The following is a 144,179-nucleotide window of genomic DNA, read 5'->3' on the forward strand; positions in this document are numbered from 1 at the left end:
ACATTATCACAATACAGATTTAAAGAAAGACTGTAACAAAATGCTGACATACAGTTGGTATTTAATAAATATTAGTCATTTTGATTAAATAAGATATGCAAAACACCTGGCCAAGAATCCAATGCACAATGGATTCAGAATTGTTTCCTGTAAGCAAACTTCTTATGCAAGTATAAACTACATAAAGACAAGTGCACAGAGCATAAACACAGAGCTCAATGAATTTTTCCCAATGTGAACACACCCAAGTAACCAGCAACTACGTTAAGAAACAGAACTGAATTGTTGTTAATGTAAAAGGATATGGAATGGAATTTTTCTAGTGTCTCAGAATTGTGGCTGAATTCTCAAAGCTGGTGATAAGGATAAGTACCTCTCCATTTCTAAAGAATGTCATTATACATACCTTCAGGGGTTCCTAAAAAGATGACAGAGCTGGCCTTTGGCTATCAGCCTGCCATTTACCTCCAGCCTCATAGGAAACTAGAATTTCAAAGGTGGCTTATTTCAGAATCTGAGATAAGAATGTGATGTGATTAAGTGATGGGCTGACAAGTAATCACAGCTCCTGTGTTTCCTCGGAGACAGAGCTATGGGCTCAGAGAGTTTTGGGGAAGCCTGATATACAGACCCTGAAGTGAGGTGGAAGGTGGTGGTGGGGTTAGGGCTGGTCCTAGTGAAATAAACATTGGTATTTTCTTCTTGCTTGGAGAATTCTGAAAGGAGAAAGCAGGCTAGAGCAGACCTTGATGGAGGGTCAATGAGAGAGGGCAACAGTTTGGTAGGATAAGTATATGTGAGCTCCTCCGTGAAGTGGACTGTGCAGTAAGGGATGCGCCTTGATGGGATCCTGTCCCACAGGGTTATCTGCCAGGACTCTAGCAGTATGACAAGGTGTGGGTTCCCTCCAGGGGTTAGGAGCCAAGAGGATGGATCACAATAAATTAGTGAGAGAATACATCACCCACATCAGGGTACCATGCACTACAAAGGTACCAGGGGGCCCTCTGTCGAGCCCACAAATGCTTCCCTTCCGAAGACCTAGCATTTAGGTTACTCATGAAGTACTCATGGATGTCATGACACTCTCCCCTGCTGGGCCTAAGCCACACCACAGTTGGCACCGGCATTGAGGCCAATGGTGCTGCTCTTCCCGCTCTGCCCACCGCTCCTCCCTTGTGCTCCCCATGCTGGAAGCCTGTGGAAGGAGGAGGTGGGGCTGCAGGTACAGGGAGGGAGTCGGGGTGGTGAGTCGGGCGCCCTCTGCTCTCTCTCCGGGCCTCCGCACCGCGCGTTGCCTTCCCGGCGGTGTGTGGTGGCGAGGGCCCTGCTGCTGCGCGCGCAGCCTTGGTGAAGGCGCGGGTCTGTCCTGGCCCTGTGTGGTTGCCCCCGGGCGCTAGAGGCCTGGGGGGGCGCCCAGGTGAGGGAGGCTGAGCAGAGGCGTGGTTTCCGTTTTCCGGCTACTGGCTGAGGCGGAGGCGGCGGAGCGTTGGAGGAGCCGGGTGGAGTAGGTAAGGCTGGCACACCGGTCGTATTATGGGAGCTGCCTCGTGGTCCTGCTGTTTCCAGGGCGCACCGCATGTCGTCTTTGCCGCGTTGCCTGCGGCCGCGTGAGTAATGATGGCGGGCAGAGCTAGTCACGCGGCGCTTCGGCCATCTTTGAGAGCTACCCTGTGGCCTGTGTGTTTGTACGCTTGGGTACCCTTCCTGCCCGAAAAGCGAACTTCCAGGCAACACGGGATGCTCAGTGGGACTTCGAGGGGCCGAGGGAGGCAAGTGGACAAGACTTTGGCAGCACAGGGCTAGGCCCTAGGCTTGTCCATACCGCACCCTCGCCCCACGCCCCACGCCCTGGCGCCTCTGACTGCCTTCCCGCCGGTCGGGACAGTCGGTGGCGGTGACATGCCCTCTGAGAAAGTCTTCTCTGAGGACCTAAGGGCATGCATGCCCTGGGGTGCCGGACTCCCCAGCGCCGCCCCTCCTCCACGGAGATGGCCACCCACCAATACCCCTTGGCTGTGGGCCGAGCCCCTAGCTTCCGCTGACGGGTTCTCCTGTCAGGTGGGGCCCAGCGCTGTTCTTGGCCTGAAAAAAGAAAGAAAAGGCAAGGAAAAAAGACCTAACCCTTGAACATCTGTCCACCTTTAGTCAAGAGATCACAGACTGTACCAGCCTAGGTTAAAAGACCTTTCCCTTCCCTCTGACCCAATCCCGCAGGAGCCAGGAGGGTGGCCAGAGGAACGGCAGACCACACACGCCACAGATCGGGCCTGAGGTGTGGGAAGTATTGAATTGGATGTGAGGCTTTTTGTTTTGTTGTTCACTACGGACTGTTTTTGTTTCGTTTTGTTTCTTTAATAGCCCCAGATGAAGCTATTCATATAAGCTTTGGAGGCCCTGGAAAACTTCAAGATCTTCCTGGGATGTTGGTTGTCTAGGGTAGTAAAAAGGCAAGGTTAAAAGACACTGTTAGGAGACAAAGCCATTTCCTGTTTGTATCTCTTGACTGTAGTCGTGTGTGTGTGTGTGTGTGTGTGTGTGTGTGTGTGTGTGTGTGTGTATGTCAGTGCCCTTTACTTCTTTGCTTCTTCTGGGGTATGAGAGAGTGTGAATTTCTTCTCCTCTGTAAGGTACACTTTTCCAGAGATTTGAAGTCAGCAAGTCCTGTCTCTGTCCTGTGAACAGTCCTACGTAAATGTAGGTAGATTCTCTCCCTTCTCTTGCATTATTAATCACTGAAGGATTCTGCATGTGAGGCTTTTCCTGATGACACTGTTCAAAAATCTAGAGTTCTTCTCCCACCAGTTGCATTTTAAATTCATGCCTTCCATATAGTGAAGGCATCCTGGGCCCCTTTGTAATTGGTGATGCGTTTACATTAATCAGCAACACATATACAGGTTAGTGACAGCATGATGGCAATATTGATATTTCTGTATTTATCTCAGAATTTGTAAAATAAAATAAAACTGATGGAAACCACATATTTATTGTATTTCAGTAGAGAAAAATTAAATTTATTATATATCATTTCTCTGATCACTCCTGGTGTGGCTGCTCCCTTGGACTTCAGTCTCCTCTCTCTGGGAAGTGGTCTCCTGAAGTTCCAGGATATACCCTCTTCAGAATCTTTCTGCTCTGTTTAGCACTCAGGAATGAGATTTTAGGACCACTTGTTTCAACAGTTTAGAATTTACTTTCCCAACTCTGGAGAGAGGTGCTTGGTCCCTTCCACAGCAGAGAGATGGGCCTCTTCTCAGGGAAGGCATGGGGGAGGGGTGGAAGAGGTGAGAGAAGGTAGGAGACTGGCAGGAATTGATGGAACAAGAGGAAGTGTTTGTGACAGCAAGCGTGTCAAGGAGACAGGAAGAAGGTATGGAGAAAGGGTTTGGAAGGAGGGCCAAGGCAAGTGCATGAAACTTTTGACTGAAAATGATATTACATCAACTGAAACATGGTTCTTAAAGAGTACAGTGTTGAAAATTTGTATTGTAATCACAATTACAAATCTTTCTGGAAAGATCAGTAACAGAGCATATAGTTTTGATTACTATATCCTGTGTCCTCACAGGTTTATGTTTCCTGATTTTTTTCTGTGAACGTTGGGATTTGCCCTATTTGGATCCTGCAACTCCATGATAAATTGGAAGGAGTTTTTGAAAGGTTTTGAAGCCAGACAGATCTGAATTGTCTCCTATTAGTAACTGCAAATGTGAGCCCATTAAGTAATCTCTCTGAGCCTTAATTTCTCCATCTGTAGCTATCTACTTAAGGTAGAGACTATTAAGCAATTAAAGCAAATACAAATAGAATACTTAAGACAACCAACACAGTACCTGGCAATAGCAATTGCTCAATAGATGGTTAAAATTGTTAATATTGTGTATATTATTCCACTGTGTTAAAATATCTTAGAGTAATTATTTCCTTAGCTCTGGTTTTTGGCATCTCAAAGGTTTTGAAGTTTTCTATGTTTTGTTTGTCTAAGCTATTCAAGACCATACTACCATAAAAACTTTTGCCCAGAATGCAGATTTCCTAGTACTATATTCCTAGAAGTGAAATTATTAGGTCAGATGTGTAAACAGCTTTGTAGCTTGCCAGTTGGTACTTAGAGACACTGGACCAATTTGAAATGCAAATGCAATATCTGGGTGTATTTTTTCCCAAGGTCTGGTCAGTAACAATACTTTAAAAATATTTAAATTTGTGATGAGTGCTGAGACCTTCTCTTTTATATAAGATTCAAATCTTTATACTTTTAATGAGCTTTTTCAATCATATTTGCCTTGTATATTTTTCTACAGTCTGTGTTATTTGTGGTGGAGTCCTATTCCATTTCATCGTGCTGAGGTTTTTGTATATATCTTTCTATAAAATATATCTATCTTATAATAGAAATGCATTTCATTTTTCTTTAATAGTCATAAATTTATCTATATCATCCATTAAAATAAAAATTTAAAAATATTTGATTCTTTAACACATCTGCAGCTTTAAATAGTTAATTGTGGGTATTTTTTCATTTGCCAAGATTTATTACTTAATGTTTCATATGTGTTACTTATTTTGTACAGTAGGTGCTTGTGGTCTGATATTTTGAGTATATTTCTGGGATCTTGATTCAATTTCATTTGTCATTTTTTTTCCTTTTTTTTTTTTTAAAGAGGGGCAGAGGGAGAGGGAAATGCAGACTCCACCAAGCAGAGAGCCTAACTCGAGATCCATCCCAGGACTCTAGGATCATGACCTGAGCCAAAGGCAGATAGATGCTTAACTGAGTGAGCTACCCAGGTACCTCCATATTCTTGCTAGTTTTATTTTATTAAAATTCACCAAGGAGTTTTAGTTTTTTGGAATATGGTATTTTAATGGTTATCGCCTGCAACCTGTATGTAAACTTTGGGTGAATGTTTATTCTATTTTTGTTTATCTGTATGTTCTAATTATTTCTATACTGAACATGCAGAAATAGCATACATTTAAAAATAAGAAAAATATGATATAAAGGATCTTTAGTGGTAATGAAATGTAAGAGGGCAGCATGATTGTAACTTCATAACTAAGCATTGATTGGAATAGGCAGAGAAGTGTGGATCATTGTCTTACTGGCTTTTTTACGTAGATTCATCAAGCTGTCCTGTTTATTGAGGGCTGAAACATTTTATTCTTTTTTTTTAAATATTTTATTTATTTATTTGACAGAGATCACAAGTAGATAGAGAGGCAGGCAGAGAGAGAGAGAGAGAGGGAAGCAGGCTCCCTGCTGAGCAGAGCCCAGGCCCAGGATCACTTGAGCAAAGGCAGATGCTTAACTGACTGAGCCACCCAGGCACCCCTTTGTGGTTGAATAATATTCCATTGTATATGTGTGTCTGTGTGTTTCTGTGTGTGTCTCTATTTTCTTTATCCATTCATTCATCAGTGGACATTTAGGATGCTTCCATGTCTTGGCTATTATGAATAAAACTGCAATGAACATGAGGGCACAAATATCTCTTTAAGATAGTGATTTCAGGGGTGACTGGGTGGCTCAGTTGGTTAAGCATCCGACTCTTGATTTTGGCTCAGGTCATGCTCTCCGGATTGTGAGATCAAGCCCTCATGATGGGCCCCGTGCTGGGCGTGGAGCCTGCTCAAGAGTCTCTCTTTCCCTCTCCCTCTGCTCCTCTCCCAACCTCTTAAAAAAAAAAAAAGGATAGTGATTTCACTTCTTTTGAATATATACCCAGAGGTGGAATTACTGGATCATATGGTAGTACTATTTTTGATTTTTTAAGGAACCTCCACACTGTCTTCGATAGTGATGGTCCTAGTTTACATTCCCACCAACAGTGCATAGTGGTGCTAACCCTTGTTACCTTTTGTCTTTTTGATAATGGACATTTAACAGGTGTGATATGTTACCTCATTGTAGTTTTGATTTGCATTTCCATGGTGATTATTAGTGATATCTGTCTTTTGGCTGTACCTTTTGGCTATCTATATGTCTTCTTTGGAAAAGTGTCTCTTTGGGTTCTTTGCCCATTTTAAAATCAGATTATTTGGGTTTTTTTTTTTTTTGAGATTGAGTTGTATGAGTTCTTTATATATTTTCTCCTAAATATTGCCTTTTCATTTTGTTGATTGTTTCTTTTACTATGCAGAATCTTTTTTTCTTTATTTAATATAATTATTTATTTATTTATTTTAAAGATTTTATTTATCTATTTGACAGACAGAGATCACAAGTAGACAGAGAGGCAGGCAGGGAGAGAGGAAGGGAAGTAGGCTCCCTGTTGAGCAGAGAGCCCAATGCGGGGCTCAATCCCAGGACCCTGAGATCATGACCTGAGCTGAAGGCAGAGGCTTTAACCCACTGAGCCACCCAGGCGCCCCTAATTTTTTATTTTTTTATTAACATACAATGTATTATTAGCCCCAGGGGTACAGGTCTGTGAATTGCCAGGTTTACACACTTCACAGCACTCACCATAGCACATACCCTCCCCAATGTCCATAACCCAACCACCCTCTCCCTACCCTCCCAGCCCCCCCTGCAACCCTCAGTTTGTTTTGTGAGATTAAGAGTCTCTTACGGTTTGTCTCCCTCCCAATCCCATCTTGTTTCATTTATTCCTTTTACTATGCAGAATCTTTTAAATTTTATGTAGTCCCACTCATTTATTTTTGTTTTCATTGCTTGTGGCGTCATATCCAAAAAGTTATCACAAAGACCAATGTCAATTTTTCCCTATGTTTTCTTTTTCTTTTCTTTTTTTAAAAGATTATATTTATTTATTTGACAGAGAGAGAGAGAGAGAAGAGAGAGAGAGCAAGCACAAACAGGGGGAATGGCAGGCAGAGTGAGAGGGAGAAGCAGATTTCCAGCTGAGCAGGGAGCCCAATGAGGTGTTCAATCCCAGGACCGTGGGATCATGACCTGAGCCAAAGGCAGATGCTTAACTGACTGAGCCACCGAGGTGCCCTTTCTGGCTTTTTAAAAAGGTTATCTATACATTTGGAATTTTTACATTTTTTTGGTGAACTGAAACTTTTTTCTTTTTAATATTTTATTTATTTATTTGACAGACAGAGATAGGCAGAGAGAGAGAGGGGGAAGCAGGCTCCCTGCCAAGCAGAGAGCCCGACGCGGGGCTCGATCCCAGGACTCTGGGATCATGACCTGAGCCGAAGGCAGAGGCTTTAACCCACTGAGCCACCCAGGCGCCCTGAATTGAAACTTTTTTATACAATGATTTTCTTTGTTTCTTGTTACAGTTTTTGACTAAAAGACTGTTTGGTGTGATGTTAAGGATAGCTGTTCCTGTTCTCTTTTAGTTTCTATTTACATGGAAAACCTTTTTCCATCTTTCACTTTGAGCTTATGTGTGTCGTTAAAGCTTATGTGAGTCTTTCGTGGGCAGCATCTAAGTCAGATCTTTTTTTTTTTTTTTTTTTAAATCCGGTCAGCCATTCTGTGCCTTTTTTTTTTTCCTTAAAGATTTATTTCTTTATTTGATGGGGGAGGGGCAAAGGGAGAGAGAGGATCCCTAGCAGACTCCATGCTGAATGTGGAGCCCAATGTGGCACTCCATCCTGTGACCCTGAGACCTGAGTCAAAAACCAAGAATCACACTCTCAACTGACTGAACCACCCAGGCACCCTTTCTTTTTTTTTTTTTTAAGAGAGAGAGAAAGCATGTTAGCTGGGGGTTGGGGAGAGGACAGAGAGAGAGAGGGAGAGAGAATCCTAAGCAGGCTCCACACTCAGCACAGAGCCTGACGTGGGGCTTGATCTCTTGACCCTAAGATGATGATGACCTGAGTGGAAATCAAGAGCTGGATGCTTGACTGAACCACCCAGGTGTTCCATGTGCCTTTTGATTAGAGAATTTTTTTTTATTTTTAAAAAATATTTTATTTATTTATTTATTTGATAGAGAGAGAGAGAGACAGCAAGAGAGGGAACACAAGCAGGAGGAATGGGAGAGGAAGAAGCAGGCTCCCCGCCGAGCGGGGAGCCAGATGCAGGGCTTGATCCCAGGACCCTGGGATCATGACCTGAGCCGAAGGCAGACGCTTAAAGACTAAGTCACCCAGGCACCCCTTGACTGGAGAATTTAATGCATTTACATTTAAACTAGTTACTTTAAATTTGCTAGGTAAGGACTTATTAATGCCACATTATTGTTTTCTAGCTGTTTTGTTCACTTGTTCCTTTTTTCTTCTTTTGTGAATTGATGGTTTTCCATAGTGGTATTCTTTGATTCCCTCCTGTTTATTTTTTGTGTATCTGCTGTAGGTTTTTGCTTTGTGGTTATCATGGGAGTTACATAAAACATTCTATAAATAGAACATCTTATAGCTATAACATACCACTTCAAGCTGATACCAGTTTGACTTTGATTATATATAAAAACTTGATTCTTTCACTCCTCCCATTTTTTTATTTTTGGTGTCACAATTTATAACTTTTTATATTGTATATCTGATAACAAATTATTATAGTTATAGTTATTTTTAATACTTTGGTCCTTTAACCTTTATACTTAGAGTTTAATGGCTAACACTTAACTATATTATAGTATTAGAGTATTCAGAATTTGACTACATACTTAGCTTTACCAGCATGTTGTATGTTTTCATGTTACGAATAGTGCCCTTTCATTTCAACCTGAAGAACTCCTTTCAGCATTTCTTATAAGGCTAATCTAGAGATGATGAACTCAATCAGCTTTTTGCTTGTCTAGGGAAATCTTTTTCTCTCCTTCATTTGTAAAGGACAGGTTTGATAGGTAAAGTATTATAGGTTGGCAGTTTTTTTTTTTTTTCTTTCAGCACTTTGAATATATCATCCCACTTTCTCTTTGCCTTCATAGTTTCTTATGATAAATCCATTGATAGCCTTATGGGAATTCCCTTGTATGTGAGGAATTTTTTTTTTCTCTTGCTGCTTTTAAAATTTTCACTTTGTCTCTGAATTTAGAATGTTTTATTATGGGGCACCTGGGGCTCAGTGGGTTAAGCCTCTGCCTTCCGCTCAGGTCATTATCTCAGGGTCCTGAGATTGAGCCCCAATGTCGGGCTCGCTGCTAGGCAGGGAGCCTGCTTCCCCACCCCCCTGCCTGCCTCTCTGCCTGCTTGTGATCTGTCAAATGGATAAATAAAATCTTTAAAAAAAAAAAGAATATTTTATTATAACATGTCTTGAATAAAATCTTTTTGAATTGAAATATTTTGGGAACCTAATGATTTTCATGAACTTGTATGTCTAAATTTCTCCCCAAGTTTGGTGAGTTCTCAGTCATTAGTTATTTAAATAAAATTTCTTCCCTTTTCTCCCTCTTTTCTTCTTCTGGGACTCTAACAATGCACAGAATTTTTTTCTTAATGCTGTTCCATATTTCATTAGATTTTCTTCATTCTTTTTCATTCTTTTTTGTTCTCCTCTGAATAATTTGTTTCTTTTTTTTAAGTTTTTATTTATTTTTTTTAAAGTAATCTCTACACCCAACATAGGGCTTGACTCACAACCCTGAGATCAAGAGTCATGTGTTCTTCTGACTGTGCCAGCCAAGTGCCCCTCCTCTGTATAATTTCAAATGACCTGTCTTCTACTTCACATATTCTTTTTGTTTGATCCAGTATGCTCTTGATGCTCTCTATTGTGTTTTCCTTTCATTCATTGTATTCTTTCGTACGAATTCTTTGATTCTTAGAATTCCTGTTTGTTCTTTTCTGTGATTTCTATCTTTGTTAAACTTCTCATTTTGTTCATGTATTGTTTTCCTGATTTTGTTGAATTGTCTTTCTGTGTTTTCTTGTAGCTCACTGAGGTTCCTTAAAACAACTATTTTTAATTCTTTATTGGGCAAATCATAGTTCTCCATTTCTTTGGGTCAGTTCCTGGAAACTTACTGTTTTTCTTTGCTAGTGTTATGTTTCCTCGATTTTTTAAATGTTTCCCAAAGTCTTGCATTACTGCCTTCACATCTGAAGAAATAGTCACTTTAGCCTTTACTGAATGGCTTTGGGAGAGAAATACCTTTTGTCAGGCCTGTTAAGGATTCTGAGGCTTTCTCAGATCTTTTCTATGGATATCCCTGCTTCATATTTATTGTTCCCTCTTGCAAGTGGGTGGGATTCTTAAGATTTTATACAAAGCCAGGCTGGGTGCTCACAGCTTCCCCTTTGCTTTCCCTGGGTTGGTGCAGAATGCTTAAGTTTACTTTCACCTAATCCTGCAGGGCTTGGCCAGCTTTCTGCAAAAGCTCACTCTAACTGCCCCTCAGGACACACACAGGGAGCTGGCCATAGGATGTGGGTGTATGTGGGTGAGGCATGTTGAGCTTTGTTGTGGGTCCCTGCAGGCCACTTGGGGCATCCCCAGGAGCTCCTGCTTGGTCTTCTTGATGGAATACATGACACAGTTAATAAAATCTCTGTCCCTTTGATGCTCTTCAAGAGCCCTGTCTGCTGGTCTCCAGCCACTCTAACCCAACCTCCCCCACCCCGACCCCCAGGTCATGCAGTACTCCTCAGTATTCTGGAAGGGTGAAAAAGAAGTGGGTCCCTTTGGCAGCATCATGGACATCTGGGGATGCTGGACACTTTGTCACACACTCTCACTATCTCCTGTGGGAGAAATCATGGGCTGAGTAGGTCATTCTTGGGACTGAGATGTGCTGCCTTGGGGGAGGGTGACATGAGTAAAGAGAAACTATTTCCTCTTATTCTCTCCAGTGTGACCAACATCAGGTATTGTTTTGCTCCAGTAGTGTGCTGGAACTTCTCCATTGGGTTCCTGGACTTCCACAAAGGTACTCTTGTCCATGGGAGACTGTCAGAGTCAGTGTTCTTTAGGGAGAAGATGATAGAAAACTCTCATTTCACCATTTTGATGACTTTACTCTGTATGTTGTAGTCAAAACATTTGAAAGCATTATTCAGTCTATATAGGTGCCTAACACATCAAGAGCAGACTCAAGAACTCAGCAAGCATAAATTGTGGAAATTTAGTGTTATTGTCAGTTGTTCTCTATAATTTAGCAGGCTCTGAGGTTATTTCAGAGAAGACTTAATTCAGAGTTCGAGAAACTCCCTCAAACTTGCATATGCTAAAAAGAGACAAAAGACTACATTTTTCACTGAACCAAAGATCTAGAGAGAGCCTCATGAGGCACCAGATTGGATTTTGGAAAGCCACCAGAAACCAAGTTGTTTCTTCCTCTTTATGTCTCTCTGTGAGGTCTTGTGGTCTTTTATCTCTGTTCTCTCTGAGAGCATGCTTCATTCTCTTCTTTCTTTTGCTTTTTTGTCTGCTCAGCCTCTCATCCATTCTCTTCAGTATCCATATAGCCTAAATAGAATGGCTATATCCAATTCTAAATTTCCATAAGAGACAATCTGATCAGCCCAGCTTGGCCAGGTGTCTATCCTTGGGCCAATCAAATGTGGCCAGGAATATGAAATCAGTAAGAATATACCTATGGAAATTACCCCCATAGGAAAGGGCAGTTCTCAGAGAAGAATCCCAAAAGAAGTCTCTTACAACCAGATATCGTTGATGTTCATTGCAAGGACTTATCAACAAGAGGAAGACCATTATAAGATAATTAATTAGTAACTGCCTACTTTGAAAAAGGATATGAGGCAGCTAATTCTTAAAGTATGTATAGGTGCAGATTTTAATATAGTAAGCCTGGAAAACACATACATTTGGTATTAAAATACTCCAAAATCATTAAAAATTTCAAGTGTGGCTTAATTTGTGTTATTGTTCTAAGTGGAAAGTTTTATTCCTAGTGATTACAGGTAAGTGTGGAGATTTTAAAAATGAGTGTTTGGCTGGTTTGTTTCTTTTTACTTAAACACAGTCTTTATTTTAGCCAAAATTAAATTAGTAAGAAAATGTGATAAAATAAGAACTAGTAAATCAATTTGAATTTAATCAACAGAGGGAGCTAGTTTTAGATATTTAAAATATCTTGGTCAATTGTAATGTTTTGGTTAACGAATTGTTGAAATTTCATAAGGAAATGAAACCCAGTCGTCTGGCTTTACCAGGTGTTTCTATATGACTATAGCTAATGGTACCCCATAGCATGGGTATTAAATGTTTTAGGCTACATATTTGTTTTACTGCTAACTGAGTAGGGGAAGTAAAATGCGGAACAAATCATTACTCTGGACAGGAAACAATAGAAAGGCAAATCAACGTTGTTCTTGACTTGGTCCTTTGCATTGTTTTTATACTTTTACTGGAAATGCTTTATAGCAATGCCCTTTTGGATCACCATTTAGTTGATCAGTAAATGGGTATCTGATATCGAGCAAGCCAGCTGGACTGAGTGTTTCTTTTCCCCTGGGGAAAGGCCCTACAGCCTGAGTTAGTTTGCATATGATTCAGGTGGCTAGAAAAGGGAGAGAGTGCTGACTTGGGGACCAGGCTTCCCACAGTTGAGGAGAGGGGCTATATTCTCCAATAGGCATGGGTGCATGCATACCCTTTTGTGCAATTATAATTAGAAAGTAGGAATGTTCTGGAGTGTCTGGGTGGCTCAGTTGGTTAAGTGTCCACCTGTGTCTCAGTCATGATCCCAGGGTCCTAGGATCAAACCCTGCATCAGGCTCTCCGCTCAGCAGTGAGTTTGCTTCTTCCTCTCCTTCTGTGATCTCTCTTACTCTCAAATAAATAAATAAGATCTTAAAAAACAAACAAACAAACAAACAAACCAGAAAGTAGGAATATGAAGGAGGGAGGGATTAAGTAGCAAAAAGCTTCATTAAGTTGTTCTGCCTAGAACCCTTAGTGAAGTGTGACTTAGGGGTAGGCTCAGCTTGGGGGATAAACAAGTAACTGCAAGCTAGGCTCTTGGGTAGCTTAGCCTCTTGAGTTTCTTTGTGATGGGAAGTAAAAATCTGGAGAATTGGCCCTTCCTTTAGAATAACCTCAAGAGTTAAAAAGCTGGGCTCTTGCTAGACTCACTTGAGCCCAGAGTTTTCTTAAAGAGCCTAGCCCTGCAGGGATTAGCCACTGACTTTTGTCCAGACAAAAAAACAAAAACAGGGGCACCTGGGTGGCTCAGTGGGTTAAGCCTCTGCCTTCAGCTCAGGTCATGATCTCAGGGTCCTGGGATCGAGCCCTGCAGGGAGCCTGCTTCCCTGTCTCTGCCTGCCTCTCTGCCTACTTGTTATCTCTGTCTGTCAAATAAATAAATAAAATCTTTGAATAAAACAAAACAAAAAAACAGAAACAAAAAAACAGCTCAGAGGTGGCTGGAGGGATTCTACCAACAGATTACCAGGGAGGGAATATGGAAGTAGTTGTAGTTGGACAGTGCAAATAATAGTGTGAGATTTTTTTTTTTACGGTAATTATACATGTATTTTGTGTGTGTGTGTGTGTGAGAATTGTTGGCTCTTCCTTATTGGGGCATTAGCAAGATCAGTGAAGGAAACTCCAAGAGTGGCTGTGTACATTAAGTCAGGTGACAAGAACGTGCTTATACCTGCAGCTCTGCATTTTCCCCTTTCCATTGGATCATCCTCATTTACTTACAAACTGGGTATAGTGTCTCCCATCTTTAAAAAGGCCTACACTAGATCCTTCATCCCTCTTTAGATGTCGGACCATCTCTCTGCCTTTCTTCCCAGAAAAACATCTCAAAAGAATTACCTACATACTGCCTTTAATTCTTTATCTCCCTTAAGACTATTCTTTAGCTTTAGGTTGCTTTTGTCATTAAATAACAGAAAACTGTGGGGATGCCTGGGTGGCTCAGTTGGTTGCGTGTCCAGCTCTTGATTTTGGCTCAGGTCATGATCTTGGGGATCATGGGATTGGGCCTGTCATGGGGCTCTGCTTTTCTTTCTCCCTCTGGTCCTCCCCCAGGATGTTCTCTCTCTCTCAAATAAATAAGTAAGTGGAGTCTTTAAAAAAATAACAGAATATTCTGAATCAACTGGGGATTTATGAATTTAAATAACAAGACTCCACAAATAGACCAGGCTTCAGGCATGAGTTCTAGCTCTGCTTTGTGGCAATTCTCTTGAGTCTGCTCTTCTTTTTGGCATTGCTTTATCCTCAGGCTGGTTTCAAGATGGTTTCTGCAGAACTAGGTGTCACATGCAGAAATGACAGTAGCTAATGGAAGAAGAGAAGCTTTCTTTTCTTTATGTTTCTTTTTAAGGAAAAAGAGACCTTTATAGAGATCTTCCAACAAACTTCCCGTCATATCCTGTTAGAATTATATCACATTCCGATTCCTAAATATATTGCTAGAGGAAAGTAGATTATAGTGGTTGGCTTGCACTAATCAGGATTTACATTGGAGTTGGGCATAGGATTCTGTCTGAAGGAAGGAAGGGAGAACAGATTCTGTGAAGTATCTAACATGTCAGTTTAACTCTTGTCCACAACACTGCACTGGGATGAAACCACACAAGACACCAAATTACAGTGAGCATTTCTTTGTCTTCACCTTACTCTACCTTTTAGCAACATTTGTCTATTTGAGTACTCTTTAGCTTCTGCCACATCATGTTCTCTTGGTTTTTCTCTTCTCCCTTGTTGTTTCTTCTTGGTTTTCTGTGTACCAGGATTGTAAAACAGGACTCATCCTATTTTGTCTTCAGCTTTTTCTTCCCAACACAATCAGATGATTCCAACATTTCAAAGTAAAGAATGAGATGATTAGCTAGGACTTGCAAAGGAGGTGGTGAAGAGTGGGTTTTATGTCTATTAGTTGATTAAAAATCCATCCTTATAAAAGAGGATGAAGAGACCAACCTCTTTTAAGAAATTAGAGAGAAAATTACTTTAGAGATCTGTAATATAAGTTTTCTCCCGCAGTAGGGAAGCAGTGGGGTGCTTCTTCTTCTCGATCAGTTTAGTGAAAGGGGCTTTATTGGGGAGCACTTGGAGAGTGGGGGCACAGAGGACTAGAGTCTGACTGTGGCTGGCTAGCTGCTCCAATGGCAGGGTAAAGAGGTGATGCTATGTTGGGGATGGCTGCTTTCCCAAAGTTTTGGACAAATGATGCTTCAGAGCTTCCCATAGACTTTATATAGTACATGCATAGAAAACAGGTATAGGGTTTTCTTGGATCTGCCCAAGAGAGCTGCTTGGGGAAAAAGAAACAAACCCTGGAGATATACTTTTAGATTCTGGGTACTGAGGAGAGGATTTAATGTGACCAGCTATGGGAGAGACATTTACTTAGAACAAAGGAACTTCATTCCAAGATTTCCTGATATAATGGAGCTCTGAAAAAGCCACAGAATAGTCCCATGAAATAAGAATAAGCTCTAAATAACCTAAGCAACTTTGTTTAGTTCGTAAGTCAATTAAGATCTTTCTGGCCCCATACCTTTTCTCCCTCTCCGGTCTGTTTCAATCCTGAGGAAGGTTGAAGGTTTTAGGTGAGAAATGGAGCTGAAGGTTTTAGGTGAAAAAAATAAAGAGCCATCTATACCGTTTTCCCACTAGAGGCAGCCAGGTTGGAGCACACTCAAGCTGGGGAATGGTGGAGAAGCTTCAACTCACTGATTTGGTAGTTGTTACTACTTTGGACCACTTGTGATACTGAAATGAAACTGTATTTGTGTATGTGTGTCTGACCAGAGGTAACTTGATGACGTTTTATTATTTAAGAATGTTTAGGAAAGGGCACCTGGGTGGCTCAATGGGTTAAAGCCTCTGCCTTCGGCTCAGGTCATGATCCCAGAGTCCTGGGATTGAGCCCCGCATCGGGCTCTCTGCTCTGCAGGGAGCCTCTTTCCTCCTCTCTCTCTGCTTGCCTCTCTGCCTAGTTGTGATTTCTCTCTGTCAAATAAATAAAATATTAAAAAAAAAGAATGTCTAGGAAAGTCACAAAATTGCCTTTGATTTTATTTAAGGAGCAGGAAACAATCAGTTCCATTGAGGGGATGATTTGAACAGATTGTGGAGAAAAAGAATAAAGTGGTTTTCTGATTATACTAAGTGCATCCCTCTTGCTCAGTGTATCATTAAGGTGGACTTTTCTGTCTTCCATCCAACTTCTAAATGAGCTCGTGCCCAAGATATGTGCTAGGTCTTCTCCTCATCATTGTCTACATTTTCTTGATATGTTATCCTTTCTCATTGTATGGCTTTGACCCGCTTTATGCTGCCTTCCAAATGTGTACCAAATGTATACCTTTAGCCCAAACATTTTCTGAGCCCCAGAATCATGAACCCAATATACCGGCAACTCCACTTCCTGCTAGTCTAATAGGCATCTTTACATGCAAATTTTCCTGTCCCTATTTCCACCATTTGTTTTTTTCCGGTTCTTTCCCGTAATTAACAAAGAGCATCAGTTGCTTAACCCCTAAATTTAAAAGTCATTTTGGATTTTCCTCTTTTCTTTGCCCCTTACTTCCGGCCCATAACCAAGTCTTATCAGTTCTATTTGAAGAATATATCCCTAGTCCATCCTCTTCTTTCCATCTCTACTTTCATCCCTTCCTCCTAGTTACCATCAGCTTCTCCTGAACTAGTCCAAGCCCTCCTTCCTGGTCTCTCATCTTCCCCTCTATCCCTGTTAATCTTTTTCCTATATCACCAGAGTGAATTTTATTTTATTTTATTATTTTTTAAAGATTTTATTTATTTATTTGTCAGAGAGGGAGAGCATAAGCAGCAAGAGTGGCAGGCAGAGGGAGAAGCAGGCTCTGCACTGAGCAGAAAGCCTGATGCAGGACTTGATCCCAGGACTTTGGGATGATGATCTGAGCCAAAGGCAGACACATAACCAACTGAGCCACCCAGATGTTCCACACTAGAGTGAATTTTAAACATTTAAATCCAATCATATCACTGCTCTGATTAAATCCTCTATTATTTTCCTATTTCATAAAAATAAAATTCAAATTCCTAATCATGGCCTGCAGAAGCCTTTATGATATGGTCTTTGTCTTCCTTTTTAAGTTCCTATTGACCATCCCCTCTTTGTTCACTGGGCTGCAGTCACTCTTCCCTGAATGGCCCAGTCTTGTGTTTACGTCAGGGGCTTTGTACTTCCTATTCCTTCTGCTTGGAATGTTTTTTTTACTGACTCTGATAAGGCTGGCTCCTTCTCAGCCTTGATGTCTCTGCTCTAATATCACCTCTTTGGGAAGGTTTTTCCTGAGCTCCTGTCTAAGGGAGCTCCTTCTGAATCCTCTGTTATTCTCTATCTAGTCACCTTATTTCTCGTATCAGTGGCACTTACTACAAATTTAAATGATTTTATCTGTTTACTTATATTATTTTCTGTTTAATAAATAGGGGAAACATCCAACAATGAGTAGGTATCCTCTGAAGGAACCAGGTAAATCTGAATTAGAAGAGCCCAGAGTGAAATCGCAGGGGTCCTGAAGTTTGTTCAGAGGGGAAGATGTCACTTCAAGGTGGGGTTTTGTCCGACTGAGTGGGTCACTGCCCCACTCTGCCATGCTACCTGGGAAGAAGGGTATAATATCCTCATGGTCGGGAGAAGATAGATGTTATCAGTAATTAGTTTTCTCTTTTCTGTAGCCAAAAGATGATAGAGAAGGAAACTTACTTAAGGCTTGAGCAGGCTCTCCCCAAGAAAATCTTTATCAAAATGGCATAAAGGGCAATACTTCTAAGCATTCCACTCTGTAATGGCCAGACTGAGTAGCAAATCCTTCAGTACAGAGGGCCCAGGTAATGACCTCCCTCCTCAGAGACAGAGGGCTCTACTGGAGCCCTCAAGCCCTCCTAAAGCTGAAAACTGATTTAGTGTACACCCAACTGATAGAGGATCCAAGGCGACTTGGATAAGGTGCTGTGAGTCACAGAAGTGATGAGAAATTCTGGGATACTATCCTATGTTTATAACTTCCATGCCCTCCTCCACAACCAAACTCAAATTGCAAATAGCAATAGATGACAATGAATATTTAATTAATGTATTATGGTGCGAAACACATGAGCATGTGGCCAGCCATCAGATTTTGAATTCTATCTCTGTCACTTACTGGCTTAATGATACTAGGCAAGTTACTTAACCTCTCTGAATCTTAATTTCTCCATTTAAGGAATAATTACCTTTGTTAAGTTGTTCAGGTTTAAGGTTCTGATACGTGGAAAGGGTCTGACAAATGATGGTATGATCATTATGGTGGGAGAGCTTTTGCTTATACCTCGCTGTGCTAAAACACTTCATAGGCATAATAAAATGCAAGGCCTGTCTTAACTTTCTCCTCCCATCTCTATGCTAAACCTTGGAGGATCTGAGACTTTTAGAGAAGCTGAATGCTGTAAAGCAAGAAGTTGATTTCAAGTAAATTAGGGTCAAGATTGACATCCGACATATCATTGATGTATATTAAGACATGGAGGTACCTGTGATCCATGCTGGAAAACAAAAGACAATCTAATTCCAAGGGAGAGGAGGTTACCAGGAAGTAGCACTGTTACAAGATGGCAGGCTGAATCATAAGAAATTAAGTTTAAACAGAGGAATGACAATATAGGTCAGTTCAACTTCTCAGTAGACAAATGGAAAACCATTTGTTTTCCAGTCCAAAGGCCATGAGACTATGTTAATTCCTCCATGTATCATTCAGTTTTTTCAAAGCCTCTGTTTTCTAGCCCTTTACCAATGACATCTTACATATCCCTTCAAGACTGGGTGATTGTTTGCCATGAGGGATGAGACAATTGTACATAAATGTGGGTGGTGGTGGCAGTTGTGTTTTCTGTTGTAAAGATGAAGAAGCTAAAAGAGCAAGTCTGAGAGAAATAGTAAATCAGATGGGGCGCCTGGGTGGCTCAGTGGGTTAAAGCCTCTGCCTTCGGCTCAGGTCATGATCCCAGGGTCCTGGGATCGAGCCCACATTGGGCTCTCTGCTCAGCGGGGAGCCTGCTTCTCCCTCTCTCTCTGCCTGTCTCTCTGCCTGCTTGTGATCTCTGTCTGTCAAATAAATAAATAAAAATCTTAAAAAAAAAAAAAGAAATAGTAAATCAGATGTAAAGAGAATGTTTCCTGGTTCATTCTCTGCCCTGGGAGGGTCCGGGAATATTCCTGGTCATGGGTTCAAAATGATCTCCGTGTAATGTGGGAGTTTCATTTTTCACACCTGTGTCAATATGACAACCTCCCTTTTAGGTGTTCTTTTTCAGATGCAAGATGAAGGCTTAGGTGTCTTCTCTATGCTGAATTGTGATTTGTCACAAGATACGGCCTTGCTAGCTTACAGGCAACATCTGTCCTCCTGTCAGCATCATCTCCCAAACAAGTAGCATAATCAGAATGTAAGAAAGCAAGTAACAATTTTTTTTTTCACTTAAATAGCACTGTTTTATTTGTCCCACACAGGTACCACTTTTATAACTGTCATTATTACATATGTTTATAAACACTTCTTGAAATGCATTACAGAAGAACTATCACATCCATTCTCTGAAATAACACTCTTCTCAAAGTTTTTTGCGCAGAACAGACAAGAGTTCTGTGTAATACAGTGTATGACACAATGTTTGGTGCATAGCAGCAGTTCTCTGACAAAAATGATCCCTATTGTTATTACTATTGCTGTTGGCACCACTCCATGAGGATTACACCCTTAGCCTCATTGGGGGCATTCTTGAAAGTCAAATGTCAGTGTGGTCCTCAGAGATAGTTTGTAGAGGGTGGTAAATCCCACCCTTAAACTAAATTCTTGTAACTTGTTCATCTATGGAATACACATGTTCCTACTTCTCTCTCTTATCCATCCATCAACCCATCTATCCATCCATCCATTCTGTGTGGCACAAACCAGGGAAATAATTTCCTGTCAAATCATCTAACAAGCAACAGGGATTCTTCAACCTTCTGGAAGGAAACCTCAGTAGAAACACTTGAGAGTGAGAGAATGGATCTCTTGTGGTGGTTCTATGAAGGAAGACTTGTCAGAACCTTTCAGTTAGAGTTTTCTTGTCCTCGGACAGTGCTTAGATGAGCCATTCCTGTCTATTGGTCTCTAACAGCAACTACAGGCCTGAGCTGATCCATGTCCTGCTTGACCTCACATCAGCTTTCTGGCCGCCTCTGCATTTTGCCTGACTTTAATTATCCTGTAACAGCTGCTGCCTCCTTCCCTGGTGCTGCCCCAAACCTGGCCTGGCTTCCAGTTGGCTTTGAGAGCAGGCAGCCAAGGAGCTAGAAGAAAATTTCTCCATGTCTTTGCAAAGGGATGTTTGCCCTGATAGTGTGACTGCTGTGAGTTGCAGAGTCTCTCTTCCATAATCCTTGCTATTAGCAATAGTATTTTCTGCTATTGAGTACACTGTTGCCAGAGATAGCTGGAAAAACCTTGCAGATCACATAAGGAATGTGTCCTTGGATGTGGATCACTTTCATCAGGCAGGGAACCAAAACACTACTCATTCTGTCTCTCTGGAGAGTCACAGTCATGAAAGCCTTAACTGCATGGAGAAGCTAAGCAGCTGTATTAATATTCTGGAAAATACCCCAGCAAAGACATCAGGGCAGGAAGTGGCCCTGGGATAGTGCTCAACCTACAAGGGCTAAGGCCTTTTCTTAGGGCTCTGTCAGCAGACTTGGAGTGTGGAACTGCTAGGAGTTTTAAGGGATTGGGACAAGGGAATCAAGGAAGAACAAGTGCTCCTGGGCCTGGGCCTGTAGATTCCTGATGGCCTGATGCCATTCTAAGGACTGGCGGGTCAGTCAACCATTCCAGGACACAAGGGTCATAGGATGGTCACTGGGGAGAGCAGTTTGCTTGAAGCAGCCTGAGCCCACATGATTGGGGTGGAGAATCAAAATCATCCCCCAAACAAGTAGCATAATCAGAATGGAAGAAGGTATGAGGACTGGGTCAAGGAGAGTGGTTCACGTTTGTGAGGAAGTCACCTTTTCTTGTGGAGCCCATGTGATTCTGGGGGTTGGGGTGTGAGGGCTTGAAGTAGCTGTTCAGGGTGCAGAGATGGAATGTGGAGTGGGAAATTGATGAAATGGGAATCCTGCAAGTTCCTAAGGCTGTAGGATTGATGAGATTCCTCATATAGTTGGCCATCCTGACTGTAAAACCTTGTCATATAAGGATCTGTGGAATTTTTTTCATTTCCTTTGTCTATAATATGGACTGTTCTCACAGGAAAGGCGACTATGAAATTTGCAAGCCTATGAACAACCACCCTTTTGGGTGTTATTTTTCAGATGCAAGATAAAGGCTTAGGTGTCTTCCCTATGCTGAGTTCTGATTTGTCACAAGATACAGCCTTGCTAGCTTACAGGCAATGTCTGTCCTCCTGTCAGCATCAGTGTGGCTTCTGCAACCTGAGGATTCACAGCTGAGGTGCCGGTATTTGGTTAAATGCCTTCCATTTTTTTTTTCTCCGCAACTGCTCCACCATGTCTTTCTGAAATATTTTTTGTCATGTCATCTAATAATTTTGTCCTCTACTAGCAGGAGAGGAAGGCTCCGAAAGTCTTAAATGCTTTTTTTAAACTTGATGCTTAAAAAAATAGAGGCAAGTCAGAGAGAGTTGTGATAAACTTGAGAAAGACTATATAACACACATTTCGAGGACTGCTTAACTATTGGTTAAATCTGAAAAATACTAATGTAATAAAAATAAAGGGTCTAGTAGGGTCTCATTCTGAGTCTCCAGTTGACAGAACGACCCCTGAAATCACCAGTGTCTTGGGGCCTCATGACCAAATGAGAGAGCCACCAGAGCAGTGCTTCTGAAATGGTGTGTGCAGGTAGACTATTCGGGATCTTACTAAAATGCAGATGCTGATTCAGTAGGAGGGGGCACTGCTGCTCTACCATTCAGACTTGAATAGCTAGGGCTTAGAAGACCTCTATGGAGTTCTCAATCCTGGCTCTATCTCAGAATCAATCTTCTTGGGAGTTTAAAAAGGACTCCCTTTTTAAACTTCTTGGGAGTTTAAAAGGACTCCAGGTGCCCAGGCCTACTTTCAGTGATATAATAGGTCTGGGATGGGTCAAGCACAAGTCTTTTTGAAAAAGCTCTTGAGGTAATTCTAATATGCTGTCAGGGTTTAGTATTATTATGGTGTGCTCTAGGAGTCTATGAAAAAAGGTATATACACAAACATATGCATATATGCTTATGTATGCATGTGTATGACTATATACTCATATAAAGTAAGAGAGTGTTCCTTTTCATTTTTTCAGAGAATGTAGAAAATAGAGAATCTGTTCCCTTTCTGCTTATGATGTGTCAGTAGGGATGGCAGAGAAGACTTGGAGAAAAAAGCAAAATGATTGTCAGCCAAAGAACCACAAAAGTGAACAAGGCCCATCCTTTAATGCACAGAACATCCAGGAGGTCTGAGCCATTGAGATAGGCTGCCTAACACAGAGCTTATCAACCAAATTGGCCTGTCAGATCTTAGACTATGGCTTGACTGAGATTTTATTTTATTTTATTTTTTTTAAAGATTTTATTTATTTGACAGAGAGAGAGATCACAAGTAGGCAGAGAGGCAGGCAGAGAGAGAGGAGGAAGCAGGCTCCCTGCAGAGCAGAGAGCCTGATGCGGGGCTCGATCCCAGAACCCTGAGATCATGACCTGAGCCGAAGGCAGCAGCTTAATCCACTGAGCCACCCAGGCGCCCCTTGACTGAGATTTTATACTAAAACTCTTTCTGTCTTTAAACCTGAGTAGCTAGCTCAATAAACCGGTAAGGGTAACTTGCCTGCCAGTAAGTGATTTGGAAACCTTATTCTAAGCTTGGAAAATTTGAATGCATTGACCATAGACCAAACACCTGCAATAAAAGGGAGGGAAAAAGGGTTTTGACTGTTTATTCAAGCTGAAGAAGGAGGTTCAAGTACCTGATTTCCATTGCATCATTCATTGGAAAAGAAAAAGCAAAGAGAAGTGGCTCTTTTGAAATCACAGCTGTCTTCAAGGATGGTGAATGTTGTTAAAAAAACAACTGTAAGTCAAGGCCTCTGTTGAAAGAGTACATGGCCTATTTGTTCAGCTGAGCCCCTTGAAGGGTTTACTTGAAGTTGGGGCTTGGGTGACTTGGGACGGAGGGGCTGAATGGCTCACCTCAAACTGTATGGAAAATCTGGACCTAGGGTGTGGTGGTGACAGGAAAGAGGGGAGAGGAGAAGGAGGGAGAGGCGTGAGCAAGACCAGGATGTCCCATGCTAGGTGTGGGTAGTGAGATATGCCCAGTGCTGAGTGTCCGAGAGACCTTTGAGAGCAGGTTGTTTACATGAGTGTTGGCTGATGTAGGGCAGCCCTGTAATGTCTTCCCATGGTTGCCTTGTGTTCCTGTCTTGGGGTCTCACATGAAAGTGCTGGTCCTAAGTGAATCACCCCAGGGCCAGGGTAAAGAACAAGCCCAGGGAGGCAGAATGGGTGGCCAGTCAGCCTGGGAATCAGAGCTAAAGGAGCTCTGAGCACTGCCCTGCTAGTTTGCAGAAATCTCAGGAGAGTCTGGACTTTCCACAGGTCCAGGACTGGGATTTAAACTAGTCCTATCTAGATCTCAAAGGGGCATGGCTACCCCAGCTGCCATGAGGGCCACATTTCAAGTGAGGTTTATTGAATGATGTGATGGAAAAAATGACTAAGTTTGTATGTTTTCCTTATGCATGTGCTTTGAACTATTGCCAGTTTATAGTTTATTTGAAAGTAGCTAAACCCAAAGGGTATAGGGAGTGGGTTATTTTAATATATCATACGGCTAGGATGAGGGGATTTCTTGACTTGCTACTTGAGAAAAATGACTTACTGAGAATCTAAACTCTGAAAGACTCAAAAACTACTAGACTGTACTTCCTTAGTGATATGACTGGTAATTGTGGGAACACTGACCTTGATATTTGTCCAGGGAGGTATAAAGCTTTAGTCCCAAACCACATGGCTAGAGACTGCTCATTTTCCATTTCTGAATTGCTCAGAGCTCAGTTGAAGTCACAGGTTTTGAAGAGTTACAGAGTTACTTGGCAGAAATAAGTTGAATTCTTGGAAAAAGTTTGATGCCTTTGAATCATGTTTAAAGTTCCTGCGGCTGATGCTGGGTTTTAGGAAAGGATTTCCATATAGTTCAGTAATTTCACAGAAAAACTGTTTTCCTTAGCTATAAGGATAATTTAAAACACATACAATATAAATGCACTAATGTATTTTTTTGCCCAGTGCATGGGCCAGGGATCTGGTAGCAGGGCTTTGGTCTGGAACTATGCTGAGGAGCACGCTGGGTTTGAAATCCTGGCTGAGTTCCTCTTATCCAGCTGTGCACCCCTGAGTGGGGCTACATCTGCTGGGGAGGAAGGGATGCCCTTTTTTCTAATGCACCTGCCCTGAGGGGGCATCTTTCCCTAATTCACACAAGGGTGTCTCATAAGCAGGCAACTGAGAGACCTTAGGAAGTGATGCTGCATGACACCGTTAGTCTCCCTTTGGCTATTTTGAGATGGCGGTCAGGATGCCTGTTGAGGTGCCCACGTTGAAGGCAGGCAAAAGGAAACTTGGATATGCCTCAGAATGGATCCATTTGGACTGATCAGTTCTCAGTTGCTTTGGGAAAATTAAAATACTTGCAGACTTGTTATTTAACTCTAGACAGCAAGCCTCTATATGTTCCTGAATTAGCCTGGGCTTGCCTTATCAATGTATTACATTTTCAAGAGCTTAAAGATGAAAATGTATTATGGCCACATGGCATTCTCCGATTCTTGAGAGTTTTGGACGTTAGTGGTGGACACCAGACTATAAGCTCTATGAGGGCATGGGCCTGGTTCTATCATATTCAATGCTGCATATCCTACTTTAAACAAAGTGCTTGCCATAGAGTATGCACTAGATACATATATTTGAATTAAATGATGTATGAATGGCGCCTTGTCGATGAGGATAGAGGAAAAAAAGACAAATTTCATGCGGTGGCTGACAGAAAACAAAACCACATTTATTTGGGGGCACATTTAAAACAAGTCCTTCTTAAAAATAATTTCTCAGGGAGCTGGCTGTTATGTTAGTAGAAGAGCTAAAAGTCAATAAGATTTTATAAAATTACATGCTTATTTGTATTTAACTCTAAACACTCAAGTGTCCTTATTGATGGTATAGCTTCCTGAGAAACATGTGTGGGGCATTCACTATTTTTTAAATCAGATTTTGCTGAATATCTTCTGTGCCTGACACTAGGGAGATTATATCCAAGACACAGTTTCTGTGCTCACGATTCACACCAGTGTGTGTAATCCAGAAATGATCTCTGGAACAGATGTTTCTAATAAGGTGTGTCAAGTGCCGTGGCAGAATGCCCAAGGTTCCCTATGTGAGCAAATCTGGGACACATCTAAACCAGCCTGAGTAGGATGAAGGAAGGCTTCCTGGAGGAAGTGAACGTTTTCAATCTCTCTCAATATATATGGTTCCTTGTGATTAGGTGGGCTGTGGCTTTTCTATTTTCTCAGTCTTCCAAGGTATAGTCCCACTAGAGGTTCTGTCCTGGAGTTGGCCACGCCTCCTTCCGTGGAGAGTAGCTCCCACCTAGGAGAAGTTTATACCTGAAAAAACGTCCCCATTTCCTCCCCTGCAGCTGCTACTTGACCCTTGTGGGAAAGAACAGAACTATACTTTTTTTTTTTTTCTTTTAAGAACAGAACTATACTTAACATATCTTCCAACACTGGCCAAAATTTGTTGAAAAGAACATTGTATGCAGGAATTTCTGAATGAAAACTAGCCACTTACTTAAATGTTTTAGCTATAATGTTTTCTGATTCTAAACTGGCTATATTCTCAGATTAAGAAATCTGAGTGATGTTGTAAAGTTTAGGATTTTCACTTCAAGAATAAAAATTCAAATCACTTGTGTTCCATTCCTTAGTGTCTAGTTTTTGTGAAGAACACTACGACAGGATGACTTTACAAAAAATGGACCATCTCTCCTTGTTGGTGATAGCAAAATAAAGAACAAAAATTTGATTTGGGTTTGAAAGTTCTATCAATTGAATAAGAATGGTCTCATTTTGAACAGCTTTTGTAGTATGTGTATAATTATCTGTTGATTACACCCATATCCTGTTCTCATTTTGGATGCATTTTGGAGGGGAAGAACATTTAAATGTATTGGTTATTAAAATGAGAGGCTAATAATACTCCAGGTAACAGGTGGTACACAGGGCACTTACTGGTTGTCTCACAGACAGCTCTGTTCCTTGGGAAGGCAGGACTCTGGTCAAAATGGAAATGGAAAAAGATATGGTGGTTTGCTATCTCTGTCTGGATGACCCTTGTATACTTTAAACTCAACTCTAAACCTAAACCTACCAGCTTCTGCCTTAAAGCTGCTCTGCCTTTGTGTGCCTGTCCTAGTAAAGGTTATCACCGGCCATTTAGTTGCCCAAGGAAGAAACCTGGGCATTTTCCTTTATTTCTCTTTTCTTCTTTTCTTTTGCTCTTCACTCCTTACTTCTGGTCACGTACCAAACCCTGTTGGCTCTACCTTTTATTTTTTTTAGTTTTTATTGACTGATTGATATATTTTTTTAAGATTTAATTTATTTGACAGAGTGAGAGAGCACAAGCAGGGGGAGCAGCAGAGGGAGAGGGAAAAGCAGGGTCCTGCTGAGCAGTGAGCCCAAAGCGGGCCTCAGTCTCAGGACTCTGGATCATGACCTGAGCCGAAGGCAGACACTTAACTATCTGAGCCACCCAGGCACCCCTGATTTATTTTTTGTTGTCCAAGGATTATTGAAGATACAACAGCACAGCAGGGAGATTCAAATGGATCCACATGGTGTTTGAAATTCATCCTGACTGTAGGCTGAGTGAACTGCAGGTTGGACATACTGCCAGATTCCAAGAAATTCAATATTTCCTTAGTGTCAGGCTCTACTTCATTGATCTCTTGATCCAGGGCTGAGACCTCAGGCACACAATTATCTCTGCTTTCTGTCTCCTCCTGCTGCAGCTTGTTGGAGATATTTCTCACCGAGCCTTTCTGAAGCTGCTTCATCTCATGTGTGGCAAAGCTGCTGTCTTGTTGCAGTTTCTTCCTGGGAATAATGGTAATCTCTGTCACACACACTGGTGCAGATGTCATTGCCCAGGCATGAGTAGTACTTCTCAGTGACGCCACAGCCTGTCTTTTTCATGGTTTTGGTGTGAATTTGGCCTGTGTTGGCAGTTCTGATAAAAGATGGCTCTACTGTTTGTTTATTTGTTTATTTATTTATATCTGGAATACATTTATTTATTTGTTTGTTTTTCTTTCTTTTTTTTATTTTGTTCAGTTAGCCAGCATATAGTATATCATCAGTTTTTGATGTAGTGTTCAACAGTTCATTAGGCTCTATCCTTTAAATGCTACTCGAATCCATTCTTTTTTTTGTATCTCCAGAACACTTCCCTCAGACCTCCATCATCTCTCACCTGGCTTGCTGGCAGGTAGCAGCTTTCTGATTTTCTTACCTCCTTTCTTACCTCACTCCAAGCCATTTTCCATGTGACATCCAAGCTGATCTTCATAATGTGCACATCTAATTGTCCCTCACTTGCTAAAACCCTGCAGTGGTCCTACACTGCCTCCAGTTAATGTCCAGGGTCCTATGGGTCACATAGCCCTTCAGGAATAAGTCCTGGGGGTCTTACAAGCTCCATCTGTTGCCCATCCCAATCTTCATGCTACAGTCAGCTTTCTACAGTTCTTTGAATATTCCTTGCTCCCTCCTACCTGTGGCTCTTTCTCCTGTTTTCCCTTATGTTTGACATGCTTACCAATCTCCTTTCTGTTCTTTAGCTTTCAGCTTAAATGTGACCTTCTGAAAGCTTTTTTTGACTTCCTCAAGTCTGCGTCAGGTTTCGCTATACTGGATATTGTTGATCAGAGTCTGCCTGGAGTGTGTGTCATTGCTTGTCTAAGTCCTCAGGTAGATGATGAGACACTTGAAGGTGGGGCTCTCTGTGTCTCAGTGTTGTATCTCCAGTAATTACTCTGTGGCTTGTGCTCAAAAAACATTTGTCTATAGTTTGTGGGAGTCCAAAATGGATGATTGCCTTCAGAAAGATTTGATAGCAAATACATTATAATAAATTTTTTAAAGGAATTTTATTCCCAGCCCCATCTCGATTCTTTATTGTTCTATCTTCCAAATACTGTGAAGTTTTGACAAGTGCATGGACTAGAATAGCCTGTTATGGTAGAAAAAGCCCTACATTTGGCCAACTTTAAAATTTTTTTTATTTTAAAATATTTATTTATTTTTAAAAAGTATTTTATTTATTTATTTTAGAGAAAGAGAAAGAGAGCTAGCACAAGTGGGAAGGGCTGAGGGAGAGGGAGAGAGAGAGAAATTCCCAAGTGGGGATTCAGACAAAGGGCTCGATCCCAGGACTGTGAGACCATGACCTGAGCTGAAAGTAAGAGTTGGACACTTAACAGACTGCATCACCCAGGCACCCCTTGGCCAACTTTTAAAAAATCTTAGTACATGTCAGGCTTTGTATCTGTTATGCACATTACATGTATGATCTCATCTAATCCTCATAAACAGCTCTATTGGATAGGTATCGTTATCTTCATTTGACAGATAAATTGAAGCACAGAGAATCATACCTCAGTTCAAATCAATGCCCTCTCACTTATTAGCTGTGTGACCTTGGTCAAACAACTTCTCCTTCTGAATGTTCATCTTCTCAGCCATAAAATGACGAACCTATGGTTGCTGACTGACAACTTGGATTCCGAATTTTTAATTTCCTTATATACCACACACACTACACCTTGGCCTCCCATAGGAAGGCCACTGATTCAGTGCTGTATGTCAGTGAACAAATGAATGTGAACTGTGGCATGGTGAAGTTTCAGTCCACCAGCCATCAGGACAACTTTAGCATCATAGCCAGTATGTTTTTTCAGTTAAATATGTTATTACAACTTTTTCTTATTATATTATAAAATATATAGAAATGAAAATAAAAATTTTGGTGCTAGTGATTAATAAGAATAACTCACAGTTATTCAGCACTGTGCTGGTTATTAGCCCATTGGCTCTCAGCTTCAAATCCACTCTTCTGTGTTCTGCTTTATGATGCAGGAACTGGGACTCTGCCAACCACATTTTTCCTTTGCCAGCTGCTTCCTTGTAGGCTCTGTCAATAAGGAACACTGGAGGGAGACTGCATGGCAAGATGAGGAAGAAGGGATTTACTCTTTCCTCTTTGCTTCTGGTTTTTTTCTGGTTGGCTTCCTGTTCCTCTCACCAGTGTCCAGCAATGCTGCTGCTTCACTCTGGTGGAGCCAGTTCATTCCAGAAGCAGTTTGTTGCAAGTTCAGTTGGGTCCCCTAAAATTCATGTGCTATAGTTCTAACTTTCAGTACCCCAGAATATGACCCTATTTGGAGATAGGATCTTTAAAGAGGTAATCAAAGGGCACCTGGGTGGCTCTGTCAGTTGGGTATGTGACTCTTGGTTTCAGCTCAGGTCATGATCACAGAGTCGTGGGGTATAGCCCTGCATCAGACTCTAAGTAAGCTCAGTGCAGGGTCTGCTTGTCCTCTCCCTCTGCTCCTCCTCTGTCCTCAAATAAATAAATAAATAAATAAAATCTTTAAAAAAAAATAAAGAGGTAAGTTAACATGCAGTCATTAGGGTGGGTCCTAATTCACTATGACTGATGTCTCTCTCTCTCTCTCTTTTAAAGATATTTATTGATTGATTTGGCAGACAGAGATCACAAGTAGGCAGAGAGGCAGGCAGAGAGAGAGGGGGAAGCAGGCTCCCCACCGAGCAGAGAGCCCGATGTGGGGCTTGATCCAGGACCCCTGGATCATGATCTGAGCCAAAGGCAGAGGCCTTAACCCACAGAGCCACCCAGGTGCCCCTCTCTCTCTTTTTAAAAGATTATATTTATTTATTTGAGAGAGAGAGAGAGCACAAGAGGTCGGGGGGTCAGAGGGAGAAGCAGACTCCCTGCTGAAAAGGAGTCTCCTTGGATCTCCTGATCCAAGACTTTGGGATCATGACCTGAGCTAAAGGCAGCCCCCCAACCGACTGAGCCACCCAGGTGCCCAACTGTACTTATAGGAAGATATGCATAGGGTGCAGACTATGGGGAGAGACATAGGGGGAAGATAGGTGTCTACAAGTCAAGGCTAGAGCACTGGAACAGATCCTTTCTTAATAGCTTTCAGAAGAAACCTTCCTGCTGACACCTTGATTTTAGACTTCTAGCTTCCAGACCTGTGAGACAATAGATTTTTGTTAAGTCACCCAGTCTGTGGTATGTTGTTATGGCAGCCCTAGCAAATAACATACAGTTGGATCTAGGTTGAGATTTCACCAGTTTGCGAAGGCAAACTCATTGAATCCCTATAGAGACACCAGCTCAGCTGGCTGGCACCCCTTTTCAGAAGCCTTGGTCCCAATCCATTGGGACTGTCCTCCAAGCTTCTAAGGTTTAATAATTACAACCTCTTCCCTTTGTTCTCCCTGTGCTATGAACTGAACTGCTTCCTGCTGTTGCTACTTGTGAAACCTCAGTGTTCTTTTTGCCTTTTCAATTACTTAGTGAACAATTCTTCATTACCTAGTTAAACTTTGTTTTAAATTCTCTCTGTTAAAAATAACTGGAGCCTAGGGGGCAGCTTTGCTGCTGGCAGAGCCTTGAGAGAACCACCCTGGCCTGGCTGAGCTGCAGGGTGGGGCCATTGCCCCAGTGGGTCTGGAAGGCCAGGCATTGATCCAAAGAGGATTATTCTCAAGACTGAAAGATCAAATGAAATTTACCATGCTGGGTTTTGTACTTACTTGAAGCCTATTATTCCTTCCTTGTTTCAGTAACTATTCTTCCCTTTGGAATAGGAATGCCTGTCCTATGCCTGACTGGCTCTTGTATTTGCGAAGCATGTAACTTGTTTGATTTCACAGGCTCATAGATGGAAAGCAGTTTTGCCTCAGGATGAATCACAATTCTAGTCTCCCCTATAACTGATTTAGATATTTAGATGAACGCTTTGATTTTAGACTTTAGAGTTGATGCTAGAATGAGTTGAGACTTTGAGGGTCATTGGGATGGAATGAAATGTATTTGGTATGCAATAAGGACAGGGATTTGGGGGGACCAGAGGCACAATGCTATGGACTGAATTATGTTCCCACAAAATTTGTATATTGAAAGTCCAAATCCCCACTGTGACTCTCATAGAGAGTGTAGCAGAGAGATCATTTCTGGCATGTATTAAATACTTTTCTCCTGATGCTAGCAACAAGAATTATAGAGTTGATGTTTTTAGCACAATTGAGACAAAGATAGCAACTCTTTTTTTTTTCTAAGATTTTATTTATTTATTTGAGAGAGAGCTGGAGCAGGGGTAGGGTCACAGGGTGAGGGAGAGGAAGAAGACGACTCCCACTGAGCACAGAGCGCAAGGCAGGGCTGGATGCCAGACTCCGAGATCAGGACCTGAGCCAAAGTCAGACACTTAACCAACTGAGCCACCCAAGTGCCCTAAAGATGGCAACTCTCAAGCAAACCAAAAGTGGTGAATTCTGTTTTCTCATTTGAATACACATTGGACTTGGGCCTATTTTCTGAGTGTTTAATTGTTAAGGAAAACAAAGTGAAGAACAGAATAAAATGTTAAAAATATATAAAGATGGGGTCAAAAGGCTTCATAAAACTTAGGGTGTTTTATTTTTTCTCAGTAGCTTGTGTGTTCCATATGCCATTCAGTTTTCCTGTTCACATGTTCGCCTCCTTAGTCAGGAGCTCTTTGAGGGCGGGCTGGGGATATTTAGTCACCTCTGTATCTCCTAGTTTCCAGCACCATGGCTGGACCATGCTTGACATTTAATGCAAATTGATTAAGCTTAAACTTAAATTTTGGAAAAAGATATGTTTCAACTCCCCATTGCTAGTGTCATCTCAGACCTGTCGATGACCCAGGACGGAGCCAGTAGAGAAAGGGGCAGCTTGGTGAAAGGGGTGTACCTTGTCCAATTTAAACATAGAAATGACTTTCCGTTATGGTGGGTTATTTTGAGAGGGTTAGACATGATTTACATGTCAGTCAGTGGCCAGAATAGTTCTCATGTCTGGAGGAAATTTATGTCTCTGCTCTTCTTTGCCTAGGTTTTGAAACTTTCGTTACTTAATAATAGTTGCTATTTATTTAGCACTACTGCATGTCAAGTGCAGTGCTGAGGGCTTTACCTAATGAGCTCTCCTTCAATAACGACACCAGTGCTATGAGATGGGTAATCCATCTTATAAAGAATCTGTGGATCTGCAAAGTTAAGCAGTTTGTCCAAGGCCACACTGTGGGAAATGCAATAACTGGGATTAAAATGCAGGTCTTTCAGACTCTAAAGTTTGGCCCTTTCTATTTGTCTTCTTTCCTGCTCAAGCAGAGCCTGTAGACCCTTGGAATGGGACAATGGATCTCCTGACTCTCCACACCTTTCTCCAGGTATAAAAACTCAAAATTCCAGTGATCTCTCTGAGAAAGTAATGACTAAATTTTCCAGGCCTCAGTTTGAACTGGTTAATACACTTTCTCTTTCTTATACACCATACTGAAGGAGATAGTTTGCAAAGTGGCAATGTGAGATACAGAAATGAGCAGGGAACGTGCCCCCCCCCCCACCTCCCTGCCACCAATGTCTCTTGTCATATCTGTACTTGGAAGTGTTGATATAATGATTAACTATGTTATAGAAGACTATTGGTTACATAGGGCACGTTTAATAATATTTTCTCTTTCCATGTAAATATATCCGTAGTGCTGAGCAGCAGTGTTGTTAATCCAAATTGGGGATTGTGCAAAAGTCCTTCCTAAATGCCTTTGAAATGTGTTAAAACATATCTATATATTTTTAAAGAATCGTAAAAGTTAAGAGTTGGGGTGCATGGGTGGCTCGGTCAGTTAGGTGTCTGACTCTAGGTTTCAGCTCAGGTCATGATCTTCGGGTCTTGAGATTGAGGTCCACGTCAGGCTCTGCACTCAGTGAGGAGTCTGCTTAAGTGCCTCTTTCTCTCTGGCTCTCTCTCCTTCTGCCCCTCCCTCCACTGCACTCTCTCATATGCACTCTCTCTTTCTAAAATAAATAAATAAATCTTTTAAAAAAAGATAACAGGTATCGAATCATATTTATTGTATCAGGTTTCCAGATAGAAGGCTAGAAGAACTTAAGGCTAGAAAAGCTTAAGTTAGTTTAGAAATCTCTGGATAATGTGGATAATACACCCAGAGGTAGACATGAAAATTTCCCTTGAAATGGAGGTATAGAAAAAGTAGATTTTATTAATCCGGTGTTTTTCTTATTTTTCATCTGTTATTTAAAGGAGTATTGAGGGGCGCCTGGGTGGCTCAGTGGGTGGGTTAAGCCTCTGCCTTCGACTCAGGTCATGATCCCCGGGTCTTGGGATTGAGCCCCGCATCGGGCTCTCTGCTCAGCGGGGAGCCTGCTTCCTCCTCTCTCTCTCTGCCTGCCTCTCTGCCTACCTGTGATCTGTCTGTCAAATAAATAAATAAAATCTTAAAAAAAGTTTTTTTAAAGGAGTATTGAAATTCTGTATCTTGAACCCTCAGACTTGATCACATTTCTTCACCCTAGATGAAGTGTCTTAAGGGTGAGAAGGCCACCTGGCTGTTTCAGAATGAGATTGATTGGAAGTCCCCGTCCCTCAACTCCTCTGCCCCAAGCTACACCTTGTCCTTTAGAGTCAGGTGATCAGGTCATATCTTAATTCTAATGGTACATCCAGAAGTGACCATCTCATTTACTCATTTGGAGGTTGTTGTAAGGAGAAATCTTTGGGAGAAGTGATTGTGTGGGTGTAGTAGCGGCATCCTGGTGCCCTGTACCAGCAATACTAGGGCTGAACGCTGCAGCATCTCATGCCTGGGGTTGAGGAAAGTGGTATCCTCACCAGGCTGATCCTTCAAGTGATTTTGATCCTGTTCTTAACTGCATCTTTCAAGCCTTATTCTTCTAAGCTGGAGATTTTGTGCTCCCCATACACCTCCAAGTGTTTTAAATTAGTTGATTACTGTGTTTTCACATCAGATGAGTAATGTGCCAAGGTCTGAGGAAAACACATGTCACACAATGGTGTGAACACCCCATCATCATGCTTATGAAATACAAAAGGATCCAAACATTTCAAATTTAAAATAAAAAAGAATACAAGGTGCCTGGCTGGCTCAGTTGGTAGTGTGTGTGACTCTTTGATCTCGGGGTTGTGAGTTTGAGCCTCATGCTGGGTGTGGAGATTGCTTAAAAATAAAACCTTGTGATGCCTGGGTGACTCAGTCAGTTAAGTGTCTGCCTTCAGCTCAGGTCGCAATCCCAGGGTCCTGGGATCGAGCCCTGCATGGGGCTCCCTGCTCTGAGGGGAGCCTGCTTCTCCCTCTCCGTGCCACTCCCCCTGCTTGTGCGCGCACGCTCTCTCTCTCCCTGTCTCACTCTCTGTCAAATAAATAAAATCTTAAAAAAAAAGAAAACCTTAAAAAAGAAGAATAGTATGATGAACTCCCATATACTCTGCTTTATTTCTCTCTATACTGTATTTTCTTTTGCTGAACCATTTGAAAGTAAGTGGCAGGTATGATGCTTCTCTCTAAAAACTCCACGTTATCTTCTGAGTACAAGGATTCTGTCTTCCATAGCCACAATGCCATTATCATATGCAAGGAACATAACCTTGATATAAAATCACTGAGTATAGTTCATGTTCAAATTTTCCTTTGTCTTTAAAGTGTCCTTTATAGCTACATTTTAGGGGGGGGGCAATGTAATCAAACCTTTAATACCACTTTTGTGCTAGATTCACACATAATTCACACATAATTAAAAATACCTTAGATCATCTCAAATATTCCAGGACTCAAGTTTGATTAATTATCTATCTCAAACCCAGTCCATATTCAATAGTGTTTCATCTAAGGATATTTTGAAACATGTGACATTTGATGTTAATACTTTTGGAACTCTGGAATAACCCATGCCCAATATTCCCAATGTGTTAAAACTAGAAAGAAAACTCCTTTCTTTTAGCAATTTCTGTTGTTCTCACTGCTGGTTTTTGTTTTGTTTTGTTTTTATCATGTTAACCATTTTTAAGTGTAGAGTTTAATGGTATTAAATATATTCACATTGTTGTGCAATAATCTTGAACTCTTTTCATCCTGCAAAACTGAAACTCTGTATCCATTAAACACTAACTCCTAGGTCTCTCCACCTGCCCCCTATCCCCTGACAACCACCTTCCTACTTCCTGACTCTAAGAATTTGATCACTCTAGGTCCCCACGTAAGTGGAATCATGCAGTATTTATCTGTTCGTGACTGGCATATTTCATTTGGCAGTTTCCTCAAAGTTCATCCATGTTGCAATGTATGACAGGATTTCCTTCATTTTTCAGGCAGAATAGTGTTCCATTCTATGTAAATACCGCATCTTGTTTATCCATTCATGTCAATGAATTCTTGAGTTGCTTCCACCTTTTGACTATTGTGAATAATGCTGCTATAAATATGGGTGTTGTTTTTCTTTTTGAATCCAGGATCCAAACAAGAATTATACACCCAATATTGTGCTAATAAATTAAGTTTCTGCTAAAAATAAGCTGGTGTTGACTTAGTGCTAGTCATCAGGGACCAGACTCTATCCAAATGCTTATGAATAGCATCTTGTACATGATTGAGCTTGATTTATAAACCTTATGCTAAATACAGAAATTCATAGTGGATGTTGGTAAGTATGACTGCACCTCACTTCTGGGATTAGCCTTACACTCCTGGCTTTTTTCTTCATCCTTATATCCCTCCCTCATTCTGCCTCAGGGAAAATGTTGAGTGAGGAGATAGAAATTGTGTGCATGACCCAGAGTCTTCCTCTCCTCTTCCTTTGGTTGCTGGCTACTCTCATGTGCCTTCTGTTTTGCAATTATGGGGTTAAGGTGGGAGTAGAGGCTGGCTCTGTTTCAGTGTTACCACAACAGGGTGAATAATCTGTTGATTATATAGTTTGACTCCCCAGCTCAGCTAGTACACAAATATTTGGCCCTCATCTCCTAACTTTGTTTTATTTATCAGTTGGTTCTTCCAGGAGGAGGGGGAAAATACTGATTTTTATTGGACTTCTTAAAAACTTCAATTATCAGGGAGACACCTGAATACCCAACTTGACCATCTACCTGCACAGTGGACCCCCTCCTGTTATGTAAGTCTACTCAGGATAACAAGTTATAATTTGGAAGATGGCAGGTTCTCTGTAGACCCAGTAAAAGAAATCCAGTATTGCCAAAGAGATATTAGCATTAAACTAATTTGGCTTTCTCCACTCTAGGGACATTTCTGTTAAGTTTTACTAATGCCGGTTATGAGAGGGAAAATTTTACTCTTTTAAAAAAACTCTATTTAGAAAAAAATTTTTTTTCATTGCTGAAAACTGGAGAAAAGCAGAAAAGTACAGAGAAGAAAACAAAAGATACAACAGCTTATCACCCAGAAATAACCACTTTTCATGTTTTAGTACATCAGTTTCATCTCCATCACACACTTCTCCTTTGAGCTCCAGACCATGTATCAAACATTCCACTTGACAGCGCATCTTGAATGTCTCAGACTACACTCAGCATGACCAAGAATAAACTGCTACTCCTCTCCCCCACACCTGTTCCTTTACTAGTGTTCTCTGTATCAGAGTGTTGGTATCTCTGTTCATCCAGCTGTTCACACTAGAAACCTAGGCCAAGCTTGAAAATTCTTTTTCCTTTACGTTCCATGTCTAATCCTTCAGCAAATTCTATTGATTTTAACTTTTTTTTCTTTCTTTCTTTTTTTTTTTTTAAGTGGACAGCAAAACAAATTGCTTTATTGAGCGGTAGTAAAATAATAGTACAAAGCTCCCGAAGAGGGAGGGGACCCGAGAGGGTTGCCCTGATTTTAACTTTTGTATGTGTCTAGATTCATTACTTATTTCTCTCCCCAGCACTACTCCCCTGTCCATGCTGCTATCATAGGCCATCTAGATTATGATCGAGTCCACACTGCTCCCTTTTTCTTCTAGCTCACGCATGCTGGCCCCTAGTAATTTGTTCTCCATATAGAGGCAAATATTTTCAAAGTGCAAATCCAATGGTATCTTCTACACCCCACCCTCACTTGCTTCCCCTCGTCCCTCAGAGGTAATGACTCCTTAACTGGCTTCTGAGGCCCTGTATGACCTGGCCCTGCTTACGCCTCCAGCCCCATTCCACACCATTCTCTGCCCAACTGTCTTTACTCCAACCACATGGCCTTTTTCTCCTTGGTGCGGTCCCTCGTACCACTGGGCTCTATCCACTCTGTAGTCTCTACTTAGACAACTTTTTGTGTAGTTGTCTTCACCAACCTCCCTGACCAGGTCAGACTGCCCCTGACAAAGGCTCTCTGACAAGTGCATCTCCATCACAGCCCTTAGAATGATTGCAATGCATGTGTGGTTTTTGTTTGTTTGTTTGTTTTTAAAGCTTTTATTTAAATTCCAGTTAGTTAACATACAGTGTAATATTAGTGTCAGGTGTACAATATAGTGATTCTACACTCCATACAGGTCTGTTTGTTTCTTAATGTTGGTCCTCCCTCACTAGACTGTGAGCTCCTTGAGGTAGGGAAACTGTCACTATTTGCTCCATATTGTATCCTGAGCACCTAGAACATACTTATTAAATGTTTTATGACTAAGGAAATACCTGTCCTTCTGGTATTTTATTATACTCATACTCATATATGCAAAAATGGGAGCATAGCATAGCTCCTGTTATATAATTTTTCTCCCCACTTAGCAATAAGTGAGTATTTGAATGCTCTTCTTACTGACAAAACCCATTCCCTGTAATTTTCACTGTTTCCAATTTACTCCTTGAGTCTTCATTTGGAAAGTCTACTTGAAAGTTGGATATGGATAGCAGACCTGAATTAGCACTGGCTGCAGCTATGACATCTGATCCTTTTCCAGGGCCCATCTCTGCAGCTGGCAACAACCCTGGTCTGTGGAGAAATGGTAGTATGGTAGTTAGTATGTGGAAATCAGACAGATGAGCTTTATAGAACTGCTCTGCTTCTGTTCCAAAGAGGTCTGTCTGGGTATAAGAACAGTCTCAGTCAAGCTACTTCAGGAAAAGTGGCATCTAAGCAGAACTCTCTCTGAAATCCAAGAGCAGAACCCTAGCTAGAGAGTAGGTTCAGGATCAGAGTGGCCTCAGGACTTCAGTGACAGGAGCCTATGGTTTTCTATCCAGTCTCAGGGTGACCTTTCTTAGCTACTCTCTTCATGTTGGCTTCAGTCTTCTCTTGTTACCTTCCAACTCTCCCTGCTTACTTACCTTCCAGGCTTCTTCTACTCTTCAGAAGCTGGCTTGCAAATGGCTTTAGTTTGGTTCTGTCTCCACATCTGGCATCTCTTGATGCTTCCTTTTACCTTTTTTTTTTTTTTTTTTTTGCTCTCAAATGGCAAACTCTGTGTCTCTTATTTCAAATTAGAGATTCTCTAATTGTCCCATAGGAGCTTTCTGAGCCAGCTTTGTGTGTCCCTGAACTAATCTCTATATATATATTTGTCTGTCTTTGGATGGGTGCACCCACTCTACTTCAGTTAACAAAGGGGAGCAGCAGTCATGTAGTACCACAAATGGCTTCCTGAGCAGCAGAAGGTGTGGGCTGGGAATTTTTCATTAGAGAAGGACCTGGGCAAATCAGATGCTATAACGGACTTACCGAACACAGCCTGTCTAATGGAACAAAATACCCAACTTCATTTTGAAGCCTCTGCTTCCTCAGTTGTAAAAAGAGGAAAATAATCCATTTTATCAAGGTGTTAGGATAAAAGGAAATAGGATGACATGAAACATACAGAACTTAGCCTGATAACATATCAGCAAATGATACTCTTTTAGTAATAGTGTCATTTATAGCATATTAATATACAGTTGACCCTTGAATAGTGTGGGTTTGAATTACATGGATGCACTTACATGCAGATTTTTTTAGTACAGTGTTCTTTTTTATGTTTTCTTTTTTTTTTTTGGGATTAAAAAAATTCATTTATTTATTTGACAGAGAGAGACACAGCAAGAGAGGGAACACAGCAGGGGGAGCGGGAGAGGAAGAAGCAGGCTTTCCACTGAGCAAGGAGCCCGATGCAGGGCTTGATCCCACAACTCTGGGATCATGACCTAAACTGAAGGCAGCTGCTTAATGACTGAGCCACCCAGGTGCCCCTTTTATGATTTTCTTAATAAAGTTTTCTTTTTTCTAGCTTGCCTTATTGTAAGAACATAGTATGTAATACATATGGTGTGCAAATTACATGTTATCAACTATATTATTGGTAAGACTTTTAGTCAACAGTAGGCTATTAGTTAAATTTTGGGGGTGAGTCAAAAATTATATGCAGATTCTCAGCTGCACAGGGTTTGGTGTTCCTCACCCGTGTTTGAGGGACAACTGTATTTATAATTAACATGTATATTATATACATTAAAATAATTGAAATAATATATTTTTAAATTGCCTCTGATTAGAGGGTTACTTCTGGGGAGAATTTTCCAATGGATAAAATCTTCTGTGAATTGTTATGCCTCTGGGTAGAATAATATTTCTAATGCACAGAGTATAGGAAGAGTGATAGGAATGTTTATTTCTCTGGGAAGATGGTGGTCTATGGGCCCCTCTACACTGATTATATGGAAGTTATCCAAGATAACATGGGGACAATAGACAGCCTGTAAGTACTAACAAAGGCCATTGTGCTGAAGAAGTTGTTGGTCTGAAGCCAGAAACCAGATTTAGGCCAACATACACACTCTCTTTTGTATAGAACGGTTTGAATAATAATAGCTAATGCTTACATAGGGCTTCATATATGCCAGACTTAATTTTTTAAGATTATGAGAGAGAATCCCAAGCAGTCTCCATGCCCAGTATGCCCAGTATGGAGCCCCAAATGCGGCTTGACGTCACAACTCTGAGATCATGACCTGAGTCAAAATCAAGAGTCAGACACTTAACCTACTGAGCCACCGAGGTGCCCCTACCAGACATCATTGATAAGGCTTCACATGTACGTATTCATTTCCCCTTCTTCACAAACACATGGAGGTAGAGACTATTACTATCACCAATTTATGGATAAAGATACTGAGACACTGACCTATTTTTAAAATCCTTTCAATAAACCATAATCGACTGACCTTGCTTTAAACTTATGCCTGTCTCTAGTCCTTAGTCCTCTGGGTACCACATTTGGTATTGCTATTCTTTCAAGACTGGAGTTTTGCCTCTCTCCTCCGGCTTATTCCCAGGGTTAACATTCTTTCATAAACCTCAAACCTGAGGGCTGCCACCAAAGCCCTTAATACCTTTAGTTATTTTTTTTAACAGTCCAGAGATCTTTTTTTTTTTTTAATACCTATTATGCCTTTAATACCTATTATGCCATAAGGAATGGGTTCTAGAAATTCAGATTCCTTTCCAGTGATTTTCACAAAGTGTGCTTCTCTGGTGGAGGAGGCTGGCATTTCAGTTTGTTGGGGGCTCAGGGCAGACTGTGTGGTAAGGTGTGCCACAGTACCATATTGATTATTCTGAACCGAAGTTACTTAAGAAACAACCAGTGCTAGAGGAACACTCTGATCTTCCTTTGTCTCCAGAAAGCAGGAAGTCAGTCTTTCATGTGAAAGGTAGCTTCCCTTTACCAGGAAGTATAGAGACATCCTTATAGTCAAAGATTCGAAATTGAAGGCCAAGTAGACTATGTAAATAAACTCTGCATAGATTCTCCACTAATTAATACCCAAACCTAAGTTTCTCTTACCAATTTTCCAAAATTTTATTGTTTCTTGTTTAGAAAATATAAAAGCTGCCTGCCTTGACAACTCCTTAGGTCCCATGTCTATGAGTCTCCACACATATGAATTAAATTTGTTTTTTTTCTCCTGTTTATTGGTTTTATGTCAATTTAATTATTACACAAGCTAAAAGAACCAAGCAGGCTATGGATAAAATTTTCCTCCTCCCAACACATTGAACCCATGTACTTTTCTCTTTGGTTTCCTTCTTTTTCTGATCATTTCCCTTCACATATTTTAGGACCTTATCTTGTCTCTTAAAGTGCTTAATGTACTCAATATATACATTAATTCTCTGGGCAAGAATGTTGACCTTAACTTATTTGTTTATAGCATTGCCAACAGCATGCTGGGTAATATTGTAGACTCTTTCAGTTTTGCCATGGAATATGCCCCCTTTTGAGCAATGCCATTGCTTGAGCCACATACAAATCTAGAAGAAGGGTCATATTGTAGACATAAGGAAATAGCATGGCTCAAAAAGGAACAAGTCCATGTTTTCTAAAAGGCGTAGAGAACATATAGTGGGTGCCTCTGTTCTTTCCTTTTGTGTTAGTCATTTTGGTGAACTATTTGGTGAACTATGGCAGTTCTGGTTAAAAAAGAAAAAGAAAAAACCTCTTAATATCTTCAGCAACCCTGGATAAGAGGTGAATTGGGACAGAAAACCATAATGGGACAATGAATGAGAGGCTACATGAAGATAAATTGCTCAAAAATAAGTGTCTTTTGGGAAATTCCCTTTATGAGAGAACTGGAATTGCCATTAGGGCATGTGTAGAAGCTTGAAGGGCTGCAGATGTGATTCTGTAGTGAGTGCATGGAGATGGGATCAACATTAGAGTCTGGAGGAAGGGTAATATGGTGATAAATGTGAGGGACAAAGAGAGGAACATCCTGGTACTGCTGTTTCTGTTCCAGGGAAGCCCATTTGGATGTAAGGAGCAGAGGATCAATCAAGCTACCTTGAGAAAAGGGGGATTGAGGCAGAATTTCTCTAAAATCTGGTAGTAGACCCTAAACTGGAGCTGGAGAGTGGTCCAGATTCAAAGTAATCTCTACAGTCCTCTACAGGACCTCTACAGTCCAAGGGGGAAGGTGGTATATTAGTCCTCTGCTGGTAAATGTTTAATAACTGGATTTCAAATAAACAGACAGACAAAAAGGTGCTGATTTATAGCATTTACCAATTCTGTGGTGTAAACACTCCTATCATGGCCAATTTCAAACAACATAATATCACTGAACTTGAAGTTGGGAAGAAATACATGCAACTCTATTTCTCTAGTCAGTTTAAGTCTATGCTAACACATTAAATGTCAACTTTGATTTTTTTCTGAACTTTCCAAGTTTTCAAGAATGTGGTTTATTATTATCTTATAATAAGAAAAAAGTAACAAAATTTTATTTGTTTAAGATTTTATTTATTTATTTGACAGACAGAGATCACAAGTAGGCAGAAGTCAAGTAGAGAGAGAGGAAGGGAAGCAGGCTCCCTGCTGAGCAGACAGCCTAATGGGCTCAATCCCAGGACCCTGGGATCATGACCTGAGCTGAAGGTAGAGGCTTTAACCCACTGAGCCACTCAGGCGCCCCTCAAATCCTGCATTTTAAAAAAATTTATTTATTTGACAGACAGAGATCACAAGTAGACAAAGAAGCAGGCAGAGAGAGAGAGAGAGAAAGAGAGAAGCAGGCTCCCCTCTGAGCAGAGAGCCCCCATGGGATATGGACTGGTGTATTATGGATAAACTTCTCTGGTTTTGCCATTTGTTGAAGGTCAGTCTTAACTTTTGCCTTTGGCCCCCGGGTCCACCTCAGGGCTTGCAACAGGTTTGGTTGAGCTCCCTTCCAAATTTTGACTCCCTATTTTGTGGACATTTTTTCAGAGAAAGGTTGCTCAGAACCACCTGGTAGGGGTTTTGGGAACCACCTGGACTTCCTTAAGTTCAGATCTGCAGAGGACATTCCAGAGTGATGCTCAGGGACCTGGCTAGGTGGCTCTGAGTAGAGTTTGGGAAAACTATAACCAATACATGACACTTCTTTCATTATGTTGACTAAAAATTGAAAAGTTATGCTATGGAAAGTGTTTTCTGTATGTGGCATTTGTAAGAGAAAATAAAACCTTGATGGATCTTTTAAAAATAATCATCTCCTGTTTTAAATGATGAACCAGTTTGCTTTAGACTTGGCCCTGTACTCAGATTTTGGTTTCTGGGCTCCCCACTTAGATCAGCCTTAGGCTCCTTCTCATACAACTTCCCAGCTTCCTGTTTCTGACTCAGGCAGGCCCCCAGCTCATTGTTCTTTGTGAAAGCATTTATTTTTTTGTTGTTGTTATTAAGCTGGGATGAGGTTGTCAGGAGGACTTGGCCTCAGAGGCCCGGGGCTAACTTCTGATGGGCAGGAGTCTAGGACACTTGGGCAGCTTCGAATCAGGTGAGGAAGAGAGACCAGGCCACAGTGACTGCAGGATGGGAGTGTGAGAGGCTGGGTGCTCCACCCATGAGCTGGGGACACACAGGTGAACCTGATCTGAGGTAGAAGCAGCAGGTTCTCTGTCCTCTGGATCCTCAGCTATTAACTGGAACCAGAAGATGATCACAGGACAGAAGGTAAGGCTACTCTTGTTTGACACATGGGTGGATATTCCAGTTACCTCCCACTTACAAGTAAGATATATACAAAGTCTTGATCATCCTCCTTGAGCCTGGGGTGGATAAAGCACTGGCTCAGGGGCTGTAAGTCCTGAATTCTTGCCTCATTTCAGCAACTAACTAGCTGTGTGACTTTGGGGAAGTCACTTAATTGTCTGGGTTTATTTCATGATCTACAAACTACTTGTTTGAAATAGTTGTACGCCAGCCTGGGAAGACTCTTAAGGATTTGAGAATTGCTTATATTGGGCTCCAAGTGGCCTGCCTGTAACTCTTTTTTGTTGGCTTTTATTTGATTCACTGGAGTTATCCTCTAGTTTCTTTTTTTTTTTTTTAAGATTTTATTTATTTGACAGAGAGAAATCACAAGAGAGGCAGGCAGAGAGAGAGGAAGGGAAGCAGGCTCTCCGCTGAGCAGAGAGCCCGATGCGGGACTCGATCCCAGGACCCTGAGATCATGACCTGAGCCGAAGGCAGCGGCTTAACCCACTGAGCCACCCAGGTGCCCCAATCCTCTAGTTTCTTCCACCTGACGGCCTTCCAAATCCTGTATCAGAGTCCTGGTTTTCCCCTTTGTTAAACACCAGCAGAGCCTCCGACAGATTCACCTATGACAATGGTTCTCAAAGGATGGACCTGGCACCAGGACCAGTAACATCTGCATCACCTGAAGCCTGTTAGAAATGCAAATTCTCAGACATCACTCTAGACCCACCACATTAGAAAGTCTGGGGTTGGAGCCCAGGTTACGCTGATGCCTGCTCCAGTCTCAGCATAACTGCCAGAGGCCATGGGTCCAAATCCCCTCACTGGCCTGGTCTTTTCTTTTTCTTTTTTTCTTAAGGAAGAAGTTGAATGTTTTATTATTAAACTATTTATCTTCTTGTAAGGCTGTTGTTTCATTGTATAAAAATAGCACCAGCAAGCACAGTATATTGCAAAATTAAGATAGTATTCTTCTTTATCTGATGCTATGCAACTAACTAACCTTTTTTTTTAAGATTTTTTATTTTATTTATTTGACAGAGAGAGAGATCACAAGTAGGCAGAGAGGTAGGCAGAGAGAGAGGAGGAAGCAGGCTCCCTGCAGAGCAGAGAGCCTGATGCGGGGCTCGATCCCAGGACCCTGAGATCATGACCTGAGCTGAAGGCAGCAGCTTAATCCACTGAGCCACCCAGGCACCCCGTAACTAATCTTTCTTCACTGTCAGTTATTTCCAAAGGAAAGATCATTTAAGTATTTTGACCCCAGCTCAGGGACAGATGTAAGCAAGTTACAATATTCCCTAAGGTTTAAGATTGCAATATGATTCTTGAATTACATAATTTTTAAAAAAGATTTTGTTTATTTATTTGACTGAGATCACAAGTAGGCAGAGAGGCAGGCAGAGTGAGGAAGGGAAGCAGGCTCTTCGCCGAGCAGAGAGCCTGATGCGGGGCTCGATTCCAGGACCCTGGGATCATAACCTGAGCCAAAGGCAGAGGCCTTAACCCACTGAGCCACCCAGGGGCCCCTTGAATTACATAATTTTTATAACTGGTTTTTAACCACACATAATTTCAGGATTTTGATATTAACAACTGGAGCCTTGCCTAAAAATCATAGGGTGTTGCAAAAAGAATGCATATTGTGTTTATCTGCAATCATTAGAAAATCAAGGGATGTTTTCTTCCATGAACATTGTTGCAAGTAGTTTCTTTTTCCATTGGCATTGCTGGAAGTTGCAATTTTTTTTTATTAACTTATTTTTTAAAATTTTTTAAAAATTAAAAAAAATTTTATTAACATATAATGTATTATTTGCCCCATGGGTACAAGTCTGTGAATCATCAGGATTTCACATTTCACAGCACTTACCATAGCAGACACCCTCCCCAATGTCCATAATCCAACTACCCTCTCCATATCCCCTCCCCAGCAACCCTCAGTTTGTTTTGTGAGATTAAGAGTCTCTTACAGTTTGTCTCCCTCCCGATCCCATCTTGTTCATTTTTTCCTTCCCTATCCCCCAACTCCTCCCCAACCTGCCTCTCAAATTCCTCATATCAGGGAGAGCATATGATAATTGTCTTTCTCTGATTGACTTATTTCGCTCAACATAATACCCTCTAGTTCCATCCACGTTGTGGCAAATGGCAAGATTTCATTTCTTTCGATGGCTGCATAGTATTCCATTGTGTATATATACCACATCTTCTTTATCCATTCATTTATTGATGGACATCTAGGTTCTTTCCATAGTTTGGCTATTGTGGACATTGCTGCTATAAACATTCGGGTGCACTTGCCCCTTCAGATCACTACCTTTGTATCTTTAGGGTAAATACCCAGTAGTGTGATTGCTGGGTTGTAGGGTAGCTCTATTTTCAACTTTTTTTTTTTAAGATTTTATTTATTTATTTGACAGACAGAGATCACAAGTAGGCAGAGAGACAGGCAGAGAGAGAGGCAGAGAGAGAGAAGGGAGGAAGCAGACTCCCTGCTGAGCAGAGAGCCCGATGCGGGGCTGGATCCCAGGATGCTGGGATCACGACCTGAGCTGAAGGCAGAGGCTTTAACCCACTGAGCCACCCAGGCTCCCCTATTTTCAACTTTTTGAGTAACCTCCATACTGTTTTCCAGAGTGGCTGCACCAGCGTGTGTTTCCACCAACAGTGTAGGAGGGTTCCCCTTTCTCCGCATCCTCTCCAACATCTGTCGTTTCCTGACTTGTTAATTTTAGCCATTCTGACTGGTGTGAGGTGGTATCTCATTGTGACTTTGATTTGTATTTCCTTGATGCCGAGTGATGTTGAGCACTTTATCATGTGTCTGTTGGCCATCTAGATGTCTTCTTTGCAAAAATGTCTGTTCATGTCCTCTGCCCATTTCTTGATTGGATTATTTGTTCTTTGGGTGTTGAGTTTGATAAGTTCTTTATAGATTTTGGATACTAGACCTTTATCTGATATGTCATTTGCTAATATCTTCTCCCATTCTGTCAGTTGCCTTTTGATTTTGTTGTGCAAAAGCTTTTGATCTTGATGAAGCTGTGATAGTTCATTTTTGCCCTTGCTTCCCTTGCCTTTGGTGATGTTTCCAGGAAGAAGTTGCTGTGGCTAAGGTCAAAGAGGTTGCTGCCTGTGTTCTCCTCAAGGATTTTGATGGATTTCTGTCTCACATTGAGGTCTTTCATCCATTTGGAGTCTATTTTTATGTGTGGTATAAGGAAATTGTCCAGTTTCATTCTTCTGCATGCGGCTGTCTAATTTTCCCAACACCCTTTGTTGAAGAGACTGTCTTTTTTCCACTGGACATTCATTCCTGCTTTGTTGAAGGTTAGTTGACCGTAGAGTTGAGGGTCTATTTCTGGGCTCTCTATTCTGTTCCACTGATCTATGTGTCTGTTTTTGTGCCAGTACCATACTGTCTTGATGATTACAGCTTTGTAATAGAGCTTGAAATCTGGGATTGTGATGCCCCCAACTTTGGCTTTCTTTTTGGAAGTTGCAATTTTTAAATCCTCTATGCACCACTAATTTAAGAGCACAGTGCTAGATTAAGTTGTTTATTTAAGGGTTCCATTTTTATTCCTCAATAGATTTATGTATTTCTCATATGCTTCTTCACTCATTAATTCATCCAGTTCTGAAGGGTTACTCAGTGTATCTTGATCAGCCAACCATCTTCATAACAAGATTTTTTGACAAGTCCCAGATTTTATACAAGAGCTTCATTATTTCAGTTACTTCTCCTGATAGAGGAGAATAGAATTCACTAGCAGCTTTCTCACTTTCCAAAGCACCAAACTCATCTTGTTTTCCAGTTTTGTCCCAACTGCAGGCAGACTACAGTAAACCTTTCTGTTTCCACCAACAGTGTAGGAGGGTTCCCCTTTCTCCGCATCCTCTCTGTACAAACCTTTCTGTACAAAATTGCTGATTTCCATTGTCTCAATACCATTTTCTGTTGCTATCCATTCATGTTTGTCTGGAAGTTAATGCACAGAGAGCTGAGCAGAGACTTCATGCAGCATCAGGCCAGTAGTACCTGCCCTCAGCCCCCCGTGTCTTATTATTGTACCCCATTTTCCAGCCCTACCACGCTCACACACCTTGTCTTCCAGTGGTGCCTAATGGTTTGTATTTCTCCAAGTACTCTTTGTTCTTTTATACCTTTGGTGTGTTCATTCCTTCTTTTCTCTGGAAAGCCTTTACCCTCTCCCTTTTCTCTCATAAATTCTTGTCCTCCCAGGTGCGCTCACATATTACTTCAGCCATGCAGGATGTCCTCCTAAGAGAGCCACTGGCTACAAAGGCAGATGTCTTCTTCCAGTTTTTTATGATTCTTTCATTCCACTATGAAATCCATCTATCCACCCCTTATTTATTTTTTTTAAAGATTTTATTTATTTATTTGACAGACAGAGATCACAAGTAGGCAGAGAGGCAGAGAGAGAGAAGGGAGGAAGCAGGCTCCCTGCTGAGCAGAGAGCCCGATGCGGGGCTCGATCCCAGGACCCTGGGATCATGACCTGAGCTGAAAGCAGAGGCTTTACCCCACTGAGCCACCCAGGCGCCCCAATCCACCCCTTATTTCTTGACTGAAGCGTATGTAACTGGGCTTGTGCCATATTCTGGGATATAAGATGACTTGACTGGAGCTCACAGCTTACTGGGGGAGACAGACAAGTAGCCAGGAAATGACAATACAGTGCTTTAGTACACCCATAGGAGCAAAAGCAGAGAGCAGTGTGTACACAGGCAAGGCTTGCAATACATGTAGGTATATTGGAGAAGTTTTATGAAGGCAGGAAGGACATTTATCCTGAAGGAGATGTGTTGCAGGAATCAGGAAAGTATGAAGTCTGGGTCTCTTTTGGTAGAATTTAGACCCTGAAGCATTTTGTTCATTCTGCTGTTTCTACCCTCCCACACCTGTTACGACTCATTCTGGAGAAATCAAGTTAAAATGAGCTGCATGTTGGGGTACCTGGGTGACTTAATCAGTTAAGCTTCCAACTTTTTAAAAAAGATTTTATTTATTTATTTGAGAGGGAAAAAGAGAGAGAGAGAGAGAGAATCTGAAGCAAATTCTGCACTGAGGGCAGAACCCCACTTGAGGCTTGAACTGACCATGGTGAGATCATGACCTGATCCAAAACCAAGAGTCAGACATTCAACCGACTGAGCCATCCAGGTACTCCTAAGCATCTACTTTTTGATTTTGGTTCAGATCATGATCTTAGGATTGTTAAGATGGAGCCCCATGTCAGGCTCTGGGCTCTGAGTGTGGAGGCTGTTTAAGATTCTCTCTCTTCGGGGCACCTGGGTGGCTCAGTGGGTTAAGCCTCTGCTTTCAGCTCAGGTCATGATCTCAGGGTCCTGGGATTGAGCCCCGCGTCGGGCTCTCTGCTTAGCAGGGAGCCTGCTTCCTCCTCTCTCTCTCTGCCTGCCTCTCTGCCTACTTGTGATCTCTCTCTGTGTCAAATAAATAAATAAAATCTTTAAAAAACAATTCTCTCTCTTCTTCTCCCTCAGCCTCTCCTCTTCCCATTCCTAAATAGATAGATAGATAGATAAAAAAATTAACTGCATGCTAAATACATATGTATATATGTATTTCAATTTTTATCTGACAGGAAACACAAATTCTCTGAATCAGAAAAAAGATAATTTATTATGCACAGACCATCTTACCAGTTCTCTGCATCCCTCTATAGATAATGTGTTGAAAGCCTGATGTTACCATGAGTGTACAATGGGGTTGCACCATAGGAGATGAATGCTGAAATTATGAGACTCAGAACTTATATAGGGCAGCTGGCACATGGGTCTGTTTCCTCCATCTTCCTCCTCCTGAAAGAGAAACCTTTATTCTGGAATATAAACAAATCCTCTCTGGGGAGGGATGACAGTCTTTACTTTTCCCTTCCTACCCTGGAATATAAGGAAATAGCATCAGAGGCTTCCCTCCCTTGGAGGGTGAATGGGTTACTACTTGGGCAACTAGAACTCAGTCCTCTGAGAGTCTTCTGCTAGGGTAGAACACACTTCAGCACTCCCACCAAGAGACAGGAAGCTAGCATTTTTGTGTACCAGCTCCTGGCTCTCATCTGTAGGTCACTCTTGGGCACTTCTGATGAGACTACCTGCCCTTATAACTGGAGAATGCTCTCAGGCAGAGTAATGTTTTTGGTGTGCTTATACGAACTATCTGTGGGTGACCTCCAGGATGGACTGAGGGGATATGGACATGATACCAATTATGTGATCTTACCTGTCTTCATGTCTCTAAAATGGAGATCATAATATGTAACTGCACTGGATTGGTGGGAAGATTAAGTGCATCAGAATTCATAAAGTGCCTCTCACATTTCTTAAAAAATCGTCGATACTCAATAAATGATAGCTTTAATAGTAATAAGTTAACATGAGGGACCAATGACTCTTGTAGCTGACTTAAGACTTGTTTCTATTGCTATAGGTTGTGTTAGAGTAAACAGCTGACTGGGGTCAGAGGGGCAAACTGGTTTTAGGAATAGAGATTTCCCTTAAGTGAAGCTACCCATTTGCTCAGGGGGAGAATCTATTCCTTTCAAGCATTATAAAGCCAACTAGTCTAGTAAGATATAATTAGATTGTTTTCTCAATATTAAAGCTTTTGCCAGTGGCTTGTACATTTTGTTGCTTGGTAGGGAAATAAAACTTCCACAGAACGGAGTTATTTTGCTTGTAGCTATAAAGAATATTTATCAATTCATGCTAAATCTCAGAGCATATCCAGGTTGACATGGTTGCCAAACTGGTTGTATTTTTTTCCTTTGTACTAAATCTAATTGTAGGCATTGTCACACTTACCGTACATGTCTGTGCATGCATCCCTACTAGGAAGATGTAGGGGTGGGGGGAAGGTAACAGCTATCTGCTTATGTCAGGAGAATGGGGCAGGTGGGCTTGGAGGTACACAAAAAATAATAAGGAAACTTGGTGACCAGGATCTATTGTGAATGGAGAATTGAGTTTTATTCTCTTTTTGTTTTAATAGGAGGGTGGAATGGAGCTGAATATGGTCAGGGTTGTTTATACTTTGAGAGGTTCTGGGTGACAAGATGCCATGAGAGGGATTGCATCATGTGTTATCCTCAGTTCTACCAGAGGTGGTGATTAGAGCCATGAAGGTGGAAGTGCTGAGCTCCTTCCAGTTGAGGTGTGTGCGAAGTGTCAGTGTTGTGCATGTTCTTTGTGGTGGGCTCAGGAGGCTAGCCGCACACCAGCCCTTGCCCCTCCTCTGTGCTAACATTTGGCTATCAGATTCTTCTTTTTGGGGAAAGTGGACTCAAGCCAGTAGATGAATCATGTTTTGTGCAAGGCAATCATATTATTCCATTTGTATTTCCTGGAGTTTGGTCTGAGGTGGTCAAGTGACTTAGGAGAAGTCTGATGGGGATTTTAGGAAATATCTTCTTCCTGGTAAAAAGAGATGAAGGAGAAAAGACCTGCTCTTCTTCCTGGAATTGTTGGTACTGTGGCAGCTATTATGTGATCATGAGGGGCATCTCCATCACAGGGAGAGTATGACAGAATGGGAAAATGGAAAAATTACGTGTTCTTGATAATACAGAAGGATGAGCGTCTGGATTAGTCTGGGACTCCATACTGCTGGCTTCTTATAATGTGAGACTTCTATAGTTTAAATGACTTTAATGGGCTGTTCTGTTCTTGAGGCCAACATGTCTTGATTGACAGAGCTCTGGATACGGCACAAGTCTGGTGGGGGGAAGATAACAAAGACACTGACATTAGGAGTAAGCATCCATGGAAGAGAAGAAGAACTGAGGCACAACTGGGACCCCTGGAGAGGGCTCAGTCACCACTAACCAGGACAGAGAAAGGATGGGGGCTCCTTGCTGATCAAGAGGACAGCTGGTGCTCCCCACTGCTTGACAGTGCATGAGAGCAGGAGTGAGACCGCAGAGGCCACTTTGGTGAGGTGGCGCGGACTGGAACAGCAGTGGCAGGCAAGCCCTGCGGTTCTCTCTGTGGGAGATGAAGGAGTCAGGACCAACATGATATTATAGCTCTTGTAGCCTGTTGGTGGTGGAGGAGATGGGCTTTGGAGCCAAACGGATGTGGGTCCTGTTACTTGCTTGAGCAGAGCTTCAGTTTCCTTCTCTGTAAAATGAAGAAAGTCATCTGCCCCATTGGGTTCTTATAAGGATTAAAATACATTAAAATAAGTTAATTTCTCTAATCTGTAATATAGTAGAAGTTTATGAAAAGGTAGTTACTATTATTTAATAGACACCTGCAAAGGTAATGAAAATACTTCATGGTGAAGATACTTCATGGTGAAGATACTTCATGGTGAAGATATAGAAACCTGACCACTAGATGCTGAGTGAGATCAGGCCAATTTGAGTTGAGACTTGCAAGAGTAAACTGGTAAACTAAGTAAACTTAGTAAACTAAGACCTGCGCTGATTAGTCTGCTAAGAGAGAAACCCCTGGGGGTGGAGTTTCTGGAGACCATTTCTCCTCTGTCCCCAGAGACATATCTGAAACAATAGACTTTCTTGTGAGGGGGAAGAACATTAATATTTGCTACGACATTGTTTTCCCCTGAGCAGTGGAGGAAGACAAAGGTAGAAGATGTGCAGTGCTGATACAAACAGGAATGCCACAAAGTTTTACAAAGTTCCCAAGGGACTGGGTGGGGGCTTATCATGGGGTCTCAGACTCCTGAGAAGAGGGAGGGGGAAGATCATAGAATGTTCCCTGCCCATCCTATCATTGACAACCTTGGTTATAAAACACCAGAGGTACAAATGTAATAGCCAGAATCAGAGGCTTCCTGCTCACGGATATGAGGGGGAGATGGATCAAAATAACCTTACAGCACTGATAGCAGACTCTGAGAAGCCACCCCTTCTCTCCTAGAGCCCCTATCCACACACCGCTTCTAAATAATTTCTAACCTTTCGGTGACTCACAGAAAGAAGAGGAATAGAAGTTACTGGCGTTTGTAGTAACAGGATGAGAAAGTACGAGACTTCCTGTTGTGTGTGTGACAGCTGGTGATAAGTGGAGGGCTCTGCACAGGAAATCCGCTCAGCTTCTGCAATGTGACCTGCCTGAAGCTTGGGTGCTCCTTCAGTCTGGATGTTGATGGCAGGACAAAGGGACGCCTGGACCATGGGCGACGTGGTAGAGAAGAGTTTGGAAGGGCCTCTGGCACCTTCTACAGATGAGCCCTCCCAGAAAAGGGGAGACCTGGTAGAAATCTTAAATGGGGATAAGGTAAAATTCGATGACACAGGACTCTCCTTAATTCTGCAGAATGGCCTGGACACCCTCCGTGTGGAAAATGCTCTGACCGATGTCATCTTGTGTGTGGACATTCAGGAATTCTCCTGCCACCGCGTGGTGCTTGCTGCGGCCAGCAACTATTTCAGGTCAGCACGCCTAGGATTACAGTTAAACTGGGCGCAGGTTGTAAGGAAAATCAGTAACGATGTAAGAGCCCAATCTAACTAGGTGACCGTTGTTGCATGTACAGTTTGTATAACTATTTAGATTTGTGTGTCTATTCAGGATACAAGAAAAGAAGTTATTAAACTTTAGATTTTAGGGTTGGAGGCATATTTAAGGAGAGATTGGTATCATTTAAAAGCAATATTTATATATTATGGTGAATCTTCTCTGTATGTGTCTTTATTCCAGAGGATGGAAAATTACTGAAGTCATGGGATTTTTTTCCCCCTTGGTTTGATTAGTGTGTTGGAAACATGATGTTGTCTTTGTTCACCAATAGAGGTAGAGAAAAGTTTGTGGCCCCTCGTTTGGAGTTATCAAATGACTTGCTGAAAATTAAGGGCTTCTATTGTGCACAGGGGATGGATCAGAAAAGAAAGCATAACAAAGGTGCTTTTGCAATGAGGGGCTCCCAGTTATAACACATTGTGAGACCTGGGCTCCATCCTGTCCTGCCCTTCCTGACATTGGGACTCAAGGCAAGTCACTGCGTGCTCTGAGTTTCTGTTTTGTCATCTGTTAGCTGGGGACAATGATTACCTTTCTGGATTTTTGTGATAACTAAATGGGAGAGGGAGAATGCTCTTACACAGTGCCTAGGGTGTAGTAGATCCTCAATATGTCTTTGTTGAAATTCTTAACCTCATTCTGTTTGGTTCAGCTTAGAAACGTTTAATGAGTATTTACCATGAGCAAATGCCTGGGACAGGAATGTGGGAGAATCAGAAATGCAGTGAATAGGGCTGGATCCAGAGTTCTCCAGAACACTGCAGATGTGGTGAGAACAAGTCCCCAAGGGAAATGAGGTTGAAGAAGGTATTTGCAGAACTTGAAAAAGAAATTCCTTTATAATTCGTTTAAATGATATTCTTCTTAACTCTTGGTTCTGGCTGAGGAAATTAAAAAGTATTTACCTATGAAATATCTTGAAAAGTATTGTTTTTTCATTTTTCTGAGATGTTTAGAGGGAAATTTTTCCTTGGACTTCAAAGAGCAGGGTCAATGGGCTGTTGTGGAATTGATTAGGTCCCATATGTAGACAAGGCAAGGGGACACCTGGGTCGGTGGGAAGTAGTGCCTGCTATGTGCCAGACAGACACAGTTATCTGATTTTATTTTTGCAGTAGTGTGGTGAAGGTGGCTGATGTTCCCTTTTACAGATGAGGAAATGGAAACCCAGCTTTACATATGTAATCATTGCTAGAGCAGGGATTGGACACATTGTAGAAATCCAGTACAAATTGCCCCTAAATTTAGGGCTTCGTTCCACAGGAAATATATAAAAGGTAATGGGTAGGCACAACATAAAGATGGATTGACAAAGATAGACACATTTCTTACTCACCAGTTTCGAACATGGCTTTCGCATTGATCACAACCCCTTTCAGAAGTAAAGGAAAGTCAACTTGGCTCAGTATCCTTAGTACCCATTTTTAGGTGTATTCATTCTGTTTTGAATCACTGGAAAATGGTTGTCACACAAAGGTATACCTGATTAGCAGTTTTGTTAGTGGCTTGGCACAGGACTGCTGGCTGTATGCTCTCCAGTGCATGGCTGGTTACTCTGGTCCTTTTGAAGGTGTTCCGGCCCAGGTCCTTTGCACCTCGCTGATGTGAGATCCTTAGGGAAAGTGTCTACCAGCCCTCAGAGGAGGTGGTACAATGAGATGCTGGAGACTCCCACATGGTGTGCATGTCAGCCTGGGGTTGAAGAGTCGCTTCCAAAACTGCCTGGTCGGGGAGGGAAATTCCTTCTATTCTTTTCTTCAGAGCAGTGACTTTTGATTCTTATCTTGGTATTTCCAAGATGACTTTTCTGCTGTAATGAACACAGGCCTGGAGACAGGATTCTTCCTTCTAGTACTGTGAGCAGAGCTCTGGGCCACCAGTGTCACAAACGCTCTCGTACAGCAACCTTGGGAGGAAGGGCATTTTATCCCAGCTTATAGATAAGGAACCAAAGCCCCAAGGGTCTCTGTTAATAAAGTGACTAAGTGGGATTTGGCCCTAGGACTGATATTAAGTCAGACATTGCCTCACTGCCTGTCTTGCTTTGCTTCTAAGGTTTTGAAAGGGGTTGGGAGCCAAGTTCCTTTTATGCTCACACTTCGGAAGGGCAGAGAGTCTGCTCTGTCTGAGAGGCTTCCGACACAGTCCTCTGTGCTTGGGAGGGCCTGGAAGCTGGCTGTTAAATTATGTTAATTTTGCCTCCTTTATTTGTTGAAAACATAAATATTTTCCATGGAGTGATGGAACCATAGTGTATTTAACCAGTCCTCTGTTGACAGACATTTGGATTGTTTCTTATCTTTTGCTGTATAACAATGCTGTAATGAATGACCTTATACATGTCATTTTATATGCATGCAGGACTATCTGGGGCTGTATTTCTAGAAGGGGGTTTGCTGAGTCAGGGAGAAATGCATCTGCAGTTGAAGTGGATATGCCAGATTCTCCTTGATAGAGGTTCAGTTGTTGTGCACTCCCCGAAGGCTTGCCAAAAGAGGATGGCTTCCAACTTTTGGATTTTTCCCAATCTGACAGATGAGAAACAGTATCTGTTTTGTTTAATTTGCATTTCTCTTAATTTTTTAAAAAATATTTATTTATTTATTTGGTGGGAGGGGCAGAAGGAGAGGGACAGACAGAATCTTAAGCAGACTCCCTTCTGAACACGGAGCACATGGGGCTCAATCCCACAACCCTGAAATCATGACTCTGGGTCATGACCTGAGCTGAAACCAAGAGTCAGATACTTAACCAACTGAGCCACCCAGGTGCCCTGTATTTCTCTTATTCTTAATAAGCTCAAACATCTTCCCATATGCTTAAGGATTGCTATAGTTCTTTTTCTGTGAGCTCTCTCATATGTTTCCAATTTTCACGTATATTTTTTAAAATTAAGATTTATTTTTATCAAAGTACTACATGCAGATAGTTAACAAAGAGTCAAATATTAATTTTTTAAAAAGATTTTTATTTATTTATTTGAGAGACAGTGAGAAAGAGCATGAGAGGGGAGAAGGTCAGAGGGAGAAGCAGACTCCCCAAGGAGCTGGGAGCCCGATGTGGGACTCGATCCAGGGACTCTCAGATCATGACCTGAACCGAAGGCAACCACTCAACCAACTGAGCCACCCAGGTGCCCAGAGTCAAATATTATTTAAAGGCTTATAGACAAAAGTTTCTCTTTACCTCCTCTACCCTTCGGTTTTTCTCATAGAAGCCACCATTTTTGATATTTAGCTGTTTGTTCTGGTATTATATTTATATTTCTTCAAAATATGCTTATACTACTCTTTTCTGATTTCTCAATGTTAGACATTATTTATTGATTTCCTAGCATGCCTGATAAAGACTTAGCATTTATACCTAAATCTCTTACCATACACTTCCTTTCCCTACAATCTCTCAGTATAATGTTATCACTTTTTTTTGTTAAATTTGTATTAAGAATTTACATTATGTCCATGAAAATATTGTTTCCCGTTGAGCCAAGTTGTGTGATAATGTTTTACTTTGTTTCTTGTAAAGCCTTTTATCTGAAGTTAATAATTCATTCTTTTTTCCATTTGCTTAATTTTGGGGCTATCTTTCACTCACAGCCTCTCACCATGATCTTTCACGTGGTTCAGTGCATCAGAGAATCTACTGATTCCACTCCCCCTGACCCAAGAATCTTCCTCACTGACAGCATTTTATACATGTTCTTTGGACCTGCTGCCCAGCTATTGTTGAGCTGCATATATAACCCTGGTGGCTGTAAACAGGGATATTACTAGTAACTCAGACAATGTAGTTCCCTTTGGGGGCCTATTTTAAAGTCTTGAGTGGAATGAGGAAGTTGGGAAGATATATAGAGTTGAGGCTGAGAAAAGGGCAAAGAAGAATAAAGCTTTAAAAGTAGCTCATGACATACATTAAATGTCAAATGTCCAAATAGTCTCATAGCAGGAATATCTAGGGAAACATGATTTTAACATTCATCATAATGTTTTTTTTTAATGTCATAAGATTACTAGTGTCTTTTATAAGACGACTAAGAGAGCCGCCATTTGTCTTATGCCTTTGGACATGCCCCTAAATCTAAGTCTTTGCAACTGGTTGTGCATCTTGTGTACTGAACCCCAGCTCCCAAAGGATCTCCATCTAAAGAAGTGGTTCTTGCCATTTTAGGGGGCATGGAGCAACTCACTGCCAACTTTGGTTCATCCCATAAGTGATGTTGACCCCTGAGGACAATCATGCTGTGGGTCCCAGGGATGGCTGAGGGAAGGAGCAGTGAGGAAGAGAGGGATCATCAGGTTTCTCACAGTCCTACCTCATGACTGGCCTTTATACATGAACAAAAAGGCTTGCAGACTGAGGCTGAGTCAACAGCAAGCTCCTTTGTTGCTGCTGATGCCCCAGATCTGCCTGATCTTGGCTCCTGCCTTGTACTTCTGTACTTCAGTCTCTGGATCTGTTTCCCTGAGGCTGTGATGAGGGGACTTTGACCACTGGCTACAAAAATCAAGCACAGGTCAGGAATGGGAATGGCATTGTGGGACAATCTGTTAATAATATTATTATATATTAACCAGTTACTGTATGACAGAAAGTGGGGTGAGAGGCTACTCTCAAACCATGTGTAGATGTTATAAGTCTTGCTTTTGTTGCATAGTAGTGTAAGGTATCTTACAAAGGAGCCAGCAAGTGTGGATGATAGTGTAAGTGCAAAAGAAAACAAGAGTGAGTTAAGGTCCTCTAGGTCTGGATTAGAAATCTGGCAAATGGTGAGAACATTGAAGATTGCTGTTGCTACAGTGGTGAACTCAAGCAAATTGGAAGAAGTACTGATTGTACTTCTAGCATGAGTTTCTGCATTTTATGCTTTTAATATTGTTCATTTGGCAGAACCAATGTGGTGGTTAATATTTAAGTACTATAGGTCTATAGTTTTTTTTTAAGATTTTATTTATTTATTTGACAACGAGAAAGAATACAAGCAGGGGTAGTGGGAGAGGGAGAAGGAGGCTTCCTGTCAAGCAAAGAGGCCGATGTGGGGCTTGATCCCAGAACCCTGGGATCATGACCTGGGTCGAAGGCAGATGCCCAACAACTGAGCCACCCAGGCGCCCCTAGGTCTATAGTTTCTTATCTGCAATTCTAAAATCCCCCAAGTGCTGATAATTGAAGAACTTTTCATAACTTATTTGGTGGACAGGTATGTGTCTTGAACTGCATTTGTCTGATGGAGACATCTATCCTGAACTGAGGGGAGGCTACTTAGAGTCTTTTTATTCCAGGTAGGGCCACTATTCATATATTCGCTGCTAGAGTCCTTATGTGCTGGATCAAGAAGTGCTGGAGGTGCTGTATAATATACAAACTACGGCAATACCCAAACAATTCTGAATGCCAGAGCTCAGCTGACTGCAAGATCTTGGGTTAATGGATTATGGGACTTTCTGATAAAATTTGTTTATTTTGGTGTTATTCTTCTACCTTGTTTCATCAGAATATTTTACATACTTGTAAACATAGTTTACATACAGTTTTGCATCTTTTTTTTCATTATGATCTCCCCCCAGTTTCATAACTCCTATTTATTTTGTTATAATTTTTAAGAGATGCATAATATGAAAATCATTCTCTCATTGTGAATGTAGGTTACTTCAATATTTTGTTTTCATAAATAATGTGGTAATAAGTATCTTTGTAGTAAGTATTTTTTGCAGTTTGGAATCTGGAAAGGCCAACATTTTTTGTGTCCTTTCTGCATGCCAGGAACTTTGCTGGATTCTCTTTCATTTGGTTTAATCTTCACAATATCAACAATTAGGTAACAACAAGTAGATAACGTTGTCTTGGTTTTACCCTCCAAGGAACTCACTTTGATAGGAAGAGGGCTTCCCCATTGGGATCCAAACTGAAAACAGATCTTTCCATTGGGCAGAAATGTGGCTGTTGAGACATTTCCTGTGTAAGACCCTTAACTCCCTCTCCCCACCATGCACTAGTATGATCTACTTGGGCTGAAAATGAGGAGAAAATATAAAAATTATTGCCTCTATGTGTATGTGCCCCCCACCTTGCACACATAAACAGGATACTATGGGAACATTCAAGCCAATTTTTGTCTGGGGGCTGAGATACCAGACCCCATAGCAGCAAAGACTCAGCATGCCGTAGGACACCAATCTGGGTCAAAGGATTAAATAAGAAATAAGGGAGCAGGTCAGGATGCAAGGTGAAGAGACAGTATGCTTTGAAAGTACAGGGTCTCAAGAACCTATAGGACATCATTGGAGCAGGAACAAATAACTGCTTGGTATAATGGAAAGAATAGCATCTTAAAATCTTGTCACTGACATTTGAGTCTATACCCTTCCACTTATTGGCTGTGTAAATCTTGGAGGAATTGCTTGGCCTTTCTGATGTTCAGTGCCTTTCATTATACAAGACAATGAAGCTAATGATTTGTGTTTGTCCCAGTGAGTTTGTGAAATACACATAATAAAATAGATTTATTTATGAATTTATTTGCCTAAACATTTTATACAGGATAATGACTCAGATTTCTTCATTCTAAGGAAGAGAAATCAACTGGATTTATGTAGGTAACTCACAGAGTGCCCCAGAAGGCCAAACTCTGAAAACAGACAGGGGCCAGGGAGGCCAGGCAGTAGCCAAGACCACAGCCCAAAACCATCCAGAACCATGTGGGGAGGACTTCCCCACTGCTACAGAATCCTGGAGGCCAAGGCTAGTGCAGTTCTGACCATGGGCATCGTTGCCCTTGCAGTTCCTGGAAATTGGAGGCTGCTGCCTCTCCTGCTACCTCCACTGAACGGGCTCTCCTCTGTCCCTGCTTCTTTGCATTAGCAGCTCCCAGTTCCTAGCCTGGAGTTAGTTAATCTGATTGGTCCAGGCTGAGTTACACATGCCAATGCCTTAGCTGTGACAGAGGCTGGGAAAGTGTGCCTTGGACATTTGCAGCTTCTGGATCAGGAAGTGGCTTCTGCCACTATACTACACTACATCTCATTCTGAGGGAGAATTGGCATACCTATGAAGGGCTTCAGATGCTGGGCAACCAAAAACTGGCAAGAGTCTGTTACATGCAGCTATTATGTGCCAGACCTACATTAGGTGCAGAAGAAGGGTTAAGGCATGAAAAATATGCAAGTGGTAGAGAATTCCATGACTCTTGTCTCATATGCATCAGAGATAAGGATCCTGAGATATTACAGGCAAGAGGACAATTCTTACGCACTTTGTTTTCTCCCTTCAAATCTTGAGTAGCTCCCCGTATATCTGCAAGAGTGTGTGGTGTACAGGCATCAACCATCATGCATGATCTAGAAACTGGCTGAAAGTGAGGCTGAAAGAGGGTCTTTGACAACATTACAATGGCTGGCATTTAGCAGACAACTTGTAAATATTTTATGTCAATACAAACTTGTTATTCCTCTTTAGTCACTGATTAGGTAGCATCCTGGTCAGAGCAGGAAGTCCTCACAGAGTTGGGAGGCTATTGCACAGCTTTACAAAAGGGAAGGATGATTAACTGTGGTCACCATAGAAAAAATTATGTGGAGCGGTTAAAAAGTCCAAAATGCTTCAGAATGTTGTGGATTCAATAAGTTACTCACATGACTATTTGGACACAAATGTGCTAGGCCTACATAGTGAATCCTGCAGATCCTTTTTTAGAATTGGAAGGTACTGGGCAGAAGTTGCTGCCCCAAGGTAGAAGTATAATTGGGTCCTTTGAATTTTTAAAAAATTTTATTCATTTATTTGACAGAGAGAGAGAGCACAAGCAGGGAAAACAGCAAGCAGAGGGAGAGGAAGAAGCAGACTTCCCACTGAGCAGGGAGGCCGATACGGGACTCAATCCCAGAACTCTGGGATCATGACCTGACCCCAAGGCAGACGCTTAACTGACTGAGCCACCCAGGTGCCTAGGTCCTTTGAATTTTTAATGAAATGTCATTTCTGGGAGTGCCTGGATGACTCAGTTAGTTGAGAATCCGACTCTTGATCTCAGCTCAGGGCTTGAACTCACCACCATGAGTTAGTTGGGATGAACTCACGGTGGTGAGTTCAAGCCCCATGTTGGGCTCTGCACTGAGTGTGGAGCCTATTTAAGAACAAAAATAAAAATTCATTTCTGTCATCTCCACCCCTGGTGCCTAGGGCATGTGGGTCATCCTATAGTCAAAACCAGAAAATCCATTCTTCTCCTGTTTTGAATAACGCTCCATGGAGCTCTCAAATAAAACACAACAGAGAAATACTTTCATCATCCACATCTCAAGTTCTGAGCATTACCCCTATGTTATGTACACAGACACATAACTGTCCATTTACAAAAATGCCTTTGTAGAGTAGATTCTATTATGGTAAATACCAAACCGTCAATGAGAAGAGCTGCCCATATGCAGAACATCTGTGTTTTTGGTAAAAGTGCCTTAGAGCTCACCATCCATCACATTGCTCAATGTTCCTATATTAGTCAGCATTCTTTTGGTTGCCAGAGATAGAAACTGAGGTCAAATCAGCTTGGGCAAAAGAGGAAGGTATTTGGCCACATAGCCAATTCATAGGAAGGGCCGGGATGTAGCAGAGCCTGGGAAGAAGAGGAACCAGGGCCTTGAACGCAGTCTGGGTATTTCTTTCCACTCTCCTTTGGCTTCTTTCTCAGGTGGGATTTCCCAGACAGACTTCTGCCATATGGTTGGGGGTTTGCTTGTTGCAGCTCTGAGACTCACTTCTCTTTGGTTGGTTCCAGAGAGAAACTGAGGGGCCAGCTTCAGTTTGAAAAGCCCCCAGGAAAGAATTTAATTGGCCCAGTTCCATTCAATTACCCAAGCCTAGACCAGTCACTGTGTCAGGGAGGTGGGGCACAATGGTCAGCCCAGTTTAGGTTAGGAGTCCAAGGTTGGCCAAAGGGGATGTGCCTGGAGGGCAGTGAAGAAGGGGAGATTGATAAAAAGGTAGAGAGCTTCTATTTGAGCCACATGATTTGGGTGGGACTTGGGAGAGCCTTTCCCAGAACGGGAAGGTACTGGACTAAAGGAAAATAAATGTACATTAAAGAGGGATAATAAATCCTGGTTTACTTTCTTTTATTAGCTAACTTATTGTACTTCTGTCTTAGCTCTGGCCGTCAGGAGGCTCCCTGAATGAGCTTTCCTTAGCCTAGGTTTCAGTGATATATTCTCCTCCTACTTTAATTACTTAGATCTTCTTACTTTTTGTTGTTACTGGTTTGTTTTTTTAAAATACCTCTGAGGCTTTAGTATGAGCCTCTTTAAGTTATTTCGCAGAGGCTTTTTTTTTTTTTTTTTTTAAGTGAGCTCTAGGCCGAATGTGGAATTTGAATACGACTCTGAGATCAAGAGTTGCATGCTCTACTGACAGCCAGCCAGATGCCCCTAGAGAGGCCATTTTTGTATAAAGATAAGTCTCCCTTGCTATGAAAATATCATTTAGGCAACGTACATCTCTGCAAGCTGTAAGAGTAGACATTATTTTATTCCATCTAACTTTTGTGGAAAGCTTTAAGGCCACAGTAATTATAGGAGTTTTAATACTGCTATGACTTTAAAACATAATCAAACCAAAGGTTGCCTCATAGCCCTTTCTAAGGAGACACTAAAGGATCTACAAATTTACCCTGCAGCAAGTTTGCTAATGATGTATCAGGTCTAGGGTCAAGTAAGAACTCACACTGACTTTCACCGGGTACCTGGGTGGCTCAGTTGGTTAAGTGTCTGCCTGCTCAGGTCTGATCCCAAGGGCCTGGAATCAAGCCCCTCACTGGGCTCCCTGCTCTTCAGGGAGCCTGCTTCTCCCTCTCCCTCTGCCTGCTGCTCCCCCTGGTTTTGTTCTCTCTCTCTCTGTCAAATAAGTAAATAAATGAAATCTTAAAAATAAATCACTGACATTCAAGAGATCGTGTGTCATGTAGAGTAAGCTCTACATGGGATACATATCAAGGGCATTTTGGTGTTAGGGGAATTAGAAGAGGGGCAGATGGCCAGTGAAAAATTCTTAAAAGGTGGGGTTAGGGATCACAGCACTCTGGGCTGATTGGATGAATGCATGGATTAGATAGATGAATGGAATTTCACTAAACCCACTCTCTACCAAACATTGAATTTACAAAGATTGATGAGATCTGATTTCCTATTGATTTCAAAATCATAGTCAGAAGAAAGAGAGGCAAATCAGTGTTTCAGTACAGGGTGATAAGTGCTACAATGGAATTCTGCTTACAGAAGGAGCATTAAATCAGACTGGAGGAAAAAGCAATCAGAGAGGGCTTCCTGGGAGAGTTGATATTACAGCAGAGTTTTAAAAGATGAGTAAGCATTGGCTAGAAGGTGCCCAGCAAGGGAGAGAAAGGGGGAAGCATTCCAGGCAAAAGGAAATGCATCTGGGAAGGAATCATGCAGTGTAAGCATGGGAACCAGAGGTAGCTGAATAGGTTGGAGTAAGGATATGCACAGGTCAATAAGCCTGAGAGATGGGCAGGGTCAGACCATGAAGGTTTTGTTGGGCTAGAGTGAAGAGTTTGATATGTATCTTACAGGAAGCAAAAAGCCATGGTAGAATCGTTAAGCAGAAATGTGATTTGAGATCTCTGTTAAAATAACCTTTGGGCTGTGGTAGAGAGGCCCTGTCAATCTAGGAAGATCCTTAGGTCGTTGCAGGCAGTGGCCCGGCCAGCGGGCATGGGGAGACAGTCTTAAGTGGCATTCTGAGTCCTCCGGGCAGCTAGACCCCAGAGAAGCTGCAAGAAGGATAGGCCCTGCAAGGTTGTGGGACTAGGAGACAAACTCAAATGGAAGCCAAACCATAGTTTGGCTGAGAGCCAACTTTGAGCTTCAGGACTGGGAAAAGAAAGCAAAGGTGAAGTAACTTTATAATTTCTTCACCTACCATGCCATCCCCTTTTAGAGGAAAGCCCAGAAACACAAATCATTTTGAAGTAACGTAAGTTTTGAACTTGCATTTTTTGAACACTTTGAAGGAGATATGCACCACAGCTATTATTAAAATCCATTCTCTCTCATCTATATCTATGACCTGGACAACTGCTAGCTTTTAGGGCAACTTTGTATGAGTTTCTAGAAGTTCTCTTTGGGGATGCCTGGGTGGCTCAGTTGGTTAAGTATCTGCCTTCAGCTCAGGTCATGATCCCAGGGTCCTGGGATTGAGTGTTACATCAAGCTCCTTGCTCAGTGGGGAGCCTGCTTCTCCCTCTGCTTGCCTCTCCCTCTGCCATTTGCTCCCCCCTGCTTGTGCTCTTTCTCTCTCAGACAAATAAATAAATAAAATCTTAAAAAAAAATAAAAATAAAAGTTCTCTTTGGGAAGACCGATTAGAAATAGATGTCCTCTTCTCTGGGGTTGTCGCCATCCACCTGAGGGCATAAGGCTTAGGGGGTATAGCATGGGCTGGATTTCATACCCACTCTAGCAGCTATCTGAGCATCCCTCAGTACAGCCCAAACTATGGTAGTCCTTCTTCATCTTTGCCTTTAAATCCCTACTCCACTCCCAGCTGGAGCATCTCTTGTCTTCCTCTCCCCTCTCTCTCTGGATCTGTATCACAAAAGCCTAAGGACCAGGCCTGGCAGTCCAGATCCCTCCATTGCAACTGGTAGAGGGAGAAGTCTGGAACACAGAGATGATCAAATTTGCTCTATCACAATAGGGATAACTTATGACTTGGGAATACCTTGTGGTGAGGATAAGGGCCAGTGCCAGTTCACATGTTTCCAAGTGGTCAGAACTAGGAAATGCTCAGAAAAATCTCAAAGAAGAGGCTGATCCATGACTTCTGGCTAATGACAAGGTAGGTCATAAGGAAGACAGCATGGTGTCCTTGGGGGGTTGGGATGGAACGTGTTTGGAAAAGGGGGTTGATAAGGAGACTCGAGGACAACAGCCGGGTCAGGATGTGGCAGTGGGCAGTAAGCACAAATGCTGAGCCTGCTCATGGCCCAGTGGGAAGTGAAAATCAGAGCAGACCTCATTGAAGAGGGAAGTGGTGTTTTGTCAGGGAAAGCCAGGTTTCATCTCTGGTAAGGAGAAGGAAGATGTGCCAAAGCTAATTAAGGTGAAGAACAACCACTATGTTTTGTATTGTAAGATCTAAGTCAGGAAGGCTTAGGGTAAATTTCATGGGCCTGAGATTCCAATTTGGAGAATCACTAGATAATCCAGTTCTCTTTGTAGCACACTTTGTACCAGGAGCTCATTGTTATTTATTCCTTTTTAAAATTTTTAATTTAATTTTATTGTTCAGTGTTCTAAGATTCATTGTTTATGTACCACACCAGTTCTCCATGCAATATGTGCCCTCCTTAGTACCCACCACCAGGCTCACGCAACACCCCCACCCTCTTCCCCTCCAAAACCCTCAGTTCGCTTCTCAGAGTCCAGTCTCTCATGGTTTGTATCCCCCTCCGATTTCCCCCAACTCACCTCTCCTTTCCAACTCCCAATGTCCTCCGTGTTATTCCTTATGCTCCACAAATAAGCGAAACCATATGATAATTGAGTCTGTCTGCTTGAGTTATTTCACTCAGCATAATCTCCTCCAGTCCTGTTCATATTGATACAAAAATTGGGTATTCATCCTTTCTGAGGGTGTAATACTCCATTGTATATATGGACCACATCTTCTTTATCCATTCTTCTGTTGAAGGGCATCTGGGTTCTTTCCACAATTTGGTATGTGGCCATTGGTGCTATGAACGTTGGGGTACAGGTGGCCCTTCTTTTCACTACATCTGTATCTTTGGGGTAAATACCCAGCAGTGCAATTGCAGGGTCATAGGGTAGCTCTATTTTAATTTATTAAGGAATCTCCACACTTTTTTCCAAAGTGGCTGCACCAACTTGCATTCCCACCAACAGTGTAAGAGGGTTCCCCTTTCTCCACATCCTCTCCAACACTTGTTTACTGTCCTGTTGATTTTGGCCATTCTAACTGGTGTGAGGTGGTATCTCAATGTGGTTTTGATTTGAATCTCCCTGATGGCTAATGATGATGAACATTTTCTCATGTGTCTGTTAGCCAATTTTATGTCTTCTTTGGAGAAGTGTTTATTCATGTCTTCTGGCCATTTTTTGAGATGATTATCTGTTTTGTGTTTGTTGAGTTTGAGGAGTTCTTTATGGATCTTGGATGTCAGCCCTAAGAGGAGCAATGTGGGTTTGGAGATTGTAGTGTCAAGTAGGCAAATCTACTTGGCTGGCAGGACCAAGTACAGGATGGCACTGCATGTGTAGCCTCTTTCTATCTACTTATGCATCCATCCATCCATCCACCCAGCCCATCCATCCAACAAATATTAAATGTCTACTGTGGGCCAGCAAATAATTGAGAGAGAATTAAAATCCAGCCCTTGCCTTTCAGAGCCTTATAAATCTATAGAGGAGAAGACTAATTAAAAATAGACCATGTAGGGGCACCTGGCTGATTCGGTTGGTAGAGCATACGACTCTTGACCTTGGGGTCATGAGTTCAAGCTCCATGTTGGGTCTAGAGTTTACTTAAAAATAGGTTTAAAAAAGGGTATGTAGAGTGTACAGAGAGAAGTCTTTCAAACCCAAGGCTGTTGAGGTAAACAGAGGCACATGCTGGAAACTGTGATTGTTGGGCATAGCTGCATCAGAGGATGGGGTAGGGGGTGCATAGACCAGACTCTTAGAGGCCTAGAATGGTAATATTGACAGTACATTAACATTTCATTTTCTGGGCACTTTTAATACAATCTTCTTTAGCATATGGGCCCATTTGTTATTCATTATCCATTTGTCTAATTGTGTCAGTCAGGACTCTTCATTGCATATGGCAGATACTCAGTTCAAACTGTTTCAAGCATATTTTGTAAAGAAGTTATTTGCTCACATAATTTAAAAGTTCAAGGTATTGATTTTAGGTCTTTCTAAATCAATTATGTTCACATAATGTCATCAGGAATCAGTTTCTTTCTCTGTCTCTTGTCTCTGCTTTTCTCTGTGTTGGTTTCTCTCTTAGGGAGTGTCTTCATACATGGAAGCAAGAAACTATCCAGCACTGCCAAACTTTATTTCTCCCAGCTCAGCTGTTACAGTAGAGAACTTCTCTTTCCCAGTGGTTCCAGAAAAAGGTCTAGAGTTGGCTTTGATTGGACTTGTTTCTTTCCATGCTCATCCGTGAACTGCTCCCTGTGGCATGGGAGATTAATATGGTGACTTGGGCTATGCTCACCCTTAGTCTAGGAGGTGGGACTAGCTCCCCCCAAATCTCTCAGATATTGGAAGAGGGATAGTTTCTTAAAGGAAAATCTGGGTGTGCTTACTAAAAAGATTAGGAATGATGTTTGACAGGCATAATAAGAACTGCCTATTATATTTTTGTAGTTGAATCATTGCTGAATCCTGGCCATAAACATTTCCTGTGATTGATGTTCTATCCTGCTTGATCTTGCAGGACAGAACAAGCCCTTCTTTCTGTTATACATTTGGATGGGCTGAGTTACATGGCATGCTGAGGTCTCAGCAATGGTCCTGTGGGGCTGGGAGGGACACTGGTTCTGTAGAAACATAGCTGGAGTTCTGATCTTCAAAGGGTCCATGTGCAGTGTCCTTGAGTAGTACTGAACTGGGCAAGGAGTTTGACAGAAGGCAGTTCTTTCAAGGCTTGCTATGTAGAGTCAGATGGGGGCAGCTCTGGGATTCTAGCTCCTCTGTCGGTTTGGAGGCAAGACTCAGCCAGCAGCTGGGGCTCAGGGAGCTGACTCCAGGCCCCAGGTAGAGATGGGGCCGTAGGCCTCATGGAATTCTAGGAGGCTGGGGCTTAGAAGGTTCATCATGGAGCCCAATGTGGGGCTCAATCTCACAACTCAGAGATCATGACCTGAGCCAAAATCAAGAGTTGGACACTTAACCAACAGAGCCACCCAGGTGCCCTAACATTTATATTCTTAAATAGAATTAAATAGAATTTAACTCAGTTAACCAATGTTAGAGCTATTCCAATACAGAATATGTCTCACTGCTGCAGAGTTAGTTTCAGGTATAAATGGGATGATGAGGGGATTAGAGGAAGGACAGAGCAGGGGACAACATGGGTTAGCCTAGGAATGAGATAGTGGGGATGATGGGGTGAGTGTTGGTCTATGGGCCTGTGATTGGGGTTAGAGGTATAGGAGGCAGTGGTTTCAGAGGCAGGTGTGGAGGCCCAGGGACAGGGGGTGAACCATAGTAATGTTGGGCTGGGTGAAAGACTCTGAGTTGATAATATTTAGGAACTGCTGGGGCATGTTAACACTTATCAGAGGTCTAAGTGGAATGTTCCAGTGTGGCTTTGTCCTTCCTCCAAGCATCAGGCCCTGGACTTGGGGGTGTGATGGGTATCAGGGTAGAGGGCATATAAGGCATGCCTTATGGATCCGATTCTTCCAAAGGTGTTTGATAATTTTGGAGGGGTAGAATACTGTCCAAAGGAAAACACACAGGGCTTAGGAAGGACAAGTTCATTTGTTCATTCATTCACTCATTCATTTTCTCCCCAAATATTTACTGAGTCCCTTCTAGGCTCCAGGCACTTGTTCTAGCCCCAGGGATACAGTGGTGAGCATGGCGCAACCCATGCCTTCACTCAGCTCATGTTGTAGTGGGGAGACCGCTGTTAAATTAGTTAATTTCAGGTTGTGACAGATTGTAAAGAAAAAGAAAGGAGGTGAAGATGTTAGGGAGTGACTAGATTGGGGGCAGCATCGGGGAGGGCCTCTCTGAGGAGGTGAATTCTGAGCAGAGACCTAAATGACGTGAGCAGTAAGGCTGGCAGAGCTGGGAAAAGAATGTGGCCCAAGCTGTGTTTGGGGCCACACCTTAACTTCATTCCAGAACACTCTTAGACCCATAGAGGTTTTTATGGCTATTGTGGGAGACGAGCTCACTTGCCCAGCCTCTATTTTGGGATTGGCACTGACTCACTGCTGAGTATTGGGCAACTGGCTCCCTACTTGAGACTATTTCTATTAGAAATGAGGATCTTAATAGCTACCTCTGTTTTACAAGAATCTCATGAGAATTGGTCAGTGTCTGTCTAGAAAGTATTTTTTATTACCCAAAAATTTATTTATCTCGAGTGTAAGCCAAGGAGTAAACAATTAGCAACTGAATCAGCTTTGTTTCACAGAGTGAAATTTGGTCTGGTTCTGTTGGTGCTCTCATTCAGTTGACCCCCAAAGGTAGCCTTGAACTCCTGTTGATTTTCTTGGTTTTAGCACACTGTTGAGCTCCAGACTAAAAGCCCAAGGTTCTCATCTCCATTCTATTTCTGACAGCCCATATGGCCTCGGGCAATTCCCTTAGGTTCTACCTCTATAGTCTATCAGTTATAAAATGGGTATAATAATCAAAAAAGTACTATTCTCTGTCCTACAATGTGCTAAAATCATAAATGTAAGAGATTACTGTTATTAAAGTGGAAATCTAGGGATGACCCATCTTACATAGATTATATACTTTTTATGGGGTCCCAACTTGGCCTAGGTATTTCCATGGATTGCCCAAGAGAGCAGCAGGGGGCCTGGGAGTTTGGTCTATGAGAAATATGTAGATCTCTTCTAGTTTCACCTTGTCAGTATTGAGCATGATTGTGGCCCAGGAAAATGTATTTAAGTGACAGAAAATCAGTGACAAAGTCTCAGAGAAGAGCAGAAAAATACTGGGACTTTGGGAGCCAAAGCAGGCAAAAAGAGCCCTAGAGAGAGGACTCTGTCTTTAGGGCACTTCCTTTCTCTCTCCCATGAACATTTATTGAGCTCCTACCATGTGACAGGCACCGTGCTAATGTCTCTGGCCCAGACTGTGTGTAGCCCTAGCTCTTACTCTGTTCTGGAGGGGCTATGGACAGCAGTGCAGTGACTCTGACACCCACTTACACGATAGGCACCAGGCCAAATGCTGGCAAGTCAAGAGTTGCAAGACAGAGTGTGATGGGCCTGCCTATTCTAAGTATCTCCCAACAGCCTGCCAAGATTCCTCTGACCTGGTCTAAAATACCTTTCCCTAGTAAGTGCTGGGTATCATGCAAACCACTTTGTTTATATTATCTTACTTATTCTTCCCAACAATTCACTGGGGTAGGGACTATTATCATATCATTTTACGTAGGGGGAAATGAGGTTTGCTCACTTGTACAAAATCATGTAATGAAGTAGCATCAGAGCCTAGTCTAGACCACAGCCCCCTTTGCCTTCCAATAGCCTGCACTACAGACTCTTCTTCCTGCCCTCTCCTGGGCTCCTGGAGCCGCTTTGCTTGTGCACACATCCAATCACACACACACAGAAAGCTGGAAGTGCCTGAGAATTTACCTCATTCTGGGATGGCCCATAACTAAGACTGTCAGCAGGTGCTGGAGAATCATAGATCAGCTTCTTTGCCTCTTATGGGGACAGCTCTGGAGTGTATTCACCAATGGTCCCACATAGGATCAAGCAGAAGTTTCTGTATGACTTTTGTCTTGCTTAACCTCCTGCCTTCCCCTGTTCTGTTCTTCCTATATCCCTAACACATTACTAGCTGATAAGGGTCAGCTTCTGGGCAATCAAGAGTCCCACTTGGGTAGGGGCTGAGCTGGCAGGATGTTACTCAATGACTGATTCCAAGAGAAAATTCAGAAGCTGTGTCTAGCAGTGATAGGCCTGATCAAGAGTTCCGATGATCCCAGAGATTCCTATAACCGTGTCACATGGGAAAGACATAGGCTTCAAAAGAGCCCCTCAAAGTACAAGACATTGAATTATATAACTTACATAATTTATATATATAGTATATATATATAATAATTTATATACCTATCTTGTTTAATATTAAAATATCTCTCTTGGGCTTTTATAGTTCTCATTAGAATATTTGAGATCATATAGATTCAACAAAATTCATATTTTACTAATCTTAAAATCACATTGCAGGTGAAGTAGCATTTCTGAATTTCACCTTGGTGGGACTCTGTCGATATGTGAAGCCTCATTCAACCCCATCATCACTGCCCACCCTCTCCTGCCAAAAGTCCTATTTTCCATATTGATGTACATAACATTCATGTGGGTGACATTCACTTTACCCCGAGATGATGGCAGATCTGGGTGATGCTCTAGAGCTTTGCCATCTAATGGAATAGCCACTAGGTGCATACAGCTGTTGAGCAATTGAATTATGACTGGTCTGAATCAAGGTGTGTTTTAAGTACAAAATATACATGAGGGGTTTTGAAGTCTCTGTTGGAAAAATGAATGTAAATTATCTCATTAATAATTATGAAATATTTGTTATGTGTTGAAATAACCTTTGTAGTGTATTGGGTTAAATGAAATTAATTTTATCTCCTTTTACTTTTAAAAACATCATTACTAGAAAATCTGAAATTATACATATGGCTTGCATTATATTTCTATTGGGTGGCACTCCTCTAGGGACTCAAAAAAAGGGAGGCTTAGCAAGTGAAGTTGTTCAAATCCTGGAGGGGCTGAGCTGGGAAGAAATTGTGTGCTTGCTGTGATGGCAGGGTTCTCTCTGGGATCAGGAGGCAGCAAGGTGGGTCCTGTGTGATACCACCTTACAAGGCATATGGTTCTGCGGATGGCGCTGTGTGTCTCTGGTCAAGAGAATTTATGGCTGACAAAAGTGGCTTGTAAATCAGCCATCTGCCCAAATGACATCACTGCCTCTCTGCTTCCAAGTTGCGATTTAGTAACTCTGCAGAATTCACATTTTTATTTTCTTTCTTGCTGTCATATTCCCTAGGAGAAAGAGGCCAGTTGAGGGAAGAGAAGAGGAGGAGGGAGAGAGGGGTGAGAGGATTACTGTTGACTACAATAAGGAGCTGGGAAGGACACAAGGAGACCCTAGGGAGAAGATACTGGTTAAAACAGAAGGTTCAAAAAGTCAGCTAGTCAAGTGATTTCTCTCTCTCTCTCTCTTCTTTCTCTCTTTTTCTCAATTTCTTTCTTTCTGGGGACTTTTGATGTTTATGAATGTTCCTGGGACACCAGAAGCAGTTACTTTGGTTTTGCAGATTAGGAAATGGGGTAAAAAAATTGATGAGGGATTCCCAGAGATAAATAGGAAGTGTGGAGAAGGGAGGAGTAGCAGGCTTTAGGAGTAAATCCATCTGTGTTGGCATGGAAGTCCCAGTTTAGGGAAGTGCATTCTGTGACCCTGGGGCCTTCCCATTTCAGTGACTTGGCGAGGAGATAACGGCTTTCTAAGGGTCTTGTTCATGTATCTCAAGTACTGGAGGTCCAGTTGCCTAGCAGGGTGGCAACTGCCTCAGTTAGTACAGTTTCTGGGATGAGGCTTTGGCATTGTCACAAGCCTCCAAGCTCTGTATGGGTGCAATTAATGCATTACTCTAAAGGCACCTGTTACCAAAAAACTAAAGTGAGAACACACCTGTTAAAAATGTTCTTTTTGAGTCCTGCTTCTGCTCCTTCAATTGCTCCCCATTGCCTACTGAATAAAAATCTAACTCCTCAGCCTGCCTCCAGTACCTTCCACAGTCAGGACCTAGGGTTATCTGGCTGCGCTGATCTCTCCCCACCCTCTCTCATAGCCCCTGGGCTTCCACCAAACCACCAGCCTGCTAGAGCCTCTGCGTGTCCCATACTCTTCCATCTACTTTTGTGTTTATTACCTGGAAGTCCTAACCACAGTTGTCACATAGCAACATTTTTCCCATGAGCAGCCATCTCTGGCCAGTACAGCACTTCATAAGTCTTTTTGACCCTTGTAGACTATAATTTGTGCATATGTGTCCTGCTAGATTCTGGAGTACTAGGGGTTAGGGGAGAGACTGTCTATATTAGCCAGCTTGGGCTGTCATTTAAAAAAAAATGCTATAGAATGGGTGGCTTCAACAACACAAATTTATTTTCTCACACTTTTAGAGACTCAAAGTCCAAGATCAGGGTGCCAGCATGGTCAGCTTCTGATGAGGACTCTCCTGGCTTACAGACAGCCACTGTGCTCACATGGCAGAGAGAGTGAGTTTGGTGTCTTTCCCTCTTCTTTAAGGACACCAATCCTATTGGATTAGGGCCCCCCCCCTTACAACTTCATTTCACCTTAATTATCTGCTAAAAATGCTATGTACAGGGGCCACCTGGGTGGCTCAGTGGGTTAAGCCTCTGCCTTCGGCTCAGGTCATGATCTTAGGGTCCTGGGATTGAGCCATGCATTGGGCTCTCTGCTCAGCGGGGAGCCTGCTTCCTCCTCTTTCTCTGCCTGCCTCTCTGCCTACTTGTGATCTCTGTCTGTCAAATAAATAAATTAAAAAATCTTTAAAAAAAAAGTGCTATCTACATTGGTGGGTTAGGGCTTCAATATATGAATTTTAGGGGGACACAAGTCCAGAGACTGCCTGATATTTAAATCCCTTCCAGCATTTGAGGCCCCGCTGGCCAGGCTGGCCAGCTTTCAGGCTAGAGGAAACCTGGAATGAGGACTGAGAATGAAGGCAGAAATCTTGTTTTGGGATACTAGTCATTGAGAAAGTACAGATAAGGCCTGGGCGGGAGAGGGGACCCACAATGCTCCCAGAAGAATCTCCAGCACTCTAAGCCATTGAAGTAGTTTTTGGGGCTAGTAAAGTAGTTCTAGATCCCACCAGTTTGGCCAGTAGGGCTCTTATTGTCCCTTCAGATCCGGGACTGCTGTAGGGACCACAGTTGGGCACAGCAGAGCAGGGCAGTTCAGTTTAGTGAAGTACCAGTTGAATGTCTGGTGTGTGCTGGGTGTTGGAGGAACAGAAAGCAATCATCCCAGGTCTTGACCTTAGGAACCTTGCTATTCCATGGGGGTAGATGGGTATGAGGGGGGGTCTGTTTAAACCTAGAATTAAGAATCACAGTAGGACTCACATTCATACATCTTTCTTCCAGGGCCATGTTCTGCAACGATTTAAAGGAAAAGTACGAGAAGAGGATCATTATCAAAGGGGTCGATGCTGAGACCATGCACACTCTTCTGGACTACACATATACCAGCAAGGCTCTGATCACCAAGCAGAATGTGCAGCGGGTCCTGGAAGCTGCTAACCTCTTCCAGGTATGTGAACAGTCTCAGTGTTCTCCTCTGGAGCAGGGGAAAGCAGTGACTCCCCTGAGATCTGCCCGGACTGGCTTCCAAGCTCGTACCTGGCACACATACATACACCACCACCACTCCCCCCACCCCCCGCCCCACACACACACACTTAGCTGTGCCTCTGCTTACTTGGAAGTCTGAAGAGGCTTCTTCAGAAATTTTCTGAGAGGTAGTGAGATGCGGCATTCACTTCTTTCTTTTTTTTTTTTTTTTTTTTTAAAGATTTTTATTTATTTATTTGACAGAGAGAGAGAGATCACAAGTAGACAGAGAGGCAGGTAGAGAGAGAGGAGGAAGCAGGCTCCCTGCGGAGCAGAGAGCCCGATGCGGGGCTCGATCCCAGGACCCTGAGATCATGACCTGAGCCGAAGGCAGCGGCTTAATCCACTGAGCCACCCAGGCGCCCCGGCATTCACTTCTTAATGCCATCAAGCCAGGACAGCCTGGTGCCTGAAATCGCTACTTGGTTCCTGACTGCAATGACTACAATTTGCAGAAGCCTAATTGGAGCCAGGGGTTCCGGTCATCACTTCAATATGTCACTTCTCTCTCTCTCTCTCTCTCTTTTTTAAGATTTTAAAAAATTTATTTGAGAGAGACAGAGAGCAGGGGGAGAATCTCCAGCAGACTGTGTTGGTCCTAGAGCCCGATGCAGGGGTCGATCCTCACAACCCTGAGAGCACAACCCCAGCTGAAACCAAGAGCCAGATGCTCAACTGATGAGCCACCCCAGCACCCCTCATCTAAGTAACTTCTAATGCTTAGCACAACAGGGGGATATAGTTACTTCTCCCTACTTTGCAGGTGGGAAAATTAATAATGTACAGAGAGGGGGTTATTTGAACCCTGGGCTTTCTGAGTCCAGGCGCAGCATTTTTGCAGTATACCATGCGGTCTCTCTGGGAGCAGTGTCTAGATTTGAGGGAATGCAGGACCTTGCCTGGTCAGCACCTTGTGGTGGGTGTGGAAGAAGAGAACTTTTCATGAGGGGTATTACAGAAGATAAGGAGAGAACCCTTGGGATTAAGTTTTATGGTTTCCATTTGACTATGTTGGTTTCAATCCGATTACAATTATATTTAGCTTCATGGGATAATTAGACACATAGATTCTGTCTATTGCATCCATAGTTATCATAGGGGCCCTACCCCCATTACTGTTTTTGCCTAGGTCTAAAAGTACACCTTGGACTTGGTTTTGCCAGGTTAAGCAGATTGTCTCTCTGAAGATGTTGAGATTTATGAGAGTCCAGGCACAAGCCTGGTCATTCGCAGGGACTGGGACAAACATCAGATCTTATGCATGGTTTGGGACTTTGGGAGGTGGTATCCTCTTGGATGCTCTATAGGTCAGCATTTAAGGGGAAACAAAACAAAGTCTGGGAAGGTGGGGAATGAGAGGTCATGAGTCAAGACCATGACAGTGGGATTTTCTTTGTTGAAGCTGGAGACTAGGCAGGATCTATGGAGTCCAGCAAGGAAGGGAGAGTAGAAAGAGGGAGGAAACTCTATGAAACAGCACTGATGAGTTCTGAATAATTGCCAATTTTATTGTCTCAGTTTCCTCAGGGCATTTTAAAGATAACAGAGCAAGTTACTTCTGACAGGGCAGGTCACGCCTTCTGGTGATGTGTCCAAGTCGGTTACCCACCCCTACTCCCAAAGCCTTCCCCCTTTCTTCATCCTGACTTGCTTACCCCTTCAGCCTTACTAACTGGCAGGAAAATACTCTCCTTTCTGTGGAGGGAAGGTCTTAGCCACCTCACGCTCAGCAGCCCTATTTCATCCCACCTCCCACCCCCGCCCCCACTGCTCCAACAATCTGACCGCAGGAAAAACCTTCCCTGAGAGGGCCTCTATCTAGTTCAGCTTTTGCTTGGGAACTACAAGACAGCTGCATGTATTCTACCAGGGTGTGTGGGCGTGGGCGTATTTGCAAATCTTTACTTAGCCTCTTTATTTTCAGTATGATGTCTTCCTCTGTCTTCCTCAATTTCTGGAGTCCAGAACCTCTCTGGTCTGGTTTCTCCAGAGGATACATCTTTTCCAGCGGGAGTGGAGTTGTTCCATCATAAGAGGTGGGAGGAGTCTCAGGAAGCTTAAATTCTTCTTAAAACCACCCCTGGTATTAGCCCCACCTGCCCTGGCCTTGCTCTTTCTCTGGGATTTTAATATTCCTGCTTTTGAGGGTTCTGAGGGACAAACTCCTTTGTAGGCACTTGGTCTGACCTCTTTCCTCTCAGCAAAGCCATTTGCCAGTCTTCATAGTCTGTGGTTTGGGGTTACTGATAACTCCCAATTTCATGGAGGAGGGAGTTTGTCTTTCTGTTTCTTGTTCTCCTTTCACTTTTGGGTGATTTTAATAAAAACTCTTCAAATAGTTAAGAGTTTTGTAATGTTACAAATATTTTCCATTGGTTATTTGACTCATAATTGTTGGTTATGACTTTTTTTATGTACAAAATTTAAAATTCGTGTTTTGTCAGATCTATTGATCATTTCCTTGATGTTTTTTGCCTTTGTTACATGTTTTTAGAAAGAACTTCCCCACTGCTTAATTATATCATATTCACTTGTAATTTCTGTTAGTCTTGTTACGCCCATACCCTTGATACTTTAGTCTTTAATGTATCTGGAAATTATTTTGGCATAAAGTTTCTCCATGTCCTCATCCTCTTCCTCCTCTACCTCCTCCTCATTTTTCTCTCAAGTGGGAGAAGCTTCAGTAGAGATTTTGGTTTTAATCAGAGGTGGAAGGAAGAAGAAGATAGAGACAGGTTAGAGAGAAAGCGTGCTCTGTTTATTATTGATTCCTCTATTCTGGTAATCTCTCACCTCAGAATTTTCCAAGTCTCATTCACTTTCTCGGCAAAAAATAACTAAGTTTCTTTTTGAGGCTGTTTTACTTATTTTCCTATGAGTGTTAATTCTTATAAAAACAAGAGAAGAGTGCTCTGGGCATCTGAGTGTCTATTTAACCGACTTTCTGATTTCTGTTGCTTTTGGATGACTTGCTTTGAAGTCTCAGGTGAAGAAAACTGGGAATATCTTCATGCTTGAAAACACCACAAGGGACAGAAGTTTATAGGTTGTTGAAATCACTTTGTGATTTAAAAAAAGTATGTATTCGTTTGAATGGATAAAATATACCCTTGTTCCAAATTCAGAAAAACAGAAGGGGAGACAGTGGAACATTTTGCCATGTTCACTTTTAACCCTGTCTTGCTGTCCTTCATATCCTATGCACAGTGTGTGTGTGCATATATCACTCCCACTCTTTGTCTCCAGTTTTTTAAACATGAGTGTTAGCACACTATACACCCCATTTTGCATTTTGCTTTTTTTGGCTTCACGATATATTTTGGAGATCGTTACAGATCAGTATGCATAGAGAGTTTTCCTTCTTTTTTTTTTAAATAAGATTTTATTTATTTATTTGAGAGAGAGAGTGAGCATGAATGGGGGGAGGGACAGAGAGAAAGGGAGAAGCAGAGACTCCCAAGTAGATTCCCTGCTGAGCCCAGAGTCTGACCCTGGGCTTGATCTCACGACCCCAAGAGCAAAACCCAAGCCGAAACCGAATAGGATGCTTAACTGACTGAGCCACCCAGGTGCTCCTTAATAGAGCCTTTCTGATGGCTGCAAAAAGTTTTTGGGGTCTCCTGAGAAATGAAACATGTCGAGTTATCTTAATGGTCTCTTATAAAACAGAGTGGTAGAGTATAAAGAACATGGGTGCTGGAGTCAGGCAGAACCTGGGTTTAAATTCCAGTTCAGGCATTTATTTGCTGTGTGGATGTGGACAGGTTACTTAGATCGTCTGAGTCTCAGCTTTCTTATTTGTAAAATTAGGTTGATAATAATACCTTTACCTACCTTTTAGGGAGAGTTATTTAATGAGATGCTATTTGTAAAATGCCTGATGCATTATAGATACTGGATAGAATTTTCTTCCCATTATTTGTACATTAATTTTAACTTTATTTTCGACAGTTAGTGCCTTGAATAAACTGGGCTGACATTGAACTGTGAGAACATTTTCCTATGCCATCCCCAAATCTTTGCTTTTTCCCATATTAGAATTATAAGAGACCATGGTTTAAAGTTTTATTTTATCATATTCATATGACACTTGGTTAGTAGAATGAATTGGTCTGGTGCTATATTTAATTAACTCAGAATTATAGATGGAGAAAAGAGTGACAGAGTGGGCATTTTATCTTGTTATTTTAGAACATCCACAGAGGCCGATACCACATTTGTATAATACTGATTATACAAATCATAATATAATATCATAATATAATATCAACTGAAATTGATGGGAATCAGAGTATCTTGGAGTTCTATACCCCATCTGGTGGTAAATGTTTTTAGTTGTCACACCATCGCTGATGCTCAGCTGCTCCCTCACTTTCTCCTTCTCTTTTCAGCTCTCTTGCTATTATCCATTGATTGCTTCTATGCCAGAATTTCCCTGTCTAGAAAGAGATCTTTCAGTTGACCCAGCCAGTCACCACTATTGCTTTATGAAAAGGGCTTTCTGTGTGAGGCAATTTCATGAGTTGCTGGCCTCATGAAGACAGCTAACCCTGGGGTCAGTTACCATTACCATTGTCAGTTGTCATTGGTCCAATCTGCTGTGCCTAAGGTGGGATAGTTTCTTTTAGGAGGAAGGTTAGTGTGGGGAAGATACTGAATGAATTGCACCTAAGAGAAATTTGCAGTAATCTAACCATAATTTATTGGTGAATATGGGGGAAATGTATTTTCTCCAAGTAGTTTCTAGAAAGGTAAGAGTAAGAGAAGCACCTATGAGGAAAGGCCTGGGCGACCCTTCAAATGGAAGGCAGGGTTTTTGAGATGAATGTCATCTAGTGGGGGCCCCAAGAACTTGCCTTAGCTGGAACTTCAGGCTCTTGAGTTCTATATGAGCAAGGCAGTCAGAAGCTATAGAGACTGTAGACTGGGACAATGGCTCTAAGAACTTGGTAAGGGTCTTCGGTTTTAGAGAACGGCTGTGTTCATTTGGAGAACTTTGTCATATTTGTTACTTTCATTTTTATTATTAAAAACTCATGAAAGAATAAGGGCTTATGAGTTTATCAGCAGGGCAGCAAAAGTTGTGAGGCCATGAAGACCAGCCCACCCCTCATTTAGTTTTGGGACAGAGGATGCCTAAGATAACAGAGCAGCTGGTTAGAAGAAGGAGCTTAGAAGCCAAAAAGAGATCATATTGTGTTCTGAGCCCTGACATGAGGAAGGAAAGGGGTCTGCCAGAGTAGGAGCCTCGTCATCTGGCCTGAGCCTGAGGAGAGACAAGCCACAACATGCTTTGGGCTGACATCTGTACAGACGAGGTAGCCATGTGATCAGAGGCTGAACCTGATGGCCTGGGTTGGCTTCTTGGCTTACTCAGTATGTGGATCATAGTCCATAAATATTTGTTGAATCAATGAAGGCATGCATTGTTCTTGCTCATTATTAGCTGAATATGTGGACTGCCTCAGAAATTGCTCAAGACCCCATCAAAAATTGCCTGACTTGCTTTAAGAGGACACTAAGAAGCCCACTCCGGACTTTAAGAAATGTTGTAGGTAGTAGAGGAAGAAGTATTCCAGGGTTAATACTAATAACTGCTTTATTTTTAAGTACCTGCTAAGTGCCAGGCACCTAGCAAAAGCAGGTCTCATTACTGCAAGTTACAGATGAACCTCTGTTGTCATTGACAGGGACCCAAAGTTGTATGGACCCAACATCAGAGTAGTCAGTTGATCCAAACAAGGAAACCAGCCCAACATTTCTTTGTTGCTATCTAGATAAAATCCATCTGTTGACTGATGCCCCTCTCCCACACACCCTCTTTGTCAACCAGTGTTACTTTGTGGCCACTGTAAGTGATAAGACATTAAGGTTAGTTTCCTGGTCCACAGGCAGTGATAGTTGTGCTTTTCAGAGCATTCACTATGTGGCAACTCTTGCCTGTACTGTTTCATTTAAAATGAGGTCGGTATTTTTACCCCCAATTTAAAGATGGGAGAAATAAAAGTCAGTGATATAAAGTTAAATATTCATGGTTTCATGGCTAATGTGAGAGGAACCTGAATTTCACTCCTGTCTGCTTATGCTAGCCTGTGTGTTCTCCACTGCACACACTGCATCCATCCCCAAGTGTGAGGCGCAAAACAAGCCATGATCCTAAAGGCCGCTGGGGCCATCAGCAGCCACAGAGGGGGCTGCCCAGTGGAAAATTCTGGGAACCAGTGGGGCCCTATAACTGTGTCAGGGGGCGAGATTGGCACAGCTGCTACTGCTCATGCCTATCTCCCTCTGGGGAAACTAGGACACTTGGGGCTGCCAGGTGTCCCCATCTCAACAGTGAGCCTGCTATTGTCCATGCTGCATCTCTTTGGTCTTTACAGCTCTGTGTTTAATCTCAGTGGTGACTTTGATTTTTAGGTATAACTTACATTTAGTAAAATGTACACATCTTAAGTATATGTTTTTTTAATTTTTTACATGTGTTTGCAACCATGTAGCCACCACCCAGATCAATTTCCAGAACATCCTTGGCATCCCAGAACACTCTCTTTAGAATCTGGGTTGCTTATATAGTTATAAGGGGTGTTTACATAATGTCAGGACATAGTAGAAAGAGGCATCTGGCCCAGACTTACCATGGTTATTTGCATCATTGGTCTATGCTGGCAACCTGCTGGAGCATCTGTGTTCTCATCAGTCTCTCTCTGATCATTGACATCCTCACCCTCTGCCATCAGCTGAAAATCCTCAGGCCCACCGGGTTCTGGCTCTCAGTCTTTGCGGGTCACTTTGCATTCTCTTTGTCCCATTTAGAAGGCCTCCTCGGGTCTGCCAGTCCTCTCTGCAACTTCTGTGTCCCTCTCAAAGACAAAAGTACACAAGAAACTTCCATTTGGTCTCCTGTGCCAGTCTGGAACTACAGGGAACTTGGCAACTGCCATAGATCCCCTTTGTCTAGAAACAATGCATTCCAGCTTCTCTTCTGTGGCTGCTCTACTGGGGTTCTGCTTTTCTGATTTCATTTCGGCAGTCAAGGCACACATTCTTTTGCTCTCAGATCCACAACCTCTAAGGAGCTTTTTGCATCTCCCTTACTCTAGAGTTTGACCTGGGTTGGGAGGCAGGAGATCATCTCAGAGACCCACCAGTTTCTCACACTTTTACTAGACTCTTTCTCCTCTTTCTTCCTGGTCTGGGAATCATTGTTGGAAAGATGGCTCCTACATTATCATCCATTCTCCTGTATCTACTGCTTTGATATAAACTTTATGCCTAGACTCTTTGGCATTCTGGCTTTTCCAATTCAAAGGGCCCAGTTATTATCACTAATTGATGTTTTGAAACTATTTTTCTACTATGGTACTGAAAGTGTATTTAGAAACTAAAAAACTGGGTTCCTGGGTGGCTCAGTGGTTAAAGCCTCTGCCTTCGGCTCAGGTCATGGTCCCAGGGTCCTGGGATCGAGCCCCGCATCAGGCTCTCTGCTCGGCAGAGAGCCTGCTTCCTCCCTTCTCTCTGCCTGCCTCTCTGCCTAGTTGTGATCTCTCTCTGTCAACTAAATAAATAAAATCTTAAAAAAAAAAAAAAACTCAAAAATCAAAATTGTATTCTTTTGTTTATCCTGTTACTCCTTTCCTGGATGTGAAAGCCTGAAATGCCCTAGTTGTTGCCTGTAGGTTGTTAAAATTTAGGAAGTGAGGTCTGGGTTTTAGTTGTAATGAAAACCCATGTTGCTACCAGATTCTACTTAATTTACTTCTATTTAATTACCTCACATTTTTTTTACTTCTATTTAATTACCTCAAATTACTAACCATTCTCTAGTGCAAGGCACTTACAGGAAACTATCAGGGGGAAATAAAGATAAAAGTTATAAATATAGATCACATTTATTTAACAATTTATCATATTCTTTCCCCTACATGATCCCATCTGATGTTGACATTTCTGTGAGTGGGCTGGCCAGGGAGTACCCTCACAGTGAGACTGCAGGATGGGCTTTATTATTCTCAACACTTTCCAGAAGAGGAAACTGTAGCTCACAGAGAGTTCAGCTTATCAAAGAACAGGTCATCAAAGAGTGAAGCTATGATCTGGGGCCTAAATCCAGAACTTCTGACCCCCATTCCTGCTACCCACCACTGCACCTAAAGCCTCAAAAGCAAGGATTTCCACTGAGCTTTCAAACCACAGAGCAATCCAGTCAGACCCTAGGGCAGAGTACAGGAGTAGAAAAAAGTTCTGGGTCTGAAGGAGGTAGCATTGAACTGAATTTCATAGAATGGGTAGGATTTTGACACATTGCAGCTGGGTTGGAGGAAATGTATTCTAGGCAGAGAGAACTTTAGACAAGAGACTTAAGTTTCCACCTTCTCTACCTGCCAACTCTATTATAGCTATCTGCTCATGGACCTGCTTCTCAGGATTTGGCTTTGCTTAGATGCCCTACTGGTTCTGTGCTCACCCTCTAACCCCCCACATAACCCATATTCTGAGCATCAAATATATCCCAGACACAGTTATTCCATTTAGTCCCTCCCTGGCCTTCATTCTATTCCTGGGTTGAGTCATGATTCTCCAGCTGTGGCTCCAGCCCATTGAATGTTAGTATGGCCCATGTAGTCCCCCTGCCCCCATGTGTGCTGCTGGCATGTTGGGGCCCCCCTTCAGGAGCTGTCTGTTGGCAGAATCTTGACCAAACTTCCCACATCCCTTCCTTTCCCTCTGATTCCACTTCTGAGGTCAATCTACCTCTATAGTTGTGTCAGTCCCCCAGCACTGCCCCACCTTAGTGAGCACATTTTGCAGGTCTTATTCCCTTTCCTGCCTGCCCCATATAGCTTCCAGGGACCAGCAGACCCCTCAGCAAAGTCTAGAGCAAGGATTGAAAGTTTGGAGGGAGCAGAGGACATTCTGGGGGTAGGGGACACATATTCCCATTGGTCTAAAATAGATGTATACCTGAGAAAGAGGGAAAGGGGAAGGGATGGGAGATTAGGATCAGTGGTAATTTACAGTTTTTAAGTATGAAGACTCCTCTTTTGGGGGGGTGGGTAGGAGGAGCAGAGAGAGAATCTTCAGTAAGCTCCACACCCAGTGTGAAGCCTGATGTGGGGCTTGATCTCATAACCCTGAGATCATGACCTGAGCCGAAATCCAGTCAGACACTTAACTGACTGAGCCAGCCAGGTGCCCCTGAAGACCTCTCTTTGACATCAGTACACACTGCATAGGAGAACAACTTTACTTTTCATAACTATTGTCTGTGAAGAAAAATGGTGACAAAAGATTCACTGTGAATTCACAAACAATTCGCCAAAAAATCACAACAATTTCAAGTGATTTTTTTTTTTAAGATTTTATTTATTTATTTGACAGAGAGAGATTACAAGTAGGCAGAGAGGCAGGCAGAGAGGAGGAAGCAGGCGCCCCGCTGAGCAGAGAGCCTGATGCGGGGCTCGATTCTAGGACTCTGAGATCAGGGCCTGAGCCAAAGGCAGAGGCTTTAACCCACTGAGCCACCCAGGCGCCCCTGATTTTGGTGTATTAATCTCATCAACAAATTATGTACTCTTCACAAACACTGATTTTTTGGGACTTGAAGGTAAGAATACCAATGTCTATATTACACTTTACAATAACTGTAAGGTCATCTGGGGACTGTGGTCAATGAAATTACTTATTTGGGCCAAAATAGGGTTCAGTTTTTCTGCAGTTAATTTGAAGGCACCTCTGGGAGATGTGGAATCACAATGGTTAAATCTGTTAAGACCCCATATTCTGGAGAGCATGAAGGGAAGCAGAGGAGGGCCAGTGGAGTTGGGGAGCAGGGGGTAAAATCTCACTGAGGCAGAGACTTCTCATGGGAACAACAGCCATGTCTCAAGTGGTTTCTTTGATTGTATTTTTAGTCTCCCTCTTCGAGAGTCAGGTGCCTGACTGTAACCTTTTGCTCACATGTCCCCTCAAACAGGAAGTTGGCTGTCTGTTGCCATTATCTGTCATAGCTCAGCTTAATAAACAAGTTCATGTGTCATTGGGACAGGCTGAGAAAGAAAATTATGCTAACATCCTAAGTAATCTTGACTATGAAGAAGCAAAAAGCATATATATTGTAAAGAAAACAATTTCTTGTTCCCATGACTGCCCTGTACATCAGCAGTTTCCCAACCACTGGTTAGGATGCTGCTCTACACCCCTCGTGCTCGAAGGGTTTCTTGAAGCACTTTCTTGAAGTATTTTGGGGGAAATGTAGGCAACTTAGAGATCTGCACTGCCCTTGTCCTCATAAGTCCTCTTCAGACTCTCCTGGAAGTTTGTTAGCTCAACAATATGACAGTTACAAAGGCACTGCAATGGCCAGTGAGATGAGTGAGCTAGCCATGACCTTGAGTGCCATCTGTACCACCTACTGGCTGTGTGACCTAAGGCAATGTATTTAACTCTTCGAATTCTCTGATTCTTCCTCTGTGCAATGGTCTGGGCCTGTGTATATATATATTTTTAGTAATATTACTATAAAATTAAGTGATAAGGGCGGTATTTTATATATATATATAAAACCTCATATTATCTATGCATATATAATATATAAAATACCGGCCTTGTTATTACTTATAAAGTAAAAATATTCATTAAAAATAAAACATTCATTAAATTAAAAAATGGATGGGAAAGTATCTAACAGATCTTGGTGCATGCTAGGTATCCAAACTATTTTCCTTCTCTCTTTCTTTTCCTTCTTTTGGCAGAATTTGTGCTAGGTGCTCTTGGAAATAAAAACACTACTATGACCTACCTAGGATCTGCCCTTGAGATGCTCGACCATAGTACAAGGGAGAAATGTAATCAGTGTTCCACAGAGGGGAAAGTGACTTGCCCAGTGGAGCACCGAGGAGGGAGGAGCTGATTCCATGTTGGCAACTGGAGAAGCTGAGAAGGAGGAAGTGACTCTTGAGAAAGAACCTCATGAATGGATAGGATTTCTCTGTTTCTTTTCCCTTCTCTCCTCTTTCATTCTCCTCCTTTCTTCTTAGGCAAGTATTGACCCAGAATTAAAAATATCCAGAGGTAGAAAAGGCTTAAAGTGCAGTCTGGTTAAGACCCTCTGGTTCTGTCAGCCTGGTTCTCCCTCTTGTGCTGGCTTTGTCCTCGGGTTTATGGATAATAGAGAGCAATTCAGTGTCTCCTGTAAACTCAATTTCAGGAAAACTGACACATGTGCAAACAGATATTTGTACACATTGTAGGGGTTCACAGACTCTGGAGCCCATCCATCAGTCCCAGATTTAACACTCTGAAGAAAACAGCCCCTATGTAGATAAGTTGATGATCATGGTACTCTTGCCCCCCATTTTTTTTTTTTTTTGAAGTTAACTTGAAAGGGGCCTTTTCAGTTGAAAGGGTGAACCATCCTGAGTCCTTTCTTAAAAAATGGAGCTCTGAAGTAAGACTTGCCTGGGCAGGGAGAGCAGGATTTTAACAGATAGTAATGTGGGAGAAAGCTGGTCCAGGCTGATGAAGCAGCATGAGCATAGAAAGGCACTGTGACAGGTGAGCTTAGAAATATTTGGGTAAGGTGAGCAGACAGGTCTCACTGTGGAAGGGTTCCATCAGGGCGAGTTCTGGTGACAGTGCATGGCTTGAGGGGTAAGTAAGGCTAGGTCTTCACTTTCAGGCAGTGGAATCCCTGAACTTTGTTACATGCATTTCTCATAGTTATAATTTGACACTTGTGTGATTATTTGATTAACGTCTGCCTTCCCCATTGGTCTGTCAGGTCCAATGAGCATAGGCGCTATGTTTCTTTCTGCTCAGCTCTGTACTCCCAGCACTGGCTGATGGCCTACTATCTAACAGATGTTCAGGACACATTCTGGAAATTAACAGGTGGATGAATGGAGGGATGAACAGTTTCTGGGTGGGGAGCAACACTTTGGATCAATGTGTCTCACAAATGTGAGCTCTTTCATGGTTTCCTTCTTTGCTCATCAGTAGTCATCAAGCAGGGATAGAAATTAGCACCATGTCGGCCAAGCCTTCCTTTGGGCAGATCAAATTATCGGAGCTCTCTTTGGTGAGGTGTGCAAATCATGGTTGACATCTGCCAAGTTCTTGATTTGTACATACACAGTTTGACCTGAGGTAGCTTGAAATGGTCTAAAAACACGCATTTTTGGAATCAGATAAGACTGGTTCAAATTTTAGCTCTACCTCTTATTAGCTGTAAGTTTCTAAGGAAATTACCTCACTTCTGTGGATTTCCTTTCCTCATCTATAAAACAGGAATGACAATAAATAGCTATAGTGTTGTAAGGATTAAATTATTTGGGTAACATAAAGGGGCTGGCTCATAGGAGGTGTTATTTTTTACATTTTGTTTTATTTTCTCATTGTGTACTTGAAAATCATGAGGAAGTATTTTGTTTTTTCTGATTTTAAAAGAAACATCATATTGGGTACCTTGGTGGCTCAGTTGATTGGGTTTTCAATTCTTGATTTCAGCTCAGGTCATGATCTCAGGGTCATGGGATTGTGCCCCACTTTGGGCTCCACACTGGATATGGAGCCTGCTTGGGATTCTCTCTCTCTCCCTCTCCCTTTGCCCCTGCACCCTTCTCCTGTTCCTGTACTCTCTCTCCCTCTTAAAAAAACATAATAAATAAAATAAAATAGCAGCTTCATGTTCAGTGTAGAACATTTGTTCTAAACAGCAAAGTCTAAAAGACAAATTAATTGCTTTATCTATAAAACTGCATTTGAAATAAACATGGATAGCATTTTGATGTGTTACTTTCTAGTGTTTTCTCCATTCATGAGAAACTTTATTTTATTTCTTTGTTTCTATGAGAAACTATTTTAAATAGAGAATTCTGTCACATGGCACTCAAAGCAAGGGAGTACAAATAGGTGAACAGTGGGGCGCCGGGGTGGCTCAGTCGGTTAAACATCTGCCTTCAGCTCAGGTCATGATCCCAGGGTCCTGTGAGCCCTGCATCAGACTCCCTGCTCAGTGGGGTGTCTGCTTTTCCCTCTCTCTGCCATTCCCTCTGCTTGTGTTCTGTCTGTCAAATAAATAAATAAAATCTTTTAAAAATAATGAAAAATAAATAAATGAAAGAAAAGTAAGTCTTCCTCTCTACCCTGACCCCAGCTACCAGTTCCCCTCCCCAGAGACAACCGCAATTACCAGGTTTTTAGGTGGCCTCCCGGGGCTAGTTTACATATTTAGAAAATCTATTTAATCATCTTCTCACGCAAACACTGGAATAGTGTACCTGCCCTTTGCACTGGAGGCCGCCACAAAAGTGAGTTCCCTTTCAGTGCTCATAGGCGTCTGTGGGCAGGGCCACTTAGGGCTCTGGTGACAAGTTCTGAGGGCTAGCAAGGCTTGGTCTCGGTTGTGCATTTTTACTCTTTGAACTGAAAATCTGCAAACAAGAAAACAGGTGTTAGAATTTTCAGTCTCAACCGTTTCTACAGTTGCTCATGCGAGGAACAGATTGCAGGCAATGGCCAGGGCCAGCAGACAAGGCGGTCTAAAGCAGAATTCAAGCTTCTCCAGCATTTCATTGACACTCTGTCAATGTTTCTAAACTGATGGCTGGAATGAGTGTTCTGACATGGAAAGATAATATGTTGCAATTGGGATTGATTAGAAAATCAGAGATGTGTGTCTCCTAGAATGCTCTGGAGTGAAGGCCAGAGCCCAAATCAATGTGGCCTACTCTGAGACTAGTCCTGCTCCACTGCCCCGCGACCCTCAGTTCATCACTGGAGCGTCTCGTCTCCTCTGCAGTTTGCACCCCATCAGATGCAGGTCTGTCTGTCCAAACTCTCACTGGGCTATCTCACTGCCTTCAGACCAGCCCTCCCTGCTGGAGAGACCAGGTTCTCTCTACTCAGACTTCCTCTTTCCCTCCTGTTAATTAATTCATCAACCCAAGAACACTGAGAACTTGACGTTTTACTGACCCAGGGGACAAGGAGGAGGGATAGGAATTTGGACTTGTTCAGAGCTAAGCTCCAGAGAGCAGTGAATAAGAATGAACTGATGTATTTGAATATTGTACACCTGAAACTAATATAACACTGCATGTTAACTATATTGGGATTAAAATAAAAAACTTAATAGGGCACCTGGGTGACCTAGTCGTTAAGCATCTGCGTTTGGCTCAGGTCATGATCTCAGGGTCCTGGGATCGAGCCCTGTGTTGGGCTCCTTGTTCAGTGGGAAGCCTTTTTCACCCTCTCCCACTCGCCCTGCTTGTGTTTCCTCTCTCATGGCCTTTGTCAAATAAATAAATAGAATCTTTTTAAAAAGCCAACTTAATAAAAAAAGAAGCTGATGCATCTGAGGCACCTCATCTGTAAAATGAATATTAAATAATATAATGGATATGACATGCTTTGTAAGTGGTTAAGTGCTGTATAAGCATAAGGGGCTCATATTTTTATAAGGATGATGATAATTTAAAACTAAGACATAGAAACCAACAATTTTACAAATGAATTTTTAGCTTACAAAAGTGCTTATTCATTTTAGAAGATTTTTAAAGTATGTAAAAAAAGTAAGGGAAATTCTCAGAGTCTTATTAGAAAATGTGATCTCTTACAGTATATATACAGTATCTGCCCTTTCTATCCCTATGGGACTGTGTCTATGGGAGGATTATTTTTCCTTTGGCAACAAATTTTGCCCTGTGATTTACTCTGGCCAATTAAGTGTGAGTGGAAATGACATGGGCAACTTCTGAGCTGAAGTTTTAAGAGCCTAGTAAGGCTCTGCCATCTTTTTTCTCTTGTCACAAGACTGGCTTTTCTGTCATTCTAGATCTTGGAATGAAGACCTCTGTTGGACATATATTGAGAGTGAGAAATAATCATTTATTCTTGTCAGTGCCTGAGATTTGGAGGTTAATGCAGCATAAATTGTCCTAAGATACCTGATACAATGAAATATAATAACTGTTAATATTTTGGTATATATCCTTCATGCTTTTTTCTATACCTATATTCTATATGTTTTATAAAAATGGGATCATAATGTACCTATAATTTTGTGAAGTGCTCTTTTCATTTCACCTGCAAAATTTTAGTATATATATCTCTCTAAAACACAAGGATTCCTCTTGAAATATAATCACAATACCATTATCACACTTAAAATGAATACTAATCCAAATAAGGTCCAGATTTTGCACAAGGTTGATGTGTCTCTTACATCTCTCTTCATTTCTAAGTTCCTCCTCCCCACCTCTCTCTCTCTCTCGTTTACCCTTGTGATGTATTTGTTGAAGAAACTGAACTGATTCTATAAAGTTTCTCACAGTCCAGATTTTGCTGATTGTATATTCCCATGGTAACATTTAACATGTTCCTCTTTCTACTATATTTCCTGTAAATTGCTGATTAAATCAAGAGACTTGATCAGATGCAGAGAACAGATATTTAAACACAATACATTATGAACATTTTTGTTGTATTAATGACTACAGAGTTGTCAAAAGTAAGAATCTACATAATTTCTTTAGCTGGTCCTCTGCTGTCAGTCACTTGGATTGTTCTAATTTTTTGCCACCATACACAACTCTCTGATAAGGCTTCCTGTGGACTGATGGTTCTCTGGCCTGATTTGCTTCCTTCTGTTCTCTTAGTTCCTACGGATGGTGGATGCCTGTGCCAGCTTCCTAACAGAAGCCTTGAACCCCGAAAACTGTGTTGGAATACTGAGGCTGGCGGATACACACTCGTTGGACAGTCTGAAGAAGCAGGTTCAAAATTACATCATTCAAAACTTTGTGCAGATTCTGAACTCTGAGGAGTTCCTCGAACTTCCTGTGGACACTCTGTACCACATCTTGAAGAGCGATGACCTCTATGTGACTGAAGAGGCTCAGGTGTTTGAGACTGTGATGAGTTGGGTCCGGCACAAACAGTCAGAACGACTCTGCTTGCTTCCCTATGTCCTTGAGAATGTGCGCTTGCCACTTCTGGACCCATGGTACTTTGTGGAGACGGTGGAGGCAGATCCTCTTATCAGACAGTGCCCAGAGGTCTTCCCACTGCTTCAGGAAGCCAGGATGTACCACCTTTCAGGCAATGAGGTGAGTTGACATTGAATAAGCCTGTAGTTAAGCAGCGAAGTAGAGGAGTCAGCGGCCTTACAGAAATATAGGTGAGGCTGGCTTACCAATCTTTACAGCACAGAGAAGGCACTGTTCTGTTTGTGGTTTGAGTCAGGCAGTTCCAAAGGCCCTGGATTTCTGATCTGTAAAATGGGACTGATATGACATAAACACCTACTGAGAGGACTGAGTGAGATGGGAAATCACTCAGCACCATGCTGGGCACATCCTCCCTCATCCCAGGGCATAAGGGTGGAGGTTGGTGGGGGTGACACACATTGGACGGAATGTGCCCTGTCTGGTTGCCATCCCATAGGAGTACTGCTTTCCTAGTTTGCCTGCTCTGGAGAACCACGAGTCTCTTGGATATCCTGTGACATTACCTTGGTTCAGACTGTCATTGTTTCCTTCCTGAGTTTCTGAAAATTCCCCAAAACTCACCTTCCTGCCCTCAGTCTGGCCTCCCTCCAATTCATTCATCAGCTGGATGATCTAAAACTCAATCCTGAGGGCACCTGGGTGGCTCAGTCTTTAAACAACTGCCTTCAGCTCAGGTCATGATCCCAGGGTCGTGGGATCGAGCCCCGCATCAGGCTCCCTGCTCAGCAGGAAGCCTGCTTCTCCCTCTCCCATTCCCCCTGCTTGTGTTTGCTCTCTGGCTATGTCTCTCTCTGTCAAATAAATAAATAAAATATTTAAAATTAAAAAAAAAACAAAACCCAAACCTAATTATTGTGCTCTTGGGCTTACCCCTCTTCACAGCTCCCCATGACTCTCAGGGTAAAGCCCACACCCTTCCTGCCCGAGCTCCCAGAGCCTCGCTTACCTACTTTACCACTGCCCACTTCTCTAGCGCCACCTCCAGCCTCTCCCCACTGCTAGCATCCTGTGCACTGCTCGCAGTTCCCCAAAGTGGATGTGCTTTTTCATCCACTAATGCAGGCTAAGGTTCAAGTTCTTTTTTCCTTTTTCTGTCTAGCTGACTTCAGCGCCAGCTCCAAAAAGTTAAAGCACCACCTCAGAGACCTCCCTCATTCCCCTAAGCACCTGGTGCATTGCTCGGTCGTAGCACCAACCGCCACATGGTAACCATTGACTTCCTCATCTGTAAATGTCTCTATACTGGCAGCTTGCTATGGTCAGAAATATGTCTTATTGGACTTTCCATCTCCAGACCTTAGGAGAATCTCTGATATAGAGTAACTTATTGGTAAATGTTTGTTGAATGAATAAATGGGTACCAAGATGATGAATACTCATATCATTTGGCTGTACCTGGTTCTCCTTAACAACTTCTGAAGAAGTGTTTTATTTAAAACTTCATAAATACAAAAATAGGCTTAGTGGAAAGGAACAAAACCATCAGGAAATAATAATATAGGGACAGTGTGTTAAGTTTATACGCATGAACACACACACCTATATACCACTGTACAGTAATTCTGGGATAGGCCTCTAAACCTTCATTAGGCCATTGATAGAAATCCTAACCTCAAGTGGTTTAGAAATTATCTGTCTGAGGCCACCGGAGCCTCCTTCTTTTCCTATATGTCCTTTTCTATTTGTGTGTTGCCCTCAGATCTGCTGTCATTGATTCACTCTGCAACTATCCTGAAATGTTTAGTAGAATTTACCAGTGATACTATCAGAATCAGGAGGTCAGGAGGGCTTTTTGTTTTTTTTAAGATTTTATCTATTTATTTTAGAGAGAGAGTCAGGGAGAGAGAGGGACAAGCAGACTCTGCACTGAGCGCGGAGACTGATATCAATCTCACAACCCTGAGATCATTAACCCAGCTGAAATCAAGAGTTGGATGCTCAACCAACTGAGCCACTCAGGTGCCCCAGGAGTTTTCTTTGTGAGATTTTAAGCTACAAATTGTATTTCTTTAATATATATAGGGTTATCTATTTCTTCTAGAATGCTTTGGTAGTTTGTGTCTTTCAAAGAATTTCCCCATTTCATAGAGGTTATGGAATTTACTAGCATAAAGTTGCTCATGGCATTCCTTTATTATCCTTTTAATATCTGTAGAATCTATAGTGATGTCACATCTCTCACTCCAGATATTAGTAGTTAATGTTTCCTCTCTTTTTTTCCTGAATAGGCTGGTTAGAGGTTTGTCAGTTCTATCAATTTTCTCAAAGAAACACCTTCTGGTTTCATTAGTTTTTATGATTTATTTCATTTATTTGAATTTAATCTTGATTATTTTCTTTCTTCTGCTTACTTTGGGTTTAATTATCTCTTGTTTTTTTTTAAATTGGAAGTCATTGATTTGAGAACTTCCTTATATTTTCTAGTATTATCAGTAGTGCTATAAATTTCCTGCGAATTATTTTAACAGCATCCCATATATTTTAATAAGCTATATTTTTATATATGTATATATGTATTTTTTGCAAATAAATTCTGAACACCAACTGTGTGCCAGATATGGCACCAGGCACTACAAAAACAGTCTCTGCCTTATGGTCTATCAGAGAAGCTAAGACACTAAGTGAATGAACAGTGACGAGTAGACTGAAAGAGGGAGTCCAGGCAACCCTATGTGTTCTACCACATGCTGGGTATGTGGGTCGCTGGCAAATGGCTCAGCACTGGGTCATCAAAGCCCTCATAAAACTGCAGACAGTGTCTGTCTCTACAGCTGCTCTCAGTTCAGTGTTCAAAGTATAGAGTCTTGCTCCACTACACTTCCAACACTCTAGCTACTTTTATTTCTGCTTCCTGTTTCCTAAGTCCCTGAAATACAGGTAATAAATATTTTCTGCTGATAAAAAATACCTAAGTTGCTGCTATGAAGTATGTACTCTGACTTTGGTATTTGCAGTGTGTGGGAGAGTGGCATTATGAATTTTGGGTTTAGGAGAGGAGAGAATTCTGATATCTGGAAGAGTTTCCAGTGGCAGGAACTTGGGCTTTATATTTAGGCAGATCTGGGCTTTAATCTTGACTGCACAATTTACTGACAGTGTGACCTTGGGTAAGCCAGTTAGCTGCTTGAAAGCTCTGTCCTGACCTATAACATGGAGATAATAATGCCTGCCAACTGATACAGTGAGAATTAAATAGGATAATGAATGAGATGTGGTTAGCACAGTGTCTGGTGTATGATTAAGGCCCCACAAATGAGACTATTCTCATTCTTTTTTAATTCCTTTATGGTGCACTATCTCTCACAACCAGGCATTTTCTCTCTCTCTCTCTCTCTCTCTCTCAATCCATGATTTCTTTTTTCTTTTCTTTTCTTTCTTTCTTTCTTTTTCTTTTCTTTTCTTTTAGATTTTATTTGTCAGAGAGAGAGAGAGAGAGAGAGCACAAGCAGGGGCAGTGGCAGGCAGAGCAGGCAAAGCAGGCAGAGGGAGAAGCAGGCTCCCCACTTAGCAAGGAGCCTGATGTAGGCAGGATTCGATCCCAGCATCCTGGGATCATGACCGGAGCCAAAGGCAGATGCTTAACTGACTGAGCTACCCAGGCATTCCAGATTTCTCTTTTCATTGTGTCCAAGGGTTGCTCCTTTTCCCCAATCCTCCTCAGGGCACTTTCTCATTCCTATTTTACAGTCTGGGTAACTGAACCAACCAACCATTGTGATCTTTGAATTGGGGTGTCAATTACCAGTTCATTCCTTGAAACTCCCTGTCTGCTCACTACTTGAATGATCCTGGGTTTCCTCCTGATAATAGTGGTCTAAGTCTGGAGGCTACTCTTTGAACACAGTTATCCCCTTAACCTTCCTTTTCCAAACTTAAGCCCTTCTTATCCTATCATCATCTCTCCCTTTTAACCTTACTCCTCCTCTAAGTTTGGGGAGGTGGAAAACAGTGGGATATTTTGGAACCCTAAAAGCAGATATCAATCTGCATTCGATTTGGGAGTGGTAGCTAGTACCTTCATAGAGAGAAGTCTTTGGTGGCAGAGATAGTTTCCCCTTTATTTCACTGCCTCCTAAATGTCTAGCGACCACCTTGATTTATACCCAAAGCTGCTCTGGCATGCGTGGTGTCTCTCACTCCTGAGTGAGGCAGAGGCTCACCCCTGAGGACAGCTTTGTTAATGCAACATGGTCTCTTCTGCTGGTCCCCTAGTATAGGCCTTGTTAATGAATAGTCAACAAGGTGCAACAGTTTGTTCTATTTTTAACAATCTGAAAAGAAACTAGTTAGGCCTAATTGTTGCATGTGATTCACTGGCAAACCCTTGTGTGTCTGCAACAAACTTGCACATCTCTGACTTCAAGACTGGCCTTGTCATGATGCCTTTGGGGTTAATATTTTGTCAAATGTAGCTCAATTTACAGTTTGATAATAGTGCCACCACTTAGAAGTTCTGTGGTGCCAAGTGATAAGGTGGGTCTTAATACCTAACAATGCCATCAACTAGATGGTTGGATTAGTTATCTATTTTTGTGTAACAAATTGTCCCCAAACTTTAAGGCAATAAACATTTATTCTCTCACAGCTCACAGGAATCTATGCATGGTTTATTTGGGCAGTTCTGGCCCAGAGTCTCTCATGAAGCTGTAGTCAAGCTGTTGGCAGAGGCTACAGTCATCTCAAAGCTCAAACAGGGTTGGAGGATCAAATTCCAGGCTCACTCACAGGATTGTTGACAGGTGTCAGTTCCTTGCTGGCTGTTGGCTGGAAGCCTCAGTTTCTTACCTCGTGGGCCTCTCCACAGCAGCTGGCTTCTCCAGAGCAAATGGTCCCAGAAAGACTGAGAGATCCATCAAGATGAAAGCTGTAGTGCTTTTTATTTTATTTTTTTAAAAGATTTTATTTATTTATTTGACGGAGATCACAATCAGGCATAGAAGCAGGCAGAGAGAGGGGAGGAAGAAGGCTCCCTGCTGAACAGAGAACCCGATGCGGGGCTTGGTCCCAGGATCCTGGGATCATGACCTAAGCCAAAGGTAGAGGATTTAACCCGCTGAGCCACCCAGGCACCCTGAAAGCTGTAGTGCTTTTTAAAACCTAGTTTCAGCACTGATAAATCATCTCCTCTGCTGTGTTCTGCTGGCATAGAGGCCAACTCTGGAACAATGTGTGGGAACAACATAAGATGTAAATACCCTGAGGTAGGGATTGCTGGGTGCCACTGTGGAAACTGGTGATCTAGATAATGGTGATCTAGACTGGAAAAAAGTCTGTATTGGGTGTGGAAACTGGTGATTTAGACAATGGTGATCTAGACAATGGTGATCTAGACTGGAAAAAAGTCTGTATTGGGTCCTGGGTTACCTAACTCATTCATTCATTCATTCACTCATTCATTCATTCAGCAAGTATTCATAGAATCCCACAACCTCCAAGCACTATTCTTGATGCTGAGGATCTATTGGAGAATAAGGGCTGTTTCTGCCATCAGGGACCTTATAGTAAATTACAAAGAAGTAGGAAAAGTGTTGTGATAGGGGAATTCAGGACTGTGGGAACATGTGTAGAAAGTCAAGAATGACTTCTTGGAAGAAAGGACCAAGGGACATTACAAATAATGCCTGTGACTTAAAGGGTAGGTGGATGGGGAAGTGGTATGGGAAATCAAGGACAGATATTATGGGAGGATCCAGATAGCAGGAATGCAGAGTTTTCAGTCAATGGGAGCAGAGTCTTCCACAGCCTTGGACTCAGGAATAGGGTGCCAGGCTGGGAATCAGGAGTAAGATCACAGCTAGTCCAGTCCCGTACAGGCCAACCGGCAATTGAGGCAAGAGAGCAGCCACTGTGAAGAAGACAGGTCCTTCAGAGGAAGGCCGAGGTCTGGCTTTCAGAACTAGAATAAACGTCATACAGGGACCAATTCTGGGAAGCTAGTGCTATCATCTAAGCATTGCTCCGCAGTCCCTAATTCTTTTGAAAGGACCAGAATTGGTGCTGGAGTGCATCTCAACTGTGGGGAGGGGAGATTTAGGGACATGAAGCAGGGCAGATAGTGGGAAAGAAAATGACAGTGGCAAAATTTGTCTTTGGTGCCGACTCATTGCTCAGATTCTGTCCTGCCAACTTGGTTTCTCACAGTGCCTCCAAGTTCCCAGGACCACCCCTCCCACCCTTATCCTAGCTGACTTTTCCACTTTCAGTGCCCTCAGATTCTGCCCATTGCCCCAGACATCCCCCACTTCTTTCTGCCGACCTCCAAAGGAGAGCCCTGCGACACACTTTATGGCCATGAATTGAGTATGAAAAATTTACTGTATCTGACTCTTTGGTACAGAAAACCAGTCTCTTACTTTGTTTGGTTTGCTTATTTGTGACCATTGAACCTCTAGTTCGCCACTTGAGGGGGCAGTTTTTGCTACTGTAGCTTGTTTGTCACACCTGTGGTCAAAATTGAAGTGTCATAGCCTGTGTGAGGTCAGCCTGACCTTGCAGGCTGCTTTGGTCATTGAGAAATGGGTGCTGCCTTTCCGTCTCCTATTAGCCTAGGTTGCAGAACCTGCCCCACTGAGCCCAGGCAATGGATGGAACCAGGAAGAGGGCAGCTCTCCCTTTTCCCCAGTAATGCCGATATGGCACCTCTAGCTGCTCCTCCTGCCATGACTGGTAAGGGCTGTGCCTATGCCAGGTGCTCTGCTCATTTCTCTACATCACAACTGCATGAATGCTCACAATGACTAGGTGACACAGAAGTGATCTCAGGTATTTATGGAAATTGTGTTGCTTCTCCAAGGTCACAAAGTCACAGGTGGTGAAACCAGGACTAAACTCTGGTGTATTTGACTTTCAAACCTCTGTTCTTTCAGCTGGGTTCAAGTGTCTGTGGTGTGGATTTTTTTTTTTTTTTTTTTTTTTTTTTTTTTTTTTTTGCTTGTTCAGGGCTCTGAAGCGTCATATCTTTGATGTTAGGACCCAGTCCTCCAGTGTCCCTGCCCACACCATGCTCCTGTTTGAGACTTTCCCCCTAAGTCTTCAAGTGCTCTTGTCTGCCTACCATCAGGACTTCTCTTTCAGAAGAGGTCTGGTGGTGAGAAAAGTCTGGGATATCAGTAAGAAATTGAAACTGGGAGTGGAAGAAGGTGGCCAGAAATGAAATTCCAGGGTTCAAACTTTCAGACTGGGCAGGAAGGGTGAAGTGCTTTTGATGGTAAATGGACTTGGACTTCTTAAGATAGCAGCTAAAGCAACAATAGGTAACCTTTGTTGAGTATTTAATATATACTGGGCCCCTTCCAGGCCCGGCACACTGCATATGTGATACCATTTCATCCTCACCACAGACCTATGAGGTAATTACGGCTCAAGTCTCCATTACACGGATGATGGAGCTGAGGCTCAAGGTGAGGTCACATGGTGGCAGCGTTGGGAACTGGGCTCTGCTTGGTCTGGCTCCATAGCCTGGGCTCTGAACCTCTGTGTCATCCTGCCTTTACGTACTCCCATTGGTTTTCCAGATCATTTCGGAACGCACCAAGCCCAGGATGCATGAGTTTCAGTCTGAGGTATTCATGATCATTGGTGGCTGCACGAAGGATGAACGGTTTGTGGCGGAGGTTACCTGCCTGGACCCCCTGCGGCGCAGCCGCCTGGAGGTGGCCAAGCTCCCCATGACGGAGCATGAACTGGACAGTGAGAATAAGAAGTGGGTGGAGTTTGCATGCGTGACATTAAAAAATGAGGTCTACATCTCAGGTAAGCCTGATGATGCCAAAGCAGGTCCCCAAGGGCACTATGTATTTCCTGAGTGAGAGCCAGGCAACCGACTTAGAAGGATTACTATGAATGGTGATGATCTAGCTCTGACAGGGTCAGCACGTGGAAACGAGGAGCTTAGGTGATCTTATCCTGGAAAGCACATTCTTACTTAATGGAGGCTAACCTGTGAGCAGTTGTACTAGGATCTGGGGAAGCAGCAGACAGGTCCGGTCCTTCATGGAAAGGAAGAAGGAAAGTGATAATAGAGCTTATTTTGTATTTGCTAGAGGTGTATGACACTGAGCTGAGCACTGGGTAATGAATAAAAATGTCTGCTATTCTCCCCAAACCTGAACGTTCACCTCAAATTTATTGTTATACTTTTAAAGATTTTTAAAAAATGTATTTGACAGAGACACACACAGTGAGAGAGGAAACACAAGCAGGGGGAATGGGAGAGGGAGAAACAGGCTTCCCACAGAACAGGGAGACCAGTGCAGGGCTCGATCCCAGGACCCTGGGATCATGACCTGAGCCGATGGCGATGCTTAACTGACTGAGTCACCCAGATGCCCCAATTGTCGTACTTTTAGATGCTCCAGTAGCACACAATACTTTGCCATTTCTCACTTTTAAATTACTTGCTTATATACAATTACACTGCTGCTGACTCCCATTAGTCCTTGAATTCCAGGAGAGTCAATACTATATTGCCAGTACCTAGCCCTGCGCCTGGCTACTAGTAAATGCTTAATATATATTTATTAAGTGACAAAGTCTCAATCATCTTTACAGCACAGTAGGTGAATTTACACTTTGGTGGTATTTAATCATTTTCCTCTCACATCAACTCTCTAATGTAGGTGATTTTAATCTCCAGTTTACAAATGGAGAAAATGCAGGCTCTGAAGGGTTATGGAATGTATCTGAAGACAGGTCACACACTGGTAAACATCAGGCAGGGTCTCAACCAGGTTTTCTGAGTCCCATGCTCTCCCCAGCTCTTCTTGGGGCTCCTGGGGAGGAGGCAAGCATCCCTTGTCCTTTCTTCGTGGCTTTCTCTAATCTGTATTTGTGGAAGAGCTTCTTCCCAGAACCAGTATCCTCCAAAATCAAAGTCACATCAGTTCTTCCCTGAGGATGTTAATATCATAGGTTACGTGGTAACTTTTGTTTATCTTATAGAAATAATTTTTTTAAGATCTTATTTATTTGACACAGAGAAAGAGAGAGCGCACAAGCAAGGGAGCAGCAGAGGGAGAGGGAGAAGCATGCTCCTCGCTGAGCAGGGAGCCAGATGTGGGACTCTATCCCAGGACTCTGGGATCATGACCTGAGCCAAAGGCAGAGGCTTAACAATCTGAGCCACCCAGGCCCACTATAGAAATATTTTTTGATTGCTGTTGAAGATTCAAATAATATAGAGAGTATAAAGTAAAATATGGCAGTTTCTCTGTGCCATTACCATCTTACATGTTTTAACTTTTTTACAAAAATAATTTTATATTGGTTTAGAGTAAGCTAATGCTAATTGCTGTCACAAATGCGAAATCTCAATGAATTATTGTAATTGTACGTGAGGAGAGTGGACCTGCTTCACTCACTCATTCAGAGACCTAGGCTCCTTCCATCTGGTGATGCTGCTGTTTTCCATACATGGCCTTCAAGGTTGATGCAATTCAGGAAGAGGGAGATACTGAACGAGTTGAGAAGGCACACCTGCTCATAACAGCCTCAGCGTGGATGGCAGGCATCAATCTGCTTACATTCTATGGACAAGAACTAGCCACATTCCCTGCTGCACCACCTGCCCCCATGGAGGGGGGCTAGGAAATGTAGTTTAGCTGCGTGCACAGGAGGAAAGACAGGTTTGGCATCGTAGTCTATGTCACATATGCTATATATGCTATACATGTTTTATTCTACAGTTTGTCCTTTCCTTCACTTGGATTTGTTGTTGTCTGTTGAAAAATGGTACAAGCAGTGCACGAAGGCATGCTTGTTACACACAGTTAAGTCACTTCAATTAATGATTTATTTTGGACATAATTACATATCTATATAATGAATCTTAATTATGGATTAAGTCTATTGAGTGAATGAAACAGTTTTTTTTTTAGCTTTTATTTTCCCACTGGAAAAAAATACTGCAATAGGCATTTTATTTTATTATTTCAAGGATTTTATTTATATATTTTAGAGGTGGGGGGAAGAACAGAAAGAGGGAGAGGGACAAGCAGACTCCACACTGAGCACATAGCCCCACACAAGGCTCAAACCCATGACTTGGAGATCATGACCTGAACCAAAATCAAGAGTCAGGCACTCAAACAACTGAGCCACACAGGTGCCCCACAATAGGTATTTTAATACACATATATTTAAGAACTTGTGCTGCTGTTTGGAGAGATTCCTGGAGGTGGTCATAAGACATGTCAATTTAGGGATCCTTTTGTAGTTTGTAAGCGTGATGATTGGGTGTTCATGCTATTGTGTGACATGTGCCTCCCTTAAACCTTTTTATGACCATGGCACATTACCCATCTGATGTAAAAAAAAAAGATATATCAATTTAGAATTTTTGTAGATATTGTTAAATTGTGCTCCAGAAAGTTTGTACCAATTTACAGTTCAGCCAATGTTGAACAGTGCCCATTTTCTACATCCTTGCTAACATTTTTTATTATCAATTTACATTTTTAATAGCCTAGAATATTTAATTCATTAATTCAGTAATTAATTCATTAATGATGGTAGCACATTTTCATATATTTATTAGCTAACACTTTATTTTTTTTAGCTAACACTTTATTTTTTTAAAAAATTATCTATTCCTACCCTTTGTCTTTCTATTGGTAGTTTGCCTTTTTGTTAATTTTTTGGAGCTCTTATTATATATGCTTTGCTGTTTGTATTGCGAATAGTTTCCCTCAGACTATGATTTTCTTTGAACTTTGATTTATATTGTATGTAGTAACTTTCTTTCCTATGTGATTCTATGTTTCATTCATGACATGCTTAGAAAGCCCCTCCCCACCCCAAGATCATCAACATCTTCTATATACTCTCCAGTTATTTTTATAAAACATTTACTTTTGAATTTTATTTTCACCAATGTGAAAGAAGGATCTAATTTAATTTTTCTCCAAATAGCCAATTGTTCTACTACCATTTATTTAATGATCCTTATATCTTTCAATCTCTTCTGTATTCTTGTTTTTCATTGGTCAGTTTGTCTCATGTTATGCCAATATCACTGTGTTTCATTATCATAGCTTTTTAGTATATTTTGGTATTTGCTATGAAAGCCTTCTTAATTCATTCTTTTCCCAAAGTTTCTTAGAAATTTTTCCAAATTTACTCTTCCAGATGAAATTTAGAATGATCTCTTCAAGTTCCCTGAAAATTTCCAAAGGCACTGAATGCATCAATTAACTCAGGGAGGGTTGACATTTTTGCAATAACCTGTCTTCTCATCTATGCGCATGATATGCTTCCCACTTAATTAGATCTTGCAGTAAAAATCATAAATTTTTCTTCTTTTCAATATAGTATACATGCATTTCTTTGAAAGCATATAGTTATTTTATAACTCTTTTTAAAAATATTTTATTTATTTGAGAGAGTGTGTGTGTGTGCATGTGTGAGGGGAGAGGGGCAGAGAGAGAGAATCTCAGACAGACTCCTCGCTGAGTGTGGAATCCAATGCGGAGCTCCACCCTATGACCCTTGGCCCAGGACCTGAGTCAAAAATCAAGAGTCGGACTCTTAACCAAAGAGCCACCTAGGCGCCCCTCTTTTATAACTTTTGACACTACCTAAATGGGATCAATGTCATACACAGTGTTTTGAATAGAGACCTCTAAAAGGTATACAACCCAAGAAAAAATGGCTAAACTATATGAACAAAAAAATTCATGGAAGAGGAAGAAGATCGATCTCCTGAGCAGCCAGGAAAAAACAAACTATGACATTACTTTTCTCCATCAGCGTGTACAACGAAACAAACAAAAAAAACGCTCTTAATATATGTCGTGGATAGGAGACGGGTAGGTCAACCAGGACAGCTGTGCAAGGCTCTTTGGCAACACCTATAAAAATTCAGAGTGTGTGCTCTTGACTTAGAAGTTTCACTTCTCGCTCTTCCCTGGAGAAACACTTACCCAGGACAGAGCATCATCAGGGATACATATTGCCTCACTAGTGCACATTTATAAGTCTGAAAAGTACATCTTTGCTTTGAGGAGTTGGTGGTACTCTGTGCTGATAAGGAATGGAAACACAAAGCTGATAGAATATTAAAGTCACCAAAAGAGTCAGTTCCCCTTTGTCTTGCTCTCTCACCCTAGCTGAATTATGTATTTTCAGTTTAAGAGAGTGGTCTTGAAGAAAATATTTACCAGCTCATTCTCAAATTACCTATTGTGAGCATCTCATTCTTTTTTAATAAAAATTATTGAACAATAGGACAAATCCCACTATGTTTTTTTTTAATAGATCAGAGATTTGAACTGAGACAATTTCGTAAGATTTTTTGGTGATTTTTCCAGGTTTGTATTTGTCTAAATAAGTAAGCAAACAAAACTTAAGGTGCCTTCTAATTTAGCAGCTGGTCAAGGCCCTACAGTCCCTAATGGCAAAAGTCCAACCTCACCTGACCTGCCTTACTTTCTGCCCCTTGGCTGCACAGACATGGAGTCCAGGCACCTGCTGGCCCCTCCTACCTATGTGGATTTGGTGCCACTTCCCTGAAGACTTCTCTGGACCCAACTCATTCAGCCACTTCTTCTCTGAATTCAAAGCACAGAGGTGACACATGACACAGTCTGGTACACAATTCACCTCAGCCTCATCCTGGCTCTCTCTATTCCCCTGTGTTGGCTCTGTCTCCTGATCCAGACCATCTTCTTAAGGACTGTGGGAAGTTATGGAGGAAGCTGTATTTCTGACACATCTAGTGGTTTCTTAAATGCTCTATTTCTCTTCTAGGTGGCAAAGAAACGCAACACGATGTTTGGAAATATAATTCTTCAATCAACAAATGGATTCAAATTGAGTATTTGAATATAGGCCGCTGGAGGCATAAGATGGTGGTGTTAGGTGGCAAGGTCTATGTGATTGGAGGTTTTGATGGCTTGCAGAGGATCAACAATGTGGAGACTTACGACCCCTTCCATAACTGCTGGTCGGAGGTATAAGAGATTTATTTCTATGAGTGACTTTGTATTACTACTTCAAAGCTTTTAAAAAAAAAGTATATGCCTATGTAGGCATATGGCTTTCTGATCTCTCTGCTCCCACTGAGAACATTGTTGGTGGCTCTGAGCTTCTCTCCTGAAAGGAGCCTTTGCTTCAGCGTTGCTGATCAGGTCACAGAAACAACTTCCTTCCAGGTGGGGAAGCTCTGTGTGGGCAAGAACCCCAAGTGTAGAGGGGAGACTTGGTCCTAAACTCAGTTGGCATGTCTTAGCTCAGAGTCGCTCTCTGCCCAGATGCCATCTGCCCTGTTGTCTCCACAGTGGGCATACAGGGATCCCTTTAATACACTGTTTACTGAGTCGAAGTGATTAGGTAGTGTTTAGAGCTTAGCCCTTATTTATTTGCCTATTGATGAACAATTTACATGCTGCTTGCAAGACTTTAGCTATTCAATCTCAGGTGTTATCATTGCTAGTTAATGGGCATAGAGTTTCAGTTACACAAGGTGAATGAGCTCTGGTGGTCTGCTATAGATAATGATACTGCAGTTTATGCTTAAAAATGTGTTAAGAGAGATCCTTTTGTAGTTCATAAGTGTGATGATTGCATGTTCACACTGTTGTGTGACATGTGCCTCCCTCAAACTTTTTTATGACCTTGGCACATTACCGATCTCATGTGGAAAAAAAATTTGTCAAGAGAGTAAATCTCATGTTAAGTGTCTTTACAATAATAATAATAATAATAATACTATCTCACTTCATGTATTTCCAGGTTATGCCCAATTTCAAATTTTCTTTCTCCTTATTAGATCATATGTCAGAATATGTTCCACATGGGGAAGTGTAAAACCTGGTCATTAGGGGCACAAGCAAAGGTAGCCAGGTCGTCATGGCATCCAGCCAAGATCTGTCAACCTGAAATCTGCTGTATAGCCCTTAATATTTATGGGGGTGTGCCCCAGATCTGCTCAACTGTTCAAGTCCTGTTACGGAGTTGCACCATGACTAATGAGGGCCATGTCCGTGGATAAGAGGCTCTGGGAAGTCCCCTTAAGTGCTGTGGGGTTCATAGGGTGGGAGCACAAGTCTGGCTTAATCCCCAAATCTTCATTTTGCCCCAGAGTGGGAGTCTGCTTACCTATGGCCACCTGAAACCCTTATACCAGCTTTTCTTCCTAGATAGAAGCAATAAGGACAATGCCTGGCACATAGGAGGCTCAGTGAATATTCTTTGAGTGAAGGAACACATGAATGAATATAAGTACGCATGTTTGAGAAAGCATTTTCCTCCAACATTGGCTGGTTTCATCTGTATAAACACTTATTCCCATGTACACCTTTCCTCACCTGATAGCTGGAGTTTGGAAGAAACTCAGCCTGTTCTAGCCCACCCTGAGCTTTCAGGGAGGGTGATAAATGCTTGCTTTGACCTCTCTGCATCTCAGAGGGAGTCAAGCCCAAAGGCCTTGTGACCTCAGGCAGAGGATACCCAGACTTGCATCCCTTGGCTCCTGGCCTGGGTCCTGTGAACCACTGCAGCAGTCTGGGAGCAGTCTGTAGCTGTGTGACTGACAGCTTCTCCTGGTGCCCTGTGCCTCTGCAGGCTGCACCCCTTCTTGTCCATGTCAGTTCCTTCGCAGCCACGAGCCATAAGAAGAAGCTCTATGTGATTGGGGGAGGACCCAATGGGAAATTGGCCACAGACAAGACTCAGTGTTATGACCCTTCAACTAATAAATGGAGTTTAAAGTCATCCATGCCAGTGGAGGCTAAATGCATCAATGCAGTCAGTTTCCGGGACCGCATCTATGTTGTTGGTAAGTGAATGAATGGCATCTTATTTATCTGAGTCCCCCCCACCCAAGTGGGCAGCCTCCCAAGGAGATCAGATGAGGCCCTCCTGGGATCTCAGATTCCTGGGTGATGTGGGTGAGGTTGAAAAAAAAGAAAAGACCGATTGGTCCAGGCCTTGGTGGAATTTACCTTCCAGTCTTGGATGCAGAAACAGCTCACTTTTAGGGGACATACAAAGCAGACTGACAGTGGGATCCAGTGGAGGAGCCAGAAGCTGCTGCAGAAACAACATGTATTGTAAACACTAGCAAATGTACAGATATTGAAATGTGCACAGTGTATATGATAAGTAACCGATAAATGGTAGTTATCATCATTTCTTATTTTGTGTTCATGGGAATTTTACTCTTTCCACTTGCTTTGGGAGCTCTGACAAGTCACATTTAGCCAAGAGGAAAGCCTGGCTGGTCAGACCACAGTAGGCATGTAATTGTTAAGAATGATGGATCTCAATCCTGACTATTCATGAGAATCACCTGGGGAGCTTTTTACAGAGATATGCATTGCTGGAGCTTACCCCAGACCAATGATATCAGAACGAGAGGGAGGACGCTGGCCCAGCAGAGCAAGGTGTTTTGAATGTGCAAGTGATTTTTCCTGTGCAGCCACGATTGAGAGTCACTGATGTAGGGAGATGCCAAAAATATGTAACTTCAGCAAATAAGAGCTAATCAGAGAAGGCTTCCTGGAGGCAAAATGCAGGAAGAGATTAAGGAAAAAGCCCTTCTCGCCCTTGCTTCAGGTTTCCTGTATCTGTATGGTCAGTCTCATGACTTCAAAGTTCATCTTAAGGTGGTGACTCGGACTGGTATGCCAGGTCATGCTCAGTCTACAGAGAGATGCCACCTCCTCTAGTCACGGTCATGTGTTGATAGCTTCTGTGCACTAGGCCTTCTGCTGGTGCTTTATGCCCATGGTCCTTCTGGTGTCTTAAAATCACCTTGGTCTCAGGGATCATTATTACAATAAAAATGTGGCAGAGCTGGGATGACGAGCTGAGTGCACCCAATGAACAAGATGGTATTTCTTCTAGGGAGCAGTCTTAGGGTACATTTTGGCACCATGTGAAGCCAATTGTCGTTTAACACCTGATTAGCACCTGACTGCAGAGTTTAAAGGGCTCTTTGAAGGGTTGCCAGTGTAAGACTACTGCCCCTTCTACCCATTCAACCTTTCTGGAGAGCCATGAATCTACCCTTTCTATTGGCAAGATGGTAGATTTTACTGAGCAGAAGTGGGATTTTTGTGGGTAAAGGGGAAGAAAACCAGAAGAGTGAGATGCCCACCGTGTTTCCCTTCCTCTTCAGGAGGGGCCATGAGAGCGCTGTATGCCTACAGCCCCCTGGAGGACAGCTGGTGCCTGGTGACCCAGCTCAGCCACGAGAGGGCCAGCTGCGGCATCGCACCCTGCAACAACCGGCTCTACATCACCGGGGGGAGGGACGAGAAGAACGAGGTCATTGCCACCGTGCTGTGTTGGGACCCTGAGGCCCAGAAACTGACAGAGGAGTGCGTCCTGCCCCGGGGGGTGTCACACCATGGCAGTGTCACCATCAGGAAGTCTTACACCCACATCCGGAGGATCGTGCCTGGAGCTGTGTCAGTGTGACTGTGCAAGGGCACCAGGTGCCGGGAGACCGCCCTCTGCACCTGTTGCCCGCGTTCATGCCACTAAAGACAGCAGGCTGGCCTTGAGCTATGGGCCCTACACCTGGGCTCCCCATGGGGGCTCTTTGGAAGTCACAGCTTTGGGACACTCGAGAGCAGCCAGGAATGTTTGCGTGACCTACCTCAGGAGGAAGGAAGAAGACTACTTAACATTCAGGACACACCTGTCCCATGCCAGGTTCTGTGCCAGGCACTTGTGTGTATCAATTCATTTAACCATCATAACGACCTGGTGACTGGGTATGATCACTTCAGTTTTACAGCTGAGGAAACTGAGTTTCTGAGAGGCTAAGAGCTTTGCCCCTGGTGACTCTGATTATAAGTAGCTAAGCCAGGAATCTAAACCCAGCTCTTTCCATTGCAAGGTCAGTGGCGTTCTGTCATGTTGTCTATCTCCGAGTAGGAAACAAAACAAACAAAAGCTGGTTCATTTTTTGTTCTGACAAGTTTGCTAAAAGGATTCACTCAGAAGGGCAGGGAAATAAAGTTGTTTCTTTTTTTTTTCCTTTTCTTTTTTTCTTCTATTAGAGCCTTTGGCTCCTTGTCAAGAGTGTCTTGTATGTTGTTCTATCTGATAGGACTGGGAGATGGCTCTGGGAAGACCTATATGCTTAGAAAGAGATAAAAGACTTTCCCCCATCAAAACTTCTATTTCTTAGGATCACAGAGGTACATTCAGACCAGAACTGTCCTTGCCAGACAGACTTGTACCTTCAGCACAGCCCAGTGCCCTCGCCTCTTCATGCCCAACACCTATATTGCAGTATAGAAAGGGTTTTCCAGAGACTCAGATTACTTTTTTTTTTTTTTTAATGTAAAAATTCCCTCCCTGCTGGCCATTGCAGGAATGACTGACTCTTCTTGAACCATATACTTTCTGCCTTTTAGACTGAGATTTGAGTCCATGTCCCTGAGTTTCCACCTTCCTGGAACCTTGGTTTTCCGGATCCTTTGAAGCCCTTCTGTTTGGTTTTTGGATCAGGCTGGCACAATTTGGTCGCAAAGAATGGACTCTGTCCACTCTAAGAGAGAGCTTTCAGATGAGCTCACTGGAAATTCATTCTAATCTCCAAATTGGGGAAACAGATCAAGAGATCCTGTTTCATGTGCTGTACTTAAAAAGCAACAACCATGGTAACAACATAGTAACTGCATTACCCAATGTGTTTTATTTTCATCATACGATTTCAGATCTTTTTACAGAGTTTTATTTCATGTCATATGTGGCAGACTGTGCTCATACTTCTGAATAGTTTGGGAAGTTAGAGGTATTAGAGTTGATAATTGAATTTTCATAGAAAAGTTGTGGTTAGAAGCTAAAGTTCAAAGCTGAAAAAAAAGACTTGGAACATTACAGATGAGATTTCTATGTACACTTATGTCACTGGGGATAAATATAAATGCTTGTTGGCGTGTGAAAAATTCTGTGCCTTGGGGTCAGGTTAGGTTCAGCTCCCTGCTCTGAAAAGCAGGATGGGAAAATACACACACATTTGTGGAGTCATAGAACACATTACAGTAAGTGATGTACTTACTCATAAGCACTAATAACCTTAATGAAGATTTCAACTAAAACAATTTAATCTAGTTCCATTTAGCAAATATTCAAGGAGTTCTTTCTGTTTGTCAAGACTCGGGGACACCAATGAATAAGACAAATTCTCCCCGACCAAAAAACACTCAGTAAATTAGTAAACAGGCCACTAGTCAACATTATATTTTTTCTTTTCATCAAGTTAGAGAAAAATGGGATGTATATGAAGTTATGAGGTTACATCCATGTCTTTATTGCCCTCCCAGGGGCATCTTGGAAAGCTGTGTTCTTGGGCCAGTGATGTGGCCATTGCTTACATATTTGACTTTCTTTGAGATCGCCTTCAGAAACCATTTATGAGCTACAGGAGAAATCATTTTCCCAAGACCATTTCAAGGAAGAACTTCCAAGATGGATATCCAATGACAACATCAGTGGCATATGCAGAGAACTCCCCTCAGAAAGAGAGTGTTCCTTGTCATGGCAGTCCTTTGATAAGAACAATCAGCAAATTTTGCACTCATCAGTGAATCATCCCTACTCTGGGAAAGGGATTTAGGATTTAGGGAAAGGGATTTATAAATCTGGTTCTAACTGCAGGACCGAAGTATCAGGACTAGTTCAGAATATTTAAATGAAGGCAAGGGAAGGATTCTATGTGATTTTTATGTCATCAGATATGCAGACAACTTGTAAAATCTCAGGTGCCTGACCCTTAAGAAATAGAGATTCTCAACAATGGCATGGGTTGGCAGACAGTCACACCTGTTAAGGCGGTACAGAGTTCTATACTTAAAGCTGCCAGTCAGCAGCTTTTAGAGAAAGAAAAGAGTTCAAGTAACTTGGTGAAACTTTCTAAGCATATTGGGATTTAAGCTTCTAAGGCGCCAGCCCTGATGGAGGCTCTTAAATTCTAATTTCCATTTGCAGATGAAAAGTCAATCAAAAAATTTTGTTTGTGTAGCTGTCATAACCCATCCCACCAGCAGGGGGAAGAGGCAGGTCGGTGCCAGATGAGCCAGAGGCAAAGGGCTACACGGACTGAGGCAGGGCAAGGGGCTCTTCTTGGCCCAGCAGACTGGATCTGGAAGCAGGTTGTGTGAGGGACCTCCCTGGCCAGGAGGAAAAGGATGAGCTAGGAGGAGAAAGAGGAAGTCAAGTTTAAGGATACAGGTCTAGAAAATGATACCATAGTCTCTAGATTTTGTGAGCATGACTCCATTCTCAAAGGCAAAAGAGATAAGGAACAGCTAGTTCAGGCAAGGGGGTTCCAGAAGAGAGGCACAAGTTCGAACAGGACTGGCAGCCAGACCCACTTGTTGCGCAGGGGGCTCTGAGCTGCCTGGCTGGGTCTCCTATTTTACTGGACCTAAAGAAAATGAGGCCCAGAGGCTGTGATGGGATGGAAACTGTGGGAGAAGTTAAAGGACCCTGGTTGCCAAAGCTGATCTGAAATGGACAGGGAGCTAAGCTCACCTGATAAATGTCCTCTTCTTAGCCTTCACCACATTCTGCCATCAGTGGCTTCAGGAAACACACATGCTCACACACTGCCCTTGAACTCAAACTGTGCTCTCAGGGAAATAGAAATACAGTTTGCTTATAGCTGTGAGACTATAGCTTTGCTATTTATAAAAGCACTTGAGGTACTGTTGTCATTTACGAATCCTACTTGATTTTGAATAAGAAAAGTACTCGGAATTTTCAAAGTGAGTAGCTATCGCTGGAATTTCTTATATGAGGTCCTTGGGGTTGCAAAATCATTTTTTCCCTTTATATCTGATTTGAGTGTTGTATTAGATCTCAGAATCTGAAGAGTCAAACTTCATGGAAATCCACAAATATCTCAGATGTGGCTCTTGCAAAACCAATTTTGACCAGTTTCATATTTATAGGTAAAAATGTCAATGCTAACTTGACCAAATCCTTTCAGCATTTTGGCTACATGAATTTGTATTTTTTTAAACTATCAAACTAAGGATATTGTTTATACATAAATATACAAATAAATTTTGTATTTATTCAAAAATGTGTGGAATATTGTATACAATTACTAGGTGAAATTTTTTTTGCTTGTTTTAATATGAGTAAGTAATATCTGAATAGAAATTAATTTAGGAGGTGGGAATTTAAAACATTTCAGCTGGTTCAACAGGGTTTCAATAAAGTTATAAGCTAGAATTGATCAGAAGTGGTGTAGAAAATGGCAAAAAAGTAGACAGCTTTTCCCTCCCTAAAGTCTCATTGCCTGTATGAGCATGCTTTTACCAACCCACTTGCAAGCTGTAGGACTCTCATCCTGCCTGCCTTACTCCTTACAGGAGGCCCCCTTCTAGGTTTCAGATTTCTGGTCTGACACTTAATCTTGCACCTGGGTGACTCAGTCAGTTAAGCTTCTGCCTTCAGCTCAGGTCATGATCCCAGAATTCTAGGATTGAGCCCCACATCAGGCTCCCTGCTCAGCGGGGATTCTGCTTCTCCCTCTCCCTCCACTGCTCCCCCTGCTTGTGTTTTCTCTCTCTCTCTCTGTCAAATAAATAAAATATTTTAAAAAGTGAAAGAATAAAAAAAAAAAAATTAACCCCGCCTTACCAACATCACTGTGTTTTTTTCTGAAGCTTTAACCAACCCATGTTTCTCAAATAAGGGCACTTGGAACTTGGCAGTTGAGATGGAGAGCTGTAGTTTTCAGCCACTGGAAAACTTGTCATCAGTTTAGTTTGTTTTGGATAACATTACAAAGATCCTATGCCACTGAAAGGGAAAACCTGAGGTTTTAAAGAAATGTGGAGTCACATGAATAACTTCAACCATTCCTCCTGTCCTCCCTGGAAATGGAGATTCTGGCTTCTCTACTTTGGGGACTCTGGATGGAAAAGCTTGGGAAGCATAGCCTCATCTCACGGGTGGGAAGTACTCTGGAGTTAATCCTGGACAACAGCTCAACAGCCAGCGCACTGTTGTGAGCCAAGATGGGGTTTTGACCTTGAATTCACTGCTGAGCCCTCCAGTTTCCCTGCTGGGTCTAAGTGGTAATCTGAGGCCTGGGCTGCTCGGCCAGGGCCTGGCATTTGCCCAGCTTTCCTTGGCCCCTCTCGCTGCTCTCGGTGGTCTCTGCTGGTATGTGGCATCCTCTGGACCAGTCCCCTTTTCACTGGGGATATGGCCTTTATATAGGATCTTATTCTCCTCTACATCCTGTGGGTTCATGCCTCATTTTCTGTTTTTCTTTTCTTTCTTTTGAAGTTTTATTTATTTATTTGAGAGAGCGCCAGTGAGGGGAGAGCAGAAGGAGAGGGAAAGGGAGGGCGAAAGAACCTCAAGCAGACTCCCTACTGAATGCAGAGACCTACATTGTGGGGCACAGTCTCACAACCCTGAGATCATGACCTCAGCTGAAACCAGGAGTTGGACACTTAACCGACTGAGCCACCCAGGTGCCCCTCATTTTCTGTTCTTATATGCTACCACAATTCAGACCCTTGGTGCTGGGAACTAATTTTGGGTCAGGTCTCCCCAACTCCCAAGCTGCCCTGTATCAGCCTGCCTAATTACTAATCACTTCGGTTTCACTTCCATGCTTGTTTCTAATTCCTAGGGATTTTCCTTCTTGCATGCTCAGATATCTCCTTTGTTATTGGTTCCTGCATGGCAGGCTACCTGGACACCCATGCCTGCCCTCATCTCTGGTCCTCTGTCTGAGTCCCTAACCTGCTGCCTGCCCGGGGTCTCCAAACGTAGAAACCTCATTACCCTTCCTGTGTTGACCTCTAGCTATCCTAGCACCATAGTATCTCTCGGGTCCCCTGATTTCTGAAGTTTCGAGAAAAAGCAAAAGGAGATAGGAGACTGACTCTGGCTACAAATTCTTTAAAACGGTTTGTGTGTAAGGAAAATTTCCTTTTCCTTTAGTAAAACTAACCCAATTTCTCCAAGTTTGTAGTAGAGGGAGAAACTCCCAGTGGGGACAGAGAGTTGGATCTCATAGCCTCAACTCTTAACCCTGTAAGGAAAGAGTCCTATACATGGCTCTTAATTTCCCAAAGGACATCACAGACCAGGCTGGAACCGATGAATTAGACTTTACTAATGACTTAGAGATGCTATAGGAAAATAAGTACAAAAAGGAGCAATGCTCTGGGTGATGAGGATGACAGGGTTCAGCTGTCTTTGAGAAGCAGCGTTATCCTTAGGTGGGGGGTGGGGATGTACGTATGTGTACCTGCGCGCGCGTGTGTGTACATGCTGTCAACAATAAACAAAGCTGCACACAGCTAAATCAGAGAGAACAGATTTTATCCAGCAACTACTGACAGTAGAGGAAAGGGCTGAGCCCCATTCTGCTTTGTGCAGAGCTGAACAGGTACTAAAGGGAAAACTGAGAGGAGGAGAGAGGGAACAGGTGGGCACTGAGGTAGAAGCAGGGAAGTGAAAAGTCAGAAAGCATTGGTCAGTAAGTGTGCTTAGCCCTCCTGTGTCTGCCAGCTGGCAATGTTGAAGTTAGGGTTCCCTCCTTCCACAGAGACTGGCAGGCAGGGCCCTCTACTTCCTGGTAGTTACGTTCAAAGGAATGGCTTACCAGGTCCTTGAGAAAGACACTCCTGGGCTATAGGAGGTACATACCTATCTCAAAGGCACAGAAGATGGATTTACTGTTGTAAGCCATTTTTAGTAAATGCTCTAAGAAAGGAAGGTCCGGGGCCTATCCTCAGGTGTTGGCTACAGAACATGGTAAGTTCTTTTGACACTCTTGAGCTTTTCCAGACGGAAACACAAAAAGAAGGCTGGTTCATCCAAGGGATGTATTCTTAGGTAGCCGTGATAGGTTTGATCACATCTGTTAGTGCAAGAGTTTGAAAGGATGTTCACGCAAAGATCTTTTGCCATTTTGGGCACCCCAGGTATATTTGCTTTATGAAACAGAGACAATAAAACAGATAAGTGTGCCCACCACTCATACTGCTGGTGGGGGAATTTTAAAAGGGGGCTGCGTGTTTTCTACAACTCAACATAAGCCCACTGTGAGACCAGGAGTGCTATAACCTCTCCTTCTAGAATATTCTAAAGATAATTGAAGAGAATAATAATACTAAAACTTCTTTCAACTTATAAAGCCAGAGTGGTGCTCTCAAACTTTTTGGGCTATATCTCACAATTTCAAAATAGAAACATTTTCAGTATTTTCTATTCTAGTTCTTCTTAAAATGCTGTTCAAAATTTATTAAGTTAATTTCATTGCCTACCAGTGGGTCACAAGTCATAATCCACACCTGAAAAATACAAGGCTTCTGGGCACAGACCCAGACAAAGACTGGGTAGGGACCAGGGGAGTGGATGTTGGCAAACCCTTGGTTTAACACAACAGAAACTGGAGGGAAACATCTACCTGCAAGAAGAAACCCATGAGTTCTGACCTTAGACAAACAGAATTTTTGTCAGTAAGAGTCTATTCTTTTATAACATAAGTATAGTAATGGGAGCCTCTATTGTGTAATTTCCCAGAAACATGACCCAGAGCCAGAAGTAGTCAGAGATTGGGACAGTGACAAAACCAGTCTAGGCAGAAATGCTGTTTTTGTTTTTTTGTTTTTTTTCTTATCAAAGTGCATCCCAGAAAAGGTCACCCTAGAAACCTGGAGGAAACAATACATTAGACTTCGTTCTGACTAAATCATAAATAGATGTTGGTAGAGGGAGTAATGGGGTTAATCCTTGTGAAACAATGTAGCAAATGTTTATTGAGCACCTACTACATGCCAGGCACGATTCTAGGTCTAGGGCTCCACATCCTCAAGTAAAACAATGTCACTGCTCTCATGAGCTATCATTCTACTAAAGAAAGATCGGCAACAACCAAACAAGTATATAAAAAAGGCCAAGTAGTGATAAATGCTGGAAAATCAGGGTAATTTTAAACAGGGTGAGCAGATGTGCTTTCTGATAGAGACTATTATAGAAAAACTTGAGTGAAGAAAAAGTGCGGGGCCTGTGAATGCCTGGAGGAAGCGTATTCCAGGTAGAGGGAATAGCCAGTGCAGAGGCCCTTAGGCAGGAGGCTCAGTGTCTTTAAGAAACAGCAAAAAGGTCTGTGTAGCTGAGTAAATTCTGAGTGATAATAATGAGTCTCAAGGCCATTGTAAGCACTTTGTGTATGATCAGAGTAAGATGATAGGGCATAAGACAAGTTTAGTAATGCTAAAGATTCACAAATGTTAGGTACCCAAGACTATGGCTTTCACATTCAAGTCTGCTGCATTCCCAGTGGAGTTAGGAACTAGGATCTGCTGAACGCAAGGGTTTTGTGATAACAACAAATATTAAACTTTTTCCAAATCCTTGGTTTTTCTGATCCTGCTCTGTGTGCTCACATTAAGGTAGGCTGGGCTGCCTCTCCCAGCTGCCTAGTTGCATGAGCCTGGGCTGGGTGGGGTGGGGGATGGGGTGGTTGGGGAAAGCCTCTCAAATAACTAAGATCTATCATTCCCTGCATCAATAGAAATGGCAGTACTCAGATCCATGGGCATCACTCAGATCACGAGAGATCACTAGTGGTGATGGTGGTGGGGCAGGGCAAGGGGATTGAAAACTAGAACTTCAAGTCAGTGACACCCCTAGGAAGTCTAGATGATATTTGGAAACCTGTTATCAGTAGCCCAAAATAATGTGGCCTGTGGTTAGCACATTAAAAAACAAATAAAAATCCTTGGTGGTTAAGTACAAACCAGGAAGCTATTAAAAAAATTCTCTCTAAAATGTGTGGCAATTCAGATGCAAACTAGAAATTAGGTGCTAAAAGTGTTATTTCAGGATGACTTCAGAGATCGCGTTTTCCCGGGAGGCGTTTGGAATCCTCAGTGGGAACAGCCTGGAGATGAGGGACATTAGAATGGGTTCCAGTGTTGTCGTACAACCTCCCTGACTCCTGAGGAGGGTGATGATACGGGCTGGGTTTTAGTGGCCTTCCGGACTATAGCACCTTGTGCAGAAGCTGTGACTTGGCAGGAAGAACGTACGGGGGCGGGTCCTGAGAAGGGGCCGCCCCAGCCATTGCCACCAGCATTATTGATCTCCTCCTGGATCATGTACATCCACTAGAAGTCGAACAATGAAAACCACTGATATCTTTGGTTCGGACTGTGCAATATTTTTGGAAAATTGGCAACACGGGGGGCCATATTTCTACTTAACAACTGGCTGGAACAGAGTAGGGAATGTTCTCTTTAGAAGGGGGCGGTGCTCTCCAGTTTACCAGACTCCACCGACCTAGCTTGGCCCAAAAGCATTTGAGTTTGCAGTGTCTGACAGATACTATCTGTGTAATGCTTGCACCGACTCTGCAAAGCACATCCATGCTTTATGAGAAGACTGAGGCTCAGAGATGTTGAGTAACTTCTTAGGGTCAGGGCTGGACACAGGTCTGTGGGTCTCCCAAGCTGGAGATGCTTCTGCTATGCTCGCAGGGCTTGAGAGGAGGGGCTATACTGGATGCCTGATGACACAGAACCCACGTGACTCCATGATCGTTTGATGTGAGGATTTAGATCATGCGTGTTGCAGTTCCAGAGCCACCCTGAGAAATCTAGAAAAACATATTGCTAACTCACTATGTGATCTACGCAAGGCCAGAGACCTCGAACAAAACAACAAATGGGTTGGAGAGGATTCTCAGTTAACTTCTGGCAGTGACGGACTCTCCTGAGGAGGCAGGGCTGCACTTTTAAAGGCGTCCACGTGGGGGCAAAAGATGATCGTGAGTTCCTTAGTTACTAAGCGACGATGGAGCCAAGAACTCTCGGGGTTTATTGTCTTAAAAGGAAAAGTCTGGCGGGAACGGCCAAGCCCTACCTGTCTGTCCTGTCCTCCTAGTTCCGTGCCAGACCCCCTTCTCAGAGTGAGCTTCTAAGTGGCTATGACCTGTTCTTTTCTTTTTTAAAGATTTATTTATTAGAAAGAGAGAAGGAGAGAGCATGCGAGCAGGGGGAGGAGTAGAGGGAAACGGAGACATGCAAACACTCTGCTAAGCAGAACCCAGCTCAGGGCTCCATCCCAGGACCCCGAGATCACGACCTGAGCCAAAACCGAGAGTCAGAGGCTTAACCGACCGAGCCACCCAGGTGCACTGTGGTCTGTTCTATCCTGAAGTCATTGAGTCTAACACACTACTGATTGTTAAGATGCCTCTTTATTTTAGGTGACGCTAACAAAGGGAAGATGGTACAATGTCCTTAATGATCGAATTTCACACTGCTTGGTCACACCCGCATTTCTTTGCTTTGAAATTTGTTTTCTCTCTCTTCAGAGAACTAGCGTTTACCTCCCCCTTTCACTTGAACTCCTTAGCATGACATAGGCAATCTTTAGCACCTATTCTCAGTAATAAAGCATAAATAGAACTTCATTTACTCTGGTGTCTTACTGCAGTTGCTTGGTGCTTTGCAAGAAAATATAGGATTGTAGTCAATCTCCCTCTAATGAATATTTATTTCACTAATATAAAACGTATACCCCAATGCTCTATTGCCTTGCTTTCCTGTACTTGGTAACTTTTTGTTTCAGTGCCAAATCATAGCATTATCATCTTGAAATCATTTCTTAGAAAAGTCTAATTGAGATATAATTGGCATACAATAAACTGTATCTTTATATATATATATATATATTTTTTTTTTTTTTTTGACAGAGGAGAGCATGTAAGCACAGGGTGGGGTGGGGGTGTTGGCAAAGCAGAGGGCCAGGGAGAGGCAGACTCCCTGCTGAGCAGTGAGCCTGATGTGGGGCTCCATCCCAGGACCCTTGGGATCATGACCTGAGCTGAAATCAAGAGTAGGATGCTCAGTTGACTGAGCCACCCAGGTGCCCCTGAACTGTACATCTTTAAAGTATAGTATTTGGGGGCACCTGGCTGGCTCAGTAGGTGGAATATGCAACTCTTGATCCTGGGGTTGTGGGTTCAAACCCCACGTTGGATATAGTGATTACTTAAAAAAAACTTTTTAAAAAGTATACCATTTGATGTTTTGTCGTATGTATACATTTATGAAACCATCATTACAAACAAAATGATAAAACCATTCACCATCAAATGTTCTCCTGCTTCCTTGGGAATCCCTCCCTCTCATCCATCCCCATCTCTCATTACCCCTATACAGGTAAACAATGATCTGCTTTCTGTCAGTATAGATCAGGGCACATTTTCTAGAACTTTTGCATTGTCTAGTTTCTTTATATAAGAACCATACAACTTGTACTCTTTTTTGTCTGGCTTCTTTCACTCAGCAATTATCTTGAGATTCATCATTGTTGTTGTGTGTATCAATACATTCATTGCTTTAAAAAACTTTGTTGAGATATTAATTACATGGCACAAAATTCACCTGATGTAAGTATATAATTCAATGGGTTTTAGTACATGTACAGAGCTGTGCAAGTATCGACTGAATCTGATTGTAGATCATTTTTATGATCCCCAAAAGAAACCTCATGCCTCTTTGCAGTCACTCCCAGTTCTACCTCCAGCCCTAAGCAACTACCATTCCACGTTTTGCCTCTCTATGTTTACTTACTTTTGACATTTCATACATACAGAATGATACAATATGTAGTTGTATCTACTACAGAACTATCAGAACTATAGTTGTAGTTCTGACTGGCTTTTCTGACTGGCTTTTTTGATTTTTGATACAACAGATACAGTTGTATCTACTACAGAACTATCAGAACTGCAATATGTAGTTCTGACTGGCTTTTTTGATTTAGCAATGTTTTTAAGGTTCTGGTATGTTGTAACACATATCAATATTTCATTTCTTTTTATGGCCAAGTAATATTCCATTGTATGGATTAACACAATTATCCATTTTTTCCATTGGTGGAAACATTTAGGTTGTTTCCACTTTTTGGTCATTATGAATAATGCTGCTATAAACATTTGTATACAAGTTTCTGTGCGGACATCCCTTGCATTTCTCTCAGGTGTATAGTTAGGAATGAAATTGCTCAGTCATGCTGTAACATTCAAACACACCAACCCTGTTTAACATTCTGAAAGGGGCGCCTGGGTGGCTCAGTGGGTTAAGCCGCTGCCTTCGGCTCAGGTCATGATCTCAGGGTCCTGGGATCGAGTCCCGCATCGGGCTCTCTGCTCGGCAGCGAGCATGCTTCCCTCTCTCTCTCTCTGCCTGCCTCTCTGTCTGCTTGTGATCTCTGTCAAATAAATAAAATCTTAAAAAAAAAACAAAAACAAAAACAATTCTGAAAAAAATGCCACACAATTTTCTAAAGTGACTGTACCATTTATATGCCCTATGACAATGTATAAGGGTTCAATACCTGCACATCCTTGACATTTGCTATTGTCTGTGTTTTTTTTATTGTATCCATTTTAACAGGTATGAAATGTATCTCGTGGTTTGGATTTCCATTTCCCTAACAACTAGTAATGAGCATTTTTCCATATGCTCATAGGCCGTTCTTATATTTTCTTTGAAGAAATGTCTCTTGAGAGAGCCCAAAAGCAACATAGATCAGAAAGGAACAGAGACAATATACAGAAGCAGCATTTTACAGGTAATACAATGGCCCTAAATTCATCTTTCAATAGTTACTCTGAATGTCAGTGGGCTAAATACTCCAATCAAAAGACACAGGATATCAGATTGGGTAAAAAAAGCCAGACCCAATGGTATGCTGTCTACAGGTGACTCATTTTAGACCCAAATACACTTTCAGATTGAAACTGAAGGGGTGGAGAACAATTTATCATGCTAATGGACATTTAAAAAAAAAAAGCTGGAGTCGCAATCCTTACAACTTAGATTTTAAACCAAAGACTGTAATAAGAGATGAAGAAGGTCGCTATATCATAATTAAAGGGTCTATTCAACAAGAAGATCTAAGAATTGTAAATATTTATGCCCCTAACACAGGAATAGCCAATTATATAAACCATTTAATATAATGGTTATTAATAATAAATAATAATAAATAATAATAATAAATAATAATAATAAATAATAATAAATAATAAATAATAAATAATAAATAAGAATAGCCAATTATATAAACCATTTAATAACAAAATTAAAGAAACACACTGTTAATATTACAATAATAGTAGGGGACTTTAACACCTCACTCACAGCAATGGACAGATTGTCTAAGCAGATCAACAAGGAAACAAGGGCTTTGAGTGACACAATGGACCACATGGACATCACAGATATATTCAGAACATTCCATCCTAAAGCAACAGAATACACATTCTTCTTGAGTGCACATGGAACATTCTCCAGAATAGATCACATACTGGGTCACAAACCAGTTCTCAACTGGTACCAAAAGACTGGAATTATTACCTGCATATTTTAGGACCACAATGCTTTAAAACTTGAACTCAATCACAAGAGGAAATTTGGAAGGAAAATAAATTCATGGAGTTTAAAGAGCATGCTATTAAAGAATGAATGGGTCAACCAGGAACTTAAAGAAAAATTTAAAAAATTCATGGAAGCAAATAAAAATGAAAGCACAACTGTTCAAAACCTTTGAGATGCAGCAAAGGCAGTCCTAAGAAGGAAGTACATAACAACACTAGCCTTTCTCAAGAAACAAGAAAAGTCTCAAATACACAACCTAACCTTACGCCTAAAAGAGCTGGAGAAAGAACAGCAAATAAAGGCTAAACCCAGCAGGAGAAGAGAATTAATAAAGATTAGAGCAGAAATCAAGGAAATAGAAACCTAAAAAACAGTAGAACGGATCAACAAAACTAGGAGGTGGTTCTTTGAAGAAATTAACACGATCGATTAAACCTCTGGCCAGATTAGTTGTTGTGTAGCCAGATTTATCAAAAAGAAAAGAGAAAGGACTCAAATTAATAATATCATGAATGAAAGAGGAGAGATCACAACTAATACCAAAGAAATAAAAAAATATATAAAAATATGTAATGAGCAACTATATGCCAATGAATTAGGCAATCTGGAAGAAATGAATGCATTCTTAGAGACATATAAACTACCAAAACTGAAATTGGAAGACATAGAAAACTTTAACAGACCCGTAACCAGCAAGGAAATTGAAGCAATAATCAAACATCTCCAACAAACAAGAGTCCAGGGCCAGATGGCTTCCCAGGGGATTTCTACCAAACATTTAAAGAAGAATTAATACCTATTCTTCTGAAGCTATTTCAAAAAATAGAAATGAAAGGAAAACTTCCAGACTCTTTCTATGAGGCCAGCATTACCTTGATCCCAAAACCAGAAAAAGATCCCACCAAAAAGGAGAATTACAGACCAATATTCTTGATGAACATGGATGCAAAAATTCTCACCAAAATACTAGCCAATAGGATCCAACAGTACATTGGAAGGATTATTCACCATGATCAAGTGGGATTTATTCCTGGGCTGCAAGGGTGCTTCAACCTCTGCAAATCAATCAGTGTGATACACTACATTAATAAAATAAAAAGCAAGAATCATGATCCTCTTGATAGATGCAGAAAAATCATTTGACAAAGTACAGCATCCTTTCCTGATTAAAACTCTCCACAATGTAGGGATAGAGGGCACATACCTCAATATCATAGAAGCCATCTATGAAAAACCCACAGCGAATATCATTCTCAATGGGGAAAACTGAGAGCTTTTCCCCTAAGGTCAGGAACACAGCAAGGATGTCCACTGTCACCACAGTTGTTCAACAACTTCTAGTACTAGAAGTCCTAGCCTCAGCAATCAGAAAACAAAAAGAAATAAAAGGCATCCAAACAGGCAAAGAAGAAGTCAAACTCTCTCCCTTAACAGATGACTTGATACTCTGTGGAAAACCCAAAAGACTCCTACCCCTCCACCACCAATTGCTAGAATCCATACAGGAATTCAGCAAAGTGTCAGGATAGAAAATCAATGCACAGAAATCTGTGGCATTTCTATACACTAACAATGAGACAGAAGAAAGAGAGATTAAGGAATTGATCCCATTTACAATTGCACCCAAAACCATAAGATACCTAGGAATAAACCTAACCAAAGAGATAAAGGATCTATACTCTGAAAACTATAGAACACTCATGAAAGAACTTGAGGAAGATGCAAAGAAATGGGAAAATGTTCCATGCTCATGGATTGGAAGAACAAATATTGTTAAAATGTCCATGCTTTCCAGAACAATCTATACATTCAATACAATCCCTATCAAAATACCATCAACAGCAGTGCCTGGGTGGCTCATTGGTTAAGCATCTGCCTTCAGCTCAGGTCATGATCCCAGTGTGTTGGTATGGAGCCTGACATCAGGCTTCCTGCTTGGTGGGGAGCTCCTTCTCCCTCTCCCTTTGCCCCTTCCCACAGGTCATTCTTTCTCTCTCTCTCGCTCTCTCAAATAAATAAATAAAATCTTCAAAAAAAAAAAAAAGAAAGAAAGTCTATTCTTTCCCCCACTGAATTGTCTTGATAAAGAAGAAAAATGGGGGGTGCCTGGGTGGCTCAGTGGGTTAAAGCCTCCGCCTTTGGCTCAGGTCATGATGCCAGGGTCCTGGGATCGAGCCCCATGTCGGGCTCTCTGCTCCGCAGGGAGCCTGCTTCCTCTTCTCTGTCTCTCTGCCTGCCTCTCTGCCTACTTGTGATCTCTGTCTGTCAAATAAATTAATAAAATCTTTTTTAAACAAAAGAAGAAGAAAAATGGAAGGACATTCAGTCTGCAAAGGATGATTCTTAAAAAAAATATTTTATTTATTTGACAGAGAGAAATCACAACTAGGCAGAGAGGCAGGCAGAGAGAGAGGAGGAAGCAGGCTCCCTGCGGAGCAGAGATCCCAATGCGGGGCTCGATCCCAGGACCCTGGGATTATGACCTGAGCCGAAGGCAGAGGCTTTAACCCACTGAGCCACCCAGGCGCCCCTGCAAAGGATGATTTAAAAATTATTTTTATTTGCAGATGACAAAAATATCTATATGGATAATCTGATGGAGTCAGTAAAAAATAGAAAATAAACCAACAATGAAAACTTTTAGAACCAATAGGAGAATTTAGTAAGTTTTCAGGAAACATTAATATACCAAAAGATGGATTGTAATTCTATAAACTAATAATGAATAATCAGAAATTGTTATAAAAATCAATATCACTTCTTGTATTCTTCTGGAAATCTGATAAAAGTAATATATCATCTATATGCTTTTACTCTATACTTGAGTTCCTAAAGTTTTATGTCTGGGGACACTTGATTGTCTAGTTTTGGATATGATTCCAAATCCCAGATTACTGAATATGGTGATGCTAACACGTGTCCTTGAATTCTTTAATATTCTTCCTTAAAGGGGGGGGTGGTGGTGGTGGTGAATTCCTCTCCCTTTAGGCAGGGCTATACTTAGTGACTCATGTATAAAGAATGGAATGTGATCCAAATTAGTACGTAACTTCTGAGACAAGATCATAAAAAGCCTCAGGTCCTTTTCCTTTCTTTCTCTTGGATCACTTGTTCTAGGGGAAGCCAACGGCCATGTTGTGAGGACACACAAGCATCCCTGGAGAAAGCCCACATGGCAGAGGGTTGAAGCCTCCTGTCATAGCCATGCTGAACTCCTCTGTCTTGGAAGTGGGTCCTCCAGCTCTCACGCCTTCAGATGACCACAGCCCCAGCCATCCACTTCATTGGATTCTCAAGAAAGACCCTGAACTAGAATCACTAGCTGAGCTGCCCACAGAAACCATAGGATAACAAATGTCTGTTGTTTTAAGCTATGAAGATATAGGGGAATTTGGTACAGAGAAAGGGATTATAGTGTATGGAGTGGAATGTGGAGGGCAGAGGAGAAGCTGGCTTTGGGAGCTGCCTCCCACTGCCCTCCCTGAGACAGGACTTGGGACATCCGCAATAACACCCAGAGACATCTCTCTAGGGCAGTCATCCAACCCAGACCCCCTTACACCGGGGAGCAGACAGGGAGGACAAGGAATGGCAGCCTTGCTGAAAGGCTATAAGGGAGGACACTGGAGCATTGCCCTGGACCCCCTCCCACCATCCCCTGTGTGAACAGAAGGACAGCATCTCCAGAGGATGTGGCCTCAGTGCCTCAGACAAAGCAGGGAGGGGGGATCTCCAGAGCCATCTACTGGGAGGCCAGGGGTGGGGCCATGGAGAACTCAGGGCCTGGGGGTGGCAGGACTGGGGGGCGATGGTGCAGCTTAGACACCTGACAGCCAGTTCCAGCCACTCCGCAGGTAGGTGACACCTGGGCAAAATGACGATCAGGCACTGATGGGGGGTTTCCCCTCTCCTGTGGGCCCAGCCAGAGGGGAAGGGGACGGCACAGAGCTGCCACAGGGGACCTCTCACACATTTGGCCACAGGTTGACCACATCATTTCAAGGTCACCTGGGCCTTTTCCTGCCTTCAGCCTGAGCCTGGAAAGAGAAATGATCTTCCCAGTGTTTCATGACCCAGATGCCACCTCCTGGCTGGGGACAGTCAGCACACAAGGCCTCCTTCATTCCTGGTACCACGGGTGAGGGTGGGAGGAGACCTGGAGTCCCCCAGACCCCCCAGTTTAGTCTAAACCAAAATTGTCTATACTCCTTAGGGTGCAGCCCCAGAGAGATGCCTATTTCCATCCAACATAGTGTTTATCATTGTGTATGGCGTAAAAGAATGGTCGAGTTTCATTCTTCTACACATAGCTGTCCAATTTTCCCAGCACCATTTATTGAAGAGACTGTCTTTTTTCCACTGTATATTTTTTCCTGTTTTGTCGAAGATTATTTGACCATAGAGTTGAGGGTCCATATGCGGGCTCTCTACTCTGTTCCACTGGTCTACATGTCTGTTTTTGTGCCAGTACCACGCTCTCTTGGTGATCACAGCTTTGTAGTAAAGCTTGAAATCAGGCAACCTGATGCCCCCATTTTGTTTTTCTTTTTCGACATTTCCTTAGCAATTCAGGGTCTCTTCTGGTTCCATACAAATTGTAGGATTGTTCGCTGCAGCTCTTTGAAAAATGCCGGTGGAATTTTGATCAGAATGGCATTGAAAGTATAGATTGCTCTAGGCAGTATAGACATTTTAACAATGTTTATTCTTCCGATCCATGAGAATGGAATGGTCTTCCATCTTTTTGTGTCTTCTTCAGTTTCTTTCATGAGTGTTCTGTAGTTCCTCAAGTACAAATCTTTTACCTCTTTGGTTAGGTTTATTCCCAGGTATCTTATGGTTCTTGGTGCAATAAATAAATGGAATCGATTCTCTAATTTCCCTTTCTGTATTTTCATTGTAAGTGTATAAGAAAGCAACTGATTTCTGTACATTGATTTTGTATCCTGCCACATTACTGAATTACTGTATGAGTTCTAGTAGTTTGGGGGTGGAGTCTTTTGGGTTTTCCATATAAAGTATCATGTTATCTGCGAAGAGAGAGATTGACTTCTTCATTGCCAATTTGAATACCTTTTATTTCTCTTTGTTGTCTGATTGCCGTTGCTAGAACTTCTAACACTATGTTGAACAAGAGTGGTGAGAGTGGGCATCCTTGTCATGAGGGAAGGCTGTCAGCTTTTCCCATTGAGAATGATATTCACTGTGGGTCTTTCATAGATAGATTTAATGAAGTTTAGGAATGTTCCCTCTATCCCTATATTTTGAAGTTTTTTAATCAGGAACGGATGCTGTATATTGTCAAATGCTTTTTCTGCATCAATTGAGAGGACCATGTGGTTCTTCTCTCTTTTCTTATTGATTTGTTCTATCACATTGATTGATTTGTGAATGTTGAACCACCCTTGCAACCCAGGGATGAATCCCACCTGGTCATGGTGGATAATCTTCTTAATGTGCTGCTGGATCCTGTTTGCTAGGATCTTGTTGAGAATCTTTGCATCCATATTCGTCAGGGATATTGGTCTGAAATTCTCCTTTTTGGTGGGGTCTTTGCCTGGTTTGGGGACAAACATAACACGTCTCTGAAATGAAAACAAGTTTATGGAACAATATTGCCCTTCCAGGTATGATACTCTGATCTGATCTGGTCTGTTCTATTCTACTATTGTATTTTACTCCATTGTGTTCTAGTGTATTCTATCCCATTCTATTCTGGGAGACAGAGGAGGAGAGGGGCTGTGGAGGTGATGGGCTCCCCCACAATCACCTCGTAAGACTCTTCAAGAGAGAATTTCTTCTGACACAAATGGCAGCTGCTCTCGGCGAGCCCTCCTGTGTCCCCCCCCTGGGTCCCAGGCTCTTGGTGGCAGAGACTATATCCTCTTCACCCAGTACCCCGCCCCCCAGCTCCTGGGAGAGACTCAGCATTCTCAGAACCAGCACACCTTGGGGAAGGTCCTTCAATCAAAGCCGGAAGTTCAGGGGAGGAAAGTGTAGCTCCCAGTCTGAGTTTTGCCTCATCTCTGTCATTTGCATATTGAAGCCCTTCCTTCTGGGTTCACTGGCCATGGGCTCTCAGAGGTTTTATGTTCTTAGTTCCTATAGAGTGCATAGCACTCAGGAGACCCCAGAATCTTGGGTTCAGGGTCTGGCAGATCCCATGAGTGAATAAATGAAAGGCCCATTGTCCAGTGGTAGGAGCAGAGACTTTGGAGTCAGTGAGACCTGAGGGCAGTTCTGACTTAATCGCTCATTCGCTAGCTGCGTGGTCCTGGGTAAGTCACTTGGTCTCTCTGAGCATCAGTTTCTCGCTACTTATTTTGCAGGGCTGGTGTGAGGATTAGCAAAAATGTGTAAAACTCAGGGTGCCTGGGACTTCAAAAATAACACATGCAATGATTGTTGTAATCATAATTACAACCACACTCACTAGACTGTCTCAGGACTACTCTGAATACTTCAGGTGTGCTGCTGTGACTGAGTTTGGGGGGATGCTGGGCTACTATTGTTTTCACCCTAGTCAGAAAAGAAATACTCATAACCCCCTAGGGGAGGAAGCTAGTTGTTTGTCATGAACAGCCTTAATAATAAAAGGAGAGGAGAAAAAACGACATGCACACTCCAAACCAAACCAAGAACATGGGCCCTTGCCAAGCATTCATCCTGGTTACAAAGGAGAGTTGCATTCTTGGAAAATGAACGGAACAACTCTGGTCCTGGCCAGTGTCCAGCAGTCTGCAGGGAAGACGTAACCCTGGTCTCTAGGGACATTCCCAGTCCACGTGCAGAAGAAGCACGAGGTGTGTTGATAGAGAAGGACCAGGTGAATGGGAGTGGTAGAGCATGAAAAGTCATGTTCCTAAGACCTGGGGAGCATTCTGTTTTCCTAGGAAGAACTTCATCAGTGCGAGACTTGGGAAATTAGTGTTTCGGTTTAGTGTTTAAAATCTAGCACTGTCGTTTTGCTTTAACTCATTGAATAAAATCTTGTAACTAGTGACTATACTAGGGAGTTTAAATTATCCTGATTAGAAAACGCATTTTCAGTGAATTAAAGACTTTGAAGGATACATCATGACTGGATGAATTACTTTGCTCTAAATTCGGATTTTCCTTTATTGTCCACTAGATGGCGGGATGGGACCAGGCTAGATACCAGGAGCTCAAAGGCGCCTCTCCAGCACAGGTTTAAAGGGAGGGAACCATATTTTTGTTTGGGTTCCATCTAAGATTTTTTTCCTTTCAGAAAATAAAGTAGGGACGCCTGGGTGGCTCAGTCAGTTAAGTGTCTGCTTTCGGCTCAGGTCATGATACCAGAGTCCTGACGACGAGCCTCACGTAGGGCTCCCTGCTCAGTGGGAAACCTGCCTCTAGCCAGCTTCTCCCTCTGCCTGCCGCTCCCCCTGCTTGTGCGCTTTGTCTCTGACAAATAAATAAAATCTTTAAAAAGAAAAGAAAACATGTTTAAAAAAGAAAAGAAAGGTAAACAATTTAAGTACAACTTTTTAAGGACCCTCTCTAACACACAAAGGAACGTATGCCATTTCCCTGTCCGAAGCTCTAAGCGCAGTGTTTTCCTCTTATCTCTGAGGAATAGACAGTTGATGGTACAATTAGTAAAGACTGAAACCGTACCCTGAGCCACATGCTATGCTAAGAGCTTCATCTCATTTATTTCTCACAGACAGACTAGAAGGTGTTGCTTCCGTTTTGTTTAAAAAATATTATCATTTTGTTGCATGGACTTTTTTTTTTTTTTTAAGATTTTATTTATTTATTTGACAGAGAGAGACACAGTGAGACCAGGGAGCCTGATGCAGGGCTCGATTCCAGGACCCTGGGCTCACGACCTAAACTGAAGGCAGATGCTTAACCCACTGAGCCACCCAGGCATCCCTGCATGGATATTTTGTAAGTAAGGCCTCTGATACAGGAATTTTGAACGTGACTACATCAGCTGAATGAAGGATCTGGCTGAGCGTGTCTGGGGAAGCTGGCCTCCAGAAAGAGGCCACATTTGGATGCCCAGGTTTTCATTCCTGGCGGTCATAACAATGGGGCAGAGCTGTATGCTTCTCCACAAAGGAGGAGGAAACATCTGGGTAAGTGAATCAGCACAAAGTCAGTCCAGAAACAAAAAGCAGAAGCTGTAGGACAGAGGAACCTATAACTATAATCATAGAAGCAAAAGGGCTCCTTCCTTTCTAATCTGATCATGTATCCTGATGAGTCAGCCCAGGGGCCCTTTATTCAGCCTCTCCCAGGTGCCCGGCGCAGTGCTGGGTGCTTTTATTATGACTTAATCCTCATTTACTCCTCACAGCCACTCGACATAGGTGCCTGAAGCATGGGAAGAAGCGCAAGCAATCCCACAGAGTCGATAAGTTTATTTACTCGGCCTTCCCTCCGCAGCCACATTCTGCTTAGGGAAGTAAGGAATGAAGTCAGGAAAGTTTGGGGGGACCCCACTGGGCAGAAGCCAGAGGCTCAGGTATAGAGGCTTGTTGAATACGCTGCAAGGGAGCAGCTGGTTGGGCAGCGAAGGTGAGGTCATCTGCCAGGAGGTGGGGGCCTATGGCTGTTTCGAGGTGGGTCCCTTAATAAACTTGCGTGCATTCAGTTCCATGGTCACTGTGGCTCTTTGACCCTACTCAGGTTTCCATGACTCAGGCCTGTTGCCCAAAAGCAGCCTCTACAAAATGAAGGTCTTTGCCTCTACAGAACTTGCAATAAAAATCCTTCCATTGTTGGATCACACAAACTAGTCCTTGAAAAGAAAGTCTTTTTTTCAACATGAGTAGTCAAACTTCAGAACTTGTTTGTGATCAGCCAGGATCTAAATGGAATCTGCATACATTTCTTTTTGCTTGTTTTAAAGATTTTATTTATTTAGAGAGAGAGAGAGAGAGAACAAATGGCGGGCGGGGGGGTCAGAGGGAGGAGAGAGAGAATCTCAAGCAGACTCCCAGCATAGCGCAGAGACAACGTGGGGCTGGACTCAGGACCCTGAGATCATAACTTGAGCCGAACCAACAGTTGGAGGCTCAACCAGCTGAGCCACCCAGGCATCCCCAAATGCATTTCTATCATGCACTGGTTTCAACAGAGAAAAGTTTGTGACACACGGAGAGAAATCAAATTCATCCCAGTTGGGATTCATAAATGACAGTGTCTGAAAGTGTTCCCTGCCCTACCCGACCCCCCCCGTGATTTACTGAAGTCATGAACAAATTGAGCACACACAGCTGGGAGAGAAATTAAGTATTGGAAGGAAATTTTCTTTAAACGTTTTATTTGTGAATTTATTTACTCAAATTCAACTACTTCCTGGGTGCCTGTGTGGCTCAATTGTTAGGCATCTGCCTTCAGCTCAGGTCATAATCCCAGGCTCCTGGGATGGAGCCCTGCATCAGGCTCCCTGCTCAGGGGGAAGCCTACTTCTCTCTCTCCCACTCCCCCTGCTTGTGTTTCCTCTCTCGCCGTGTCTTTCTCTGTCAAAAATAAATAAATAAAATCTTTAAAAAACCAAAAAACCAAATTCAACTACTTCCTATTACAAAACTGGGTTAAATTAGGACTTCATAATTTTAAACCAAAGTTAGAGCATGGCATTTTTCTGCTTAAAACCCTGTAATGTCTCGCCACTTCCCTAGAGCCAAGGTTCTCCCAAGGTCTGCAGAGCCCTACACACTCTCTCTCGTTCCCCCAGATTTCTCTTGCTAACCTCATCTGGTTTCTTCCTTGCCCTTTTAATTTTTTTTTAAAAGAATATGTCTATTTATTTGAGAAAGAGAGCATGAGGGCAAGGGAGAGGCAGAGGGAGAGAAAGAGGAGAGAGAGAGTGCAGCCGACTCCGGAGGCAAGTCTCCATCCCAGGACCCAGAGATCATGACCTCAACTGAAAGCAGAGGCTTAACAGACTGAGCCACCCAAGTGCCCCTCTTCCTTTCTTTTTGAACACATCAGTTCTACAACTAAGAATAGACTACTCTTTGCAGCTCCTGGAAATCCCTTCCTTCTGTTTTCTACATCCAGAGTTAGCAAATACAGCCTGTGGACCAAATGCCCATTTTTGTATGGCTCACAAGCTAAGAATGGTGTTAACATTTGTAAATGGTTGGAAAAAAAAATCAGAAGCATACTATTTTATGACAATAAAATTATATGAAATTCAAACTTCGGTATCAGTAGATGATAGCGTCACGTTATTGAACACAGCCAAGGCCATTTCAGGAGGTCCCCACCATACACTTGGAGCACAGAGGAGCCATAGATGCTACTCTTTAAGATACTATTATAGGTCTTGAGTTTTTGCACTGGTTAAAACCTGTATATTCCATAAGAACAATGAGAGAAGCAGGGGCGCCTGGGTGGCTCAGTTATTAAGCATCTGCCTTCGTCTCGGGTCATGATCCCAGGACCCTAGGATTGAGCCCCACATCAGGCTCCCTGCTACATAAGAAGCCGGCTTCTCCCTCTGTACCTCTCCCCCTGCTTGTGTTCTCTCTCTCACTGTGTCTCTCTCTGTCAAATAAATAAATAAATCTTAAAAGAAAGAAAAAATGAGGCCCTTCTGCTAAACCACGCATTTCTATCTAATTTGGGGTTCTGTCTCATGTTAAAATGACCACCATTTTCTCCAAGAGAAACTTGGTGTGGTGTCTCTTAGAACATATATATATTCTAAAAAAAAAAAAGAATACATATATTCTAATAAAAATGTATTATATATTATCATAATAAATAAGTTATATTATATATAATGTATATTATGTAATATATATTTGATATAATAATAGGTTACATATTATATCAAATATAATGCATTGTTATATATTATAAATATATATGCATAATACATATACAATGTGTACATAATAATAAATATAATACTAATACATAATAATAAATGTAATACTAATATTAAATGTTTTATATATTTAATAATACATGTACACAAATATGTGTGCGTTTATGTCTGAAGATTATATTTAGCATAAAGTATAAAAAAGAAGTATGAATCATTAATAATCCTAATGGGGTAACCACACTAGAGATTTTTGGCATATTTACCTCGGTTTTTTTATATATACATTTACACATATATAATTTTTTCTTAGCTTAATTTGATTTTTCATTAAATACATATTTTTAAAAAGATTTTGTTTATTTATTTGTCAGAGAGAGAGAGAGGACAAGCAGGGTGTGTGGCAGGCAGACGGAGAAGCAGACTCCCTGATGAGCAGGAAGCCTGATGTGGGACTCGATCCGAGGACCCTGGGATCATGACCTGTGCTGAAGGTAGACACTTAACTGACTGAGCTACCCAGATGTCCCTCTCACTCAATATTTTTATCTGGAAGAAAATATTATTTCTCACTCCACTAGAAATCTTCACTTTAACACTACCTTTAAAGTTTAATTTTTATAATAAATTATAGAATATATAGTTATTGTAGAATATATACTTATTTAGACAACAAAGAACATAAACAAAGAAACTCAAATTGCCATAAATCTCATGTATAATCAAGTACCATTAATATTTATATATAAACATTAATATCTGATATCCAGTGACTTAGCCAAACCTCCTTCTATATCACCTGGGTCTAACTTCAAACCTTCAGCAGAATCCAGAGACCTTGCATTTACCCCAGCGCCTCAGTGAAAATCAATAGGTAGAACGGCAAGTAAGTCTCCTGGGCTGACACTCTCTAGCCGGGGTTAAACTGAGAACATGGGTAAATCCGTCTGTTGCTCCCGAGTAAAAGGCTGAGGACTCATAGCATGTGCAACGCAGAGGATTCCCCACATATGTACAACCGCATTGTAAATATTACTTTGCAACCTGCTTTCTCCCCACACAACAACACATCACGATCCGTTCATGTCATAGTATCATAATTCTTCTAACACGTGTTTTTTAATAGTTGTGGAATATTTTATCCCCAAAATAAAACTGTAATTGATTTAGCCTCTTCCACTGGTGAACGTTCAGATGTTTGTAAATTTTTACTATTTTAATAATCATAAGCATCTTTGGGCATTATTTCCAAATATTCAATGGAGGTGGACTTGCTTGCTCAAGCTATCTGCATGCAGTAAGGGTTTTGTTGCCTATTTCCAAGAGTCCTTAGAGCAAGGTCAAATTATCACCTTGGTCTAGGTAGGGTATTATCACTTAACAATAAAGCTTAGCTAGCTGAATAAACAAAGCGGTTCTATCTCACTGTTATAACTTGAATTTCTTTGATAACTGAAGAGGTTAAGTATATTTTCATATTTATCATTTCTTCCTACTTCTTTTGTGAACTGCCTTTTTTTTCTTTTATTTATTAATCTGCAAGGGCTCATTAGGCTTTGAGGCTACTAACCTCTTGTCATATATGATGCAAATGTTTTCCTTAGTTTTTCGTTTGTTTTTTAATTTTCTATAGTGTATTGTATTATTATTGCTCCCTGTTTTAGTCCTAAAAAGAATCCCCCACACTAGGATCCCATGACCCTTTCTAAAGTATGAGAAAAAAACCTCAACAGTCTGGGCTTCTAATTACTATGTTCTGTAGCATAGTTGCATTCCTCAGGCCCTTTGCCCCTAAATACCTCAGTGTGTATTTCCTTAGAATAATCACAGTGCAGTACTGATTTTTATGAATTACATTGATATAATACTTTTATCCCACATACCTATTCCCTGTGTTTGTATAGCCCCCAAGCTAAAAATTATATATATATAATAATATTTTTATATACAATTTTATTATATAATATATATTACATTATATATTATAAAATTATATATATATAAAATAAGTTATCACTACACCCAGTGTGGGGCTTGAACTCACAACCCTGAGATCAAGAGTCACATGCTTTACCATTGAGCCAGCCAGGCACCCCATATATTTTTAAATAATTGAAAAAAACTAGAAGAATATTTTGTCACATATGAAAATTATATGAGATTCAAATGTCAATGTCCAAAGTCAGTTTATTTATGTGTCACATTTTACTGGAACATGGCCATGCCTGTTTGTTTCTGTTATCTTCTGCTGTTTTGTGCTATTGTGATAAGACCTTATGGCCTGCAAAGCCTAAAATATTTACTACCAGCCGCTTTACAGAAAAGGTTTGCTGACCCCTGACTTAGGTGGGTGTTCTGTCACCGTTTTCCACATCTCTCATATTCTAACCATCCTCGAATGTTCGGTTTCCATCCCAGCCTTCAGTCAAGCTGCCTCTTGAACAAATTCAGCCACAATCAGTAGTACCATAGGCTTGAACTTGTTTCCTGGTCTAAAATAATATTTTAGATCCAATATTTTTTGACTCCTGCTATAAACCACGCATAATCATAGCTACTTAAGATAGAACAACAAGGGGCATCTGGGTGGCTCAGTGGGTTGAGCCTCTGCCTTTGGCTCGGATCATGATCCCGGGGTCCTGGGATCGAGTCCCGCATTGGGCTTTCTGCTCAGCGGGGAGCCTGCTTCTCCCTCTCTTATCTGCCTGCCTCTCTGCCTACTTCTACTTGTGATTTCTCTCTCTGTCAAATAAATAAATCAATAATCTAAAAAAAAAAAAAAAAAAGAACAACGAACCAGACACACTCCCAGCCTTTTTGGTAAGTTCTTTTCCTACTAGATAAGATAAGAAAAAATTATGATACTATGGAGTGAGAAGGTGATAGTGATATTTACACAAGATTTTACATTAGGAGTAGGAGGAAGACCCTGGCAATGTTAAGTTGTGCAGTTTGAACAGAGTTTTGAAAAAAGCAAGGGAGGGGATCAGGAGGGGGGAGGTGTGTCCAGGGCACAGAGTGGAGGAGGGAGCAGAGGCAGGAGACGTCCGCTCTCCTGGGAGTTCCGTGGTGGGGCTGGGCCAACTCTGGTAGGTTTATAGAATGACAGAAGTAGACAGAAGCAGATAGAAGGCCATCCAGCTCATCCCCTCCTTCTACAGATGAAACAATAAAGGCCCAGAGCCATGAAGTGATTTGTTACGGGTCTAAGGCTTTGGAAAGTTAGAATGGAAATTGAGATGTCCTGGCTCTCACTGACTTCACTATTTTTTTCCCTAAATCATGATGTTTTGGGCCTGTATTGGTGAATATTTAAAATCCTATTTGCTGGCTACTAAATGAAATACAAAATGAAACCAGTGCTATAAAATACCAAGATTCAGTAGACCACCGAATCAGAACCTCCAGCCAGTCACTTCTTGTCTCAGATCTCAGGTTCTTTATGTGTAAACGAGCTGGGCTAGATCATTGCTAGTATTCCTTCCCACTCTAAGACTATTCTGTAAATGTATTTCTATTTCTTTCTTTTTTAAAGATTATTTATTTGTCAGAAAGAGAAAAAGAGCACAAGGTAGAGGGAGCAGGCCAAGGGAGAAGCAGGCTCCCAGGAAGCAGGGAGCCTGACTCAGGGCTCGATCACAGGACCCTGGGGTCATGACCTGGGCCAAAGACAGATGCCTAACAACTGAGCCACCCAGGGATCCCTGTATATCTATTTCTAAAATATTTTACCATGTGGCCTTTGGTGTAATCACACCTGGCTTTTCATTTCCTTCTGCAAGCAATGACACAAAGCTCCTAAGTCTTTCTATTCATCACATCCTCAATGAACTTAATAGCTAATGTGTAACTGAAGAGGGCGCCTGGATGGCAGAGAGGGGAGTCAGTGTGGGCTGGAGATGTCCCGGAGCAGGGGAAATCTGAACCAACCTCTGGAAGAGGTGAGGGCTTGGCCAGGAAGGCAGTAGGGTGTTCCAAGAAGAAGGAAATACAAGTAGGGTGTGGGACTTCTGGCCACACGGGGGCCTGGCAGGAACCATGCTGCTGGGGAGGGGGCTGGATGGGGAGCCAGAGAGGCATGGGGGACCCCAGATGGAGGAGATCCTTGTCCTGCCAAGCTACAGCATAGACTCAATGAAGGAGTTCAGGGGAAGGGGCAGGATATGCTTTGGCCAGAAGGACAGGATACTGTCCAGGAACCGGTTTCCTTAAGCACAAAACAGGCCCTGTGGGCTCAAACTTAAGATGTTCTTGGTTCTACATCCTTCTGTTTTGATTAGATGTTCTGTAATGACACAATCAATTCTCAGAACTGTAACGTGAACAGCACAGACTTGAACAATGATCCTGTTGAAGCCAATGGTATTTCAAGCATTAAGGAAGAATCTGATGAATAGAAACTCTTCCCTGATCTTAGGAGGCTCACAGGTGATAGTGTTGCTCACTTGGTCCTTCTTTCATGGGTTCCTTCCTTTCTCCTTTTGTGTCTTTCTCTCACTGTGTTGGTTGGACTTGGTCTTATGTTTCTAATTTTTTTACATACCAAACTACTTCAAATGCTTTTTTGGAAGTGGGTGGGATATAAATAAATTATTAAAGTTTCTCTAGATCTATTTTCTTCACTATATCATTATACTAATAATTACAAAATAGCTCTTTGCAGATAGAGCCCTTTTGGACAGAAGACCAGAAGTCCTTGGTAAACCCATGTTATTAAACCTAGTTCAAGTTGATTTACATTTGTATATCATTTTAAGGATCAAAAAGTGGGCAACTGTGTGGTTCAGTCAGTTGAGTGGCTGCCCCTGGCTAGGGTCATGATCCTGAGGTCCTGGGATAGGTCAGCATGGGGCTCCCTACTCAGTGTGGAATCTGCTTTTCCCTCTCTGGTTGCTGCTCCCATTGCTTTGTGCTCTCTTTCTCTGACAAATAAATAAAATCTTTTTCTAAAAGTGGAGATTTTCCTTGATGTGCGTTATTTTATTTGAGCCACAATCTCAACAGTGAGCTCTTCCAACCTGACCGACTTAAGTCAGAAATCCTTGTGTGAGCAAGAACATGTTCTCATCGTCACTCTTGCATCACCAGGGAGGAAAAGACAGCGAGCGGGAGGACCGTCTCAGGAGAGTCAAGGCACATTTCTCTTCCCAGCTCCCCTACCACCAAATGACTTCACGTGGGCCGCTTGAACTTGGCCTTGGCAGGAGTACTTCCACCCAGGAAATCAGAAAATACCGTAAGTCAGCACCCTTTCCCCAACCCGTGAGAGCCAGGTTTGAAGCATTTGCTGGCAGATTTCTGAAATTACGACTCATGCTCCTGAAATGACTCAGCTGAGGTTAAACTGAAGGTTGAAAGGTCAATGCGAGTATTGTGCACCTGAAACTAACATAACACTGTATGTTGACTGTAGTGGAATTAAAATTAAAAAAAAAAAAAAAAAGCGGTCAACTCCATGTTCTAAGAAGAGAGACCATTAGGGAAAGTGACAAGTCAAGGACAAGAAGGGAGCCAGTTCCTGGCCCCACAGCAGAGCTCTGGGACAAGATCTGTGCAGCAAGAACCCAGGCAGGAGACTGCATCAAGCCCTCACCTGTTTGTGGTGAGGAACCTGGCCTTGAACCTCAGCATCAGAATGTTCAGAGTGCAACTCAGCTACCGTCCAAACACAGCAGGACACTGAGAGAGAGGTTCCCCTTACACCATGGAGATTTCTGAAATTGTGCAGATGGGAACTGCTGGGAAAACTATCGTTGCTTCAACACGTGGGAGAGACTCGTGCTGCCAGTAATTCCCAGCAGATTATCCAAGTCGCTGATCTTCAGTGAAGAAAAACATGCTGAAATAATCAACGTGCTCTCAGCTGGGCTACGCAGAAGCAGAAGTGGAGTTAGTACAAAAATTCTCATGGGTGAATATTCCAGAAATGTTCAGAAGGGCCTGCTGCCTTTTCAATACCCATTCTCATCTTTACGGAACCAGAAGGAAGTCTATTATTCTACTAATCGATCCCTTTTCTCCCAGGAAAAGTGGGGAGGGGTAAGGGCAGTCTGCTCCAAGACGGGTCACTTTGGCATAAGGATTATTTTGAGTTAAAAGTAATAAATACTCAGCAGATGCAGGAAAAGCTGTCTGTCTCCCCCATAACTGCCTAAATTTAAGTTGGAAAGCAGAGACTGCAACAGGAGGAGAGCTATTAACGGAAACTCTCTACTTAAGGAACCTATCTGCGGAACAGGGCAACCCGGTTTTTCCAAACATCTCTTTCTGCTTTCTTGCTAATAAGCTTTCTCCCTTCTGTGTCCTCAGCCCCTCCACCTCTCCGTAGCTCCAGTAAACTTCCTGTGGTCTCATTGTTTTTGGAATCCCTTGTCTGTCTGGATTCCCTGTACGTATGGGATTAAATTGGATTTCTTCCTGTCAATCTGTCTCATGTCAAGTTAATTCTAAGTCCAGCAAGAAGGACCATAGGGCAGAGGAGGGCCTTTCTCCCCAACAAATGTATTGACTGTGATGCAGATGTAGTTCTATGGGAGACTGTCCACTGTCTCTAACACTCCTTTGCTCTAAGTCTGCAGCCTCAGTAAGATGTTGTCCTTGTGATTTAGACCATTTGACCAACCAAGACTAGAAAAATCATACAGACTCAGGTTACTTGTGCATATCAAGGACTTTCGCTGTCGGTTTTTAAGAAGTATTAGTATAAGAGTATCTTGATGTGGAAAAAATACTCAACCAACAGTCCACTTTCTAAAATATCCACTATAAGTTCCAGACAGATTTAAAACCGCTTTTCGGTTTCAATTTCAGAATCGGTTTGAGCAGGATTTGAACCACAAATATTCCACAATGAGCACTTAGTAATTATTAACTATTAAGAACAGGGACACAGAGAACCATATTCTATCAGTACAACAAAACTTAATTTTAAGTACAGTCTTTCTTTCTTTCTTTCTTTCTTTTTTTAAAGACTGTTATTTATTTATTATTTGACAGAGATCACAAGTAGGCAGAGAGGCAGGCAGAGAGAGAGAGGGAAGCAGGCTCCCCGCTGAGCAGAGAGCCCGATGCAGGCTTGATCCCAAGACCCTGAGATCATGACTGGATCATGACCCGAGCCAAAGGCAGAGGCTTTACCCACTGAGCCACCCAGGCGCCCTTAAGTACAATGTTTCTAATTCAAATGACTGCCTCTGGGCCAGGCATGTAGCCCAGGCACCAGAGCCAAAAACTATTTTCTGAACATTCCCATGCTCTGTATTGTCTTCTCTGTCAGGACCCAGTCATTCTACTCAGTTTGTAGAGCTCTGCAAGACTGGGGCGGGCTGTCTTCTAAACTATAAGCAATCACCAGACAACACTCCAGATTGTCCCTACACAAATGTCACTCATTCACTCTGTTTAGATATGCCATCCTGAGTAGGAGATAGAGTGAGAGGTGGCCTCTTGGCCTTGCGCAGAACCCCACAGGCTCGGGGGGCGGGGGGGGTGAAGCCTATGCCAGATCCGCAGGTGGGGAGGGGAGAAGAAATGCTGAGCGAACCCGCGTAGGGGAGTGGTACCAAGTTCACTGTCGGGGGGCTGTCTGAGCACTGGCAGCATGGAGGGGAAACCCACGCCAGCCTCCCTTCCACTCACCGCCTCCTCAGTGGGGCTCCCCCCATCAGCTCTGCTGGGCCAAGGAGGATCCCAGCAAACAAGGCCTGGCTCCAAGACTGTCCCCACCCCTGTGGGGCCCCCAATGAGGGTAAGATGAACACATCGGAGAAGACTTGTATGTTGATGTGGAAGGAGCTGACCATTGGGGGGACAGGGCTCCCCAAGGCAGATGAGAACAGAAAGGGACAAGGTGGGTTCCGAGAATGGCCCGCGGGTGAGGGCCTCTGCGTACCCTCAGTCCCCTTCAGTTTCCTGTTCTGGGCAGACTGACAACGGTTTCACCCAAGCACTGAGGTCCTGGAATTGAGGGAGGGTGCCGAAGGGTGCCAAACCGCAGGAGCAGAGGCGAGAGCTGTGGGAAGGGGCTGGTGTGCCTCCAGCGCCTGCTTTGGGGCCTTGGTGGCTTCAGGGGAGAAGTACACAGGGACCTTTGTTCTGGGGGCGAAGCTTCTTGGAATGGAAATTTGAACATCTGACGAGTGAAAATTCAACTTGACTGGCAGTTAATCCGCACTTACTCTGTGCAAGGCATGACAGGAGGTTCTTCAAGGGAACTGGAGATATGTGGGATGGGCTGTCTGCCCTTGAGAGGACTCAGGACACTCAAGAGCAGGGAACACAGATCCACAGATAAGAAATAATTCTTGAAATGTTTTTGGTGCAAAAAGATGGTTTTATTAAACCACGGTGACAGGACCCATGGGCAGAACGAGCTGCACTGGGGTCCTGAGGAGCGGCCCATTATATACTTTCAGATTGCAAGGGAGTTAGGGATAGCCCAAGCTTCCTAAGTGTTTTGGAAACAAGGTTTCCAGGATCCTGAGGGGGCTAGCTATGGTTAGGAAAAACTCATTTACTATCATTGAGTGAAAGCTCAGTCATGGGACTCTTCAGATGTGTATGGGTGGGTCATATGCTTGGGGGTGTTTGCTAACATGTACCTGGGGCAGGGGGTAGAGATAAAATAAGTTTCCAAAGGAATTTTTATATGTTAAAGGAGGCTTACAGGATCCTGGGGGTCTGGCCAAGATTGTCTTTGCCCTTAGCAAAGTATTAACATCCAGGCAGCTGAGCTCCTGGAGGAAGGTCACTCTGCCTATTTCAAGGACTTGTCAGTGGGCTGTAAGTAGTAAAGAAATGTAATAATTTTTCTTCTGCCTTTGTTTCCCACATCAAGAACACGAGTCCCATTTCCTAATTCATATGAAACTATTCATACTAAAATTTGAGTGCATTTCCATAGAGGGGATATAGAGACATTTAAGAGGGCAGATTTTATTATAATGCTTTATTTCCCCAAAGAGGAACCTGGAGTCACAATGGAATGAGTAATTGACTTTATTTTTGTTTTAAGTAGGTTCCATGCCCAGTGCAGAGACTAACTTGGGGCTTGAACTCATGATCGAGACCTGAGATGAGACCAAGAGTCCAATGTTGAGCCACACAGGTGCCCCTCAATTGTTCTTTTCTGATAGTACCTCCTAATTCTATTCCTCTAGTCTTCCCTTTGGATTACATTACATTACATTACAAAGTTTGTAGAACTTTGGGGTTGGTTTTTGTTTTGGCAATGTGCAGAAGCAATGAGAATGATCTCTTCACAGTAGGAGAGAGCTTTGGTGCCCTCTACTGGTGGATTCTTCAAATTGCAGGCCTCCACTCGTTGATGGAATCCGTTTTGTGGGTTCCACAAGAATTTTTTTAGGAGTGACTGGGTGGCTCAGTCATTAAGCGCCTGCCTTTGGCTCAGGGCATGATCGTGGGGTCCTGGGATCCAGACTCGCATCAGGCTCCCTGCTCAGCGGGAAGCCTGCTTTTCCCTCTCTCACTCCCCTGCCCGTTGTATTCCCTCTCTCACTGTGTCTCTGTCAAATAACTAAATAAACTCTTAAAAAAAAAATTTCTATTTTGGGGCCCCTGGGTGGCTCAGTGGGTTAAGCCTCTGACTTTGGCTCAGGTCATGATCTCAGGGTCCTGGGATCAAGCCCCGCATCGGGCTCTCTGCTCAGCAGGGAGCCTGCTTCCCTCTCTCTGCCTGCCTCTCTGCCTACTTGTGATCTCTCTGTCAAATAAATTTAAAAAAAAAATTTATTTTTTAAAAAGTGGAAATGTAGACTGTAGATACTAAGTGTAAATATTCATTGGTGAAACTTTGTTTCCGTTATCTATATATGATGTAGGATCCAAATGATTTTCCTGTTAGCAATATTTAGCCCCAGGGAACTACACCCACCAGGACAGGGTCAGGGTGAGAGGAGTGAGGCACGACTGAATAAGTGCAGGATTGGATCCTATCTCTACTCAAAGTTTTGAAATTTAGTTTGTCATGGATTTTGTGCATTAATTTTGATTTTTAAAAAGTATTGCATTTAAATATTATTTATTTTGATTACTGTGCTCTTTGGTGCCCCCTTAAGTTTTGTGCCCTAAATGAGTGCCTGCCCTGCCTCTTCAGGACAGTCACTGTGCTTTACCGAGGGGATGGAGAGGGTTGGCCAGCCTGGGGATCTGCTAAGAGGGGGCCCATGTGGGGATGAGAAGGGACAATGCATGTGATGTCTTCTCTTTTTTCTGTGGGCAGGAGGGGAAGCCACGGATAAGAGTGAAGGGCACAGACAGAGGGAGAAGATTGAGCATGGCTGATGAGGGGACAGGAGAGAGAGAAGGTCTGGGACAAGTGAAGGCCCCTCACAAAGCACTGAGCCCTCTGTTGGGGTGGAAGGGCATGAACTAGGGAGAGGAGGGCAAAGGTGCCAGACGGTAAGGGCCTGCTTAGCCAGAGCGAGCCATTTTGTTGTTTATGCAGTAAACTTAGATCGAACTTACTTAGAAACAAGTCTGGGAAACCAGTGAAATATGACTGACCAGCCCCTGATAACAGAGCCCATATACCAGGACGTGTCTGGTCAGGGGGAAGTAACAGAGCCCAGAATACAAGGATGAGTCAAACCAGGTGGAGACATCCAATCAGGAAAGCATCTCCCTAACCATCCAAGAATGTGGGCCCTGCCTTTTGGGTGTCAATTCCGACCAGAGTGATAGGCTAGTTCAAGTAGCTATTTGAACTAGCCTATCACTCTGGTCAGGGGACCTGCCAGGGAGTTCAAGTCCCCCCCAGATGGTCAGGGGACCGATAAAATCCCCACCAACAGGTGTCTATAGGGGACCGAGAAAAATCCCCTCCAGCCTCTGGGTCTGCAGACACCCATAGGGGACTGAGAAAATCCCCTCCAGTGACAGATTGTGTTTTTGAGTTGGGATTATATCTTGCACACCTTTGGGGTTGACATCTGGTCGAAGAAGGGCCGCTGGGTCTGTGGCTGTCTTTGTCTTTTCTTTTTGTCGTCTGTTGTGTTGTTTGTTGTGTTTGAAGGAATGGGGCAAGCAGAGAGTAAGGGGACTTTGACTTTCATCTCTCTGTTCCTCCTAATAGATGTGGGGCTTCTCCCTCACTCATTTCCTGTGTTAATGGCTGGCTATAACTGGAGCCAACTGTGGTTAGTTTAACTCGAGACAGAGACTTTAAGGAATATTCCCAAGCAGCTGCCAAAACTTCCTTTGTTTCGGGGAAATTCCTTGCTCTCTCTGGCCTGAAGTGGACTGCCTAGCCCCTCCCCCTTGCTGGTGGGAAAGCATGGCGTCTGCTCCTCTCTTGGAGCTGATGAGCTCTAGAACTGGGAACCCTTTCTCTGCCTTCTGGCGGCACTTTCTTCTGTCCTTCACTGTTGGGAAACAAGAAGAGCCGCCCCGACACCTAACACCCCCCACTCCCGATCTTCCCACCCGGGTCTCAGGTAAATATTCGAAGTGGAGTGAGCCCAGGTGGAACATAAATCAGTATTTGAACTAAGTTAAGTTTGTTGGGTTAATTACGATGAACATGTTTTTTGAGTTAACAGCAGTAAATGTGAAATTTCAAAGTTTACTTAAGATCAAATAAGCTCGTGTTATTTCTGTAAAATCTGTGTTAAAATCTATTAGCGAAGAGATGACTGAACTGGTGGTTAATTGTCTGTCTCAAAGTTTTAATGGGTAATTTGTTAAAGTAACTTTCAGTCTTTGGTAACCTGAAACTTTAAAGTTTTGGTTGGATAACAAATGGTTTTAAATTATGGACATCTAGGTCTTAACCAAACAGGATAAAATGCTAAGTCATTAATTACTGGATGTAGGTTTGTGTTTTTGACTTCTTACTGCAAAGAAACTAAGAATATTTAAATCTGTTGGTAAACATGTTTTGTGCTTAACTGATTGATAAATTTGCCATCTAAAAAATTCTGTTGTAACAGTTCACAATTGGTTAATGTTTAGTTTTTGCTAGAGATTAAGGTGTTTCTAAGAGTACAAAATTCTGCTAAGTGTAACTAAGACTGATAAAAATGAGGAAAATGACTCTGTATGTGGAAAAGTAGAAGATATGTAAAGAAATAAGAAATGGGAATACATCTTGTTAAAAGTAAGAAAAAATAATTTTGTCCTAAATGAAATAGTTGTTTAAAAGGAAATGGCTTGGGACACAACCTGAATGTAAAGGAAAATTATAGAAGGTTTGTGAAGGAAAATCTTCAGGAAAAAAAAAAATTAGATATGGTCAGGATGGACTAAGGAAAAAAAAAAGGAGAAAAAGACCAGATGCCTGATCCTGTTTGAATAAGAAAGAAAGAAAAACAGCCCCAAAATGATTTAGTACTCTCCTGACATACCTCCACATAGATTATAATTCCAAGTGAAAGGGCCATTTGGCCTTGAGAGATTGGAAAAGTGGCAGGGCCTTGAAGACTGCGAAAACACCCTGTTACCATCCCCCATCGCCTGTAACCATAGAAACTCACTCTTATTCATATAGAATGGAAGGGGAGACTGATCACCTCCCACTAGCCAGGGATACCCGGAGGGGGGAGTCCAGCCTATTTGAATCTGAAGAGTGCCTGACTGTGTGAATCTTGTCTGTATGGCTCCACTGCTCTATGGAGTCTAAGTGGGCTGCACCCTGAGTCTCGCAGGGCGTCATATGGCATAACAGTCATCTACCCCACGAGTAGCCTGGTCCGGGGCTTATACAGACAGACCTTAGCTGAGACACTCCTAAGTTCCCGCGCGAGACGATAGCAGGACAGCATCTGAAAGATCCTCCTCCCCATTCAGGATGGGAGGGAAACCCAGAAAACTCACTATCTTAAGACTGCATGCTTAAGAATTAAAAAAAAAAAAAAAAAAAAAAAAAAAAAAGGAAAGACGCTGGTATAGAAAAGCTGGTTTTCTCTCTGCTTAAAAGGGCAAAGTCTTCTTAGGTTAATTGATCTGTTATGGTTTTCTCTTTGCCTGCCCAGAAAACCCAGTTTCTATGTTTTGTTTTATCAGGTGTTTAACATCCCTAATTATATTTAGGCATGTGTTTTAAAACTTTCTAAGGTTTTAGCAATTGTCAACAAGATTTAAATTGTAAATGAGATCTCTTTGACTCATAAGGCTTTTCCTTGGTATACTAAGTTACTCAGTAAGTACTGCTAAACCAACAATAAACCTTGGGTTACATTTGGGTAAATGCTGTAACTACTCTAGAGGTTCTATACATTTCCTAACGTTTTAATGTTTTGATAATAACATTAATAATATAATATAATATATATAAAATATATATTATATAATATATATAAAATAATATAAAATAATGTTTAATGTTTTGATAAGTTATATTAAAAGATAACGTTTTAATATTTGATAAGGTTTTGATATTTAAATATCATCACTTGATATTTAACCATATCTATTCTGAGTTTTTGTCATTTGTGATTGTTTTAATTCTCTTGTAAGATGAAGTCCGCCCTAGAGGAAATTCATATGGAAGACTTTCAGGACAAATACATGTCTTTGATATGTTAAATCCTGGGAACTGAAATGGGTAAAAATTTACAGAAGTAAGGATTACATTCGGACAAAACCAGAATTAGTAACATGGGACTAGATGAACTGAAAGGTTGTAATGTTGTGTCTCTTAATGTTTTAAACATGACTGGTTCTGTAATGTTTACTCCTCTAGACTAGGGAAACCTTTTCTTAAGTTATCTGTAACTTACAAAGATGTAAAAGTA

The 144,179-nt window shown here is 42.3% G+C and overlaps 1 protein-coding gene, 2 non-coding genes and 2 pseudogenes across 3 annotated transcripts; 3 read left to right on the forward strand and 2 right to left on the reverse strand.

Annotated features, from left to right (window-relative positions):
• Positions 1–2,031: 2,031 nt before the first annotated feature.
• Positions 2,032–29,085, reverse strand: LOC123940683 (annotated as a pseudogene).
• A 4,944-nt stretch (positions 29,086–34,029) lies between these two features.
• On the reverse strand, positions 34,030–34,122 carry LOC123941136 (annotated as a pseudogene).
• Positions 34,123–52,662: 18,540 nt separating this feature from the next.
• Positions 52,663–110,215, forward strand: KLHL6 (kelch like family member 6). Its single transcript, XM_046003879.1, has 7 exons — positions 52,663–52,955; positions 73,979–74,144; positions 89,881–90,330; positions 97,746–97,983; positions 102,976–103,178; positions 104,791–105,004; positions 106,349–110,215. The coding sequence occupies exons 1-7, from the start codon at positions 52,663–52,665 to the stop codon at positions 106,648–106,650; spliced, it is 1,866 nt and encodes a 621-aa protein (XP_045859835.1). The 3' UTR covers positions 106,651–110,215.
• On the forward strand, positions 100,433–100,536 carry LOC123941133. Its single transcript, XR_006818217.1, has one exon. It is a non-coding gene; the product is annotated as a small nucleolar RNA U13 (small nucleolar RNA).
• LOC123941134 lies at positions 103,761–103,864 on the forward strand. Its single transcript, XR_006818218.1, has one exon. It is a non-coding gene; the product is annotated as a small nucleolar RNA U13 (small nucleolar RNA).
• Positions 110,216–144,179: the final 33,964 nt, after the last annotated feature.

The sequence above is a fragment of the Meles meles genome, chromosome 4 (genome assembly GCF_922984935.1).
Source record: "Meles meles chromosome 4, mMelMel3.1 paternal haplotype, whole genome shotgun sequence".
Classification (NCBI taxonomy): Eukaryota; Metazoa; Chordata; class Mammalia; order Carnivora; family Mustelidae; genus Meles; species Meles meles.

Coding starts and splice junctions, on each gene's coding strand:
- KLHL6 (XM_046003879.1), top strand. CDS start 52,663: ATGTTGATGGCAGGACAAAGGGACGCCTGGACCATGGGCGACGTGGTA. Junction 103,179..104,790: donor TCCATAACTGCTGGTCGGAG/GTATAAGAGATT, acceptor GTGCCTCTGCAG/GCTGCACCCCTTCTTGTCCA. Junction 105,005..106,348: donor GGACCGCATCTATGTTGTTG/GTAAGTGAATGA, acceptor CTTCCTCTTCAG/GAGGGGCCATGAGAGCGCTG.